Here is a 131,755-nt window from a genome sequence, read left to right on the forward strand (position 1 = left end):
GCATGGTGGTGGCAAGTATAAACACTCGAAAAGATAAATTGGTGCACAGGAAGAGAGAAATGACCAGGATGGGGGAACCATGCCATAGGATGATGGCTGAAGACACGTGAAAAGAGAAGACTTAGAGGACATGCGAGAGTTGTTTTCAAACATTTGAAGAACTATTTTATGGTGAATGTAAAATTAGGTCCAAAAGAATGAAGTTGTAAGATAAGAGGTTTCAGCTCAACATGATACAGCATTCTACAGAGCTCCTCAGAATTGGAGAAGCAAGTATTTAAGAATAGGGCAATTACTCAGCTGCGAATGCTACTGACAGATGAATAGTTTGCCTAGCTTACCTTTGCAAAGCTGAGATTGCAACTTAATAAACTTTTCAGTTTTGCCACTACACAAGAGCATTGAAAAGCATTCCTTAAGCCTGCTGCCTTCATCTAATAAAAAGGCAAGCTGCATATATAGCAAATGTGACTGGTCACGTTGGGTAGGAAACTCTTACTAAAATATTCAAAACCTGTCCCTGGAACCAGCCCAGTCTGCCCAGGTCTCTGGGCCACAAGATAAACTTTAGCCTTTTGTTGCTGGTTCTGTAACCACAGTCATTGAAAAGATGACCAGTAGAAGCCAAGCTTTGCAAATGCGGTAAGTATAACAAGTATGACAAGTCTGGAAAAATAACTCAAGATAATAAGTTTTTATTCTGAAATACTTGGATTAACTGCAGCCTGAAACAATCCTAGTTTCTGTTTATATTTTTGTTACCATGGCTTTAGCATTTAATCTGTTTAATCCTGTCATTAAACTTAGCTTTTGAACAAAAAAACCACCTGCTTTGGTGCCTTCTGTTTTAAAAACTGCATCCATAATGACTGAGGAAGGTCATGGCTTGTTCATACTGGCCTCCTAAGAGCACTCAATGGGGAAGGCTGGATGGTACATGGCACATCTCTCTTGGTTATTCCCATATGCAGGCAGCATTGTGTTTGGTGGGGAAGTGGAGACAGAAGATGACAATATCACTGTGTATGGGAAGGAAAAACAAGAGCAAACTGGGCATTTTCTTCCTGTTTTTGTGCTGGATGGAATGGATAGGAGTCGTTACAATTTGAGGGCTAAGGATAATTTGTGATTATTGAATGAAATAATGTAGGTAATATAAAATGTAATTGCTTGGCACACAGAAAACATCTAGAAAATAATGATTATAATTGGAATTATGATTGTCACTATTTGTTCTGATGGTATGGGATCACATCCCCTTAGGATGACTTAGGTTCTTGGGGGAAAAAAATCTGTATTCAGATAAGATAAAATGGCTAGACTAGAGCTCCAGCTTGTCTAATTTTCTAAAAAGTTGGGGGCAGTTGTCCTGTTGGGATTCATTAATTTCCATTAGTCCTCCACCCTAATTCTTACAGTCTCTACCCTTTAGCAGCTCATGGTCTAGGGGAGTAGACAGGCTAACTGTATACACTTATGATATATGGGTGATCCCCCTAAGCTCAATTACTTAACAACCCTTTCTTTGCTATTTGCATTTTTTCATGCCGTGACATTAACCTTGACAATCTAAATAGAGAAAGAGGTGTTAGGGGTTAGTTATATTTCTCTAAAAGATATGTTGAAGTCTTAACCCCTAGTACCTGTGAAGTGACCTTATTTGGAAATAGGGTCTTCACAGATATAATCAGGTGAAGATGAGGTCACACTGGATTAGGGTAGGTCCTAATCCAATCTTACTGGTATCCTTATAGGAAGAAGAAAATTTGGACACAGATAGTCACAGAGATGACATGTGTGTACCTTTTTAGTGTAAAGACATGTCTTCCTTCAAATCTCTTAAAACACGGTTTTTCTAATTAATGTCTTTCTGCCATTCACCATATTATCTTCTGAAGCTTCCGTTGGATGTATGTTGAAGACACTCAATCTAATTTTCATTTATCTTAAATTGATTTTTTTATATTCTTAAACTTATTGTTTTTATAAATGATAAAGTTTCAAAATAGGCTGATATGCAGACTTTTCTTAATGATAAAAAAACAAAGAAATATAATAAAATTTACTGAGGACTTGTTATGAGTTTGGCACTATACAAATGCTTCATTTAACCACGGGCTCTGATGTGTAGATAATGTATACACTGTGTTTTAAAAATAATGGAACTGAGGATTTGAGAAGTTAAATAATTTGTCCAGCATCTTAGGGACCAAAAATGGTGAAACCAGAATTTGAGCACAGGCCAGACTCCCAGGTTCTTGATGGCACCCACTCGGCTGTATTGCCTCTTTGTGGATCACAAAGATTGGGTGAGTTGTGGAATAAAAGTTTTTCTTTTTTTAAAGTTAGCATTACAAAAGCTTTAAATTAAATTAAATTGTTTACCCCTGAGAAGTTTTCCTCAGGAATAAGTCGGTGGTTCTCAAGTTATTTTAATTCTCCATTCATTTTCTAATAAGGTTATATTCAAAGATTCTTCTCCTAAGTACACACATGCACACCCACATGCATGCAAATACCCATATAGTTGTCCCTCAGTATCTGTGGGGGATTGGTTCCAGGACATCCTGTGGATATAAAAATTCAAGGTTGCTCAAGTTCCCGATATAAAATGGTATAGTATTTGCATGTAACCTAGGCATATCTTCTTGTATACTTTAAATCATTTCTAGATGACTTATAATACCTAACACAATGTAAATGCTATGTAAATAGTCATTATACTTTATTGTTTAGAGAATAATTACAGGAAAAAATCTGTATATGTTCAATACAGACACAACATTTTCTTTTTTTGGGTATTTTTAATTCACCATTGGTTGAATCTGCAGATGTGGAATCCGCTGATATGGAGGGCTGACCCTATATCCAAGAAGAATTTTAAAATCATTATCTTTTACAAATGTGTATTCACCCATTGTAAAAAAAGAAGCCAGTTACATTGAAAAGTGATTTTATGTGAAAATACATAATAAAAAATATTGCTGTGCCTTTCCATTGTCTTAATTATTGCTGTTGTCAACATAATCTAATGATTAGAAACTGGTCTTTATGAAAGTCGGGTGAAACAGTTTGTTTGAAAAATAGTTGTTTTTCGATGTGCAAATAGATATGGTCTCCGTGTGTGTGTTTGTTAAAATTTAAGACGGGTTAGGAAAATTTTTTTGGAGTCTCCCTTTGGAGAGTGAAGACCTGCCCATCTTACATTACGGTTTTCACCTGGAATCTAACTGCAAGTAAAACCACTTTATTTCTTGCATTTTTAGTTTCTGATTTTCTACAGTGAACATCTGTTTGTTTTATCAGAAACTTGCCTAATTTATCAGGGATATCTATTTTTTTTACGTGACTTCCCTTGCACACTTTTGTTTTTGTTTTTGTTTTTTTAGACAAAGTCTCGCTCTGTTGCCAGGCTGGAGTGCAGTGGTACAATCTCGGCTCACTGCAACCTCTGCCTCCCGGATTCAAGTGATTCTCCTGCCTCAGCCTCCCAAGTAGCTGGGACTACAGGTGTGTGCCACCACACGCAACTATTTTTTTTTTTTTTTTTGTATTTTTAGTAGAGATGGGGTTTCACCATGTTGGCCAGGATGGTCTCCATCTCCTGACCTTGTGATCAGTCCACCTCAGCCTCCTGAAGTGCTGGGATTACAGGCGTGAGCCGCCACGCCCGGCCTGCACACTGTTTTTGACAGTAGAATTTTATCCGTTTTTTTCCTTTAATCTATACTTTCATCTTAGATCCCATCTAAGGAATAGTAGTTTTGGCCATTTTCAGGTAAGGGAAAAATCTAAACTTTTTATGTAACCTTATTTTGTAGTCTCATAGTTCTACAGCTTTATGGCAAATTCATAGAGTAGTATGTTTGAAAGGCACAACAGCTGATTATTCACTCTGTCTTTCTGAGCAGTGATTCCCAAGTGCGGAAAAATAATATCAAATTTTGTGGTGAGATGCATGTATAGATTGAAAAAATACATTCAGCATTATCAAATAAGTTTATAACTGAAAATGAAAAGGAAACCTGTTATTTTAATAACACAAATAACAAAGAAGTCAAATTCAGCAGCATCTTTGGTTGGTATGGATACAGAGAAGCCACGGTGATTCTCCACTGGGACACTCTTTCCCAAGAGGGACAGTGTCACAACCTCTGGGGATGGGGGCAAAAATAGTTAGTCAGCTCTGCTCTAGGGGAAGTTCAAGGTATTCCTTCTCTGCCTTCACTTCAAAGCCACCCCAACCCCTCAAGAAGGAGAAGCTCTGGCCTAGTCAAGGAGAAAATGCAGTCATCAGGGTCACAAAATGGATTTTTAATACAAGGAAGTACAATACAGTGGAGTGACCATTCTTTCTTTTTCATGTTTTTCTCTGTTGCCTTTCTTCTTTTCCATGTTCCTTCTGCTTAGGGAGCCTACATACTCCTCCTGCTTGGGATGATCTGAGTGAAACCTTAGGAAAAAGAATATTCTCTCTTTTTCATTCTTTTCCTGACATCAGAATAGAAAGATCCTGACACTCAAGAACCATCAGTAGATGGCGAAAGGTACAGGGTTTGTGGACAAGGCTGATAAAGGCCTGTGTTTAGTCTAGACCTTATTATGCTAAATGGGCCAGAGAGATCCTTGAAGCTTACGAGACACAGCTTAGCTCACTAAAGAAAAGGAGGTGATAGAAACTTGGAGTTGAAACCTTAGCTAAAATAGACATACATTTACCTAGAATATCCTTGAGCAGTTTGTAAAGTAGAAGAAATACAAGATAGTTACAATTCAGCCAGAGTACAACTGGGACAATAAACAATTACCTAAACTCTCTGAGCCTTAGTTTCTTCATTTACGCAATGAACATAAGAATGAACATCTTCAGGATTGTTGAGAGAATTCAATGAGAAAATGAGTGTGATAACTCTTAGCGCAGCTGAACCTGCTCCATAATGGGTACCCAACAAATTTTTGCATTATTACTACATTTCACATCAGTTCCTAGTGAAGTTCTCCCTTGGAGTCAAGAGAAAGTGGGACTTTCAGACAATAAGTGGAATAAAAGATTTTATAAATCAGTATAGAGGTAACATATACTGAATACCTATATAGAAACAAAGAAATAGGAGACCTCAATTCAAAAGGTGTACCTTAGTAAGCCGTTCTTTTAGAATAACTCTTCGGGGTTACATTCCATGGTTGATGGAGGAAATATTAGGAAAACAACATTAGAGTAAAATTAGGACATTTTGCTAACATGTCTGGTTTGAAATAAATAATCTCATGATCCTAAGAATAAGCATAAAATGACATCAAGGGACACTTCTGTTACTCTCAAAGAAGTAGAGAAGCTGTATATTTAAATGTGATTACATAACTAGACACGATAAACAAAAAGATATTTGGTAATGCTGGTATGTTAAGGTTCTGAAGAGTGTTAGAAGACATCATTGTAATAGTTGACACACTTTTCAATGGAGTAGCTCTTTGGATGTTGTAGGATAAATTACTAGATGCCTACCAAAAGCTGTTCCACCTCTAGTAGCAAGACACAGAATTACACAGCTACCCTGCATTTTCCATCCTCCTTTCCAGTCTGTGGTTGGGTAAGGTCCTATGACCAACTTGTCTCCAATGGGATATGAGAAGAAGTAAGGTGTGATACTTCCAGACTTGGCCTGTAAAACCTTTCATGTGACTCCTCCGTGGGCTTTTTCCATGGGATTCCACAGGATGGTGACATCCAGAATGACTATGGAAGCTTTATGTTGAAAATGCCAGTGCATCTGGTAGCCTAGGTCCCAGATTAACTGGGTGGAGAGGACTTACCACCCTGATCCCTGCCAAGCTGCCCATTCTGGATTTGAGTGAGAAAACAAATAAGAAGCAAAAACAAACTCCCATTGTGTTGGAGTCATTCTGGATTTATTTGTTTGTACTTTGCACTTTGACCTACTTTAAACTTTTGGTCAAGATGGTGTTTTAAGGTCATTCTTTGAAGTTTGACATATGCTTCAAATATATAACAAAGATAGAGAAAATACAATTAATGTGTTAAAAGACACCTTGAAACAAAATAGGCAGTAATGAGAAGGAAGGATATATAAATACAAAAAGGAAACAATCAGAATTCTTGAAAATAAAACATGTAATTATTGAATTAAAAACTCAATAGGAAGGATAATGCCTACATTGGCTTAGTTAATAAACAATGGATTGGGATACAAAAGTAAGGAATTCAACTAGAGTGATAAATTGAAGAGAAACAATCAGTTAAAAAATGTAGAAACTCCCAGCGCGAGCGACACAGAAGACCGGTGATTTCTGCATTTTCAACTGAGGTACTGGGTTCATCTCACTAGGGAGTGCTGGACAATCGGTGCTGGTCAGCTGCTGCAGCCCGACCAGCCAGAGCTGAAGCAGGGTGAGGTATCGACTCACCTGGGAAGCGCAAGGGGAAAGGGAATCCCTTTTCCTAGCCAGGGGAACTGAGACACACAACACCTGGAAAATCGGGTAACTCCCACCCCAATACTGCACTTTAAGCAAACAGGCACACCAGGAGATTATATCCCACATCTGGCAGGGAGGGTCCCACGCCCACGGAGCCTCCCTCATTGCTAGCACAGCAGTCTGTGATCTACCGGCAAGGCAGCAGCGAGGCTGGGGGAGGGGCACCCGCCATTGCTGAGGCTTAAGTAGGTAAACAAAGCCGCTGGGAAGCTCAAACTGGGTGGAGCTCACAGCAGCTCAAGGAAACCTGCCTGTCTCTGTAGACTCCACCTCTGGGGACAGGGCACAGTAAACAACCACAAAAGCAGCAGAAACCTCTGCAGACGCAAACGACTCTGTCTGACAGCTTTGAAGAGAGCAGTGGATCTCCCAACACGGAGGTTGAGATCTGAGAAGGGACAGACTGCCTGCTCAAGTGGGTCCCTGACCCCTGAGTAGCCTAACTGGGAGACATACCCCACTAGGGGCAGTCTGACACCCCACACCTCACAGGGTGGAGTACACCCCTGAGAGGAAGCCTCCAAAGCAAGAATCAGACAGGTACACTCGCTGTTCAGAAATATTCTATCTTCTGCAGCCTCTGCTGCTGACACCCAGGCAAACAGGGTCTGGAGTGGACCTCAAGCAATCTCCAACAGACCTGCAGCTGAGGGTCCTGACTGTTAGAATGAAAACTATCAAACAGGAAGGACAGCTACACCAAAACCCCATCAGTACGTCACCATCATCATCAAAGACCAGAGGCAGATAAAACCACAAAGATGGGGAAAAAGCAGGGCAGAAAAGCTGGAAATTCAAAAAATAAGAGCACATCTCCCCCAGCAAAGGAGTGCAGCTCATCGCCAGCAACAGATCAAAGCTTGACGGAGAATGACTTTGACGAGATGAGAGAAGAAGACTTCAGTCCATCAAACTTCTCAGAGCTAAAGGAGGAATTACGTACCCAGCGCAAAGAAACTAAAAATCTTGAAAAAATAGTGGAAGAATTGATGGCTAGAGTAATTATTGCAGAGAAAGTCATAAACGAAATGAAAGAGATGAAAACCATGACATGAGAAATACGTGACAAATGCACAAGCTTCAGTAACCGACTCGATCAACTGGAAGAAAGAGTATCAGCGATTGAGGATCAAATGAACGAAATGAAGTGAGAAGAGAAACCAAAAGAAAAAAGAAGAAAAAGAAATGAACAAAGCCTGCAAGAAGTATGGGATTATGTAAAAAGACCAAATCTACGTCTGATTGGGGTGCCTGAAAGTGAGGGGGAAAATGGAACCAAGTTGGAAAACACTCTTCAGGATATCATCCAGGAGAACTTCCCCAACCTAGTACGGCAGGCCAACATTCAAATCCAGGAAATACAGAGAACGCCACAAAGATACTCCTCGAGAAGAGCAACTCCAAGACACATAATTGCCAGATTCACCAAAGTTGAAATGAAGGAAAAAATCTTAAGGGCAGCCAGAGAGAAAGGTCGGGTTACCCACAAAGGGAAGCCCATCAGACTCACAGCAGATCTCTCGGCAGAAACTCTACAAGCCAGAAGAGAGTGGGGGCCAATATTCAACATTCTTAAAGAAAAGAATTTTCAACCCAGAATTTCATATCCAGCCAAACTAAGTTTCATAAGTGAAGGAGAAATAAAATCCTTTACAGATAAGCAAATGCTTCGAGATTTTGTCACCACTAGGCCTGCCTTACAAGAGACCCTGAAGGAAGCACTCAACATGGAAAGGAACAACCGGTACCAGCCATTGCAAAAACATGCCAAAATGTAAAGACCATTTAGACTAGGAAGAAACTGCATCAACTAACGAGCAAAATAACCAGTTAGTATCATAATGGCAGGATCAAGTTCACACATAACAATATTAACCTTAAATGTAAATGGACTAAATGGTCCAATTAAAAGACACAGACCGGCAAACTGGATAAAGAGTCAAGACCCATCAGTCTGCTGTATTCAGGAGACCCATCTCACATGCAGAGACATACATAGGCTCAAAATAAAGGGATGGAGGAAGATTTACCAAGCAAAGGGAGAACAAAAAAAAGCAGGGTTGCAATACTAGTCTCTGATAAAACAGACTTTAAACCATCAAAGATCAAAAGAGACAAAGAAGGCCATTACATAATGGTAAAAGGATCAATTCAACAGGAAGAGCTAACTATCCTAAATATATATGCACCCAATACAGGAGCACCCAGATTTATAAAGCAAGTCCTTAGAGACTTACAAAGAGACTTAGACTCCCATACAATAATAATGGGAGACTTCAACACTCCACTGTCAACATTAGACAGATCAACGAGACAGAAAGTTAACAAGGATATCCAGGAATTGAACTCATCTCTGCAGCAAGCAGACCTAGTAGATATCTATAGAACTCTCCACCCCAAATCAACAGAATATACATCCTTCTCAGCACCACATCGCACTTATTCCAAAATTGACCACATAATTGGAAGTAAAGCACTCCTCAGCAAATGTACAAGAACAGAAATTATAACAAACTGTCTCTCAGACCACAGTGCAATCAAACTAGAACTCAGGACTAAGAAACTCAATCAAAACCGCTCAACTACATGGAAACTGAACAACCTGCTCCTGAATGACTACTGGGTACATAACGAAATGAAGGCAGAAATAAAGATGTTCTTTGAAACCAATGAGAACAAAGATACAACATACCAGAATCTCTGGGACACATTTAAAGCAGTGTGCAGAGGGAAATTTATAGCACTAAATGCCCACAAGAGAAAGCAGGAAAGATCAAAAATTGACACTCTAACATCGCAATTAAAAGAACTAGAGAAGCAAGAGCAAACACATTCGAAAGCTAGCAGAAGGCAAGAAATAACTAAGATCAGAGCAGAACTGAAGGAGATAGAGACACAAAAAACCCTCCAAAAAATCAATGAATCCAGGAGTTGGTTTTTTGAAAAGATCAACAAAATTGACAGACCACTAGCAAGACTAATAAAGAAGAAAAGAGAGAAGAATCAAATCGACGCAATTAAAAATGATAAAGGGGATATCACCACCGACCCCACAGAAATACAAACTACCATCAGAGAATACTATAAACACCTCTACGCAAATAAACTGGAAAATCTAGAAGAAATGGATAATTTCCTGGACACTTACACTCTTCCAAGACTAAACCAGGAAGAAGTTGAATCCCTGAATAGACCAATAGTAGGCTCTGAAATTGAGGCAATAATTAATAGCCTACCAACCAAAAAAAGTCCAGGACCAGATGGATTCACAGCTGAATTCTACCAGAGGTATAAGGAGGAGTTGGTACCATTCCTTCTGAAACTATTCCAATCAATAGAAAAAGAGGGAATCCTCCCTAACTCATTTTATGAGGCCAACATCATCCTGATACCAAAGCCTGGCAGAGACACAACAAAAAAAGAGAATTTTAGACCAATATCCCTGATGAACATCGATGCAAAAATCCTCAATAAAATACTGGCAAACCGGATTCAACAACACATCAAAAAGCTTATCCACCATGATCAAGTGGGCTTCATCCCTGGGATGCAAGGCTGGTTCAACATTCGCAAATCAATAAACATAATCCAGCATATAAACAGAACCAAAGACAAGAACCACATGATTATCTCAATAGATGCAGAAAAGGCTTTTGACAAAATTCAACAGCCCTTCATGCTAAAAATGCTCAATAAATTCGGTATTGATGGGACATATGTCAAAACAATAGGAGCTATTTATGACAAACCCACAGCCAATATCATACTGAATGGGCAAAAACTGGAAAAATTCCCTTTGAAAACTGGCACAAGACAGGGATGCCCTCTCTCACCACTCCTATTCAACATAGTGTTGGAAGTTCTGGCTAGGGCAATCAGGCAAGAGAAAGAAATCAAGGGTATTCAGTTAGGAAAAGAAGAAGTCAAATTGTCCCTCTTTGCAGATGGCATGATTGTATGTTTAGAAAACCCCATTGTCTCAGCCCAAAATCTCCTTAAGCTGATAAGCAACTTCAGCAAAGTCTCAGGATACAAAATTAATGTGCAAAAATCACAAGCATTCGTATACACCAGTAACAGACAAACAGAGAGCCAAATCATGAATGAACTTCCATTCACAATTGCTTCAAAGAGAATCAAATACCTAGGAATCCAACTTACAAGGGATGTAAAGGACCTCTTCAAGGAGAACTACAAACTACTGCTCAGTGAAATAAAAGAGGACACAAACAAATGGAAGAACATACCATGCTCATGGATAGGAAGAATCAATATCGTGAAAATGGCCACACTGCCCAAGGTAATTTATAGATTCAATGCCATCCCCATCAATACCAATGAGTTTCTTCACAGAATTGGAAAAAACTGCTTTAAAGTTCATATGGAACCAAAAAAGAGCCCGCATCTCCAAGACACTCCTAAGTCAAAAGAACAAAGCTGGAGGCATCATGCTACCTGACTTCAAACTATACTACAAGGCTACAGTAACCAAAACAGCATGGTACTGGTACCAAAACAGAGATATAGACCAATGGAACAGAACAGAGTCCTCAGAAATAATACCACACATCTACAGCCATCTGATCTTTGACAAACCTGAGAGAAACAAGAAATGGGGAAAGGATTCCCTATTTAATAAATGGTGCTGGGAAAATTGGCTAGCCATAAGTAGAAAGCTGAAACTGGATCCTTTCCTTACTCCTTATACGAAAATTAATTCAAGATGGATTAGAGACTTAAATGTTAGACCTAATACCATGAAAACCCTAGAGGAAAACCTAGGTAGTACCATTCAGGACATAGGCATGGGCAAAGACTTCATGTCTAAAACACCAAAAGCAACGGCAGCAAAAGCCAAAATTGACAAATGGGATCTCATTAAACTAAAGAGCTTCTGCACAGCAAAAGAAACTACCATCAGAGTGAACAGGCAACCTACAGAATGGGAGAAAATTTTTGCAATCTACTCATCTGACAAAGGGCTAATATCCAGAACCTATAAAGAACTCAAACAAATTTACAAGAAAAAAAACAAACAACCCCATCAAAAAGTGGGCAAAGGATATGAACAGACATTTCTCAAAAGAAGACATTCATACAGCCAACAGACACATGAAAAAATGCTCATCATCACTGGCCATCAGAGAAATGCAAATCAAAACCACAATGAGATACCATCTCACACCAGTTAGAATGGCGATCATTAAAAAGTCAGGAAACAACAGGTGCTGGAGAGGATGTGGAGAAATAGGAACACTTTTACACTGTTGGTGGGATTGTAAACTAGTTCAACCATTATGGAAAACAGTATGGCGATTCCTCAAAGATCTAGAACTAGATGTACCATATGACCCAGCCATCGCATTACTGGGTATATACCCAAAGGATTATAAATCATGCTGCTGTAAAGACACATGCACACGTATGTTTATTGCGGCACTATTCACAATAGCAAAGACTTGGAATCAACCCAAATGTCCATCAGTGACAGACTGGATTAAGAAAATGTGGCACATATACACCATGGAATGCTATGCAGCCATAAAAAAGGATGAGTTTGTGTCCTTTGTAGGGACATGGATGCAGCTGGAAACCATCATTCTCAGCAAACTATCACAAGAACAGAAAACCAAACACCTCATGTTCTCACTCATAGGTGGGAACTGAACAATGAGATCACTTGGACTCGGGAAGGGGAACATCACACACCGGGGCCTATCATGGGGAGGGATTGCATTGGGATTTATACCTGATGTAAATGACGAGTTGATGGGTGCTGACGAGTTGATGGGTGCAGCACAGCAACATGGTACAAGTATACATATGTAACAAACCTGCACGTTATGTACATGTACCCTAGAACTTAAAGTGTAATAATAATAAAAAATAAATAAATTAAAAAAAAAAGTAAAACAGTTTAAGATAAATGAATGTTAGATTGAGTGGCTTCAACATGCACCCAATAGGAGTTTCAGAAGATAATAGAGCGAATTCTGGGAAAGCATTAATTAGAAAAACAATGAATAAGAATTTTTGAGATTTGAAGAAAGATACTAATCTTCACACTGAAATGGCACTCTGAGTACGAAACTGGAAAGTAGGAATAAATTCACACTTGGAGACATTATGATAAAACTGCAGAACATTAAGTACACAGAGAAAATTGTCAGAACTATCAAAGAGAAAGGACACCTAGAAAAGTGCAACAAGTAAATCACTGGAAGATTTCTCCTCAGGAACAAACGATTTCTATATGACAATAGAACAATAGCTCTAAAGAACTGAGAAAAAATAACCTCCAACCTGGATTTTATACTGACTTAGTTATCCTTGAGGGTGAAAACAATATAGGAATGTGTATTACCCACACACAGCCATGAAATAAACTATTAACACCTTAATAAGTAGAAAAGTGAACCCAGAGAAAGAATATAGGATACCAGAATCAACAGTGATAACAAAATTTTCTTAAAAATAAAGAATAAATGCAATTAATTAATGGCTGTGCAGATAATTTTATATGTTAAAAGCAATGTGAGAAAAGTGCTATAAATCAATTATTTGATGAGAGAAGGGATATAGTGGGTAGTCATATGTAAAGTTCTTGTTTAAATGACAAAAAGATATTTAACTGGTCTAATTTTTCAAAGAAAATTTATAATAAAGTATTAATAACTTAGCTGCTGAAACTCAGTAGTTCAGTACATATTTCTTTCCCTCTTTTTCCTTCCTTCCTTCCTTCCTTCCTTCCTTCTTTCTCCCTCCCCTCTTTTCCCTCCCCTCCCCTCCTCTCCTCTCCTTTATTTCCCCACATCCATTGACTAAAATAACAGTGTTCAATATGGCAAGGAGTACTCTTAAAAGCATCTTTTATACATGTATTTTTAAACATTTCATTACATGCAGTACAGTGGCAACTAAGTTTGTTTCCTGATGATGAAGTTGCCTTTGCAAAATTATGACAGTAGAAGAAATCTGCCATAGTTGACTCCATCTTGCTTCTAACCTCCAAGCTGCCTTTGGGCATTCCTGGGCATAGGCCAAGCTCACTTTGGGAGAAATTTAGTTTATAGTTTAACCTTAAAACAAGGATGATAATAGCCCTGCCCAAAACTAAACTACCTTTGTAAAACTAATGAAAGTTCACAAAGTTAGGATTATGAGAGGGGCCTGAATTCTGCTAAGATGTAGGTGTAGTTTCTATAATTACTTACTGCCTAGGGGTTATGTGGCCAGAGGTCACAAGATTTGTGACTTCTCCAATTGCTCCTATAGATAATATCACTATTGAAGAACCAAAGATTGGTCTTTTGAAATGTTTTTCAGGCTCATTCCACCCAGTCCTGTGACTCATGACTCAACTGGTCCTGTGGACCCCCAATCAAGAGATGGACTCAGCTCATGAGGACCATTTTCCATACCCTAAGACTGCATCCACAAGTATGCATCCCATCACCCATCACCTAGTCACCCGCCTACCATACTATCCTTGAAAATCTCTAATCTTCAAGCCTTCAGGAAGACTGATTTGAGTAACAACTCTATCTTCTGTGTGGCTGGCCTCGTGTTAATTAAACTCTTTCTTTACTGCAATGCCATGGTCTCAGTGAACTGGCTTTGTCTGTGCAGCCGCCAGAAATAACCCATTGGACAATTACAATAACCTATATTGCAACTGGTGGGTGAGCTAGGTAGTGGTGGTGGTGTCTCTGTTACATGCTATTATTCAGTCACCCAGGCTGAAAAATGCTCTATCCTCAGCATAGGGCTTCCATTGTCCCTTAGGACATTGACATATAGCTGGCTAGGGGTGGAAGTAGAGGGAATGGAGGTTTTAATGGGCCAAGTTTGGGAGTGGCATTCCTCACTTCTGCACATATTTCATTGGCTTGACTATAGCTCAGTCATGTAGCCATATCTATCCAACTTCAGGAGAGGCTGGGAAGTAAAGTTCAGCTTTGTTCCCAGGAGAGAAGGAGAATGGGTTTTCCACAAGTATGTATTTTCATAATTAAAAGTAACACCCAAAGAGTAAAGTTGCTATCTACAATTTCCAAATTTGCAGAAGAACAAAAAGGACCATAGAAATGTTCAGTCATCCAAAAGAAGGCAAAAAAAGAGTATCAAGGAAAGAAGATGGCAAACAGAAAATGTAAAAGAAGATGGTAGAAATCACTTCAAGTTGGTAATCACTATATATGTAAATATATTAAACACATCCATTAAAAGGCTATGTGATTGGATTAAAACAATGTAGTTCCGTGTGATGCTTATGAGACACACGTATAAAGCAAACCCATACATAAAGCTGGAAAATTAGAGGCATAGAAAATGACATATTGGTCCAATATTAACAAAAAGAAAGCTTGGATAGCAAGTATTGGTATATATCTATAAAATGACGCAGTTATTTATAAGAATAAAGAAGAATCTGTTAAATTTACTTTTACTGTCGTATTGAAAGAATCATAATACTCTAAAACCACAGCCATATATTGTGTAATGATGAGGATACTTCCTGAGAAAATGTATCATTAGGCAATTCTGTCACTGTGTGAACATCATAGAACATACTTATGCAAATCCAGATGGTATAGCCTACTACACATGTAGGCCATGTGGTATAGTCTACTGCTCCTAGGCTACAAACCTGCATAGCATGCAACTAGACTGAATGCTGTAGAAAACTGTATGGATCACAGTGATATCTGTGCATCTAAACATAGAAAAGGTACAGTAAAAATACAGTATAAAAAAATAAAAACTAGTATACTTGTAGAGAGCAGTTACCGTAAATGGAGCTTGCAGGACCAGAAGTAGTCTGGGTAAGTCAGTAAGTGAGTGGTGATTAAATGTGAAGGCCTAGGACATATTCCCATACTTTGGTCAATAAACATTATTACCAATACAAGGTGTAATCTAAACAGAAGCCAAGAATACATTAAATGCAGATCCCTTGTCTAACCTTCTTCTCACATGTCTAATTTATTCTCTGACTTTGGTTAGGATGAAGTGACCCCAATTGAAAAGTATTTAAATATCACCCAGAATAAATATTTGCTTTGGTCATAATCACAAACTTAATTGATAGAATTCCAGTTTGTGTTTAGAGAAAGTCAATGGAAAAGTTTTGGGAAAAAAGCCACTTTCCTATTTCTCCTCCAGGGGTCTGCTGCTGATCTGGGGGCAATGTAAAACTATGTTCAAATATGTATATTATTGATTTTACTAAGTAGTTCACTTACAAGCTCTGATTGAGCATGTATGATATGTCAAGCACTGTTAAGAACTAGGCTACAAAGACTATGAGGCCTGACTCATTCTTTTCAGGCATAGGCATACCAATACAGGAAACAGAAAAGTACAAGTTGCGGGCAGTGTAGGAAATGCCATGAGACAAAGCCTGTGGTACTATGTGATTGCGGACAGAGAGGCAAGTGTATCTACAGGCAGAAGCCAAACCAGCTGCTGAGTAAATTTCCAGATTTGCTTGATTCTTGTCATTAATTTTCAAATGAATAACTAATAAAGGAAGCTAAGTGGTCCATACACAAATATCTAGGGAGTTGTTCATACAAATTTCTTTGATTAGCTAGATTAAATCAGGTCAGTTTAAACATCCTCTGAAGAAGCACCTCCATTGGTAAGACTTTTCAGAAGGCTTCAGCTACAAATGGTAAACAGGCATCCCGGGAATAAACTGACTAGTACATGTGAGCATCTCTTCAGTTACTTAGCTTAGTCATTGTTTCTAATGTTTTGCGGTCTCAAAGAACCATGTGAGTCAATAAACCACATGTAACCAAGAACAGAAGGTGCTGGCTGAAGGCTATTTTGTTTTTTTTTCTTTCACAATATTAAAACAAAAGATTGAAGGACAGAACCTTAAAGATCAGAGATAGATAGATAGTTAGATAGAATTTCTAGAGGTTAAACGTTTCTCCCTCCTTCAACATTTACCTACTTTCAGAAGTGCTTTCCTAACATGAAATGTGCTCATTTTGCTAGAGGGCTGTTCTAGTTATTTATTACTGTGTAATAAACCACACCACAACTTAGTGGCTTAAAATAACATTGTTCATTCTGCCTACAAATCTGCAATTTGAACAAGGCTTGGTGGAGGATGACTGCTATGTTTTTCACATGATTTCAGCTGGGGCACTTTGACTGTGGCTGTTCGATCCACTTCTGAGATGGCTTGTTCAATGGCTAACAAGTTTGTGCTGATGGTTGGCTGGTAGCTCAGCTGGAAAACAAGGCTGGAGGCCTTGAGCTTCTCCATCAGGGTGCTTGGACCTCTTCACTACAGTGCTTGGGTTTTCTCAAAACATGGTAGCTGGGTTCCAAGAGCAAGTATTCCAAGATCCAGAAAAAGAAACCATGCCAGTCTCTTAAGGCCTAGGCTTAGAAACTGTCACAACATTACTTCCATAATCTATCAGCCAAAGCAGACACAGAGCCCACCTGCATTCAATAGACCTCACCTCTACAGGAAGAAAGTGAAAGACTTTGTGGACATTTTAAATCTGCAACAAAGGCCAAAGCTCAAGGCTATTTCTGTCATTATTAAGCACAATGAGAGTATTGGGGCCAAATAAAGAGAAAGGGGAGTATCACTCTAAGAAATAGAGGAGTTAGATGGATAAATCCAGATACAGTAGCCTATAGCTTCCAAAAATGATTTTGCTGCAGTTTGATTAGTTGTACCCTTCCCAAGAAGTGCTAATGCTTTTGTAGTTGTAGGGTATATTAGTCTGTTTTCACGCTACTGAAAAGAACTACCAGGCAAGGCACAGTGGCTCACGCCTGTAATCCCAGCAATTTGGGAGGCCGAGGCAGGCAGATCACCTGACGTCAGGAGTTTGAAACCAGCCTGGCCAACATGGTAGGTTTAGTAGAAACCTCGTCTCTAATAAAAATACAAAAATTAGCTGGGCATAGTTGTGTGTGCCTGTAATCCCATCTACTTGGGAAGCTGAGGCAGGAGAATCGCTTGAACCAGGGAGGCAGAGGTTGCAGTGAGCTGAGATCCCGCCACTGCACTTCAGGCTGGGCAACAGAGTGAGACTCTATCTCAAAAAATAACAAAAACAAAAAACAAGCAAAACAAAACAAAACAAAACAACAAAAAACCCCTACCTGAGCCTGGGTAATTTAGGAAGAAAAGAGGTTTAATTGACTCACAGTTCCACAGGCTATACAGGAAGCACGGCTGAGGAGGCCTCAGGAAACTTACAATCATGGTGGAAAGTGAAGGAGAAGCAAGCACATCTTACCATGGCAGAGAAGGAGAGAGAGAGAAAGTGAAGAGGAAGTGCCACACACTTTTAAACCATCAAATCTCATAAGAACTCACTATTATGAGAGTAGCAAGGGGGAAATCCTCCACCATCAAATCGCCTCCCACCAGGTCACTCCCCCAACCCTGAGAATTACAATTTGACATGAGATTTGGGTGGGTACACAGCCAAACCATATCACAGGGATATAGAGGCAGATGTAAAGGATGGTAAATTTTCCTGTCAGGTTAATTTTAGCGGACTCATTATTCTAGAAATTGTCTCCTTTTTTTTTCCTTTCTGTGCTTTTTTCTTGGGATAATTCTAGAATCCAATTTTGTTTCCTCCAATTTACTACTCTAATTTTGTACCCTTATATTTATTGCTCTGTGCTCATTTCTTAAACTGACTATTGTATTTTCTCAATTCATTGAGTCCAAACAATGAACTGTATCCTTTCTCCCTTTCTTTTATCTTATCTCCTCATACCTACTTCTCTGTAATTTAAATAGATTACAGATGTGATGAAAATTTTTGGCTACCTAATTTGATTCTCAAAGAACATATTGAGAAGACATATGGTTGATTTCAAGTGCTTTATTATAGGGCAAAACCAAATGGAAATACCTCATCACCTTGAGTCCAAAGCAGTTTTTGTTAAAATCATTAATTTTATCAGGCAATGTGATACTACTGTAATAGATACATTAAACATACTTTCAGCTGTTTATTTGCATCTTAGAATATTTTGTCAGTTTTAAATTTATGAAGATGTTAAGGAGCATCAAAGTTAATTGATGGTTAATTGCATATAGATAGAGGTCTTAAATTAGTCTTAACATAAAATCAGATAATTGATCTTCAATTATTCTAGATATTAAGAAAAACCTTTAAAACACTGAATAATTATCTTGAGGGTCTTCATTGACAATGTGTACATTTTTGGATACTTATTTTGGTCTTAACTTACCAAAAAGATTTTATGATTCATTTCCAAAGAAGAAAAAATAATTTTCTGTCTGTCTCTATTTTCCTCATTTTTCCCCTTAAATAACAAGTTACACAAAAGAAAAAAGATAACAAGGTAACAAGGTTGTTTCGTATCATTATTTGCTGAAGACCAGGTCCGAGAAGTACATGTTCCTATCTTCTTGTTACTTATGTACAAAATGAAAATCCTTAGATTAGAATCTCCTAATAGATTTAAGATCCCTATTAGTTAAAAACACACATTATTTTTCTCTGGATAACTTATACGCTGGCAGTACATGAAGATATAGTTGATTGGCTGAATAGGAGAACAACATTCTGTGGCTAAATCTATTCCACACACCAAAAATTGGATCTGGGCCTGAATGCTAATTAGGGATTTAGCACTGAGCACTTGCTGTACAGGAACTTACTGTAATAGGTAAAGTTCACCATTCTCTGTAGCTAAACAAACCTATGTTAGAATATAGAAAAAATGTATTTCTTAAACTATATATCTTTTCAAATATCATGAACAGAGTAAAAGTTTGAAAAACATGTAGAAGTTGTGACTGGGGTGAGAGGATCATTCATTTATTCACCCACTTAGCAAACATTTATCATATAGTGTTTAAACAAATGTGTTCAACAAATCATCAAATATTTATTAACTGCCTATTATATGGCAGGCAATATTTTAGAAGCCAGGATATAATCATTGAGCAAAACAGACACAAATTCCTGGTTATGTGGTATTTAAATTCTATTAAGAATAGATAGAATACAAAGAGTGACCTTTATCAATAACAAGGGTTAGTTGGAAGAAGTAGGTCAGTATGAGACTCAGATTGTCTTTAAATTAAATCTCTGGATTTGTTACACTTTCCCATCCATTCCCCAGTAATACTGGGCTAAGACAGGCCTCCTCACATTGGGGCAGACCTGTGCCAACAACTAGCACCTGATAGGAACAAAATGGAGAGAATACCCAATTATTACCAAATCCATCAGTTAGATAAGCTCTTCCATATCCCCTGGGGAGAAGTGAGTAAAGGGGAGAAAAGTAGAAAATGTTTCGTGGAGTGTTAGAGGTATAGGGCAACCATGTTCCCTTCTACATAGAATTGTTGGGGATTGTGTCCTTCATTGCTCTCGATGACCATGGAAACTCCAAGGCCAGGTAAAAAGCAATGGTCAGCAAGCTTCTACTCTGTGGAATCACAGATAATAGCAACATTCAACATAACATATCTTGTTTCAGATAAGATCAAATCTACAGTGTTTACTAAGAGGCTATGATGGGTATCATGATAAGGTATCGTGCTGGGCATCAAACGGGAACACGAACATCACAAAGACACACTGTAGCCCTTTAGGAGCTTTTGTCTAGTAGGGAACACAGACAGACGTTTACTAACGACAAAGCTATATAGAGTGTGGAAAAAGTATTTGGGAATAATAAGTCTGGGAAGTATTTCAGCAATAGGAATTGTGAGAGTTTTCTATAAGAATGTATTTGACCTAGGCCTTGAAGTTCCAGATCAAATGCTCTCTTTCCCATAGAGCCTTCTTTTATACCCACAGCAGGAATCAATCTCCTCCTCAAAATTCCCATGGCAATTTAACTACCATTTCTCCCACCCATGTACTACTAATCAGGCCTGACCCTGCTTAGCTTCCAAGATCAGGCACATTCAGGGTGGTATGGCCATAGAACATAATTAACATTTCTTATTGTGCTTATGATTCTTATGCCTTATCTATTAGGTCATTGTGATGAATCTGTTATTTCTCTTTTATACCACAAGCCATTAAAGACAGGAAACATGTCTCACCTGCAGTAGGTATTTGTGAAATGTTTCTCGAGGTAATAAACAGTAAACCTATAATGGAGAAAATTTGTTGAGGTGGCTACTAATATTTCTCTTCCATACTTTTTTTGCCTTATGAAAATGGAAGTGGTGGCGTCTCCATGCCTCACCCTGTGTATGACTACAACCACATAAGGAGAGGTGACCCCAACCACTTAACTGCTTTGTCCATGCATTCAAATGTCCCTTTAAGTACCCTAGTTGTTTACTTTCCGAGTATTTGCATTTATGGCTTTTCTCGTAGAATAGAAATTTTTGTCAGAATAATTATATAGACCTTGATCCAGAGGGCGACAAATAAGAGCCGTATGTTTTCGTAATTGCCTTCCATGAACAATTTGGGAGTATGGAACTCCATTATGATTTTTCTATTCTTCTTAATGTATTGTAGCTCTTTCTGAGATTTTTATGGGCTATGCATGGTTTGAATAGCACACATATAATGAGAAACAGATTATAATAGTGCAAGTAAGTTTTTTAGAGAAAAATTATCTGTGGCTGTTCTTTCGAATTAAAGTCTACCACGATTAAGATAACTATGAAAGAATTGCTGCGATATTTACTCAGTGGCCTGAAATAACAGACGAGCAATATATGAATGGCACTCTAGAATCCTAAAAGATTCTATTTTCAAGAGCTTAAATTGACAAGACTAATAACCAGTGCCAGCAAACGCAGAGTGCTGAAAACATCATTTCCACACTACCTTTCTGATTTGTAAGTGTGGCTCTGGTCTCAGCTGGCAAAACTTCTCTGAGTTTCACTTTACATGAAGTTGAATGTTTCAGTTGTGTGGTTTGGCTCCAGCTGAACTGCATTTAAAGCACTGGATGAAACTCCTTAGGTCTGAGGCTATGTGAATCAAATCTGATGAAAACGCATGTTGATGGGATTTCACTTGTTTCTTCTCAAGTTCCCCAGGCCTGTGTTATCTTTAATTCCTGCTTGCTAGGTGTAGTCTTCTATTCTTGTTTTTGCTTGACACTCTAGAATTCTTGTTAAAGAGATTTGAAATTTATTATATATGCACGGTCTCTTAAAAAGATGCCTTAGTAAGGTACTTTAAGTCCTGATGGCATGGAACTCAAATACCATTTTCCAAAGCAAAATGAACATTTTCTGAGATAACTTAGAGTCCTAGACACTTAGGAAAACTCATTAGAGCGGATATTGTCAACCAGATAGTAAAATTTAGTGGGTCTGGGATTTGGATAAGTTAAACTGCTCCAAATAAGAAACACAAAGAAATGCACTTCAAGATTCTCAGAGTTCTAAGTGATCCCCTCTTGCATTCATATTACTCAATGGGAATCATGCGCCTGCCATTTGGCCTGCTCTAGAGCAGTGCTTCTCTGTCAGGGGTGATGTTCTCCCTACCCCCACCCCTGGGGACCTTTGCAATGTCCAGAGACAGTGTTGGTTGCCACAACTGGTGGGGTAAGGAGTGGGGAAGGTGACTGGCTGCAAGTGGCATCTACTGGGTAGAGGCCTGGGAGGCGGCTAAATATCCTACAGTGCACAGAGCAGTACCCCTCACAAACAAGAGTTACCTGGCCCAAAATGTCAATCCTGCCCTGTTTGGAAACCCCAGTCTAGAGATAACTAAGAGGTAATTCTGATGGTTGTTCTTTATTAGCTTTTAAATTTATAGGAGGAAGGGAGGGAGGGAGAGAGAGAGAGAAATTTTGCTATAGCAGTCATTTAAATGGGATTTACATTTATAGTTACAATTTTCAATGTAAATATACTTTTGTGGGTTTGATTTTTGCCTTAAATGCCACTGTGATTAAAGAAATCTGTGAAAGGTGAGAATTCTACCAAAGGTGACAATTATCAAGTTGAGAATTGATTTTTCAGGTCTTGGCTCTTGGGCTACATATGACTTGTTGCCTAGAGAGATGCTCTTCTGGCAATATTCAGGAATATTCAATACAAAACTGGGGGCACTTACAGTGGGACAGACACTGCAGGGCTCTGCTGGGTTTTAAATACTTGTGTTTTAATGATACTTGTGTTTTGATGATAGAAGTACTGTACATCTCCACGTATATATGGCACTGTGACCTGAATAAGCAGGTGCTAAAGGAGATGAGTCATCTGTAGAGCTCCATCCTGTAAAGCTATATTAGCTTAAAGGTCACAACATCATGTCTCTGAGATTTTCCCTTTCCTCTTTATTCCCACTGCTGCCCCCTCAAGTCTTGTCTCTTATTAACTTTCATCCACCACTAGAGTTCTACATCGTTTCTTTTTTGATCTTCCACTTCTATTTCTGCAACCCAATAGCAATTAGCGTTTTTGAAGGTTAACGATTAATTTTGAATCCATCAGTCCTCTGCTCAAAACCTTTCAATTTTCACTGCCTACCCAATAAAGCATGAATTTTAATCATTTTATAATCCCCCTATGCTGTCCCTAATTTTTCTTTCACACATGTATTTTTATTGTTCTTCACACACTCTATACCCTAGCCAAACAGAACCACCTGCCATTCTCTTACATGTCCTGTACTTTCCTGCTTAGTTGTTTTCACTTACTGGGTTCCCTTTGCAAGAAACAGCTCCACACTTCCCATTACTGCCTGTGTATATCTTATTCTTTCTTCAAAGATCAGGACAAATGCACTGATTCAAATCTCTACAGCTGGAAGTTCTCTGCCTTCTCAGAACTCTCCCTGCTTTGAATTTCCCTTTTTCTCTTAAGATACAAAGTATTTTTATTCTTTATTTGTAAACCCTATGCTATTCCTTCAGGGGAAGAAAGGAACCTGTGTGAAAAGGAGAATGGCAGTATGATGATGTAGAGCAGTGATTCTCAAACTTTTTTATGTGTGCAAACCATGTGGAACCTTATTAAAACCAGGTTCCGAACATGGACAGAAGGAGGGGAGCATTACACACTAGGGCCTGTTGGGGGGTTAGGGGGAAGGGGAGGGAGAGCATTAGGACAAATACCGAATGCATGAAGGGCTTAAAACCTAGATGACAGGTTGATAAGTGCAGCAAATCACCATGGCACATGAATACCTATGTAACAAAACTTCACGTTCCACACATGTATCCCAGAACTTAAAGTCAAATAAAATAAAACAAATGAACAGAAACAAAGAAACAAACAAACAAAAAACAAAACCCCAGGTTCTGATTTAGTAAGCCTGGGCTGGGACTGAGAGTCTGCATTTCTAACACATTTCTAGGTTGCTGCTGCTGTTGTTGCTCCATGGACCACACCATGAGTAGCAAGGGTGTATAGGATTTGGAATACAACTCCACTTGTAACTTGCTATCCTGCTAGGTCCTAAAGCCACTATCCTGTTATCCTAAAGCCACTAGCCAGTTAGAAGAAGAAATTCTAGATCTTTGTTTCAAACTCCGTTTCGGTTATTACGAATGGCTTGATAATGATGCTGTATGACTAGTGTCTGGGTTGGGGGAATCTTGGTACAAGGGCACTTTGTGAGTGTCAGACTTCAGCCTTCTTACCTAACCTTTATCATGGGTGTTCAAGTTTCCCATGATCTTCTGCATTGGTACCTGGTTTTCTCTTAGTCACCTGCTAGAACTGGACTAGCTCTTTTCCCGCTCTTCTTTGTATCACCTGAAATGTATTTCCTGGCTTGGATGCTGAGGCCTTAGTTGCCTGCCCTTCTCTATTTCTCTGCCCTCCCTCAGGTAGGCTTCTGGATTGTTAGGTTCCTGTAGGATTGAGAGTACTGATTCATTATTTCGATGTGTATTTGAGCGTTTACTATGAGCCAGCACTGTACTGTCTTCAGTCTCAATTAGTTTAATCCATTTCCTTGTCCAAATCCCTATTTCCTGCTGAGAACTTCCTGACCTGGTTCATACTGCTTACAACATTATTTACATCATGAACTTTTAACGATTGTGAGGTTTAAAAGGATTAATGATTGTGAAAGCCCCCTTTAAGCTAAATGCTAAAATGATGTGATTATTTTGTATTATAATGTATATGAGTAAACACAAAAATGTATATTAAATAAGTAAGTCTAATTTCTTGACTTCATGTAAGCCTAAAACGGTATTTCTTGTATGCAGTAAAGACTCAGAGGAGGAAAATATTCAGTAATAAATCTCTGATCTAGGAGTATCAATACAACTAAGTTTGGCTTCATGCACGGGTGACTTGATGGGCATTTACATGTATTTTCACCCAAGCACGTCTTCCCAGATAAGTTGTTATAGTACCTGAAATAGTCACCGTTAGGGATTTTCTTCTTGGAGAAAATAGCTGTGGTAGTTTTTAGCTAAAAAGAAATGTTCTTAGAAACAGGTAGTTTTTATGAGTTGTTAATTCCTTTGAAGGGATCTGATGATCAGATTAGTTGCTATCAATTTTGATAAAAGAAAGCAGGACCCAAAAGGGAAGAAAGACTAAAAAGCAAGGAGATCTTGAGACAAGAAACAGAGGAAAATCTTAGAGAATATACCTCAACATTCTAGTTGGCAGGGCAGGACAGATCACCTTTGAAGCTGTGCCTGGCACAATAGGTGAAGCAAGCCTGTGCTTGTGGAGGGAGGAACCAAAAATTGGAACATCCTTTGGAAGTGTTGTCTGAGTCAGCTCGGGGTGCCATAACAACATACCATAAACTGGGCTTCAATAGCAGTTTTCTCAGAGTTCCGGAGGGTGAACGTCCAAGACCAGGGTCCCAGCAAGTTTAGATTCGAGTGAGGTCTCTCTTCTTGACTTGTAGACAGCTGTCTGAAAGACACTATCTTCCTCATTTGCTTCAGGTATTTGTGTTTTCTGTGTTGAGAAGGAGCTGTGACTTAACTGAGCATAATTAAAAACTTATTTGACAGTAGATGGTTTTATCAATGTGACACATAACTACATCACTTTTTTTTGCATCCTTCTCTGGCTTGCTCTTGCTCGTATTCGCTACTCTACTGGCATCTAAATAACTTGCTATGTGGTCTTACAATGTTATATGCACACAAAAAGAAGTGACTCCTCAGTCTTTCAGCTTAAGATGCACACTCTCCCACTAAATAAGTTTTAATACATTGTTTATTTCTTCCTTGTAATCGGCAACAAATTGATGACAATATTTTTAGCTTCATTTTTGATTGTGGTAAAATTCACAAAAATTTTACCATTTTAACCAATTGAAGTGTACAATTCAGTGACAGTATATTCACAATATTGTACACCAATCATCACTATGTAATTCCATAACATTCTCATCACCCCAAAAGGAACTCCTGGACCCACTAAGCAGTCGCTCCCCATTCCCCACTCCTCCCAGTTCCTGGAAACCACTAATTTATCTGTCTTTATATATTTGCCTCTTCTGGATGTTTCATATAAATGAATCATACAATATGTAGCCTTTTGTGTCTGATTTCACTTAGTTTTCACTTACTGTAATGTTTTCGAGGGTCATCCATGTTATAGCATGTATCAGTACTTTATTCCATTTATTATTATTTTTTTATTTTTTTCAATCTTAATGTTATTTATTTATTTATTTTATTATTTATTTATTTTATTATTATACTTTAAATTCTAGGGTACATGTGCACAACGTGCAGGTTTGTTACATATGTATACTTGTGCTATGTTGGTGTGCTGCACCCATCAATTCGTCAGCACCCATCAACTCGTCATTTACATCAGGTATAACTTCCAATGCCATCCCTCCCTCTTCCCCCTCCCCACAATAGGCCCCGGTATGTGATATTCCCCTTCCCAAGTCCAAGTGATCTCATTGTTCAGTTCCCACCTATGAGTGAGAACATGCGGTGTTTGGTTTTCTGTTCTTGCGATAGTTTGCTGAGAATGATGGTTTCCAGCTGCATCCATGTCCCTACAAAGGACACAAACTCATCCTTTTTTACGGCTGCATAGTATTCCATGGTGTATATGTGCCACATTTTCTTAATCCAGTCTGTCACTGATGGACATTTGGGTTGATTCCAAGTCTTTGCTATTGTGAATAGTGCCGCATTAAACATACGTGTGCATGTGTCTTTAGAGCAGCATGATTTATAATCCTTTGGGTATATACCCAGTAATGCGATGGCTGGGTCATATGGTACTTCTAGTTCTAGATCCTTGAGGAATCGCCATACTGTTTTCCACAATGGTTGAACTAGTTTACAATCCCAGCAACAGTGTAAAATAACTGAATAATAATAGTCTATTATGTGGATATACTACATTTTGTTTATCTGTTTGTCAGTTAATGGGCATTTGGGTTGTTTTAATCTTCTGGCCACTGTAAATAGTGCTGCTATGAACATTCATGTACACATTTTTTATTTAGACACGTGTTTTCAATTTTTTTGAGTATATACCCAGGATTGCATTTGTTGACTCATATGGTAATTCTATGTTTAACTTATTGGGGAATCGCCAAATTGTTTTCCATAGCAGCTGCCCCCTTTTACATTCTCACCAGGCAATGTATGAGGGCTCCAGTTTTTCTCCTCTCCTTAGCATTTGTTATTTTCCATTTATTTGAATATAGCCACCCTAGTGGGTATGAAACAGTATCTTGTGTGGTTTTAATTTGCATTTCCCCAATGTCTAATGGCATCTAGCATCTTTTCATGTGCTTGTTGGCTATTTTTTATAATTTTGGAGAACTGTCTATCCAAGTACTTTGCCAATTTGAAAAACTGGGTTGTGTCTATTTTTTGTTGATTTGTAAGAGTTCTTTATATATTCTGGATGCCAAAGTCTCATTACACATATAATGTGCACATATTTTTTCCATGCTGTGATTGTATTTTCACTCTCTTGATAATGTTCTTTAATGAACAAAATTTTAAATTTTGACGAAATCCAATTTACCTATTTTTCTTTCTTTGCTTGTGCTTTTGATATCTTAGCTGAGAAACCGTTGCCAAATCCAAGGTAATTAAGATTTATTCCTATGTTTTCTTTTAAGATATTTATGTTTAAATAAAGTTTAGTGCTCAAATTTAGGTCTTTAATCAATTTTGAGTTAATTTTTGTGTATGGGGTCCTACTTCATCCCTTTGCATCTAGTTGTCCCAGCACTAGTTCTTGAAGATTATTCTTTTCTCATCAGATGATCTTGACAACCATGTCAACTATAAATTGATATAAATGTAAGGATTTATTTTTGAATTCTCAATTCTACTTCATGGATCTATGTGTCTATCCTTATGTCAGCATGCTAGCTGTTTTGACTACTGTAGCTTCGTAGCAAGTTTTGAAGTCAGGAGATGATACTGTCCTTTGTTTTTACTTTCTTTCATTGAGTAAAGTAGTCTCTGTTCAGATGCTACTTTCCTTTCTTTCTTATATTGTATGTGGTGGGGCCACAAAACTGCCCATAGCTGTGTGAGAAGGGTTTTTGGGTGCATACATGAAAAGAAAGGAGAGCATTTGTGATATTACTTGCAGTTCTCTATGCTTCAAATCTTTAAGTGAAAGTCAAATGCAATGTGAATTTTATAGTTCTACATAGACATTACACTACATGTGTTTGTTCCTGTATATTTATACAACCATGCTGCTATTTCTCTAAGATAGATTCCTTGAAATGTGATGGCTATGTATCCTTAAATATGTGGTAGCACTTGTAATATACTGTTATCAGTTGTTATTTGGACTAAGGAAATATGAAAGACTAACAAGAATGCCAGCAATGATGTCGTAAAGGATTTTATAAAGAGAACACTAAGTCACAAAGTGATAGAATGAACATCATCAGCAGCAGCTATCATTTCCAGGTGGTGTTATTTTACACACAAATGAGAATCAAAGCCATGTCTTGCTTATGTTGCTCCCTCTCTTCCTGTACAGTCTTCTGGTGAATAATGATTTACAGGAAGCAAGCCTTGTTCTTCAGGTAAGTCTTCTCACTGTCTCTAGCTTGCCTTCTCTAATTCCTTTTCCCCCCAGCCTCACTCTAGAATAAAAGATTCTCACTTGGGCAGTGCTTCTTTCCTTTGCTCTGTTGATTTTAGAGATGTCTTTTATAACACCTGCTTCTTTTATTTGTTCCAGTTATTTGCTTGCTTGTTGTTAAGTAAGAACATATTTCTTACTCATCTTTATGCCCTAGTTGTTGAATGACTGAGTAAGTGAAGGAAATAGGACTGCCTCAGATTGTCCAGTGAGGGAATGGAGACTGAATGAAATGGGAATGAAAATTTAAATAAGATTACTATAATTAGTGGTAATTAACAAGATTACTATAAATTATAGTATCTCTAATTTCTAGAATTACCATTCAAATGGTATATTATTCAAATGCATCTGTAAAGAAAGGAAGGCTTGGCTCTTTCAGAGATGAATATGGTTTAGAAATTTTGTTGTTTTCACAGAATGGAAGGGTTATGGAAGGAAATAGCAGAAACATTAGTGGAGAGATAAGATAAAATATCATTTCTTAAGCTAAGACTTAAGGAATACTCTAAGGTTCAAGTTAAAAAATCATCAAGATTTCTGAGAATTCACTAGTGGAGTGACAAGAGTGAGACAAATGTAATTTTGAAGTAAACATCAGTAAAAATAAAACAAGAGAAAATAGTTTAAAATACACTTCTATTATATTTCTATTTATAAAAAATAATCTTCTTTATTATTTTATTATATATACCTGCAACTACGCAAAATAGGTTCTGCAAGTATATCTTCCTCCTTTCCCTTCTATCAATTCACATACTTAAATGTGGCATAAATTAGATGACATATTTTTACTAGTAAACTGATAATATATTATTATTGAGTTACATTTTTTAAGATTTTTTTTTTTTATTCAGGCTACCTATTCCCTGGCTGCCTTGTCATAGCTGCTAACATTTCTGGTGCTATATGTTAATATCTGGTTGGAAATTGTCACAGAACTTCCTTGAACTTCGATGTGGAAGTCACAATTGGTGCAAGTGAGTGCTGAGGTGGTCCATTGAGTTTGTCATCAAATTGGCCACATCCATGGATGGGATGAGGTACAGGCTGGGGAGACAAGCAAAATTATTGATCACTTGCCAGCATGAGTCTTACTGTATGTAACACAGGGAAATTATAAAAAGCCAATAGAGAAGAAAGAAAGCTTTAACACTAAATCTCAACCCTAATGTAGAAAATAATTATATTGGGAGTACACAAGGTTAAGTGTTCTTTAAATAAAAGAAGTTGAAGACAGTTACCCTTATATATGCCAACTTCCATTAGGGCCACTATGGCATTAATTTCATTTGTTGAGGATGGTAGTATTAAGACTAATAAGTCTTCTGATTTGCTGAACCAGCTCATGGCTCTAGATATGCTATTGTGTGAATTTATGATGCAATCTTGTTAGTCTGGTCATATCCCTGAGACCAAAATGACCCTTCTGCTCTGTCTTGTATAACCGTCTGAAATGCTAGATGTTTGTGTAAACATATCAAGTGGCGAGGGCTGAGCCAATGTAACATGCTGTTTGCTCCCTCAAGCATTGGAGAAGTTTGGCTCAACATTTCATGCTGATTTCCCTGAAGTATTTTGGATCCCTTGACAATGATGTAGTTTAGTGTTTTCATTAAATAGAAATTTCTCTTGACAGGTGGATACAATTTTATTCCCATTGACTTACTTACAATCTTTTATGAGTGTCTTAAAAGTGCTTCTTTCAGAAATTTGGAATTTACTGCCAAATTAAAGAGCTCCTAGCCTCCCAAATTACTTAAGACTGTTCAAAGTACTCAAGACAGTGCAAACTCATGGAGGAAGGCTTAGACCTGGGGGTGCATTTGGGGGTGATGTTACTTCCGTTGGAAGCATGGATAGGGCAGGATTTCCAGGGGATGAGTAGGAGTGGTTGCCTAAAGGAATACATGTGAAACATATATCCATTTTAGTGTTCAATAAATACTGTTTGTAGAGGACTACGTGCAAACGAAGCAGGGCGTTCCCCGTAAGTCCTGCTCTCGCAAACGAAGCAGGGCGTTCCCCATAAGTTCTGCTCTTGCAAATGAAGCAGGGCGTTGGGGGCCTGTTTGTATGTAAACATCTTGAAAATCCAGAAAGTCAGGGAAAGGTCATAAAAACAACAATGTGTCTTGTGACTTGGCAACATTCCACAAACGACTGTATAAAATAAAGCGGAGCGCGCCATTCGAGGCGGCTGCCATGTTTGTCTTGTCTTGTGTTGTCTTGTGTGTTCATTCCTTTGTTTAGGAAACACGCGGACCCCAACACTGTTGGTTGAATGAATTATGTTTTTGTGTCCTTCTTAAAGAGATTCTACATATAACTTTTTGTCAATTTAGAGGGAGGGCACAGGGAAAGATAGGACATGTTACTGCAATAACATAAAGGATTATTGTTTGGCATTTGAGTAACAAGATTGCACCATCCCAATGACATTTTTCACTCTACTTAATATTTACATTATTGCCTAGTATATGTAGATATGTTTGGGACCAGGATTATTCTATCTATACAGTAATTTTGTTTCATATTATAATCTTACTGATCCATAGTTAATATTGGATGCATAAATGATAGATTATCTGAATTGCCAAGAGGTAATTCAGTGAGGTATTAGTGATGTAACATGAGAGAGTTTATGTTGCTTTTAAATTTGTACTCTGAGGCGAAGTTAGCAGTTAATATATGAACATGATCTACTGTTAGGTTGAACATCTCTGGTTACATTGGATGCTTCAACAGGGCACCAAACACATGGCAGGTGGTTTACTGGATGACTAGCGTAGGATAATATATTAATATTAGTATATTAAAGTCCACATTACTAACAACTGAAAGTGATTTGGAGAATATGATAGTTTTTACCATGTGTACTTTCTAAAATATGCTTGGGATATCCTTTTATTTTAGCAGAAGTTATAGGACCTCAATTGAACTTATTGGAAGATTTTGAAGTAAGTAAGCTAAAGATCAACTATGAAACAAAGACAAAGTCAAGGTAGAGATGTCTTAGAAGCTATACTTTTCACTTTACTTAAGAAAATATTTAGGAAAATAAAAATTTATTTTATTTAGGAAAGAGTTCTCACCAGGATAATAAAATATAAAATATCATTTCTTATTAGATGACGAAAATGTTCTGGAATTAAATAGTTTTGAAGGTTGCAAAACTTTGTGACTATGCTAAAAACCATGGAATAGTACACTTGAAAATGGTGCATTTTATGGTATATGAAGTATTGCTCAATAAAAAAGAATATTAACAAATTGTGAGAAGAGTGTTTATATGGCATTATTAAGGGTAAAAGTAATGCATTAGCCCTATAAGATTCAAATTTCATGCTATTTCTAACTGCTTGAGAATTAAATCAAGGGAACATTGGCTTCTTATTAGAGGTGTCTTAGCAATCTTAGTGAAGGAAGAACATGTAAAGATTAAAGTCATGTAACAGTCATTGTGCTATGAATGTAGGTATTTTGTTTATGTAGGTGTTTTAAAGCTATCATTCAAACTGAACAATTGCCTTTAAGCAATACAGTCCAATAGTTGAGATACCAATTGTTGAGAGACCACAAACCTCTAGAAACTAGAAATAGTAATAGTTTGATTACAAAGTTTCCATCTACTAACCACAGTGGCAACATTCTTTGTAAAAAGCTGTGATAATCAGAGTTAAAGGTATCTTTGATGACATTATTTAAGCAGAATTACTCAAGAAGGAAGGGAAAAGACTTTTATAAATCATAAGAATAATTAAATGTTTAAGAAAACAATGAGAAATGACAATTACTTGAAAAAAATTTTAGTGAGAGAATAAAAAATCATTGTGTACACTTCAGAATGCCCACGGCATACTTTGCAAGAGTGCTGTTTGAGGTGGAAATGTAGAGGTCTGGTCCAGGAGTCTAGTCGTGGCAACACATCTAAGTGTTGGTATGCTTTTGGGAAATTAATTTGAATTCCCTGAGTTTGCTTATCTTTACTTGGATACTTACTTGGATATCCTTACTTGGTTATAGGACAGAGAGACCAGATGATCTATGCTATTTCCTTCCTGTTCTAAAATTCTGTTCTTTTAATTAATCAAGAGACAATGATTGATAGATGTATAAATTTAAAGTTGCCTCTAGATTACTTAGCTAAAAAAATAAACCTGGAACTCAAATTAGATTTAAACAGCTATAAGCACTTTTAGAAATAATAAGGCAATTTAATAATTGCGATCGTTTTATAAATCAAAATTGGAATTAAAAATATGTACTTTAGCTTCCGAGATCAGACGAGATCAGGCGCGAAACCATCATTCTCAGCAAACTATTGCAAGAACAGAAAACCAAATACCGCATGTTCTCACTCATAGATGGGAATTGAACAATGAGATCACTTGGACACAGAAAGGGGAGCATCACACACCGAGTCCTATTGTGGGGAGGCGGAAGTGGGGAGGGCTAGCATTAGGAGATGTACCTAATGTAATGACAAGTTAATGAGTGCAGCACACCAACATGGCACATGTATACACATGTAACAAACCTGCACGTGGTGCACATGTACCCTAGAACTTAAAGTATAATAAAAAAAAATATGTATTTTAATGCCCTACATTTTAACTCTCCAGGTAACATTATAAGCACTTCAATAGAGTCAACTCAAAAATAGTGTATCCGTGAATGCTTAATGTTAAAAGAGGCTATCCCCTTCATCATTTAGCAAATACTTGTTGAGCACCTGTGATAAATCAGGCACAATTCCAGGCCCATCCTTGCCCTCATGGAGCTTATATTCTTGTGGTGAGAACAGACCATAAATGACAAACATAATAAATACATAAATTATGTTATATGTTGGAAGGTGATAATTATGGAAAATAGTTGAAAGGGTATTTTTATTTCTGGGGGTAAAGTGCAATCTTAAATAGGTGGTTAGGTGTAGATAATATTTACTTGTAGCCTCAGAATATAGGTTTAATATACTCATTTATTCAGTAATTTAACAAATATTCATTGAGCACTTACTATATTGTAGTGTTTGTGTCAGGAGCTAGGAGAAAGGGAGTATGGTCTTTGATTGCATGGAGCTTCTATTTTAATAAAGGAGACAGATGTTAAATAAATCCACACTACATATGCAAGTACACATTGTTTTAAGTGTAATGAAAGGAAAGAGCTGGAGGGGGCCTATTTTATGAGAAGGATTAGAGAGAGCCAGTCTCTCTGGGACAGAGACCTTGAGTGAAGATATATATTTGTGAAGAGTATTAAGGAGAGTAGTAGGTTTTACATTTTATTTCCAAATTCAGCAAGCTCAGTGCTTTCCTTTCTCTAAAAGCAGTCATGCTGAGAAACAGACGGCTTGTCTACTGGCAGCCTGCTTTTGTTTTGGCCTACAGTGAAGTCTCTTTAAAAAGGAAAGAAAAAAAAAAAACCTAAAAAACAATCTTATTTCCACTGTTGTCCATTAGAATAATTTGAAAAATCCAAGTTCTTTCTCTCTTAGGATCTTATAAAGAATCTAAGTGCTGAGCAGATGTGAAAAGTTCTGGAACATTTAAAATCCTTTGGCTTAATGGTGTATTGTGACTTTTTTTCTGCACACCTTTCTCAGGTAGTAACTGCATTATCTACCACCGGATACTCATCTTTCTGGCCAGTAAAATTCAGGCCCAAAATATCCTTCTCATCTCATCTTTTGTAGAATTTGTTTGTTCATTGAGAACAAAGGAAACTTATTTGAAGCCTCATAGGAGGGTGTTCTAACATTCTCTTTAAAAAGTCTAACAGTCCTTGTCAGTATACTTGAAGTTTGTGATAGATATGGAAAAGTGTGACTGACTGTGCTTGATCCTGTTTTTGCTGCTTATATAATTCATAAGGGCCATTTTATTGCAGTTTGGCATGGTTTGGTATTATTGTCAGTCAGTACTTATGTAATATTTTATAATGGAAAAGTGCTTTCTGGCCGTTTATTACAGAAGCCTCTGTTATCAGTGACAAATAGTTCTAGGAGACTGTTCATCACATAGCTTTGTCTGCTTTATAGTTTCAGCTAAAACACTAGAGCGTTTGCCAATACTAAGAGGAGGATTCAGTACAACAACTTTTCCAGTACAATAATTCTTTCTTTGGATATGAAGTCATGGGATTTTCAAAACTCCTGGTAAAAAATATTGGCTCTTTTGGATGCATTTTTGTACTGACAGAGGAATGATGTGGAGATAATACTAGAGGATATGTTCTAGTCTAGAAAAGAAAAATAATAAAATGCTTTTAAAAGTCAAGTATCTAGTTAAAACATGGACGGTTCTAGAATTATTGAGGGATTGTTTCCCAAGGTGGTCCTCTATGACTCATCAGAATAGCATAATATTTAAGTTTTGGAGCAGACAAGGCTGGGTTCAGATTCTTATTTCCACCACTTACCAAATGACTATGTGAGGGAGAAACCATCAAAAACATTACTGACATTGAATTTCTCACTTTGACGTTGGGCAATCAAACCACTTTAAATCCCTGAGCCTGAATTTTCTCAATTGTCAAAGAAGGGTGTTGTTATCTTTGTTGAAGGTTAATCCTTGTGAGAATTCAATCAGATAAAGCCTAGAACAGAACAGTCCACATTTGTTCAATGATTCCTCTCTTTACTTCTCCTCTTTCCCTTCTCTTACCATCTGCCTCATAAAGAAATAGCAATAACAATGAGATTAAATGGGAGATGATCTGAAAATAATTTCCAAACTGGCTAAATATAGCGGTGTGCTTATATTTCCTTCATTTAAATGTTGCTAAGAAGAAAATTTCATTGGAGACCAGTACTTAAAATGAATTATAATTAAATGAAAATAATATTATCTCTTAGGAAACAGTTTGGAAAACTTGGATAAAATAGAAGTTCAAAGTGGCATGGCAAGGTCTGTCAGTAATTAATTGAATTTAGGCAAAAGGTTTACCATAATCAATAGCTGGTTGATAGGCAATTACATGAAAAGTAATTGTGTCTGATTGGAATGGCATTGCCCGTGATATGAGTTTTGATAATGCATGGCCCACTAGATTATTTAATTATCAAAACTTCTGGGGGAATGATGAAGACAAATTTCCCTTTCTTCAAATTGCTGTGGAATTTTGGGGGACTCCAAACTGCTTAATAGAATTCTAATGCATGTAAATGTATTGCTTTAGGTTTGCAATGGAATTTAAGGTTTGTTTGGTTGCAGTATTTGACACTCCATTGCGGAATGGATTTGTCTGATCTGCCTAGGTGGGTCTGTATCTTCTTTCTCTATCTTTTTAAAGCATTCTTTCAAATTTTGTGTTTAACCAAAGGGAATGAAGCTCCATACAAGAAAAAGACCCTTTTTTGGTATTGTGTTTGAAAAGCTGTACTCTCTTGCTAGAATTAGTGAATAACTCACTACAGAAACAAATGTACCAACAAAGGGACATTATACCAGGGCAGGATAAAAAGACTGAATAAGGGTTTCAAATTTGTTAATAGGACTGGCAGAAATGAATCCTGGGCAGCAGCTGTATGGACTAATGAGACTGGGTCTAGGTAGAGTTGTGAAGAAACAGAATGTAGAAGTGGAAAGATATGCTTGAGAGATTCTAAGATAGGCTAGTGAGGATTTAGACTTAGTTCGCCTCTCACAATTTATCATAATCACTTGTGTAATAAATGATTGCAAATTTGTTTATGACACATAGGGTGTAAGTAATATATTTCTCTCTGTTAAAGTCTGGCTTCCAGTCCCTCTTCCATGGTTGGCAAGAGAAAACAATTTCAGATATTTTTTGAGATTCCTTCCTTCTCCTCTGGGTTGAGCCAAGGCCCTGGGGCTTATGCAGTATAGAATGGATCAAAGAGAGGTCAGGAGTTTGTTGTGATCACTACTGCAGGCTCATGTCCAGCTTCTACCTGGTCCTTTCAAAGGCAGAGACTTGGCTGGGTTATCCACTCCATTCATTCCAAGCTCGGTCTTTGAAGCTAAGGTCCTTGGTGCTTAGCTCTTAGGGATTCTTGTACCCATCTCCACTTAAGTGTCCTGTCACATCCAGGTGTTGGGTATAGACTGACTCTAAGCATCTCTCTTTTTTCCTTCCTTATTCCTTCTGTCCTCACTACCTCCCCCAACACACACACACACACACACACACACACACACACACCACACACACACACTCACACTTTGGGTTTGGACTACAGCCTTTCTCTGGGAAGCATCAGCTCTTATCACCCTCTGGAACACAGAGATCTTCCCTATAAAAGAAAGGTCAACATTAGTTTTACTAGCAAACCCAAAAGAAGAAATATAAATATATGTAAAATCTATATCAATTAATTTCTCATTAACTCATCTTGTTAGACTTGTTTAATCACATATCCTTCCTGTTACTATTAAGTTTTCTGAGATAGGAACTATATCTTCATACACACAATTGTTTCTCTAATACTGAGCCCATAGTAGATACTCAAAAGATATTTGCTTAAAAAAGAATAAATAATCAGATAAGTTGAGTGGGGTCATAAAGTCGTAAAACAAAAAATCTTTTCAGGAAGGTGTTGGGAGAATTAAAGTTTTACTAAGTTTAAGAAGCGTAAGACCTAAAATAATAAAGAAGGATCTAGAGACCTAGGCAGAGTCAGAAAAGAATTTTGCTTCTCCAAGGATCCAGGAAGCTGAAATCAAATGTGACTTAGGTACAGGACAGAAGAGTGACTTACTAAGGAGGACAATGACCTCAAACTCTGAGGTTTAAGGAAGGTCTGATATTCAGCAGGATAGAAGAGTGGGGAAAGGTTGAAAGACATGAATTTTCACTTCAAACTCTTGACAAGCTACGTGAGTCATTTTTCACTTCTGTCTGTTAGTTAGCTCATCTCTATAAAAGTTTTGCCTTCTGTAATCATTCACTGTAGTAAAATGGAGTACACTTCTATAGCAGATACAGGACTAGGGTAGAAATCAATTACAGAATCCTTTTATGGTTAATGATGACGGAACAGTGACGATGGTTGCAGAAAACTACCCAGAGAACTTCTATTTGTTCTAAAGGAACATCTTTTGTCATTTGCTAAATTTTCATTTTCTATTTGAGATTCTTGAGGAAATAGCAAAAGAGTATGCATTAAAAATCTCACTTATTCACATATTCAGAAAATATTTTGTGATATTATATTCAAGGCAGCAAAAGAATTTAAGATGTTGTTGCTGTAATCTATAGGTTGTGCTGGTGGTGATGGTGTGTGTCATAACAAGGAACTAATCCAAGTAGGAAAAAACAATAAAACAATGTTTTATGATAAAGGCCATATTGTGAGATATACAATAAAGCTTTCAGAAGAGAGATTATATCTAATAGAATGATCATGAAAAACTTCTCAAAAGAGAAGATGATGATTTGTACCTTGAATGATTTTAACAGAGGCAGAAAGATATTTCAGGAAGAAAGAATGAAATAGCCTTGTCTCTAGATAACAGCTTTGTCTTCTTCCTGGTAATCAATTGAGTAACCATATTGATGGCAGTGTGTGGTTGCCCTGCTGTGCTTATTATCTTGTATTTATATAGTGTGAATCTCAAAGCTTGATTGGCGTAATTCCCCTGCTATTATGATGTTGTTGAAGTGGTTTGTGGTCTTTTGGAAGGGTAAGATTTCCCAGAAAAAATAGTGGTGAGATTCTTAGATTTGGAAAATACTGGGTGTGCATTATTTTTCTTGGGTTCCAAGTGATTCCTTTTAGTTAACTAAATGATCTGGGAAGATGGCTGTCATTCTATGCCATACTTTGGACTCTACTATTTGAACCTCATCTGGCAGGAGGTCATGTTTTAGGTTTAATTACTCTGTGTAAGTCAGAGAAAATAAGATCTCACATTACATATGCCTGTTTTTTTCCCCAAATGAGCTGAGGGGCAGGATAAAGTTGCTTTTTAAAAATACATTCTGCTAGAAAATAGGAAGTTGTACTGATTTGAATTACATAAATATTTAAAACGACCTTATGTACTCCAAAAATAAAAATAAAAATATAATTACAAATGGGGAAATATTGATAACAAATATGGTAAGGTAATATTATTTGGAATATATATGTATATATTAAATAATATATGTATATATGTATATATACACATATATATATACACACACACACGTATGTTTAGAAATTGATGATAGAATGTCCAAGATTGTGAATGGTTAAAGGGCATAAACAGAAAAAACTTTTTAAGAGAAGAAATGCAAACAAACATGTTTCAATAAACATATGAAATCATCTTTGGTAAAGCTGATAATCAAATGAAATGAAAATCAAGACAAGAATAATGTTTCACTTTTACCTATTAATTTAACAAAATTTAAAAAGGTAATATTTTGATATTGAGGGGAGTAAAAGGAGAATTTGCCTACACTTTTAAAGGACAAATTGATAACATACGTTTTTTGATCAATTTCTAGTTTACGGTCCATCCCTGGTTTTATATTTTCATATTCCTAGAAATGTGTTTTAAGGAAATTATATTTAAAAAACAAAAAATAAAAATAAAAGTCTTATGCATGTCCAGTGTTGTGATGTCATTTGGCATTGGATTCGGAAAAGTCTGTAGTATAGTTTAAAGTTGGATAATGTGATGCCTCCAATTTTGTTCTTTTTGCTTAGGATTGCCTTGGCTATTTGAGCTGTTTTTTTTGTTCTATGTGAATTTTAAAATAGTTTTTTCTAGTTCTGTGAAGAATGTCATTGTTAGTTTGGTAGGAATAGCATTGAATCTGGGTTCATATCTTTATTTTATTTTATTAACTTTTATTTCAGGTTCAGCGGTACATGTGCATGTTTGTTATATATGTGAACTTGTGGCACCAGGGTGTGTTACACAGATTATTTCACCATCCAGGTGCTAAGCCTAGTACCAAATGGCTGTATTTTCTCTTCCTCTCCCTCCTCCCAACCTTCACCCTCAGGTAAGTCCCAGTGTCTGTTGTTCCCCAGTTTGTGTCCATGTGTTCTCATCATTTAGCTCCCACCTATAGTGAGAATATTTGCTATTTGGTTTTCTGTTCCTGCATTAGTTTGCTAAGAATAACGGCCTCCAGCTCCATCCATGTTCCAACAAAGGACATAATCTCCTTCCTTTTATGGCTGCATAGTATTCTATGGTATGTATGTACCACATTTTCTTTATCCAGTCTACCACTAATGGGCATTTAGGTTGATTCCATGTCTATGCTGCTGTGAATAGTGCTGCAATGAACATACAGGTGCATGTGTCTTTATGATAGAACAATTTATATCCCTTTGAGTATATTCTTAGTAATAGAATTTCTGGGTCAGCTGGTAGTTCTGTTTTTAGGTTTTTGAAGAATCACCATACAACTTTCTACAATGTTTGAACTAATTTACACTCTCCCCAACAGTGTATAATTATACTTTTTCTCTTCAACCTTGCCAGCACCTGTTTTTTTTTTTTTTTGTTGTTGTTGTTTTGTGTGTGTGTGTGTGTGTGTGTGTTTTTTACTAATAGCTATTCTGACTGGTGTGAGATGGTATCTCCTTGTGGTTTTGATTTGCATTTCTCTAATGATCAGTGATGTTGGGCTTTTAAAAATATGCTTGTTGGCTACACATATGCTTTCTTTTGAAAAGTATCTGTTCATGTCCTCTGTCCACTTTTTAATGGAGTTGTTTGTTTTCTTCCTGTAAATTTGTTTAACTTCCTTATAGATGCTGGATATTAGACCTTTCTCAGATGCATGGTTTGCAAAATCTTTCCCATTCCGTAGGTTGTTTGTTTACTCTGTTGATAGTTTCTTTTGCTGTGCAATATCTGTTAAGTTTAATTAGATTACTTTTGTCAGTTTTTGCTTTTGTTGGAACTGCTTTTAGCATCTTTGCCACAGAATCTTGCCGGTTCTTATTTCTGGAATGGTATTGCCTAGGTTGTCTTCCAGGGTTTTTATAGATTTGGGTTTTACATTTGTCTTTAACCCATCCTGAGTTAATTTTTGTATATGGTCCAAGAAAGAGGCCCAGTTTCAATCTTCTGCATATGGCTAGCTAGTTATCACAGCATCATTTACTGTATAGAGAGTTCTTACCCTGTTGCTTGTTGTCAGCTTTGTTGAAGATCAGGTGATTGTAGGTGTGTGGCCTTCTTTCTGGGCTCTCTATTCTGTTCCATTGGTCTATGTGTCTGTTTTTGTATCAGAACCATGCTGTTTTCATTGTTGTAGCCCTGTAGTATAGTTTGAAGTTGGATAATGTGATGCTTCCAGTTTTTTTTTTTGCTTAGGATTGCGTTGGCTATTTGGGCTGTTTTTCTTTGTTCTGTGTGAATTTTAAAATAGTTTTTTCTAGTTCTGTGAAGAATGCCATTGTTAGTTTGGTAGGAAAAACACTGAATGTATAAATTGCTTTGGGCAGTATGGCCTTTGTAATGATATTGATTCTTCCTATCTATGAGCATGAAATATTTATCCATGTGTTTGTGTCATCTCTGATTTCTTTGAACAGTGTTTTGTAATTCTCAAAAGGTCTTTCACCTCCCTGGTTAGCTGTGTTCCTAGGTCTTTCATTGTTTTATGGTAATTGTGAATGGGATTGTGTTACTGATTTAACTCCTTGCTTGGTGGTTGTTGGTGCATAGGAATGCTAGAGATTTTTTTTCTTTTCTTTTTTTTTTGAGACAGAGTATCTCTCTGTCACCCAGATTGGAGTGCAGTGGTGCAATCTTGGTTCATTGCAGCCTCCACCTCCTAAGTTCAGGGGATTCTCCTGCCTCAGCCTCCCACGTAGCTGGGACTACAGGTGTGTGCCACCATGCCCAGCTAATTTTTGCATTTTGGTAGAGATGGGGTTTGCCCATGTTGACCAGGCTGGTCTTGAACTCCTGACCTCAGATGATCCACCCTCCTTGGCCTCCCAAACTGCTGGGATTACAGGCATGAGCCACCATGTCCAGCTGAGATTTTTACATGTTGATTTTGTATTCTGAAACTTTTCTGAAGTTGTTTATCAGCTGAAGGAGATTTTGGGCTGAGGCTATGGGGTTTTCCAGATATAGAATTATGCCATCTGCAAACAGGGATAGTTTGACTTCCTCTCTTCCTATTTGGATATCCTTTATTTCTTTCTCTTGCATGATTGCTCCAGCCAGGAGTTCCACTATGTTTAATAGGAGTGGTGAAAGAGAGCATCCTTGTCTTGTGCTGGTTTTCAAAGGGAATGCTTCCAACTTTGGTACAGTCAGTATGATGTTGGCTCTGGCTCTGGGTTTTAATAGATGGCTCTTATTTTTTTGAGGTGTATTCCTTCAATACCTAGTTTATTGAGTTTTTTTTTTTTTTTTTTTTTAACATGAAGCGATGTTGAATTGTATTGAAAGACTTTTCTGCGTCTATTGAGATAATCATGCATTTTTTGTCTTTCATTCTGTTTGTATGTTGAACCAAACTTGCATCCTAGAGATAAAGCCTACTTGATTGTGGTGGATTCGCTTTTTGATGTGCTGCTGGATTTATTTTGCAAGTATTTTGTTGAAATTCTTTGCATCAATGTTCATCAAAGATATTGGCCTGAAGTTTTCCTTTTTTGTTAAGTCTCTGCCAGGTTTTGGTATAAGGGTGATGTCTCAAAGAATGAGTTGAGATGTCTCTCCCCCTCAAGTTTTGGAATAGTTTCAGTAGGAATGATATCATCTCTTTTTTGTACATCTGGTAGAATTCAGATGTGAATCTGTCTGGTCTTGGGCTTTTTATGGTTGGCAGGGGATTTATTACTTATTTAGTTTCAGAGCTTGTTATTGGTCTGTTCAGGATTCAATTCGGGAGTAAATGGTAACATCTACTTTATCATTTCTGATTTTTTTTTTGGATCGTCTCTGTTTTCTTCTTTATTAATGTAGCTTGCAGCCTATCTTATTAATTTTTTCAAAAAAAACTTCTGTATTTATTGATCTTTTGAATGGTTTTTCATGTCTCAGTCTCCTTCAGGTTAGCTCTGATTTTTGTTATTTCTTTCTTGTCTTCTGCTAGCTTTGGTGTTGGTTTGCTCTTGCTTCTGCAGTTCTATAAGTTGTGATGTTAGTTTGTTAATTTGAGATCTTTCTAACTTTTTGATGTGGACATTTGGTGCTATAAATTTCCCTCTTAACACTACCTTAGCTGTGTCCCAGAGATTCTGGTATGTTATATCTTTGATCTCAGTTTCAAAGAATTTCTTGATTTCTGCTTTAATGTCGTTATTTGCCCAAACATCATTTAGGAGCAGGTTGTTTAATTTCCATGTAATTGAATGGTTTTTAGTGACTTTTAAAGTCTTGATTTCTATTTTTATTGTGCTTTGGTCTGAGAATGTGTTTGGTATAATTTCAGTTCTTTTGCATTTGCTGATGATTGTTTTATATCTGATTGTGTAGTCAACTTTAGAGTATGTGCCATATGGCAATGAGAGGAATTTATTATCTGTTGTTTTTGGGTAGAGTTCTGTAGAGGTTTGTCAGATCAATTTGGTTCAATGTTGAGTTCAGGTCATAAATATCTTTGCTAATTTTCTGGCTGAATAATCTGTGCAATGCTGTCAACGGAGTGTTGGAGTCTTCTACTATTATCATGTGGGAGTACAAGATTCTTTGTAGGTCTCTAAGAACTTGCTTTATGAATCTGGGTGCTCCTGTGTTGGGTGGATATATATTTAGGATAGTTAGCTCTTCTGGTTGAATTGAACCCTTTACCATATGTAATGCCCTTCTTTGTCATTTTTGAACTTTGTTGGTTTAAAGTCTGTTTTTTTGTTTTGTTTTGTTTTGTTTTTTTCCTGAAATTAGGAATACAACCCTTGCTTTTTCTGATTTTATTTGCTTGGTAGATGTTCCTCCATCCCTTTATTTTGAGCCTATATGTGTCACTGTGTGTGAGATAGGTCTCTTGAAGACAACAAACCATTGAATCTTTCTTTTTATCTAACTTGCCACTCTGTGCCTTTTAAATGGGGCATCTAGCCCATTTACATTCAAGGTTAGTATTAGTATGTGTGTATTTGATCCTGTCATTGTGGTGTTAGCTTGTTATTAGCTTGTTTGTGTGGTTGCTTTATAGTGTCATTGGGCTGTGTATTTAAGCGTGTTTTTGTAGTGACTGGTAACAGTCTTTCGTTTTGATATTTAGTGCTCCTTTCAAGATCTCTTGTAAGATGGATATGGTGGTAAAAAAACTCCCTCAGCATTTGCTTATCTGAAAATAAATTTATTTTTTCTTTGCTGAGGAAGCTTACTTTGGCTGGATATGAAATTCTTGGTTGAAGATACTTTTCTTTAAGAATGTTGAATTTAGATCCCCAATCTCTTCTGGCTTGCAGGGTTTCTACTGAGAGATCCACAGAAACCATTTGAAGGGGATCTGCTGTTTCTCTCTAGCTGCCTTTGATATTGTTTCTTTCATTTTGACGTTAGAAAATCTGACAATTATGTGTCTTGGGAATGATCTTCTTGTGTAGAATCTTGCCAAGGCTCTCTGTATTTCCTGATTTTGACTGTTGACTTCTCTAATAAAATTGGGCAAGTTTTCACAGATGATATCCTGAAATATGTTTTCCAAGTTGTTTGCTTTCTCCCTGTCTTTTATCCTAATGCTATCCCTCCAACAGCCCCACGTCCCCCAGCAGGCCCCAGTGTGTGATGTTCCCCTCCCTACATCCATGTGTTCTCATTGTTAACTCCCATGTATGAGTGAAAACATGCCATGTTTGGCTTTCTGCTCTTGTGTTAGTTTGCTGAGAATGATGGTTTCCAGCTTCACCCATGTGCCTGCAAAGGTGATGAACTCATCCTTTTTATGGCTGAATAGTATTCCTTGAGCTGGGTACCTCAGTTGGAAATGCAGAAATCACCCACCTTCTGTGTTGATATAGCTGGGAGCTGCAGACTAGGGCTGTTCCTATTCAGCCATCTTTGCCTGTCTTATTTTAAAGAGCTACTTTTCAAGTTCCAAGATTTTTCCCTCAGCTTGTTTTTTTCTGCTGTTAATCCTTGCAATTGATCGCATTGTGAAATTCTTCTTGTGTGTTTTTTATCTCTATCAGATTATACTGGCTATGTTGTCTGTTAGCTCCTGTATCATTTTATCATGATTCTTAGTTTTCAGATTGAGTTTTGGCCTTCTCCTGAATATCAATGATTTTTGTTCCTATTCATATTCTAATTTCTGTTTCTGTCATTTCAGCCAACTCAGCCTGGTTAAGGATACCTATTGGAGAACTAGTGCAGGCGTTTGGAGGACATAGGACACTCTGGCCATGTGAGTTACCAGAATTCTCGCATTAATTTTTTTCTCAGCTCTGCATGTGTGTGTCCCTTTAACTGATGAGCTACCTCTAATTGAAGTGGTCAGGCAGGGGCTGGGTGGATGTACTCAAGTCCCAGGTCAGGTGATCCTGTCTAGTGAGGAGAAGTGAGGGCTGGGACCTGTGTGGAGAACAGTCCGGCCACTTTTCCTTGAGGTAGGTGGTCTGTCCTGGGAGTTTGGACCAGTCCTTGGTCCCTTGGATTCTCCAGACCCTTGAAACATCTAGGGTGAGAGCTACAAGATGGCAATTATGGCAGCCTGCTTCTCTACTGGGAGTTTTGTTGCCAAGTTGCTACTGGCTCGATATTCCCGGTGTGGGGTGATTGCAGACCCAGGCTGGGAGGACACACCCACTGAGGAGATACAAGATTGGGGACCTATGTAGCAAATAGTCTGGGCACTTTTCCATAGGGGTGCTGCAGTATGCTGGAGGTCCATTCCAGTTCTTAGTCACCTTGGCTATTTAGTACCTGAAGGTATCAGTGAAGGTTGCAAAATGTCTCTTGCTTTTTAAAACTACACTTATTCATGTGACTTCATCTGCCTATAAAAAATCATATTATTACCACAAGACTGTTGGGAAAATCAGAGGTACCTAACGGGTGTTCAATATGATAATTATTATTGTGTTGATAATCACAAATTTGACTATCACCTAGTCATTAATTGTAATATTTAAGAAGAGGCCATGCACAGTGGCTTGTACCTGTAATCCCAGCACTTTGGGAGGCTGAAGCAGTTGGATTGCTTGAGCTTGTAGGTTCAAGACCAGCCTGGGCAACATGGTGAAGATCTATCTCTACAAAAAAATACAAAAATTAGCTGGGCATGGTGGTGCATGCCTGTAGTCTTAGCTACTTGGGAGGCTGAAGTGGGAGGATGGCTTGAGCCTAGGAGTTGGAGGTTGCTGTGAGCCGAGATTGCACCACTGCATTCCAGTCTGGGCGATAGAGCCAGACCTTAAAAGAAGTGCACCTTGTCTTATAGGCATATAAACGGACTTGTGATATTACATTCACTAAATGAAACAACATAATAAAAGTGTGTAAACTAGATGTCCTTAACTATTTAAAATTTATAAAGGGAAAAAACTGAAAGGAAATATGTCAAAATGTTAATTCTAGTTATTTTTGATAGGGTACTATGGATGAATGCTCTTTCTGATTTTAAAAATTATATTTAAAAATCTTTTGTTTAATTATAAAAGGAAAAATACATTATGTCATATAACCATAAAAACTTGAAAGTGATTTGTAATTAAAACTAATTTAGATTTTTTTAATAGTAAAATGTTTGATTTCATTAAGAATATCTCATTGCTGCAATAAAATGAGATTGTTACGGAAGAATGACATTTCTAGATTGCCACTCTTAGAATTGAGGAAAACATGCCTTTTTATAGTATTTTATTATCAAACATACTTTGATTTGTAAATGCAAGTTATGTTATATAAACAAAAATTAAGAAATACTGACCCTTCATGGAAGTGCTGTGTTCTCTGTAGAAAAATATGTTCTTGTGAATAAAATTTGCCTTTTCCACTCCTGCATGACCATTCAAATTCATGTCTTAGTATATAACTGCTTTGTTTTCCTTTTATCTTTTGATTTTGAAAGTGTATTTATATTCTTTTTAAATTTGCAATATTATATAATCATTGTAGAGAGTTTGAAAATTATTAGAAAATATAAAAATATAGAAAATAATTAGTGATTCTATTGTCTGTACATAAGAGTTGTTAATACTATAAAACATTTTTTCTACATTTTTTCAACAAAGTTGAGTAAACTGCAAATGATCTAGTACATTTGGTGAGAATTTTATATTAAGTTTTGTTTCAAAGTATGACTTTTTGTTTAATAATTTGAATATTCCACGATTTGTTTAAATTTGTGTTTTTTAAATTAGTAGTTTGAACGCTCTGTTGGTCAATTGGGTTTTTCTATAAATTATTGTTCCCTAACTTTTCTCACTTTTTAATGGAACGTTAATGTTTACCTAATTGATTTGCTGAACTCAGTACATTAAATATGTTTCTGTAAATTTTAAAACAAATTGTTACTTACATTTTGTCTGTTAAAACATTTTAAGAACTGTGAATTTTAATATACATAAGCAGCATTAAACATTCTAAACATCTAAACACTGAATATGTTGCAGTCTCTTTTACTTTCAGGAAATAATGAGTCACAGAGGCAGTAAGACAAATACTGGTCACTTTCACATACATTCTGTTGCTCTGTGGAGAGGCAGCTGTAATCTAAGGATTTAAGAGTGTGCATTCTGGTGTATGACTATTTGAGTTTGTACCCAGATCTTTCAATTACTAGCTGCATATTCTCAGGCAACTTTCTTAATCTTCATGTCTAGACTTCATTATTTTTTTAAGACTTTAATTTTTTTAGGCAGTTTGAGGTTCACAGCAAAATTAAAATGTCTTTCATTTTTGTTTCTATATTTGAAGTACTGGATTTTAGTGTTTTTATGTCATTAAATCTCTTGACATTTTACTTTTGATTTTCTCCATTGTCTTTATTATTAGAGCACCTTTTCCTAACTTGATTTCAGTTAAATTTATTTAATACTTATGTCTTCACAGTTTCTACATACTTTGGCAATACATCTAGAATTTATTTTGACATACAATATGAAAGTTAAACATAATTCTCTTTCTCAATATTTAATGCATTTCACAGGGCTTTGTTATAAATAAATAATTCATTCCTTCCACATTTGTTGTAATACTTGTTTTGTCATATGCTGTATATGGATATCAAGAATTTGACATTAATCATTTTTCATTATTATTATATTTACTTGAGCTTATTTTTCTGGAGTACACAATTCCAGCCTGTTGATTCACAGTACAGTTGTCCCTTGATATTTACAGGGTATTGGTTTAAGGATATCTTCTGGATATATACTCATTTTACAGATGGTAAATATATATACCATCTATAAATGTATCGTATACATTTATATAATGTGTATATACATATATACACACATATTTATATATACACATATATACACATGTATGTATATATAGTATACACACACATATATACATTTATATATGTATATATACACACACAGACACACACACACATACATGCATAGTTAAGAAGATTTAATAACTTAGAATGCATGGTGTGTGACATGCCTGACAGATGGCCCAGTACCAGTAAATTTTCAATAAGTCGTAGAAACTGGTATTATTAAACCAATTTTTCCCAAACTAGCTTGAAATCAAATGAAAAGATTCTTGATTCCTGATATGGAAGGGAGTGGAGCCACATTGCTGGCTATCTACTGGATCTGAGGTTAAATCCTTTATCGATATTGGAATCTGGTGATATTGGATATTTAAACTTGAAGCAGTTGTGACCTTTAATTTCTGAACTATTTGGGGGATACTTAGTGAGAAGCTGAACCATATTGCAGATTCCTAAAATGATTGTTACTTAATTACATAATGCACGTTTTAAGGAATTGATTAGAACATTTTTTGTTATATGCTGTATTTGTGATTTATCCAGTGTAAATGATGGGAGGTCAGTTCGTTGTCTTCAGGGCTCTTACATTCCCTTTTTGTGCCTGTTAACTTTTCATTCCTGTGCCTCTAACACAGACACTGTGTGTTCTCAAATATAGCCCCAGCCTCTGCCATGTAGGACTTTATCCTTTCCAAAAATTAATTATATTTCTTAAAGCACCTCTAGACTGAAGGCATTGGAACTTAACATGACAAAGAATTGCTAATGACGAAATTTAAGATTTGTGGGGAAGATAACTAGTGGGTCCTTTTTGCCTTCTTTTTGTTCCATGGGAGTTGGATGCTGTTTGTCTGCTCTTATTTTCTCATATTTAACATGTCCCTGCCTGAATGTTGGAAACGCTTTCTGTAACCAACCAAAGTCCCTTATCCCAGGCATTCTGTTCTATATTTTTTCTGCAGATGGGTTGTTCTATGTTTCAGCAGCAATTCCTGGACTGCTAAGCTCTATTTGTTTATAAAGTATCTTGTTTACCAAGTCAATTGCCTTCTGGGGCAAGCCATTTTAGGACATAATAACTCTTAATACCTTTTGCACATTTGTCCCATAATGTGGCTGTGTCCACACATGCAAATATATTTGATTGAATTCAGCAAAACTAATTAGGTTTTGTTATTCTACATAATGATGAATAACTGGTTTCATGGCATTTTCAAATTTTTGGCTGTTGGATTTAGTCTCACCCAGATGTGACCCGTAAGAATGATTAGCTTATGCAAAAATTTTAAGGAAGGAATAAAAAGTTTTAAAAATCTTTACCACAGAATAAATGAAATTTGCCTTGGCACCTGTATTAGGGTTCCATAGAGGGACAGAACTAATAGGATGTGTGTGTGTGTGTGTATGTGTGTGTGTGTATATATATATATGGAGCTTATTAAGTGTTAACTTATATATGTATAACTCCATATATATGGAGTTTATTAAGCATTAAATTATTTATATAACTCCATATATATGGAGTTTATTAAGTATTAACTTATATATATAAAACTCCACATATATATATGTGGAATTTATTGAGTATTAACTTATATGATTACAAGTTCCCCCAATAGGTTGTCTGCAAGCTTGAGGAGCAAGGAGAGCTAGTCTGAGTTTCAAAACTGAAGAACTTGGAGTCCCATATTTGAAAGTAGGAAGCGTCCAGCATGGGAGAAAGATGCAGGCTGGGAGGCAAAGCCAGTCTTGCTTTTTCACGTTTCTCTGCCTGCTTTATATTCGCTGGCAGCTGATGAGGTTGTGTCCACCAGATTAAGGGTGGGACTGCCTTCCTTCCTCAGCTCACTGACTCAAATGTTAACACCTTTTGGCAACACCCTCACAGACACACCGAAGATCAATACTTTGCATCCTTCAATCCAATCAAGTTGATGCTTGGTATTAACCATCACAGCACTAATCTACCTAACATAGCTAATACATTTTAGAATTTAATTTTTAATTCAGTTTCTAAAATAGCCAGTTGTGTTACATGTTTATAGCGAGAAAGACCAGTGGACACTGGTCTTTTTTTTTTTTTTTCCTGTCTTTGAACTCATTTGGATACAATGTCATGGAGAGTTATGAAAGAAAAATAATAATTCTGTACTGAGCAAACATTAGCTTGAGCTATATGAAATGACTTATATCAGGCCATTTTAAAACTAAAACAATGGCATTTAATATTACTAATAATTATTCTCATAAACTTATTTATTTTCCCCCAAATTCAATGCTTTCATCACAATTTGAATATTAAAGCACTGTGCTCATTAACTCCTAGAAGTTCATGTGGTCAATAATGGGCTTTTCTTATCGTCTAGTTAGATGACGTCACATTTTTGGTCTTCATTGTCTTAGTCTGTTGTTGCTGTGACAGAATACCCAAGATTGGGTAGTTTATGTAGAAAATAAGTTTATTTAGCTCGTGGTTCTGCAGGTGCAGAGTTCGAGGGGCATGGTGCTGATATCTGCTCGGCTTCTGATGGGGGCTTTTTGCTGTGTCAAAATATGGCAGAAGGTCAAAGGGGAAGTGGCATGTGCAAAAATGGACCAAACACAAAAAGAAACTCCCTTTATAACAAATCACTCTCACGGGAACTAATCCGTTCCTGTGGTGACTAATCCAGTCTCACGAAAGACAGAATTCACTACCTCGAGAAGACATTAATCTATTAATGAGGGTTGCAACCCCTGCATCTAAATGCCTTCCACTAGGCTCCACCTCCCAACACTGCACATTGAACAGCAAGCCTCAATATGAGTTTTGGTGGGAAAAAATCACATCCAAATCATAGCACTCAAAGTTAACATATCAGTAAAAATATATTTGTGTCTTCTTTTTAGGATGACTATTTTACTTTTCAGGAGTGTATTACAAATTCACTCCTGAATTTTACAAATTTGAGTCAAAACAAAATGTTCAGTAGTAATTTTGTCTCCTTTATTTTGTTAAAGACCAACAGAACTCACGTTTCCTGTGTTCATTGGGGCAGGTCTTGAGAATGCCCTTGTTCAGTCCAGTTCACAAGGACTTACTGAGCCCCTATTATGTGCCAGAGAGTGAACCAAGTCTTCGGAATACAAAGATGACTATGTGAGAATAGGTGAGTAGGTGAGAACAGGGCCACATGTTGCAGCAATAAAGGTTAAAACAGTTTTAAGTAATTCTTTGGAGCTCTCCACAACTAATAACACATTCTAACGATAATTAATTCAACAATATTTACAAAGCCCTGCCACATGCCAGACACTTTGTTAGGCACCGTGTATCCAACAAGCCATAACAGTGAATAAGACGTGCTTTTCCTGGCCATCTGAAACACAGCACTTTCACGACACATATTGGCATTAAGAAAATGAATCCTTTGTAATTGTCTTCACTTTGTTTTTTCATTAATACATAATAATTGTACATATATATGGGGTACATGTGATATTTTGATAAATGTGTACAATGTGTAATGATCTAATCAGGATAATTGGGATACTCATCATATCAAACATTTATCATCCTTTGTGTTAGGAATATTCCATTCCAAATCTTCTCTTCCAGCTATTTTGAAATATACAGCAAATTATTTTTAACCATAGTCACCCTACTGTGCTATTGACCACTAGAACTTGTTCCTTCTATATGACTGTATTTTTTGTACTTGTTAGCTAAGTTGTCTCCATCCTCCACTTCCCCTGTATCTTTCCCAGCCTCTGGTAACCATCAATCAACACTCTACCTTTATGAGATCCATTATTTTAGCTCCCGTATATGAGTGAGAGCATACGATATTTATCTGTCTGTGCCTGTGTTATTTTACTTCACATAATATCTTCCAGTTCCACTTATGTTGCTGCAAATGATATGATTTTATTCTTTTTTTATAGATAAATAATATTCCAGTGTGTATATATACACACCATATTTTCTTTATCCATTCATCCATTGATGGACATTCAGGTCAGGTTCATATGTTGGCTACTGTGAATAGTGCTGCAATAAACATGGGAATGCAGATATCTCTTTTTGACTTACTGATTTCCTTTCTTTTGGATATATACCCAAAAGTGGGATTGCTGGGTTATATAGTATTTCTATTTTTAGTTTTTTGAGGAATCTTTATACTGTTTTCCATAATGGCTATATTAATTTCCATTCCCACCAACAGTATATGAGAGTTCCATTTTCTCCACATTTTTAAAAAACAGAATGTTATATTTTTTGTCTTTTTGATAATAACCATTTTAACTGGGGTGAGATGATATCTCATTTTTGGTTTTGATTGCATTTCCCTGATGTTAACATTTGTCACATATGTATAGGCAATTTGTATGTCTTCTTTTGAAGAACATTTATTTAGATCACTCGCTCATTTAAAAGCTGGATTATTATTATTATTTTTGCTGTTGTACTGCTTGAGTTCCTTATATATTCTGATTATTAATCCCTTGTCAGATTAATAGTTTGAAAATATTTTCTCCCATTCTGTAGGTTGTTTTTTCACTCTATTGATTGTTTCCTTTGCTGTGCAGAAGCTTTTTGGTTTGATAAAATCCCATTTGTCTATTTTTGCCTTCTGAGATCTTACAATAGTTTTTTTTTTGCCCAGAGTATTGCTTGAAGTGTTTCCCCAATGTTTTGTTCCACCAGTTTTGTAGCTGCAGTTCTAATATTTAAGTCTTTAATCCACTTTGGATTAAGTTTTGTATATAATGAGAAGTAGGGGTCTGGTTTCATTCATCTGCATATGGATATCCAGTTTTCCCAGCCCCATTTATTGAAGAGACTGTCTTTTTCCCAATGTATGCTCTTGGCACCTTCATTTAAAATAAGTTGGCTATCACTGTGTGGATGTATTTCTGGATTCTTTTTTCTGTTCCATTGGTCTATATGTCTGTTTTTATGCCAGTACCACGCTGTTTTGGTTACTATAACTTTATATATATTTAGAAGTAATGTAACACCTCTGGCTTTGTTCACAAAGATCAGTAGGATTTCTATATGTCAACAGTGAACATGCTGAAAGAAAAGTTAAAAAAGCAATCTCATTTACAGTAGCTACAAAAATACATAGAAATACATTTAACCAAGGAGGTGAAAGATCTCTATAATACAAACTATACAGCTGGGCACGGTGGCTCATGCCTGTAATCCCAGCACTTTGGGAGGACAAGGCAGGTGGATCACGAGGTCAGGAGAGCGAGACCATCCTGGCCAACATGGTGAAACCCTGTCTCTATTAAAAATACAAAAATTAGTCGGGCATTGTGGTGTGCACCTGTAGTTCTAGTTACTCAGGAGGTTGAGGCAGGAAAATTGCTTGAACCCGGGAGGCGGAGGTTGCAGTGAGCCGAGATTGAGCCACTGCACTCCAGCCTGGCAACAGAGTGAGACTCCATCTCAAAAAACAAACAAACAAACAAAAACAAACAAACAAAAAACCAAACCTATAGAATGCTAATGTAAAAAATTGAAGAAGACACCAAAAAAAAAAAAAAAAAAAAAAAAAAGGGGAAGATACTCCTTGTTCATGGATTGAAAGAGTTAATATTATTAAACTATCCATACTACCCAAAGTGGTTTTACAGATTCAATGCAATTCCTATTAAAATACCAATGACATTCAAAGAAAAAAAAAAAAGTTCTAAAATTTGTATAGAACCACAGAATAGCTCAAATAGTGAAAGCAATCATGAGCAAAAAGAACAAAGTCTTCACTTTGTTTTGCCTACTGCTGCTGGGGTGAGCTCTGTGAAACAGGAATCTGATTATGTCAAGTTCTTTGCTTAAAAACTTTAAGTGGTATTCTCATTGCCTGAGAAGAAAAGGCCAAGTTCCTTGGTATGGATTTGCACTCTGACCTCAGATTAATTTTCCAGTTTCTACTCCTTCTCATAAGTCCTAGGCTGTCCACATTTGTCCTTTTGTCAAACTTCTACTCACTCATCCGTAACCTCTTCAATGACCTCCTGAGCATAGTTCACTATGTGTCTGTAGCACTGTAATCTGCTTATCTACCATATCACTTTACTACAGTTATTTTTGTGTCAGTGTACTGTACTAAATGACAAAGTCTTTGAAGGATTCTAAACTGGAAGCAGCTTTTGTTTAAATTATCTCCAACACTGAAACTCCATCCTTCTTCCTAGGGAGTTGTTTTTGTTTAGTGTTGCATCTTCCCAAGGACTTCTATGTTCAAGATCTTTTCACAAACTTAGAATTACTTTTTGGAGCATTCAGGGCAAGCAGAATTATATCCAGTTCACAGTCAAAGAGTCTGAAGCACAGATGCATGAAGTGCTTGTTTCAAAATAATTAAAGTACTGGGATTATGAAAATTCTCACCTCTGCCTATTCGTATCCATTCTACTAGTTGTCCACATGAACGATTACATATAATTGCTTTCCCGTCTATAAAATTCTAGCCATATAAGAAGTTGAACTCAAGTCATGGCCTGTTTTTTTAGACTGACTATCTATAAACTCAGTAAAATAGAATTTCTTTATATAGTTCTTTCTAAGTTAGCCAGGAAGATGGGTAGTTGTGATGATGGCTTGTTCTCTGTACTCCACCAGGTAGTATTACTGAGCTTTCTTTGGCTCTAGTCTGTTGATTCTGAGGGCTCTTGGATATGGGTGGTGGTTTCTACCATTGCTGCTGCCTTGTTTTTCTTGCCTTGACCGCAGGGCTGCTGTCTGTAAGTGTCTTCACTTCTCCCACTGCTCTGGTAGCAGGGTCAGTGGTCCAGTTCTCAAACTGACAAATATTCTTCCCCAGGGTATAAGAATTTGGGCCTATAAAATGTAACCTGAGGACACGAGGGACCTTACTCCTGTAACTCAAAGTTATCACCCTTTAGCAGTGATCAGTTTAGGGTGACATCCCCATACTTTAGGGTAAATTCCCTATATTTTAGTGGGAGCTTCCTATACTGGGGCTATTGCTTGCTTTTTTTCAGTGCATTAATCTTGAACATTATACCGATAGTCCTGTTCATTATTTTTTCCAAGATTCTTTAGGAGTCTGATACATGTAGAATTTTTATTTGATTTTGTTTAAACCAACAATTATTGAACACCTATTAGACCTCAGGCACTGTGCTAGACTATATATAGAGTGTTCCATTTAATAGTCTCAAAACACAGGGATATTCCTGTTAGCCCTCTGTTACAGATGAGAAAACCTAGCGTCTGAGAGTTAAATAACTTGCCCAAAGTATCAAAGCCACTAAGTGGCAGATCTGGGACTGAAACTCAGGTCTGTCTGATTCCAGAGCCAAAGTTCTTTCTTATGCTTCATGCTACATCCCAGTACATGTGCCACCATGCTGTATAAGGCTTCAGAGGATTCAGCAAATGTTATCCTGAAGTTAGCATTTAGGAGTTTACTGGGAGACTATTCCTGCTACTACCACAAGTGCCGGTAAAATCTATAAGATTCGTAAGAAATTGTGAATGTCAATAAAAGTTAACCTTCTGTACATATTTAATTTTTTCTCTCCTTAACTACAAACATAGGGGAAAGACAGACTACTTTTTACAACTTAACTTTCTAAGTGACTTAGACATTTTTGAGGGCTTCTTGTCTTCTCTATTTTCATGAACCCTCTAAGGGCTATCATGCTAAAAGTGATGATTATTCTTTCCAGATGTTGGAGTTTTGATTGCAAGGAGAATAGGAGCAGTTAAGTGATGGTGGTGGAGCTGGCATTGCTTAGTGGAAAATATTCAGACACCACCACGAAAACCTGCCAAGTCTCTTGCATTTTATTTGTATTGATATGTTTTTGGCTCAATCAACTCTGCCTGAGGTTGTGGGAATGATTAGAATGATCAAGCAAAAACACTCTGGGGATATTTCCCCCTTCTTACTATGATTCCTGAGTATTAAGCAGGTTAATGACAGGACCAATTCTGCATTTAGGTAAGAGAGTGAACAAAATACACACCCTCAGTGGCTATTTTAAGTATCTTAAGAAATTGTATACCTCAGTAAGTAAATGATTAGAAGAAAATTCGGAATATTTAAATGAATAGTTGCCTATAAAACTACCATTTTGTGATTTAAGAAAATCAATGATTCACCATTAAATCGTATTAATTTTTAGAATTTTGTCTTCTGCTTTAAAAAAAGGACTTCAGAAGATGGCTGACTAACAGCAGCTAGTGTGCACTGCTCTCTTGGAGGGGTGAGTAAATACAGCACTTTCAACTGAAACATCCAGCTACACGTATTGGGATTCATCAAGAAAACAACTTGACCCATGGAGAATAGAGAAAAGCAAGGCAGGATGACTGCCCATTTGGGAGTGACTTGGAGCCTGGGGAGCCTCCTCTGCCTAGGGAAGCAGTGAGTAAGTGTGCGACTCTGGGGACTCACGCTTTTCCCATGTATCTTTGAAAACCTCGGGTTAGGAGATCGCCTTGTGAACGCACCCCACCAGGGCCTGTGGTCTGACATACAGAGCTATGTGGTGTCTTGGCAGAGCAGCTGCTTTGGCACATGCAGAGCCCCAGGAGCTTTAGAAACTCAGGCTTCCCAACAAAAGTGGTTGCAACCCTAGCAAAGAGGGAGGATAGAGCCCCATATATATCCCTAGGAAGGGGGTTGAATACAGGGGGCTGAGCAGTGATGGTCTGCAGGTCCCACTTCCAAGACACCTCACAGGATAAGACCCACTGGCTTGGGAATCCAGCCATGCACAGGTAGCAGTGTTACATCTCCCTGAGATGAAGCTCCCAGAGGGAGGGGTAGGCTGCTATCTTTGCTGTTTCATAGCCTTAGCTATTATTGCCTTCAGTTCAGCTGCCCTAGAAAAATGCAGCCAGACTCTTTTTGTATGTGGGTTCCTGGCCCTGCTTCTCCTCATTAGGCGGGACCTCCTGACCAGGGTCACCAGCCAACCTTGCCAGTGTTTTCCAGCTGGCAGGGGTTCTAAGCCTCCTTGGGATGGAGATCCCAGGGGGAGTGGTGGGCCACCATCTTTGCTGTTTTATAGCCTTAGCTGTTGTCTTTGGGCTTTAGGGAGTCCAAGGTGACTAGGGACTGGAGCAGTACCTCAGCACAGTGCAGCAGCTCTATAGAGAAGTAGCCAGACTGCTTTTTCAAGTAGGTCACAGATCCCATTTCTCTTCACTGGTGCAATCTGCTGATCAAGGTCTACAACCACCCCTGCTGGTGTTTTCCAGCCAGCAGCAGTTTCAAACCTCTCTGGGATGGAGCTTCCAGAGGGAAGGCTGTGCTGCAATCTTTGCTGTTTGGCACCCTTAGCCATTGTTGCTTTCAGGCTTTGTAGATTCTGAGGCAAACAGTGACTTGAGCAGACCCCCCAGCAAAGCCAGCTGCCCTACAGAAAAGTGGTCAGACTACTGTTTATGCAGGTCCCCAATCCCATTTCTTCTCACTGGTTGGGATCTCCTGACTGGGGTCTCCAGCCATTTCCTATTGGTGGGTTTGGGTTGTCCACAGGTCTGTACCTCCTGGGATGGAGTTCCCAGAAAAAGAGGAAGGCTGCCAGGTTTGCTGTTTCACAGTCTTCACTGTTGATACCTTCAGGTGCTGAAGAATCTGAGGTGACTAGGGACTGGAGCAGATCCATGGCATACTGCAGCAGCAGTGGAAAAGTGGCTAGACTGGTTTTTACGTTTATGGGGTCCCTGATCCCATATCTCCTCACTGGGTGGGTCCTCCCAACCTGGGCCTTTAGCTGTCCCCCACCAGGGCTACCAAGCCAGTACAGCTCTGCAACTCCCAGGGACAAAGCTCCAAGTAGGAGGGGTAGGTTGTCATCTTTGCTGTATTGCAGCCCTTACCCTTGCTGTCTCCAGGCTATGGAGAGTCCATGGGGACCAGGGGCTAGTCCAGATCCATAGCATGCAGAACAACCTCATGGAAAAGTGGCTGGACTAGTCTCTACACAGTTCCTAGTTTTCATGTCTCCTCACTGGAAAGGGTGGCCCTACCTGGGACTCCAGAACAACTACCCTGCCCTCACTTGACCACTTCAATTATAGTCAGCCCAGAAGTTAAAAGAACATCCACATGCAGCAATAAGAAAGAACCAATGCAAGGACTCTGGTAACTCAAATGCCCAGAATATCTTATGTCCTTCAAATGACTGCACCAGTCCTCTTACGAGGGTTCTTAACCAGGGTGAGTTGGCTAAAATGACAGAAATAAACATCACAATATGGATAGGAATAAATATCATTGAGATTCAGGAGAATGGCCGAAACTCAATCCAAGGAAACTAAGAATCACAATAAAATCTCACAGGAGTTGACAGACAAAATAGCCAGTATAAAAAAAGAATCTAACTGATCTGATAGAGCTGAACAACACACTACAAGATTTTCACAATGCAATTGTCAGTATTAATAACAGAGTAGAACAAGCTGAGGAAAGATTCTTGAAACTTGAAGACGGTTCTCTAAAATAAGGCAGACAAAATATGAGAATGAAAAGGAACAAAAAAACCTCTGAGAATATGGGATTATGTAAAGAGGCCAACACTATAAATCATTGGCATCCCTGAAAGGGACGGGGAGAAAGCAAACAACTTCAAAAACATATTTCAGAATTTCATCCATGAAAACTTCCCCAACCACACTAGAGAGGTCAACAGTCAAATTTAGGAAATAAAGAGCACTCCTGCAATATTCTACACAAGAAGATCATTCCCAAGACACATAATCGTCAGGTTTTCCAAGGTCAAAATTAAAGAAAGAATATTATAGGCAGCTACAGAGAAAGGGCAGGTCATGAACAAAGGATTTCTGTGGACCTCTCAGAAGAAACCCTGCAAGCCAGAAGAAATTTGGGGCCTATATTTAACATTCTTAAAAAAATACATATCTTCAGTCAAGAATTTCATATCCAGCCAAACTAAGCTTCCTCAGTGAAGGAGAAATAAAATCCTTTTTGCATCAGCAAATGCTGAGGGAGTGAACAACCTTACAAGTGATCTTGAAAGGAGCACTAAATATGAAAAGGAAAGTGACTGTTACCAGCCACTACAAAAAACACACTTAAGTACACAGACCAGTGACACTATAAAGCAACCACACAAACAAGCTTGCATAATATCAAGCTAATAGCATAATGACAGGATCAAATCCTTACATACAAATACTAACCTTGAATGTAAACAGGCAAAATGCCCCATTTAAAAGGCACAGAATGGCAAGCTGGATAAAAATTCAAGACCCAATGGTATGCTGTCTCTAAGAGACCCATCTCACAAGCAATGCCAGCCATACGCACCAAATAAAAGGATGGAGGTAAATCTAGCAAGAAAATGGATATCAGAAAAAAGCAAAGGTCACAATTCTGATTTCAGACAAAGCAGATTTTAAATCAAAAAATATCAAAAAGGACAAAGAAGGGAATTACATGATAGTAAAGGGTTCAGTTCAACAAGAATACCTAACTATTCTTAATATATACGCTTCCAACACAGGAGCACCCAGATTTATAAAGAAAGTTCCTAGAGACCTGTGAAGAGACTTAGATTCCCATATGATAATAGTGGAAGGCTTCAATACTCCATTGACAGTATTAGATCACTGAGGCAGAAAATAAAGAAAGATATTCAGGATCTGAACTCAACATTGGACCAAATGGATCTAATAGACCTGTACAGAACTCCCCACCATAAAACAAAAGAGTACTCATTCTTCTCACTGCCACAGGGTACACACATTAGAACTGACCACACAATTGAACATTAAACAATCCTCAGCAAATACAAAATAACTGAAATATACCAAACACCACAGCACCACAAAAATAGAAATCAGACTTTAAAAAATGGCCCCAAACCATGCAATTACATAGAAATTAAACAGTCTGCTCCTTAATGACTTTTGGGCAAATAATGGAATTAAGGCAGAAATCAAGGAGATCTTTGAAACTAGTGAGAACAAAGATACAACATACCAGAATCTCTGGGGCACAGCTAAGGCAATGTTAAGAGGGAAGTTTATAGCACTAAATGCCCACACCAAAAAGTTAAAAAGATCTCAAATTAGCAATGTAACATCAGAACTAAAAGAACTAGAGAAATAAGAGGAAATCTACCCCAAAGCTAGCAGAAGACAAGAAAACCAAAATCAGAGCTGAACTGTAGGAGATCAAGACAGAAAAAACCATTAAAAGACCAACATACTCAGGATTTGGTTTTATGAAAAAAGTGATAAGATAGGTTGCCAGCTGGACTAATAAAGAAGAAAAGAGAGGAGATACAAATAAACACAATTAGAAACCACAAAGGGGATGTTACCACTTATCCCACAGAAATACAAATAAACCACCAGAGAATACTATGAATACCTCTATGCACACAAACTAGGAAACCTAGAAGAGATGAATAAATTTCTGGACATACACACCCTCCCAAGACTGAACTGGGAAGAAATTGATTCCCTGAACAGACCAATAATGCACTCTGAAATTAAATCAGTAATAAACTACCAACTAAAAAAAGCACAGGACCGAATGAAGTCACAGCCAAATTCTACCAGATGTACAAAGAAGATCTGGTAGCATCCTTACTGAAACTATTCCAAAAAACTGAGGAGGAGTGACTCCTCCCCAACTCATTCTATGAGGTAAGCAACATATTGATACCAAAACCTGGCAGAGTTCACACACACAAAAAACATCAGACTAATATTCTTGATGAACATTGATGCCAAATTTCTCAATAAAATACGGAGAAACAGAATTCAGTAGCACATAAAAAAGTTAATCCACTGTGATCAAATAGGCTTTCTCCCTGGGATGCAAGTTTGGTTCTACATATGCAAATCAATAAATGAGATTCATTATATAAACAGAAATAAAGATAAAAATCACCTAATTATCTCAATAGATGTAGGAAAGTCTTTTGATAAAACTCAACATTGCTTCATGTTAAAAATGCTCAGTAAACTAAGTATTGAAGGAACATACCTCAAAATAATAACAGCCATCTATGAAAAACCCGGAGCCAACATCATACCGAATGGGCAAAAGCTGGAAGCATATCCCTTGAAAACCAGCAGATGACAAGGATGCCCTCTCTCAACACTCCTATTCAACATAGTAGTGGAAGTCCTGGCCACAGCAATCAGGCAAGATAAAGAAATAAAGGGCATCGACATAGGAAGAGAGGGATCAAACTATCCCTGTTTGCAGACAGCATGAATTTATATCTAGAAAACCACCATAGCACGTGCCAAAAGCTTCTTGTGCTGATAAAAAATTTCAGCAAAGTTTCAGAATACAAAATCAACATACAAAAATCTCTAGCGTTCTTATGCACCAAAAACAGGTAAGATAAGAGTCAAACCAGTAACACAATCCCATTCACAATTGTCACAAAAGAATAAAATACTTAGGAATACAGCTAACCAGGGAGGTGAAAGATCTTTACAATGAGAATTGCAGAACACTGTTCAAAGAAATCAGAGGTGACACAAAGAAATGGAAAAATATTCCATGCTCATGGATAGGAAGAATCAATATCATTATAATGGCCATACTGCCAAAGCAATTTACAGATTCAATGCTATTCCTGCAAACTACCAATGACATTCTTCACAAAACTAGAAATCAGGATCCTAGAAACTAGGATCAGAACAAATAACTATTGGGTACTAGGCTTAGTACCTGGGTGACAAAATATCTGTATAACGAACCTCTGTGACACACGTTTACATATATAACAAACCTGCAAATGCACTCCTGAACCTAAAATAAAAGCTTAAAAAATTAAAAAAGCACTTCAAATCCTGTTAATTTCTGTACAAACCAGAGATACTTTCCCTCTCCTAATAATAGGCTTCTATTTATTTCAGCGGTAACAACACAGCTTGCTTTTCCATCTTTCCTGGAGTTTCTAGTGGGAACCAACTTTTAAATCATCAGTGTTTCTCCTGCTGAATTACTTTGCCAGTCTAGAAGCTGACATGTATCATAAAAAAGCTGGTGCAATTTTAACTGTTACTGTATGCTGAGTTTTAAGTGAAAGACATTTCATTTTCTCCATTTTCTGCAGGGACACATTTGTAACCCAACTGTACTCTGATTTCCAAAGTTAAGTTAGTCTTTTTATCCATGATACAAGAAGGCTAGTATTACATTGTGGTATGTGTGTGTTCAGCTGATGCCCAGAGAGGAAACTTCTACCTCAGATTCCTGTATTTTGTCCCTGGTTTCTGTTACATAGAAGACAAAACGGGAGAGAGAAAGGAACTATATATATCATCAGCCTAAACGTTTAGCTGTCAAGGTGATGTTTTTTCACTCAAATCAACTTCAGTTTTTCTACTATTGGGAAATAAGTTTGGGTAACAAGATACAAACTGGAAAAATTTTTCTTTGTGTATAGTTTTTTCAGAATAGTTGTTAGCAAATCCCAGCCATCTTTTTGCAGTCTCTAGGGATTCTGGATTCAAGAAGAAAGAACGGTTTGAAAAACAATTTTATAAATTCAATTTTATTAGTAAAAGTGTTCCAGAAGAGGCAGCACAACAAATGTGAAGACTATGTAGTCAGACAAGTTCAGATCTGAATCCTGGTTCTGCCATTTACTAACTGTCAATGTGGCCAGACGATTTCACTCCAGAAGCCTCAGATTCCTCACCTGTAAAATGACAAAACAAATCTATACCTTTCAGAATCATTATGAGAAATCAATGTCTGCAGATTTAGGCAAGAGAAGGCCTCTCAAAAATAGAAAAATATTTAGCACATTTAAATAATATTTAGATAATATAAAAGTTGTTATTACATAGGTTGACTTTGCAATGTGAACTATATTATAGTAGGCAAAAGATGAATGCTGCCTGGGCATGGTGGCTAATGCCTGTAATCCCAGAATTTAGGGAGGCTGAGGTGGGAAGATTGCTTGAGCCCAGGAATTCAAGACCAGCTAGGGCAACATAGCAAGACTCCCTCTCTACAAAAAATAAAAAAATGAGCTGGGCATAGTGGCTCATGCTTGTAGTCTCAGCTACTGAGGAGGCTGGGGTGGGAGGATTGTTTGAGCCTGGAAGATTGAAGCTGCAGTGAGGTATTGTCACACCACTGAATTTAAGCCTGGGTGACAGAGCAAGACCCTGTCTCAAAATAAAATAAAATAAAATAAAATAATAACAAGATTGATGCTATGCAGTCTAAAATGTGGACATAAATCTTCCTCCCTATGGTCACTGTTGTGAATAATAATACTAATAATACTAATAGCTGTCATCTATTGTGTTAGTCTGTACTCGTTATGGTACAAACAATACGTCATTTCAAAACTATCCTAAGGGGTAGCTTATGTGATTCCAAACAATGAGCTTATATAAAATTAAAATTAGAAAATTTATTTTGCCATTGTACAGTCATAGCTGGTGGATTTTTATAAAAATAAGTTGGACTAACTCGATACTCTTCAGAGGTTTTGTATAAATGGTTCTAATCAAGTGGGAAAAGTTCCAGAAAAAATACAACTGTAAATAGAATCTCAATGTTTTGTTTATTCACTTTTAAAACAGGTGTATGTTTGAAAGGATAAATCCTAGGACTTACCTATCAAGTTTCCTAGGATTGTGAACAATGTGAACTGAATGACGTTAGCAATGCCAAACTCTGTGAGGAAGCCAGAAGTAGCTTTCATCTGCTCATTACCAGGCAGTTGCTTGAAATAGGCAGATAACACCTACTTAGTAGGTACTTATTATAGCAGGCACCTAATAATACCTGCTGAATGAAATCTCTTGAATAAATTAATTAGTTTTTAACATGGAAAAAATACCCATGTGAATCACTTTAAAATAATTTTACTATTGATAATTTTAAAGTTTCAAAACCTTTTTAAATACTTGAAGCTTAAAATAGCTTTTGAGGCTATTCTGAATCTTGCCAAATAATATTTGATTTTGTCATTGTTTTAATGTAAAAAATTTTTTAAATGTGAGAAAATGCACTCCTAAGAAAATTGCATTTTTGAATCTTATGTGTAAGTATATGAAATGCTATATTTATAAAGCTAGTTACATCATAAGCAGCCAAAAAAAAAAAAAAGGAGTAAAATAAGCAACATTCTAGTAAGCTTAAGTATTGGGTGTAATCCAGTTTTTATGTTTTCTAGGCTAAACACAGAGTAAAATAAAAAGCATAATGAAAAATAGGTTATATATTACAGTGCTTATAAAGTTCTAAATCCTGCAAAGTGTTTCATTTACATTATATTTCTTATTCTTCACAATAACCCTGTGAGGTAAGCATTGCTATCTTTCCCGTTTTACAGTTGGGAAAACTGAAACATGCAGGTCAAAAGAGTTGCCCAAGGTCACATTGCCGGCAAGTGGCAGAATCGGGATTAGAGGACAGGTGTCTCTGACTCCACATCCCCCAATCCTGTTTGCCTGTTTTGCCAAGAGTTCAGCCTGAGCTTGGTGGGCAGAGCACCTGCCAGACTTGATTTCTACGGTATGCAGAGATGAGGTCATTGATCAGTATATTGAACCCAACTAGCAAAATATCTTGTTCACTCTAAAGTATCCAACATTTTTTGGCAGAAGGAATATCTACATACCTTCTCAAGAGAATAAAATAAAAGAACCTCTAGGTTTTAAAAAAATGGATGTCTGCATAAAACAAAACTCCATTTGATACTAAATTCTTTTTAAAAATAAGCTATTACAGGAGTCAAGCTGAATACTGAGGAGTTTCATAAACTATTTAATACGAAGTTTGGTTTCAATTTAATATTTTGCTCAGTCTAGGAGTTTTCAAAAATGACATCCATCTGGTTATTGTCCTCCTGTGTGACTAGACTAAAATACGGAGCAGACAATGGTTTGGAATCTGCAATAGCACCTGAAAAGCATTCAGAAAGCACTTTTCTCCTATATCCATTAATGCAAAATTCCAGTTTCATTTTCTTCATTTTAAATGGATCTCTGTGTAAAAGTAGGGAAATTTAAATGCAAAAATAGTTTGTATGCAACATTAGATTGAAATTTTCATTATATGAAAGCAAATATTAAAGTCAAAAGGACTATACAGTAATAGCTCTACAGTGATTTTTTTCTCCCTCACTGCATTTTTAATGTTATTTTCATATTACATTACCCTCTATACTAGAACATATATCAAATTAAAAAAACACACCAATAATGGGATAGTGAGAGAAATAGACTTTGCTTGTTGGCAGTGTGAGAAAGATTCATTGGTTTTGAAAAACTCAAGCAAATAATTTTAATGTCTGCTCATTTATATTTCAAGAACTCTTTTCTCTAAGCATACTCAATTAGCTAAACCCAATTGTCTTATCTTGTGTCTCTGCATCTTTATTTTAAAAATAATGTGAATGGATTGAATAATCTTATATTTACTGTAGAAGCACTAAAGAAAGTCAAAATCAAGTAGAGTAATCAAAAGAATGCACAGTATTTTAATAACTAGGCTGTGAAAAACAGCACCTATGTTTATTCGGCGATCTTATTCTCAGACAGAACTAAATGGATTTACAAACTTTCCAAAATAAGCACAAACCAAAGAAGAAAAATCGCCCTCAGGCTTAGCAAAAGCATGAGACTTCTAGCTTAATAGGTAATTGTTTTGGAAATTTATGTTTCTAAAAGTTGGGGGAGCAAAATGCAAGCACCATCTCAACCATAGCTAATTTAAAACAGTTGGTGAATGAGCTGATTTTGGCAAAAAGAAATGAGTTGCAACACTGAGATGACTGGTGCAGAACTCAGAAAGAAGTCCAAGGAAGTAAATATTTCTTTGCCTTGTGGGCAATTAATTTTAGCCAGACAACTGCATGAAGGATGGTAGTATCCAGATTACTCTCTTTGAGACAAGTAGATAACTACCCTTTTAAGGCAATAGTGTTCTCTGAAAAGCAAAACAAAACAAAAAAAATGAAAAACAAACAAACAAAAAACCTGGTTCTCAAATATGCTGACTCTCTAAGCACTACATTTTTTTTTCTTCCAAGGAAGGACCTACAGAATTAGGTATGATTACTTTAAAAATTAATTTAACTTATTTCACTGAAATGTGATAATTCTGCTGGCAAGAAGAAGAGGAAGGAAAATGCTGATGGGAGAACAAAGTGTTAAAACTTTTCTGGAAGACAATTTGTTAACACTACCAAAATCCTTAGTGTATGTACAGATTTTATCTCAGTGATTTCACTTTTAGGGAATTAACCAAAGGAATAGCCAGAGATGCAGACTAAAAATGCCAACTAATAAGAAAACGGTTTTTTGAAAAAGATAAATTTATACAGGAGAATACTTTGGAGCCAGATTCTGAAAAATGTTTCTTGACATAAAAAATAATTTCAATATTTTACTATGCTGCTATGGGGAAAAAGAGCAGACCAAAACTAGTATATAGAATATATATCGTTTAAATAAAAACAAAATAAATACATCCTATGTTTTTTCTCTTTTTGCAATGTGGTGAGGGTGGTGATTGATGATCTGCAAACCACAATAGGGAAAAAATAATAAACACTGCAAATGACTGAGATTGCCTTTGACTGTGATGTGTGGTAAACCCTCTGACCTCAGGTGATTTGGGAGCCAGAGCCTGCGAACAGTGCTAGAATTACATTCGTGAGCCATTGCACTGGGACATTGATTCGTATTTGGAGTGGTCCAAACTCTTAGATACTATGTTTGTGATAATACTGTCTGGTACTGATATTTGACTATGGGATGCTAGATTTTGATTTCAGAATTAGCTTTTACATATAATAAACGCTTCAAATGCCATTAGATACACCAAGACGCAAGCTCCTTTGTTTCATTTTGGCATTCAACACTGTAGTGAGATTTTGCACTCTATAAATAGAATCACTTTTCTAATCCAGAACCACCTCTAGGTTGCTCCATTTGAAAAGCATTGTCAAATTATCAGCCACTGTTGGCATGGCCAAACATGAAATGGCCATGGAATGGACAATAAAGCATATTTTGTTTTACAAACCTTCACATAGAACTTGTTAGGTAGCTTGCAGCAACCACCGAATTGCTTTGAGATCTTTGCTTCTATCTTTTCATGATGTATCGAAAGTTCTTGTACTTCAGTGCATTGATATTAGTGTAGTTGTTTATAAAAAAGTATTTTACTTTAAAGCAGTCTCAAATTTATGGAGAAATTGCAAGAAAGAATACAAATAACTTTTTTTTTCTGCATTATTTGAGAGCAGATAGCCTTCATGATGCCCTATCATTCTTGGACACTTTAGTGTGTATTTCTAACTAATGAGGATGATATCCTAATGAACCACAATAAAATAATGAAATTCTGAAATTAACATAGACACATTACTACCATCTAATCCTCAAACACGATTCAAGTTTCATGAATTATCCTGAAAATGTCCTTTGTAACCAAAAAGGTCCACATGAAAACCACACATTACCATTTAGTTGTCCTGTATGACTTTTCAATTTCCTTCAACTTTTCCTTATTCTTTCCTTGACTTTCATGACTATGATGATTATAGGGCAGTTACTTTGTGGAATGTCCTCACTGCATGTTTTTCTTATGTTTTCTATTGATTAGTTTCTGTTTGTGTGTCTTTGGCAGGACTATCACAGAAGTAGTGCTGGCTTATTCTCATTGTATCCCATCAAGATTTCTGTTTGTCCCATTACTGGTGATGATCACTTTGATTATTTGATTAGGAAAGTATCTGCCAGCTTCTTTTTGTAATCAATTACTTTTTATAATTAATAAATGTTTTATGCAGAGGTACTTGAGGTGAGCTAGACATCTTTTTCCTTATCAAGCTTCTTATTTAATTTATTTGTAAGAGTGTAAACTCATGGGTTTCTATTTTGTTCAAAGGGTTGGGATTCAAATCTATAATTATTTATTTTGAAGCTCAAATTGTCCCTTCTATTTGATAGAAGAAATCCCCTTCAAGCTGGCTTCTATGTCCTTTGAAATATTCTTTGAGCACTTCCTTGCTTTCTGGCACAACAAGAAGTTCCAGGCTCATCTTGTCCTTTCCTTCCTCAGCTCTGGAATCATCCATTTCTGCAAGGATTCCTGAGTCTTTTTATTAAAGAATAGTATTTAGAAACTAAAATCTTGGTGCTAGGTAACTTCATTGTCACTGTAATGCTGCTGCTCCAAGGCCCTTTGCGTTAACAGAGCTGGAGAATATATAGATACATATTAGTATATTTGTATTTTTTTCTATGTCTGTTTATATGTTGAAACTACAAGTTCACAGAGATATCTACAATTCCAATCCACAGGAATCATTTTAGCTCTTTCTCTTTCCATATTTGTGATTTCTCTTTCTGTATTTCTATATTTTCATTCTGCAACAACTGAGAAATTAATTCCCAGTAGCCTCAATATATTTACTTATTTGCTCAACTCCCCAGAGTATAACAGATTTCCTGATGCCAACACCTTTTCCATCGAGGATGGTATATGCACCTTGCTAGTGCTTTGACATATGGACATCCTCCTTACCCTGCTTTGGATTTGACATCCCATTCTGGATTGCACCCATATATGGAGACTGTCCTCTTTCCATTACCTCTGAAACCCCTTGCCTGGGCATCCTTCTTCAGGGATACCTTCCTCACTTTGCTCAAGCTTTGGCAACACACCTTGGGCTGTCTCCCAGCAGGGACTTTCTCTTCAACTATCTTGACCTCTCATTGGGCTGCCATGCTCACTCCTCATTCTACTCATGCTTCAACATTTCCTCCAGGATTCTCGTTCCTCCACAGCCCCTATGCTAATGCTTACCTTGCTCAACCCCACCTAAAAGCTTTTGGGTTAGAAAGGAGAGACAAAAGAAGAAAAGAAGTAGAAGAAAAAAAAAAGGGTCACTCTTAAAATTCAGGTCTGAGAAATGGCCAGCAAGCATTCTCTCTCTGGACTACTCTGCGTTTCTTATTAGATGAGGGGGAAATTATTAGAACTCTTATTAGAGTGTGGGTAGCTTGACTGAACAAGCTGTCAGAATAATGGCCAAGGAACAAGGATTCAGTGGGCAATTTCATAGCATGTTAAGAAGAATAATAGCCAGTACTTATTGGGTATTCATTTGCTAGACACTTGTTATAATATTTAGTAATTTTCATGATAGGTGGGCATTATTCTGACCATTTTATAAAACAGGAAACAGGTTTGTAGAGATTCACCCACTTGCTAATGATCAATAGGAAAGGTCTAAACCAGGGCTCTGATCCAAGTCTGACTGACTTTTATAATTGTTGTTTCTTTTACCGCACATGATTATTAATGGTAATTTGGGAAAGTGAAGTGATAGAAATAATTCAAAAATTATATTTTACTTTAATATGGATTTGTGTACAGGTGTTTCTGAAGTTCTTAATTCTTTCAACAAAGGAACAAGGTTGTTCTGGGAAAAGCAGATTCAGGAGTTGCTGGCCAACTTCCTAGTTCTTACCTTAGCTCTCTGTTATGAAAAAAAAAGATTCTGAGAAGGAGCATTCAGACAGTTATATGTCAACTGCAAGGAAAGAATGATCCATAAAGACAACAGGCAGAAATGGGGCCAAGGAAATGAAGCATATTTACACTGGTCCTTTAGAGCAATCTGTCTGTATGTGGATGATATTAATCCCTAACATGGAAGTGGTAGAAAGAGCAGGCTAATATATAGTTGTATCATTACCTCATTTTGATTCCAAGGGCCTCCTTTTTAACTTCTGTTGAGCAGGTGACAAGTGAGATGACAATTTCAACCAGTGTGTATATCTGCAGTTAGATGATGGCTCTAGGGGCACTGAGAGCCTGCATTTTGTCAGTTTCCCCTCTACATCTGCATGGAAGTGGAGTGTAAAATTATTCTAGTGACCTGTATATCACATAATATTGCAGACCACCTGCCAGTTGTCCCACCATAAGCATCACAACAGAGACAGCATCCTTCTGTTTCCAGGATCTTGCTCTAGTCTGGCGTTGGCACCTGTTGTTTATTTAGATCATTCAAATAGTGTGATTTAACTTTCTACAACAAATGGAATATAGCTTTAGGCTTTATGCTTTCCCTCATATAAACAACAGTAAACAAATCCATGATTTATTCAGAAAGAATTTATAGTTGTCTTTCTCTCAATTATAAAGAATGAAGCATTTGTAAATGAAAACATGATCCTCACCCAGACTTATAAAATGAATTCTACCAGACAACATAGACAACACATTTATGACACTTTGTGGGGTCTTACAGAATGTTTGAAACTGAGTGGCCTAGGAGAGGAGGCCAGAATGGATTCAGCTGTAGGAGGAGGGAATAAAATCTAGAGGTATGTTCTCAAGGTCCCTTTCCATTTGTGTGGTTCACTTAAATTGTCTTCTTTATTTCTGATGATGTAATGTCACTTGGCATTTATGTTAACTTTTTATGAGGTACACATTGCTTTTTAAACTCCAACTTGTACGTTTTCACTCTATGTCTGTGTTGGTGAGCAATAAATAGCACTGCATATATGCAGACGGTGGAATTGGACCTTTCTACATGAAGTGATGTGGAGAATTGAGCAATTGATTGGTTTTATGAAGGTAGAGAGGATGTTAAAGTAATCGTCTAGTAAAACAAGCTAGGACTATTTTGGAGAACTAATTTCAGTTTTCTATAAATTGTAAGGTTATAATATAGTTATTGCTTTTGTCAGAGAGCTGGACTCTACTATTAAGATGATTTAAATTTTATGCCTGAACTTCATATTGGTAATACATTGTTGGACCTTTTAGTGTTAAATGTAAAAAGCAAGTTACTCAGCTGCTTGAAGAAAATAGTATGACTGCATGTTGAAAACAGGTACTAACTAAAGGAATTCTAATATATTCCAGAGAAAGGGGGATACATCACCCTTATTTTTTTAAAAAAGAAGATTGTGGTCACATTTTTGCTATGTAGTCTAGCAAATTCTAAACAATGGGAGAGAATGTTGAAGAGTTAAATTAAAACAATGAAGGAGTAGAATTTTAGAATATTATAGGAATAATGACAATACAGGAAAGAAATAATTATTATATTATATGCAATTATACCCTTAAGTGAATTATAGAGACTCCATTATTATTGATGTTAATAATACATTGGTTTAAATCCCAAACATATTACCATATTGTACTACCTAGTATAGTGCTGGGCACAAACAGAAGTTTAACGTTTCTTGAGTTTTGGTACATGTATTAGACATTCGGTAACTCTTTAGACAGCCTAATGAGGGCTGAAACTTGAAAATATGTGCTAGAAACTTGTTCACTGTCAATAAGAATATGCTTTTAAATGTTATGAGTATGTTTGCAATCTCAAAGTATTTTTAAGCATAAAGATAGAGGACCTACATTATGAGCATGAATTGAAAGTTAATATGGGTCTGAAGAAACAAAAATATTCTATAAACATTAAGACGATTCTTTGTAGAAAAGGCAAGTCTTCTAAGTATACAAATAGGTTGCCAAACATAGGCTTAAATTTCAAATACAAATATGATAGTATAACTAGAGAAACCATTAACCTAATGTATGAGTGTTATGATTTTAGGAAGAAAAGCCTGCAGAAAAGGGAAAAATATTAGTTACTGGGTCAGGGAGCTCAGTACCCAGGACTTGAACTTCAGAGCCACCAGTAAGACATGAGTTGTTGCCTGACTGTTTGTCCTAGCATCTAATTCTTCAGGGTTCCCCAGTGGATAGACAGATTTGCTTATGTTGTGAGTAAATGACTAAGAATTCATGTTGTATGGAAAGGAAAACGATAGGAACAACGACAATTAAATAACACCAAGCATTTCATCATTGTTCCACCAGCTTCTTGCAGGAACGACCCAGTCTGTTGGAAAAGGAAAGATTTTTATTGTCTCCTCTGTGTATTTTTCTTCGGTTCCTAACCAACCAAACCGCTGTGTGTGTTTCACCTTTGTGTAAAAAACAGAGAATGCAGGATAGCCTTCTATCTTAAGTGTTTTAAATAAAATGGGCAATAAAAGAATTATTGAAACGGGTACAAGAAAAGAAAGATTTAGGGGAAAAGAAGCCCACCTACTTTGCTTTATGAGAAGTGGAAATTTTTAGAACTGCCTCTGCTTTGCCTCTGAAGAGAAACTAAAAAAAGGAATCTTTTGGAACACGAGATAACGAAATTCATTTGTTATGGTCTTTACAATAAGTTTTGCTGGTTTTGACCTGTGAGAGGACAGAAAACAGAAATTCTAAGCAGTAGAGGGTTGGGGACACTTTATAATCATTTCTTGGTGATACAAGAGCTAATTGTAAAGAGGGTGAACAGAGCTTATTAAGGCCGAAATAAGTATTTAGTAACTAAACAGCTACATGCACATTTTACTCTCTTTATGCAACAAGGAACTTTATGTACTCCCACATGGTAGGGGAAAATAACTCACTTGTGTTTATTATGTGCCATCTACTATGGTGGACGTGTAACTTAAAATATTTCTTTAATTCTAAAATAACCATTAAATTATCACAGTGTTATTTATTGAATATTGCAAGGTTGATGTGAGAATTAAATGAGATAAAATGGATAGTATCTGGAATATTAAATTTTCACAGTGACCCTGCAAGTCTCAACAAAGGTAAAGTGACCCAGCCAATGTCACACAGCTGGGAAGTAGCAGAGGTGGTGTTCTAATCCAGAAGTGACTGCACAGCTCTCACTTCTGTTGCCACACCACAGGGCTATAAAACAGGATATGTGATAGATAATTGTGTGCTACACATGTGATAGGAGAGATCTTGGGCCAGAAATGCCAAGCAAAAGTGTATTATTGTTAAACGAAATCTATTTCGAAAATAATTTATAGTTACTGGGAAGATTCTTTTTTTGCCTGTTCTAGTCTTAAAGAACAATGTTTTGCAATTTCTTCTTTGTGAGCTCAGTGCTGCTGGCAAGTTATTTTCCCACTGACAAGATATTTCTAAATCATCTATGGATATTAAGTTTGAAGAAATTTTATATCCCCAACTTTATGTAGATAAATGAATGTAGAACTTATTTAAGAATTTTATGATCTGGTGATGATAATTTAGTTTCTCTAAGGCTTCACATGCAAAAATCCTTTAAATAGTCTCTTGATCTGATAGAATGATATGCTACACAGACAGAAATGTGAGTGGAATTTAGTATTTATAGAGATTTCAGGGCTGTGGTTTTTAGTCCTAATATTTATTCATTATACATTTTGATGCAAACATTAGGGTAGGTGCACAAATATCACTTGAAATTGTAAACAGCTTAAGAATGAAAATACTTCGGCAAAAGGACAGAAGGTTAAGAAGTTGAATCCTAACAGTGTTGGAATAGAATTTTTTATCAGAGAAGCAGAATATTACAGAATATTACTAATAGATAAACTATTAGTGTAGAAATAATTATATTGAATTAAGTCTTCAAATTAAATTTAAATATTTTATTATTTTAGGTATTTATATTGCTATTACGAAGAGGTAGAGCCTCTCCAAATTATCAAAGATAGTCTGCACAATTTTCACAGTTATTCTGAAGAAAAGATGAAAAGGATCACACTATGATGTCAAATGTTAAATTTTAAGGACTGCTTTTAAAAAGTGTGTGTGTGTGTCTGTGTGTGTCTGTGTGCGTGACAGGGGCAGGTGAAGGAATGTAGTGGAAAGAAAGAATGCACAAAAATTCAAATGAACTCCCTTGATTACATCTTGTTTTAGGGAACTAACCATCAAACAATTGCTTTTGTCAAAAGCAATTGACAAGTGTCCGACTAGGGTCTTTCTGGTTTTAGCATTGTCAGTAATAATATAATGCTGCATAGTTTTTAATTTAATTCTTATTTACCTTTGCCTATGCTAAACAGAGGTTGCCAAAGTTGCCACTTATTCTAGGGTCTTAAATACTTTACATTAAATTCTTCCATTAAATATACATTTTTTCCCCACTAATAACATGTAAAAGGAAATGCAAGAAATTCTCCCTAGTTTTCTATCTTTATGTTATTAGGGAAAACATGGAACTTCCTTATATTTGTAACTGAAAACAAAACAAAAAAATACTACCTTTAATATTTTAATTACTTTGGGGGTATAAGAGTGGGGAATAAGAGGAAGCTTTAAGTGAATTCAAGGGAAAAACAAGAAATTGCCTATTTCTATGAAAAAAGACTTTAGAAGATTATTAAAATAATTCAGACAGTTTTTGAAATGCTTTTGTGGACACCAATAATTCTTACAAAACAAAATTTTGATTATTTGTATATATCAAAATCAGAAAGTTGTGAATTAAATTTCACATAAAATACACACGACTTTAAAAATTAAATGTAAGAAAGTGGTTGGCAGAACTTATTTGGTGTTTGGTAAAACACAAAATGTGTTTTGGATTTGGTGGAGCCACAGATATTTGAAAAATATCTTGGAATGATATCAAGCCCAAAGTGTTCCTAAGCTAGCCCATCCTCTAGACACTTTTTATTGTGATGATGTCTGATGATTGATTTTTTTTTTTAAACTAAAGAAAAATATCCACTTAGAAGAAATTCAAGGAAGATCAAATTTTCTTTTTCCAGTGAATTGTGAGAATTTGAAAAGCCAATAATTTAACAGGCATGTTGTTTGCTTGTTTTTAACAATCTGCAGCAGCACTATTATTACAATTGCTATCATATTCAAAAATTGGCCTCTACTTTCACAGCTCGTGTTTCCTTTTAGAGTCTGAAGAAAGCCGAAGAGTTCATCTCATCTATCTCTTGAACTTTCTCCTTCTCTCCTTTCTCCTTTTTGCTTTCCTTCTTTTGTACTTCGTTGTTTTTCTTGAATCTGTCTCAATGATAGTACCCTTGCTTACATGGTGGGAATTGCAATATGAGCAAATGTCAACCCTAGTCCTCTTTCATTCTGGCAAACGTGTTCCTCCTCTCATAATTCTTAGCTTCTCTACAGGTGTCCAGTGTTCTATGGCTGCCCCTACTCTTTGCAGTCTCAGCCAGACAGACCTGTGAAAAGCTACAATTCCGAAGTCCCCAGACCATCCTCTTATCAAAGTTTATATTGTGGATAGCCATGACCATGTTGTGGAGATGGGTGTTGAAAATGTCTTGTATCTTTTAATTATAATTGCTTACATGACTTTGTTGAAGAGTAAAACTGACATTAGACTTTAGTTGGAGAGTTTCTAGTAAATTTTTCTTATGGCAACAGGATTTCATTCAAGCTCATTAGAACAGAAAGATGTAGGGATAGATCATGATACCCAAGGATCAGGTAGTAAGATCTAGACCTAGGTGCTACAATATCAACAGGCTTTTTCTGTGTCTCTCATCATCTACTCTAGTTGAGTCTGTATGTGTGTGTATATATAGATATAGATATAGATATAGATATAGATAAAAGACAGAGTCTTGCTCTGTTGCCAAGGCTGGAGCACAGTGGCATGATCTCGGCTCACTGCAACCTCAGCTTCTCAGGCTCAAGCGATTCTTCTACCTCAGCCTCCTAAGTAGCTGGGACTACAGGCATATACCACCACATCTGGCTAATTTTTGTATTTTCAGTGGAGACAGGGTTTCATCATGTTGGCCAGGCTGGTCTCGAACTTCTGACCTCAGGTGATCCACCTGTCTTGGGCTCCCCATGTGCTGGGAGCCACTGCACCCCACCAAGTCTATATAATTTTTCTTTTCGCAAGTTTCTTCTTGCAAAAAATAGGCCTCTTCTACTTCCTTGGTCTACATAGAAGAAAATGGCTGCATAGAGTTTCTGACTTTACTTGTAACAAGTCCCGCCACCAGAAAGCAGACTCAATTTTTCTTTTGTTTCAAATTCTAAATTTTGGAGTCAGAATTCTTACTGACCCAGCTTGGTTAAAGTATTCACTTTCAGACCAGTCAACTGTGGCCAGGGGATGTGGCCAGTTACACTCTAGAATCATGACTACTACTGGCAGCCATTCTTTTAACCACTTGAAGGGGGTTGGTGTGTATGTGAGAAAAGATGGTGTTCAGATAAAGAGGAGCTGGAGGGATAACCCAATAGATGCACTCTATGAAAGTTGCTCACCTTTGTCTTAAATTTCTTGTTGAAAAAAATAAGGCAATTCTTTATTTATATTTTGTTTACTTGAAATTTCAGAATAGATTTCTAATGTAGATTTTTATTAGGCATTGCAACAGAATGGTAGGAGATGGGTAAAGAGGTAGGACATGTTCACTTCAGCTTTTCATATATACTTGTAGACAATTACGTAGTCTACTAAATATTATTTGTTAAAATTTAATGCTGGCTTTAATTTTCCTCGTTGGAAAAAAGTTTCAGGAATATTCCGATACTCTCATTAAAGGTAGGGCATTTATTATTCATTCAGTTCCTTAAATAAAAAGTTATTGAATACCTAGACAGTGTATTAGATAAAGACACAGAGATGCTGGGAAAGACTTCTGTAGTTAATTTTGGAAGACTAATGATAAAAGTATTATCTTACATAGTGCTAAGTACAATAATAGAAATATTTACCAGGAACAATGGTGGCACAAAAGATGGAAAAATGAAATGGTTGTCTGTGGATCAGGGAAGTCACAGAGAATGAAGGAGACTTTTGCCAGGAAAAGAGAGAGAAAAAAAGAGTCCCCTAGGCAAGAGAAATTTGATCATAGGCATGGATTTATGAGACAACAAAGTCTGTGAAGAGGCCTCAGACAAGAGCCTGAGTCTAAGGAGGTGGAAGTATTTCATAACTGTTCTCTCTCTCTCCCCTGTTAACTTAGCTCACTTAATATTACTGCCTCTATATCCTTGCAGGCTGATTTTATTTGGAATCTTCAATGCTGCTCAGCAATCGCACCCTGTTTTTCTTTTACTTTACTTTTCTTTTTTTTTGAGATGGAGTCTCGCTCTGTCTCCCAGGCTGGAGTGCAGTGGTGCAATCTCGGCTCATTGCAACCTCTGCCTCCTGGTTTCAAGCGATTCCCTTACCTCATCCTCCTGAGTAGCTGGGATTACAGGAGCACGCACCACCACACCTGGCTAATTTTTGTACTTTTAGTAGAGATGGGGTTTCGCCATGTTGGCTAGGCTGCTCTCGAACTCCTGATCTCAGGTGATCTGCCCGCCTCGGCCTCCCCAAAGTCCTGGGATTACAGGTGTCAGCTACCGCGCCCAGCCGATTTTTCTAGTCCACTCTGTTTGCCATTTTCTTAGATGATTTCATTTCTTTTCTCAATTCGAACTTTCAGTATTTTTTCTTCCATCTTGATCGTCAGCTAACGACCTTGTTTTCTACCTTACTAAGGAAAAAATAGATGCATTCTACAGAAACTTCCTGAAGCTCCCACGTGTTCAACTGTAGGCAGAACTGTGTTGCCTATGTTACTGTTGAGAATTGTTCATACTCCTATCTAAAGTTGATTCCTCCTCTTGTACATGAGTTTGCATCTCTTTCCACCTAATCAAAACCTCATGCAGGCAATTTCCTCTACTCTCATTACTGGATCATTCTGACTAGCACAGAGATGGGCTGCTTGTTTCCTTCGCTTAAACAAATCCAAACAAAACAAACAAACAAAAATGCTTCTCCCTTGATCTCACTTCTTTGGTTCTCGACTCATGTCCTCATTCTCCTTTAGAGTAAGACTACTTGAAAGAGTCGCTTATACTTTTGGTTTTTGATGCCTGTTGTCCTTTGTTTTTTGAACCCATTCCAACCATGCTTTTACTGCTATCAGTCCACTCAAATTGCCCTTGTCAAGCTTACCAGTGATGACTGTGTTGCTAAATCCAATAGTCATTTCTTAGTCCTCACTTTGTTTTTGACTTATTAGTACAATTTGATGTGGTTGATTACTCTCTCATTCTTGAAACATTTACATGATTTGGCTTTCTAGCCCATCATACTCACCAGGTTTTCCATTTTCCTGGCCACTTTTAGACTATTTTGGCTGGTTCCTTCTCATCCCCTCAACATCATAACCTTGTGTTTAAGTCCTTAGAACCCCTTTCTAACTAGATTTACTACTGTGGTGATCTCATCTGGATGTTATGGATTTAAACACCAGCTATATACCTTTACTTAAGGTGTGTCTTCTGTAGCGGCATATACTCTTATTTTTCTAAAGTCTGGTTTTATAATCTTTTATTTAAAGTATTTGGTACATTTGCTACAAATATTGATATATATGAGTTAAATATATCAATTTTTAATTTGTTTACTATTAATTATCCTTGTCCTATGTTCCTTTTTCCTCTCTCTTTTGATCTTTTTATGATTAAGTAAGCATTAAAATTATTTTATTATTTTCCTAATTATCTTGTTAGTTATCTCTTATGTTACTATAGGGTTAGTGGGTACTCTACATCAGGCATCCTTGATTTAAAGTCTAATATTATTCCTCACATTATTTTCTTGGTGTTAGAATACTTTAATTCCATTCACTCACCTCCTTCATTTTGTGTTACTATTGTCATGCATTTTAATTCAATTTTTTTTATACCCATAAGAAATTATTATTGGAGTAAATATGTGGGTAAATAATATGTCCAATAGTTGTTTAGATTTACTCACATAATTATCTTTTCTATTGCTCTCAATTTCTTAAGAAATTAGAGGGCTTCCAGTTAAGATAATTTTCCTTCCGCTCAAAGAATTTTCTTTCATTTTTTTTAGTGTGGGTAATACATTCTTTAGCATACTGGTAATGAATTTCTTTAGTATGCTTGTAATGAATTCTCTCAGTTTTCGCTTTTCTAAGAAATATCTTTGTTTTACATTTAGTTTCAAGGAATATTTTTGATGAGTATAGAATTCTAGGTTGGCAGTTATTTTCTATTTACACTTTGTATATATGATACCATTGTTTGTTGAGAAGTCAGCCATATTCTCTGGAAGCTTTTAAGATTTTCTCTTTGTCTTTGATTTCCAGCAATTGTATGGGGCCTAAGTGGCTTTCCATCATCTTGTCTTGCTTATGGTTTGTACAGGTTCTGAATTCTATGGTCTGATGTTTTTCATCAGTTTTGGAAAAAATATCAGCCATTGTTTCTCAATTACTACTTCTTACCGATGCTTTCTCCCTTTTCTCCTTCTGCAGCTCCAGTTACGTGTGTGTTAGATTTTTGCACTATGATCTTTGCATCAGTATGGATTTTTTTTTTCTGATTAATCTTCCAGCCCACAAATTCTCTCTGCAGCTATGTCTCATGTTCTATTAAAGTCACTTTAATTTTAATTATTGTGTTTAAAAATTTCTAGAGTGTCTATTCTTTTTCTTATTCCTTTCACTTCTCTTATGAGATTTTTAATTTTTTTTTTCGTTTAATTTCTGGCATATTAATGACAATTAATTCAAGGTATATTTTCTAACTTCAACATTTGGATCTCCCATAGGTCTGTTCTGTGTTGGTTTTTATCTCTTGGTTTGTGGTCAGTTTCTTTCTTTTCTACATTAGTAGACACCAATTTCAGGGCATGTATAGTAACTTTCTAGGGTTTATATAACAAAATACCACAGTCTTGGTGGCTTAAACAACAGGAATTTATTTTCTCACAGTTCTGGAAGCTACACATTCAAGATCAAGTAGGTTTGATTTCTCCTGAGGCCTCTCTCCTTGCCTGGCAGATGGCTGCCTTCTCACTGTGTCCTTCCATGGCCTTTCTTCTGTGTGTGCATCCCTGATGTTTCTCTGTGTGTCTTAATCTCCTTTTCTTATAAGGACACCAGTCTTATTGGATTAGAGTCCACCCTAATGGCCTTGTTTTAACCTAATTACCATTTTAAAGGTCTTGTCTTCAAATACAGTCACATTCTGAGGTACTGGGAGCCAGGGCTTCAATATATAATTATGTGGGAACACAGTCATAACATCATTGTATATGAAGAATTACGGGAATAATTTGAAGCTCTGGATAATGTTGTCTGTCTTCAGAGATAATTTACTTTCACATCTGGAAAGCAGTTAGATTAGGGACTATCTATTTCATTCAGTCAAGGATTTAGATGATGAGCAGCTGGTCTTCAGTTTTGATAAGGACTGATCAGTTCCACTTTACCTTTACTTCTAAGGCATATGCTTCCATAGACCCACCCAAAAGCTTTAACTACTTTCCAGGATCCTTCCCTTTAGGTGGCCCTGAATTTCAATTTTTGTCCATTCAGCCTCTCAACTACAGATTATAAATCAGCAAATGCCTCAGGAGAAGCAGTATCAAATGCCATGCTAACCTTTCTGTGTTTCCCTTCTTTTGAGCTTGCATTACTGGTGCTCTTTGATACCTTCAAGTAGATTTTAAAAACACAAAATGGCCATATTTTCTATTTGTTCTCAGCAGGAGAACTAGTTTGAAACAAGCAAGCCCACCAATGTCATCAGGAGAAATCCCAGTTCAAGCCCCTAAAGTCAGTTCTTAGAATACCCATCACCAAAGGATCAATCAAATGACCAAGTTTCTAATTTATATTTTTCTAAGTCCTGCCTTTCTTTTAAGTACTTGTGCAATTTATAATAATTGGATAGGATGATTTTAATAATTTTAATAATTTGGGGAGTTTTTGATAATTCATGTAAGGTTTTGATGAATCTTTTTATAATGGTATTTAAAGGAATATTGAGTTTGCCTCAATCCATGGTGCTGCAGCTAAAATGAGCCAGGGCAGATACAGAGGACCTTCTACCTGAAGAAAGATGGAGAAGAGAGACAGTCATAGCATGATCTCAGTTGAGTTCTTGAGAGTGGGAAACTAAGGAGAAAAGAAGGGATAGAAGCAGGGTAGTTCTAAAGGTCTAAGGAACTTAGAGTCCTAGTTTCTCAGTCCTTTATTGGAGGACTTTAAATTGTTGACAATTTTATAAAAATGTGAAGAAAAGGGTTTGAGTTAACAGATAAATTTGGTAAATTTTACACACTGGCATTTAGCAAACTGATCCTTAGGTAAAGTAAGTTTTTGTGATTTTTGATATTTATTAGGTTACAGAATGCTGTAATAGAGACTCCAAGATATCAGGGCTTAAACACGATGAAAATTGATATCTCTTTTACTTAATATTCTGAGCCCAATACTGGTATAGCAGCTTCTTTGTATTGAGGACCCAGAGCCTATAATCTTTAAGTGTTGGCTTTGTCAAAATGGCCAAAGAAGGTCAAACCATAATCATTGCTTCCACATCACAGTGAGTAGGAAGAACAAAACAGGGGTGAAGGAGGGCACACATCTATTACAACTGCAAGAGTCAAAATTTGCACATACTCTTGCTTATATGATCCTGGTCAAGACTTAGTCTCATGGACACAGCTAGGTTTAAGAGAAGCTGAGACATGTAGTTTCCACGCTGGGTGGCCATAGGCCCAACTAAATTGTACACATTTTATGAGTTTAAAGGATGGGGAGATTGATATGGGAGAAGACATGGAATCTCTGCCACTCCTGACCAAGAGCAAACTTAATACAACTTGATTTATATTATTGTTTATTCATTATTTTGGCAAGTTTTTTTTGGCAACCTGCACTGAGGGATACATTCATGCAGTCTATGTGTGAAGGTGAGCTGTAAAAAAAATAAATGTGTAAAACAGAGTGTCTATGTTAGTGTTCCTGGGAAATACACTCCATGATGGAGTTGAACCTGTAGGCAATTTGTTGGGGAGTGCACCCTGGTCAGCCCCTGTGGGGAAGTGACCGGAAGACTGCAGGGCAGTGAAAGCAGTTGAACTGTTACCACAAAGTCCTCATGGGAGCTCTGTGGCTGGGATAGCAAAGTGGTTGCTGTCTTGCTTTGGAGAAAGGGGTCCTTTGTACCCTATCCTCTTCACTCACTAGGGGATTTGAGGTGCCTTGGGGAAAAGAGGTTCTTTCTGGATGAGGGAAATTTCCCCAAGGGATTTGGCTGGGACTTGGTGCCTCAGTCCTGAAACAAGAAGCAGGACAACATACACTTCAGAGTGGTGCACAGTATTAAGGTTCAGTGGTGGAAATGTGTTGAGATACTGTGAGGAATGAGAAGACAATTCTAATGTGGGTGTGTGTCTCTGTCAGAAAAAGATTTCATAGGAGAAGTGGTACTTGAACTACCTTACAAGATGGTGGTATATTTATCAGGTAGAATGGAGGAATAGTATTCCACCCAGAGGGAGATTCACAAGCAAAGCCTGGCACTTAAAAAAAATGTATGTCCTTCAGAGTGACTGGGAGTGTAGGGTCCAAGATGAAGGGAAGGAGAAGAGGAAAGTGAGGTGATAATAAGGAATGAAGCTGAAAAGGCAGTAGGGTCTAGATTATGGAGGGCCAAATAGGCCCAGCAGTTTGCATTTTATTCTAATAGCAAGGTAAGCCCTTGAATAAAGGAGTGTCTAGATTTTATCTGACTTTTACAAAGATCACTCAGGCTCCTGGATGGATTGGAAGGCAGAAAGGATAAATCAAAATAGCTCAGTTAGGAGACAATTGCAGTACCCTCTGTTCTTTCCTTTTTCAGATTTTGAACATCTTAAAAGCAGAGATTGTGATTTTATCTACATAGATATAGATCTCCTGCCTGATGCCTGTGAAATAGCTTCATTATTTTATATTCTTAAAGGTAGTAAAACTGCATTTAAAATTTTTTTAATACAGATGTTTTGCCTGTTGGAACTGATTTTCCAGTACCCCACAGTTGATATTTTTAATTTGCAAATTTCTACTGAGGATGAGGTCAGAGAAGAAAGTGTAAAGAAGAAATCTCACATTTGCTATTTTATTTTACAGGAAGGATGGGGCCTATTCTTTACAGACTCTTTTCAACATTCCATTTCTGCTGCATGACATTCTTTGCTTTCCTTCCACTGCCTCCCCCTTGGATCCAACCAGCTCCTCATTGCTATAAATTCATTTCTGAGCATCCCTTGAGTACTTATTTTTTCCTCTAGTATGAAGATCAGGACAATGAGAGAATCCAAGTGACTAAAACCTACAGGGCAGCAAGACAAAGCTTTGGAGAGAGGACTATAACATAGAAAACTGGCATGCTTTGTTATGATGCTAAAACAGTTGATCAATTCGATTTGCCTACTTAGTCATTGCATTAGTAAATAGAGGTCAGTTCATCTAGCAGTCGACCAAAAATTTCTAGTTCGTATTTTTAGTAGAAATTATATATAACTCTATACATATATACATATGTGTTTATATATGTGTGTGTATATATGTATATATATAGATACACACACACACACACACATATGTACACAAATCCCTACATTCCCTTTTCTATGTTAACATTACATTGATTGCCTATTACTTCTGTCTATTTCCTGTCAATTGTAAGCCCTTTGTGGGCAGAGTTCTTGTCAATTTTGTTCTCCCAATATTTCCTCAGTGACAGCTCAGGTTGAGTATAATTTATTCAGTGCACTTAGTAAATATGTGAGTAATAGAAATATGAATTCTCCAGGAAGTTAGTAATAACAGGAAATACTTGCTTGTTTGAATGCTGCCTATCTGCAGGGTGCTAAGTGCTTTAGGTAGATTATTTAATTTAAGCTGCACAACAAATCTATGACAAAGAGCCCCTTACCTTCCGTGCTTTAATTTATAACCAAGGAAAATAAGGCACTGAGAGATTTAATAACTTGCTTAAAGTTGCACTGTATAATAAATAGGAGAGTCAGAATTCAAACCTAGAGACTGTCTCCCAGGAGCCCTTTCTCTGAGCTCCCATGCTTTTTAACCCTATTTCATGAGCTATAGTTCTTTGTATTTCTGCTGTATAGAAACTGTTCAGCCTACTCTTCTAGGTTGTTGAACTTGCTTATACAAAGGGGGAATACCTTCTTATGTACTTTGCATTGTTTTGTTAAGATAAACTAACTTTTCTCAACTCTACATGGCTGAATTTTCTTTACTCTCAATTCTTTCTATGCTACCTGTATTAGTCTGTTCTCAGACTACTATAAAGATGTACCTGAGACTGGGTAATTTATAAACAAAAAAGGTTTAATTGGCTCATGGTTCTGCAGGCTATACAGGCTTCTGCTTCTGGGGAGGTCTCAGGAAACTTACGATCATGGTGGAAGGCAAAGGGGAAGCAGGCACATATTCACATGGCCAGAAGGAGAGGTGGAGTGCTACACACTTTTAAACAAGCAGATCTCGAGAGAACTTTATTACAAGACAGCACTAGGGGAATGGTAGTAAAGCATTGATCCAGTCATCTCCCATTAGGCCTCTCCTCCAACACTGGGGATCACAATTCCATATGAGATTTGAGCGGGGACGTAAATTGAAACCATATCACTCTCCGTTTTTGAGTTGAACTTAAAATTCATTTTTTCTTTTTGTTTCGATTATTTGTTCTGATCTTTTCTTCACCATCATCAATTTACTATTGTTCTAAAGTTTCGTTCTTTAGTTTTTTGTAAACTCTTCTCTCATCAGTTGAAGGTAAAAGAAAACCACAAATTCCCATAGTAAATACACAACCCAGTAATGTACATGCATTGTGTTTATAAGTGTGCTCCCTCTAGACTGTGATGCCTTGAGGCAATGATTGTGTCATGCAGCACTGTTTCTCCAGTGCAAGTGTCTAGCACATAGTAGGTGTGATCAGTATGTGGTAACTGAACAAAAGGAATCAGTGTTGCTTTTGGAGGTGTAATTCCTTTGGGTCAATACCTAAATCTTAGATTTTTCAGTCAGGAACTTACTTGATATCTTACATGATAATGAATTGTAAGGAACTGCTAAGATAGAATATGAATGTTTTTATTATGTGAACACTCATATATTGATTTCCTCACATAGAACCTAACATCATTCAAAACAATAGTTCATTCACATGGTGCTTGGAATACATGACATTAAACACTTGTTTGGACATGTTATTGGGTCAAATATTATATTGGCTCAGCTTCATGATAAATTAGTTAATTGAGTTGCTTTGTAACTGATAGAGACACAGACCCTAAACCACATGTGTTACCACATTATCTTCTTCAAAAGGCTGGTCACTATCATAAGCAATCTTTTTTTAAGACTGAGGAATTAATTTTATCTGACAGATAGAAGTTCGTGGTTATTTTATTGATTCTATTTAACTATTGATCAGCTTACATGTTCTATAGGTCAGTAATTTTGTTGCACTAGTTAATCTGGCTTAGTTGGTTCCTACAACTCAAGCAGAGAGTTTGACTTTGAGATAAGAATCCTGAAGCAGCTTATTTTTGTATTTCTCAAAACAACATGTAACTCAAGGCATGAGTTTCTTTTTAATGCAGAGATGCTGGCCAGATAGTTACTCTTGCTTTTTTTTTTGTGTGTGTGTGTGTTGTTTTAGAGACAGGGTCTTTCTCTGTTGCTCAGGCTGGGGTATAGTGGCATGATCATTGCTCACTGCAGCCTTGAACTCCTGGCCTCAAGCAATCTTCTTGCCTTGGCTGCCCAAGTAGCTGGGACTACAGGTGCATGCCGCTGTGTGTCCTAGCTAATGTTCTTGTTTTTTTGTAGAGATGGGGTCTTGCAGTGTTGCTCAGGCTGGATTCTTTGGCATTTGACAAAAAATTACAGCTGTGTGTAAGAGTTGATCAGAAAAAAGAAGCTCTCGGCATTGCACATGCTGCTCTGGTTGGAAATAGCTAGGCTCATTTTGGGTCCTACAGACCTCTATAATCCCTGATTGTATTTTCTTTCTCTCTGAGCTGTTTAAATAGCTACAAGAGAAGTTTCTTTTTTGTTAGGGCTGGAGGGTTGACAGTCATGACGTAATCCATTTCCTCACACTGCATTTTCCTTTAAAAAACACTATAAATTTAAATTAATAAAATATACCTTGTTTTGATTTACTCAAAAGGCTTGTGGAAATCGCTGACCATAATTTCTCTTTAAGTGATCTCATTCATCCTCATGGCTTTAAATATCATCTACTACTGATGACTCATATACTTAACTCTATTTAGAACTTTTCCCTGTTCTTCAAGGCCATATATCCAACTACTAACCTGATGATACACCTGAATGTTTGCTGGAGTGAATGGGTAGTTGGGGTGAAGATTTGTTTAATTTTGGGTATGGGAGATTTGAGATTTCTGTTCAATATCAAGTTGGATTATAGAGGTAGAAAAGTAAAAAGAATCTTGGATGGAGCCCTAAAATTTTGGGAGTCAGTGGAGGAACAGAAGTGAACAAAGATTGTAGAGACACCCAGTGAGACAGAAAGAAAATCAGGAATTGGGATGTCATTAAGCCAAGTGAGGATTGTGTTCTAAGAAGTTAAAGATAGTCACCTATCATACTGCTAGGCACTAGAGTAAGGTAAGAAACATCTAAGTAATCAAATGATTACTTTGATGGCATGAAACTAGTTGGTCACATGGATATATATATATACTGTTGACAAGCAGCTTTATTGGCATGATAGGATAGAAGCCAGATTGGAGTTTATTTTTATTTATTTATTTATTTACTGAGATGGGATCTTGCTCTGTCACCCAGGCTGGAGTGCAGTGGCACGATCTTGGTTCACTGCAACCTCCTCTACCCAGACTCAAGCAATTCTCCAGCCTCAGTCTTCCAAGTAGCTGGGACTACAGGTATGCAGTACCAACTCCTGGCTAGCTCTTGAGCTTTTTATCAAGACGGGGTTCTGTCATGTTGCCCTGAGCTCAAAATGATGCACCTGACTCGGCCTCCCGAAGTACTGGGATTACAGGTGTGAGCCACCATGCCTGGACTGGAGTGGATTATATAATGGATTGTCAAATCAATAAAGAAAGTAGCAAATAATTTATACCATACAACTTCACTTTGTAAGGACAAACAACAACAAAACCCCCATATATGTGCATATATGTCTTCATGTACATGGAAGAGGATGTAGATGAATACAAACCATGTTATTAATGCTGGTTTCCTTACACAAAGCACTTTTACACTATTTTCACTTCTCCTTGGTACATTGAATAAGTATTATTAATGTCACTAAAAATTAATGAAAATGTTTAAAAAAGGGAATGGAAGGCGTAAAGATGGAGGCAGAGTATTATGGGCTATTTTGCTAAGCTTTGTTGTGAAGTGGAATAGGAAAATGAGACAATAGCTAAAAGGGGGCTTGGGGTCCAGGAAGGAAGATCTTAGGGCATTTCTCAATGTGCCAGGATGATTGCATAGAGGAGGAGAGACTGATGATGCAGAGCATGGGGAATAACTGCAGAAACAAATTTTAGGAATGATGTCTGTATGTCTGTATTCTTAACTTCCCAGTTGAAAAATCATCACAGGGAACTAAGGACAATTCAGGACATTACACTGTGGAGTCATCTTCCCTATGACTCAGTGTCTCAGTAATTGAGAGTCAAGGGTGTCAGCATGAAAGAGGGCTGCTATGCATGTCTCCTCCATTGGGCTCTTACTCAACCCTTTGTCTAGAGATGTGACTGTGGTTGTGTCTTTTAGGCTTCATCATATTTGAATGCTACCATGGTTTTCTCAATCCTGTACTTCAGTTTCATACTTTTGTTTTCTTTTACCTACTTATTTTTATATGGTAGGTCTATTTGTATGACTAAATAGTTTTACAAGCCTGCATGGATGATTTATATACTTTTGTTTGCTTTTATTGAAATTTTTTTGTTAAGACATCTTGTTACTAGAAATATTTATAAATCTTTGAGGCTGGGATATTTCTTACTAACAATGGGCCTCTTTCTTTCTCTCTCTCCCCTACCCATATACAGATGGGTAGAACAGTTCTTTTTCTGACTCCTTACTCTGGATGGAATCATTAAGAGATTTCTTGAACAACAGAACAAAATGGAGATGACATTTTGCTACTTGAACAACTTTCACATTATGACTTACCCTAACCCCAGTTGAGACAATTGACAGACAGGCTTTGACTCTTCCAAAAATAGATTAATAATTTGAACATTTTATTTGAAAACCATTACTATTTTAAATTAGAAAAATCAGTGTCTTTCAGCAACTCATTCTTTAAAGTCTGAGCAAGCATACTACATCACAAAGTGATGGATCAGCTACTGTTTTTATCATGCTTATTCTAGTTTGGAAACTAGTCAGTGGCCAGATCTGTATCCACCTCTTTCTTATCCTGAAGGTGATAAGATCTTTATACATGCTCAGGGAAATACAAATGTATGCCACAAAATGGAATAATATAAAGAACTGGGGGATATTTAATCTGAAGAAAAGAAGAACCAGAGGAATATGCTTACTCTTGTAAAGCCTTTTGAAGAGCTATTATTTATAACAGGAATGAACTTATTCATGAGCATTTAGTGGACATTGTAGTGAAAATCAGATTACAGCAAAGTGTAAAGACATACTTTCTGACATTTGGGAGCTCTTTCTAGGGATTCTAAGATCACTTCATAGGAGGCTTTTAAGAATGGAATGGGAAAACAGGCTAGGATGAGTATTATTCAAGAGGACTAAAAAATAGACTTTGCAGTTGAAATAGGTAAATTAAACACCATTTATTGAATTTTTGTTTTCCAATTACACAGATTTTTGAAGATTTTGCAAAATGGAAATCCTGAAGGAAATACAAATCACCAAAAATCTTACTCAGAAGAGATAAGTACTGGTAATATTTTAATATCCAGGGCACTCACATATGGTTGTTCAAACTGTTGCTTGCTCAGAGGTAACCAGCTGTGGGAATAAGTAGAGATCTGAGTGCATGTGTATTTGTAAACCTGAGGTCACACTGTACATGCTGTTTTGTAATCTTTTTTTCTCTGTTACCATATTATGAATACTTTCTCATGTGGTCACATAATTTTTGAGATTATCTTAGTATACCTTAAGATAGATGTACCATAATTTCTTTGAATAGGCTTTTGTGCACACCGACAATGTTAGTTTCACTCTAAAATGTGGTATGAACACTATTATGCATATTTTGATCTCTTATGATAAAATCTCTGATGTGGACATAAGTGTTCATATTCATCAGGCTTTTTGGTCCATATTAGGTCACTCCAATTTTTTAAAAATCCTGAGATTCTATAAAATTTTTGACCCAGGAGAGCTACCTTGTCAAAAGTCACATGGCTAACTATGGGCAGAGTTACGTCTAATTGTATTATCCAGTAGCATATGGATTAATACAATTCTCTATGAAAATACAAAATTCAGAGGCAAGGGAAATGTATTTTTTCTCCAGTCATTATTACTACCCTTGAGATAAGACTAGTGGCATTATTAAATAATTTATGCATTTTCAATGATTTTTTCCCTCTTATTCTTATTTTTCACTCACTACACATAAGTCTTTCTGGACAAATTGTAAGCAATGTTTATCCTCATTGAGGATAGAGGTCAATTTATATACATGCTTATTTTTTATTTAATGCTCTAAGTTATTGCCTTTTTTAGTTTTTAATTGATTGTCTTGATCTTGATGTAGACAAATCATTTACAAATAGTTTTTTCTTTCCAATATTTATATTTTATTTTTTTCTCTTTTATTGCACTGACAAGTAATCTAGAATAGTGATAAATCATAGCGGTCATAGTGGGAATCTTTATTTTGTTAGTAATTTTAGTCCAGCTGTCTTTAGTGCAGTCTTTGCAAAATTGTAGCTGTGAACACTAGTTTCCAGAGTTGAAAACAAAGGGTTTAGTAATCAAAGAAGCTTGGGAAATAGCACCTTATATTTCCTTTCAAGAGAGTCACAAAACAACCATATTAGCATGTTAAAGCCTCTGAGAAAACCACCAGTGATAAATAAATCTGTTTAATTTGTTTAGCTATGAAACATATTTGCTCTGGGGAAGACTTATCTTTTCTAAACATACCTGTGGCCATCTCCTCCCTTAATACCTGCTTGAGAAACTCTGCTCTCTTGTTTCACCCCTGAGTATTACATTTGCTGTTGGCTTCTGAGAAAGGTTTATTTTTTTGATCATGTAAGGAAAGTTGACTTTTTTTAAACTCACGAATTGATATTGCATTTTATCAAGTATCTTTTCCACTTTTATTGAAATAATCACATATTTTTTCTTCTTTAATTCTTAAAAACAATGTCTTGTCAAAAGTAAATCATTCCTGCACATAATAGAGAGGTTAAGAAGATGAGCTTTGTGATCCCTTTACAGTCTTGTCTTCCAATACTAGGCCTACCACTTATTGTGTGACAGTTGGCAAGTTAACTTTGCCTGTCTCTGTCTCCTTGTTTAGAAAATGAAGTGAGGTAATAGTCACCTAACAAAGTGCTATGTGCAGTGCTTGGCAAATAGCAGGCAACTAGTAAATGCTGACTGCTAACAATACCTCTTGTTGATTGCTGAGTATTAATAATTACAGCTGTTAAAAGCATGGTAACGCCGGGCGCGGTGGCTCAAGCCTGTAATCCCAGCACTTTGGGAGGCCGAGACGGGCGGATCACGAGGTCAGGAGATCGAGACCATCCTGGCTAACATGGTGAAACCCCGTCTCTACTAAAAAATACAAAAAACTAGCCGGGCGCAGTGGCGGGCGCTTGTAGTCCCAGCTACTCGGGAAGGCTGAGGCAGGAGAATGGCGTGAACCCGGGAGGCGGAGCTTGCAGTGAGCTGAGATCCGGCCACTGCACTCCAGCCTGGGCTACAGAGCGAGACTCCGTCTCAAAAAAAAAAAAAAATAAAAAAAAAAAAAATAAAATAAAATAAAAGCATGGTAACTTTTAGGATCGTACAAATTTGACAACTTTTTCATGTTTTTATTTCTTAGAATTAGTCTTTTCAGGTTATCTCTGCCTCTTGTTGTGTCACTTTTGATAATTATTGTTTCTCTAGGCTACCATTATTTTATCTAGATTTTCAATTTCCTCTGTATCTATGATATTTGCCTTCTATCTCTAATTTTGCATATTATATTTTCTTTCTATATTTTGTTATTAATTAGGGCTGCTAGATATTTGTCTATTTCATTGGGCACTAGAAAAGATTTCACTATCATTTTGCAATTTCTAGATATGCTATATTTTTAGTTTATTAATTTCTGCTTCTATCTCTATAAATTCCTTCTTTTGAGTCCTTTTTGGCTTCTCTAATTGTTTATAAGCTCCTTTAGAAAATAAGTTAACTTGGGTTTGATATTTCTTATTTTTTTGATAAATGCAGTTGAGCTTATATTATTTTTATCATATACCCTTTGGCTGAATCTTAAAGTTTGAGTTGTACAGCAATATAATTGTCCTTCATTTAAAAATTCAGTAATTTCAGCATAGATTTCCATATAACCTTACTTAACTGGAGGAGGGTTTTTAAAGTTGCAGGTGGGTAGGTGGATGGTGGGAGTGTGGAGGGTGCTTGTTAATGATATCTGGTTTTATTGTAGTGGTCAGTGAACATTGCCCGTATTATTTCTACTTTTTGGAATTTATGATGATTCATTTTGGTTTACTATGTCATCAAATTTTAAGACAATTCCATGGTGTTTGGAAAGAACAGATATTTGTTAGGTACAAAATTCTGCAGAGTAATAAATCAAGCTGATTGAGTTATTTGAATCCTCTGTTTCCTTATTTAGGTTTTCTCTACTCAATCTGTATTCAATACTCATGGTTATTTTTCTCAAAACTACTATTTTCTAGTAGCTGAGAAATGGTCTACTCTTTTTATTATCATTTTTAATATTATGGTATATACAAGGCCTAGGTCATGCAGAAATTTGGAGATCATGGAAAGATGTTGGATTTCATTTGAAGAGCATTGGGTGTTCAATGACTCATGTTAAGCAAGTCAGCGAAATTAATAAGACATATTTTAAAAAATTGTTTTAGATGTGGTGTGGAACATTGGATGTAGACAAAAGTGGATGCAGAGAGACTAGTAAGGAGGCTATCATAGTATTCCAGGTGAGAATTATAGTGCAACTTGGGCTATGTTTTGGGATAAAGAAGAGGAGAAGAATGGATAGTTCATGATTCAGATTGGAAGTAGGACCAACTGCATTTACAAATGCTTAGATAAAGGGGATTTGGGAGTGAGAAGAATTAAGGAAACTGAAAAAATTTCAAATTATTACATTGATGGAAAAGAGGTAAGAATTATAATGGCATATTAAAGACAGTGTTAACACCATCTTCTTTATTATCTTCATCCATTCCACAAACATTTGTGTGACTGGATGTGTGCTAGGAACTGAGGATGTAAAGATGACTGAGATCCTTGTCAACTCTCAATAGGGTCCTAGGATTATCCTTTATTTAGTGAGCATAAATTCATGGGCATAGTCTTCATTAAGAGATGTGGTTATGGTCCCTTACCAGCAAAGAGTTTGCATGACAGTGGAGTCATGTTAGAGATCTTTGGTGTGGGTGGATTGTTCAGCAACAGCATAAGCTCAGCTGCTGCTCAACTGATTGTTGAAGTTTGACAGCATCCCCCAGTCAAGGTTGAAGTTAAGGTCTGACTGCTTGCTCAAAGAACATTCTGTTTAGGTAGAGACACCAGGTTCTCTGACTCCTATTTGTAAATAATAAATGTTAGAAAATAACTGAAAATACTGAATCAATAAAAATAAAAATTCTAAATTGAGGTAGAACAGTACAATTGTTAGTGGAATATATATATTGTTAATACATTTAATATATTACCATATATTGAAATATATGCTTCTAATTGTCAGTCAAGTTGAATATATATACACACATGTATGCACAGACATATACACATTGTATATATTATATAAAATGCTTATAGGTATATATACATTCCTAGATGATTTTCTAGTTTTTTAGCCTAGTAGTAAATCATTCATGGAGATTTTGGGAAGCAGTACAATATAAATTCCAAGCATGAATCTGAGGAATTCGGCTAAAGCTGACTCATGGAAAAATTCTGTGATGAAATTAAAAGGTTTGGAAAAACATTAGAGCAATGCAAGTAAGAGCACACAAATTAACAGATTTATTTAATAAAGAAATTTTATGATGTTGATTGATGTAGAAGAAAGCACATATTATACTGTGATATCATTGGAACAGCCTAATGTTTAAGGAAGTTCTTCTGAAGAACACAGGAATGGAAATAAATCACTCAATTGTACACCTCTTGAAGTCCAAATTGAAATATTAAGACATAAGAGTCACTGCATTTTGAACAATGTAGTAGTACAGAGTATTCCATAACAACATGCTCTGTAAGGTTTGTGTATATAACCTGATAAAATATAGGATTTTGAAGTAATCAGATGAACAAAGAGAAAAATGCATTAGCAAGTGTTGTAATATTAACCTTTCACTGCTTTAAAATGCCTGGAAAATGAAGCAGATATGAATATTTAAAATGATTTTTAATAGCTTTCCAATAGCTTTTCCCATGGTTCCACATAGAAATAGTAGCAATTACTATTTATATTGTGCTAAGCATTAATGGTTTGGTTTAGCATTTGATCAATATAGTAGACAAGTAGGCTCAGTTAGTAGAGGACAAAGACAAGTCTTAACCTGGACTTAGTGTTATCTTACCAGTGGGTTCAGTGAATAGGAAATGATGAGTGCATTTTTGATGGATTAATAAACATTTCAGTCTCCAATTGTAAATACATGATTTTGAACACCAAATCAACCTTTTCAACCAACATGAATTATCTCTGTTGTAGATGAACATGTTTTTATGTATTAGTCCATTTTGTGTTGATATAAAGGAATACTGGAGGCTGGGTAATTTATGAAGGGAAAAACGTTTATTTGGCTCATGATTCTAATGACTGGAAACTCGAAATTGCATTCATGCATCTGGTGAGGATCTCAGGCTGCTTCCTCTCATGGCAGAAGGTGAAGGGGAGCTGGGATGTGCAGAGATCACTTGGTGAGAGAGGAACCAAGGGGGCGGGGAGGGGGTGCCAGGTTCTTTTTAGCAACTAGTTGGGGCTGGGTGCGCTGGCTCATGCCTGTAATCCCAGCACTTTGGGAGGCCCAGGTAAGTGGATCACTTGAGGTCAGGAGTTCAAGACCAGCGTGGCCAACATAGTGAAACCCTCTAAAAAACAACAAAACAAAACAAACAAACAAACAGAAAAGCAACTAGTTGTTTCTGGAACTAATAAAGAATTCACTTACCCTCAAGGGAAGGCATTAATATATTCATGAGGAATCTGCCTCCATGACCCAAACATCTCCCACTAGACTCTACCTCCGACATTGAGGATCAAATTTCAACATGAAGTTGGAAAGTACAAACATCCAAACCATAGCAAACACCAAATCCAATTTTAGGTATTTAAAACTGCTTCTGTTTTATATAAATACCTCTGAATTTGTTGTCTGAGTTAACTCTTGTACGTTGAACAAGTGAGTCAGTGAATTCCAAGATCTGTACTTGTGCTATATAGTTTGCCATATCCAACAGTAACAGCAGTTAAGAGCATGGACTTAAGAGTTAGAGTAGTGTTAGTTTAAATCCCAACTCTGGCACTTAATAGTTGCAAGACCTTTGGAAGGTTACTTGTCTCTAGGCCTGAGTTTCTTCATTTGTAAAATGGGAATAATAAGAGTATCTATTTAATAAGGTTGATGAGAAAATAAAATGGGTTAATGCATGTGAAACAACACTTATTGAAAGACATTTTTACACTTGTCATTTCCCCTTCTTAACCTTCATTCATTCTTTTTTTAAAAAAATTATGATTAACACAATAATTTCATTTACTTTTAAGCCAATTCTAATCTGGCTTCTATCCCCATTGAAACCACTCTTGCTAATTTCACTAATAACCTTCATATTGTATTTATGTAGATTTATCTTTGTTTCTTTTGTGCTAAATATCTTAGTGACCTTCCTCTGTTATCTTCATCTCTCTCAGGGTTATCTCACTTTTTCCCGTGTCTTCGATTACTGTCTGCATGTCAGTAATCTTGAAGTGTATGTCTCCATATCAAGTCTCTCACTTGACTTTCAGACTCAAATATCTAGCTGCTTACCTGGTATTTACATTTGGGTGTATCCTCATAGGCTTCTCAAATTTATACATTCCAAAACAGAACCCTTGATATACTTGTACCCAGGTGTGGACCTATCTTCCCTATCTCAAAAAATGGTATCACTTCCTGCCCAGTTTTGAAATCTACAAATGTGGGAATTACACTTCCTTTTCCTTTTTCTTTACCTCTCACAGTTCTGTCATTAGTACCTCCAAAACTCCTTTTATATCTAACCATTCTTCATTATTGACACTGCCATCACTTTAGTCTATTATCTCTCCTGTGATTTCCATAGAGCCTCCAACATCAGTAGATATATTCTGAGGCCTGCATCTCATCCAAACACTGGATTTTAATGCCACTTTCCCCTTCTTATTACTTAAATTAAATGAAACCAATAGACCTTAGAATGAAAACTAATGATGTAATCTACATTCCTTTAATTTAGGTGCAAATGTTATGCTTACAATCTAAAGATGTTATTGGAATTTAATAAAATATTTTTAAAGAATTTGTGGATTAGTTGTACTTATGCAAGCCAGACACCAAATGCCTGGTTTCTCTCCATAGGACTAAGCATGACACCCAGCTAGGCCCATAAAACAAGATTTCTTTGGCAGTGTCTCCAGGGCAGTTAGAGCCAACAAGACATTCGTTTTGACCATTCTGCTTCTGTTGCACCTGCAAAGATTCTGGATCAGTTGCTACTCCTCCCCTGACCACATGACTAGACTATTTGGAAAACTCTAGGCTCACAGAATGGTGGCCATCTTCCTTCTCTGTCAAATGTATGGGCTATCCCAGGCCCTGCTCCAGCCTCTCTCCTTTCCTTCTCACTAGTTTTAGGGAGAAGGCAGGAAGAACTAAGGCTGGCTCTTTGTTGACTTTCTCTTGGGAGTCTGCACTGTCTGTGTAAAGTCTCGTATAACTAGAGAAATAAATTTTCTCTTTTTTCAACTTTTAGAATTAGAAAATGATTTATAATCAAGTGAACATATCTTCTAATTAGTCTCTCTGATTTTGATTTTGCTCCTGCCGGTCCAGTTTTTTACACAGCAGCCAAAAATTGAGCTTTAATAAACTTTAAAATTTGAAATATGCATAGTGAAGAAATACAAATCGTAATTTGATAAGTTATTGCAAAGTAATCACTACTCAATTCAAGAAACAGAGTATAACTATTAGAGTGATGTTATGATGAAAACTGCCTCCAGCTTGTCAGAAAGCTAAATTTCAGAAGGTGCATAGTATAATGGAAAGAAAATAAAAAACTAGGGTGTGAAGACCTAGACTTGAGACCCAATTCTTGCTTTCCAACCTTTCTCATAATATAGCACAAGCAAAAAATTGTAGTGTTCAGATTGGGTAAACAGACCGGCTTGCTTGAGGCCAGAAGCAACTAGCCAATTATTCTGGCTGCTGTAGAACTCTTCCAGCTGAAGAATAGGGATCAATATTTTGCCACAGCTTCAAGGCATGCCAGCATGCCATGGCACAGTCTTTGGGAAGCTCTGACATAACCTATGGTTTTTTGTTAATGCACATATTTCTTAACTGAAGTTATCTTCAAGTTCCTCCTCTGTAAAATAACAAAACACACTTCACTGGTAGTTGTGAAATTCATAGATGATTCTTTTTTAAAAAATGCTAGAGTATATATAACATTGACTATTCTAATAATTTTTTGTGGAAGATCATTTGATGTTGACAACTCACATGTGATGTTAAGAAATTGCTTAAGAAGCTAGATAGATGTGTGTGGGGTAGTAATCTGTGAATACCACTACCTTATTATATTTTTCAGTGGCTTATACCTTGGTATCTTTCTGTGTCAGTTGAGCTAGCATGAGACTTTCTATAAGATCCTTGTTTGAACCTCACAGTTCAAACTACACTGTGGCCTTAATATGTACCCTAAAATTCATATGTTGAAACTTAATCATCAATATGATAATGGAAAGAAATGGGGCTTTTAGGATGTGATTAAGTTATGAGAACTGAGCCCTCATGAATAGGATTAATGATCTTATAAAAGATGTGAGGGAGTGGCCTTTTTCCCCTTTGTTCCTTCCACCATATGAGGACACAGCGTTTGTTTCCTCATGGAGAATGCAACAACAAAGGGCCATCTTGGAAGCAGAAAGACCGGACCCTCACCAGACACTGAACCTGCCAGTGCCTTGATCTTGGATTTTCCAGCCTCCAGAGCTGTAAGAAATAACCATAAAAAAGTTACTGAGCCTCAATTTCTTTTGTGAAATGGGGAAAATGATAGCACCTCCTTCATAAGATTATTGTGAGGCTTAGATGAGTTATTGCATGCAGCAAGCATTGTGTCTTGCACATTTGAGCACAAGATGATAGCAATAATCATTAGTCATAGCACTCTTCCTGCTCAGTCCTTAAAGTTCATGCTGGCTTTTTTGTATTTTTCATTTTAAAATTAATTGTTTCTTATACAGTGAGCAGTGTACAATTAAGGGAGCAGAATTTACTGACAGTATTCTGCTCTGATTTCATTGAAAATCTATTGCTCTTGGTAAGGTATCCCAGATGCTGACTGGTAGACAACCTCACTCTGATTCAGAGGTTTTAACAACATCCTTAGTGGATTACATGTTTCCTGTACAATACTTTTTGTCTGTAATTAAAAAAAATTAGACTGAGAGAGTTATGTTCAAATCCTTGGGTCTTTTACGATGGTTTTGAGTTACCTGACGGCAGAAAAATTCTAAGCACTGTCTCACTATTAGTTTGGAATTACACTGGTTACTGATGATCACATCTTTAATGGACAGAACATATGGGCATGATTCTGGTATAGAAAGCTGAGTTAATATACTTCATTTCATATCATATCTTTGTGATTAATAGGTCAAAGTCCATATTTTTATTTTATTTCATTTTATATTTTTAAATTCTTCCAATCATCCTGATTACTTTTCTCATTTTTCTCCTTACTCCATTATAGGAATCATGTAATGCATTTGCTAAGTGTCCTTAAATACACATACATTTGTATAAAATATACTTTTGTTTTTAATTTATGTAATGATAGTGGGCTATAAATCTTGTTCTATATCATGCTTTTTAAAAACTCGACTGTGCTCTTAAGAATTATTCACATTTGTCTACATACATCTATTACTCTATCTATAGGATATAACCACCACCACCACCACATCATATTATCAAATCTCCTAATGATGGTCACCAAAGTTGCCAGCAATTCCTCATAACACAAACAGCTTCATAGTTTATATCCTCATACATGTTCCTATACAGGCCAGTTTAAGCATTTTTCTGGCAAAATATTGGGAATAATATTGTTGAATCAAAGGGCAAATCATGTACATACTTAATTTCTTAGTAAACAAAGCAAGCTTTCCAGAATGGCTGCACATTTTTACATATCCACCAATAATAGCATTTCATCTACCTCATATTTAAATAGCTATTTAGGGTTCTTTTTCTGTAAATTGCCTTACATATTCTTTGCCAATTTTTTCTTTTGATTTTTTTTTCTGTTAACTTTTGTTGATTAGAAGGTATTCTTTAAATGTATTTTAAATGTTAGTCCCTTATTAATTTTAGACATTGCAAAGATCTTCTCTTAGTCTTTCCACTATCTATTAAATTTGATATTCTTTCTTGAGAGAACTTTGTGTGTATGCTCCTTTGTTGAACTGAAATCCTTAATTCGGATGCCATCAAAACTATTTTTAATACATGTCTTGTGTTTTGTTGGTTTCCTAAGAAGACCATTTCTAGTACACAAGGTTAGTTTCCTACATTTAGAAAATTCAACTCTGGAAATTACAAGGACAAAATTATTAGTTGTAAAGAACCGAATCTATATTATAGAATGAATTATGTATTAGTTCTGCATTAGTTTGTTAAAGTTTCCATAACAAAATACCACAGACTGGTGGCAGAACCAGGCTGTTTTTCTTCACTCTCTACCTTTCCTCTGTAGGTGAGCTCATCTAGTCCCATCTAGTCCAAATGTTAATGATTTCTAAATTTTTATCTCTTGTCCCTGGTTCCTTTAAACTATACAAATGTGTGCCCATTTGTGTCTCCCTACCTTTTAACAATTTAAATCATTTTTTGAGGATCGATCAATCTATCTATCTATCTATCTATCTATCTATCTATCTATCTATCTATCTATCTGTCTATCCTAATATGGTTTGGCTGTGTCCTTACCCAAATCTCATCTTGTATCATAGCTCCCATAATTCCCATGTGTTGTGGGAGGAACTCAGTGGGAGAGCAATTAAAACTGAAGGGGGTGGTTTCCCATAATTGCCTCCTAAGCAGGAGTAAATCTCTATGAGATCTGATGGTTTTATAAGGGAAACCTTCACTGATTTCATTATCTCTGTCTGTTGCCATGTAAGATGTGCCTTTCACTGGCTCGCTGCTGACTGTGAGGTGGCCTCCCAGTCACGTGGAAGCAAGTGAGTCCATTAAACCTCTCCTTTTTGAAAACAAATTCACCCGGCCTTGGGGTAGGCATGTCTTTATCAGCAGGAGTGTGGAAATGACTCAATTATCTATCTATCTATCTATCTATCTATCTATCTATTCATTCCATTCATCTATATATCTATCTATCTAGTTTTAAGCAATTTTATGTATCAACTTTTTGATTTCTCAGCCATGGGGTAATCTAGATTAAAACATTGCTCTCTGTGTGTGTTTGTAGCTGTTTCTGGGGTGATTAGTACCTGGAATTCAGACTCTGTGCAAAGGATTTCGTCTCCCCCAATGATCAGCAGTGTTATTCAATCCATTGAGGGCCTGAATATAACAAAGGGTAGAAGAAGGGGGAGGAGGAATTGGCCTCATTTTTTCCCTGCCTCACTGTTTGAGCTAGGACATCTTTTCTTATCTTTTCTTGCCCTTAGATTTGGATTTATATTATTGACTCTCCTGGTTTTCATGCCTATGGACTTGCATTAAATTAACACCACCACCAGCAGTAGTGGTTCTCCTGTGCAGCCTGTCACCACTGGAACATTCCTGTGTATAAGCTCCCCCGATAAACCCTATGTCTTTTTCACTGCACCCAGGTCTCTTCTTCAGCCTCTCAGATATGGTGCCATCCCTATTGGAGTCAATAGGGGTCCAGCACACCTTTCTCTACTCTTTTGATGACTTTTGCATATGATCTAGGAAACAGAATCAATTAGAAGAGAATTTCACAAACTCCCACCACCACATCTTCCCACTAACTGCATCTGTTCTTTTTTCTTCTTTTACCGGAGATGAACAAATCCTCATGTCAAACGTGAATCTGTCTTTCTTGTATTAAGCACCTCTCACATCTGCCTACTCAAGGAATTGCACCAGTGATTTGCTACCGTTCTACTCTACTGTAATTTTTCCCAGGCTTTGTGGCATTATCTCAATCTAATTCTACTCTACTGTAATTTTTCCCAGCCTTTGTGGCATTATCTCAACATAAGAACATGCTGCTATTTTTTCCCCTAAAAATAGGAAGAAAAGTCCCACCTCTATTGAGGACTCATTCCTCTTCTGCTGCTGTAGCGTATTTTAATTGCATCATTGCAGAGCATAGAGGTGACCCTGGGGGACGGTGGAGTGTTGTGTGTGTACGGAAACTGGGAGCTTTAGTAGGCAGCTATAATGTTTATCTACTGGCATAAAAGTATTTCCGTATTTTAAGAACTAGAGCTCTGGGGCTGGTGCATGCCAGGAAATATCAGTGCTAGAGGTAGTACTTTATTATTCCCCAATTTGCAGTCAAGGAAATCAAGGCACAGAGAGATTGAGAAATTTGCTTAAAGTCACAATAAATTTGTGGCACATCTGGAGTTAAACTGGGAATGTTGGTGCCCTGGCCTGTGCTTTTACCCAGTGTGTAATATAACTTCATAAAGAGGTATTCTGCTTATTGGCCACAATGGGCTCTGTAGGGATTTGAGTGGAAGGGAGATCAATGGATTGTTTTAAAAAGTGTCTGCCTGTTTGTTTTTCCATCCCAGATGATATTATAAGTAACTAAGTTGTTCAAGTGACTTCCATGAACCATGAAGCAGAGAGTTGCAATAGGAGCTATCTTGGTATATATATATCTTTTAGTTTGTAAAATTATGAAATGTTATTTCTGTATTATGTATTTTTTATGGAAACAAGGTGACTTAGAAATGAGAAAAAGTTATAAAAGAGTTTAATGAAATGTCATGAGCATGTAAAACATATAAAAATATAATAGGCATATTATAAAATAATTTATGTATAAAATATGCAAAATTGTAAAGTGAGAAAATGTTACGAGTACATGAGTGATCCATCATAAAATGTGTAACAGCAAGCAATAATTGTACTCTAAGTTTTGCTAGATTTTAATTACTTTAACTTTGATCCCACACTGGTTTTATGAGATATGAGAGACTGGCTACTGTGTGTGAGGTCAAGATCCAGGTGAGAGTCAATTAATGTCTTGAGAGAACAAGAATTCAGTCTGTGTCTAGCACAATGTTTACTGGGTTTTCTATAAATATTTGGTCTAAGTACAAAGGATTGAAGATTTGGGATGAGCACAGAGAAAGATGAGTTAACATTTCTGGGGATAATAAATGCACAAATTCTTCAGTGAGGAAACTTCCATACTTATATAAGTATTTTCTCATCTGATCACTTCAGTTTTGTTAGAGTGAAATGGCAGTAGTAATACATCCCAGTTTCCTCTGGTATCTTTGCTGTGAAGTCAGGTGGCAGAATTTGATTAAGAATGTGGGCTCCAGATCATTACTGCTTGAATTTTCTCTCAACCTACCACTTACTAACTTTGATAATTTGGACAATTTACTTCTTTGCAATTCAGTTTCCTCATCTGCAATATTGGGATAATAGTACCTGCCTCATAGTTCTGTCATGAGGATAAAAGGTGTTTGTGAGTTAATGTGTGTGAAGTGCTTAACAGTGTGTGGGCTTTTAGTAGTAAGTGCTAAAAAATATTGATTACTTCTGAAGTCCAAGCATGCTGATGACCAATTAAAGATGACTTTACTGATGAAAATAGGGAATCTTGAATTGTCAAAGTGTACAATATTCCTTGAGAACCATTATTAAATATCTAAGGATGATTAGGAGAAACAAAGACTTTGCTCTCATTTAATGGGATCTAGTCATTGTCATTTTGTTTATTATAGGGCATGAGATCAAGACGGAGTGGTAAAGCAGAGGTGGCTTGCTGTTCAGATGATCAAGGCTGTCCTTCACGACCAAGTTAGTGTGGAGAATAAGACAATATCTCTGCCTAATGAGGTGGTTCAGACGAACTACTTCAACAGAATCATCATATTTAATTAATTTTATTTTAATTCATTAATTGTAATGAATTATTTTCACTAATTGTAATGAATTCTTTTCACTATTGCTTGAGAGAGAATGACATAAAACAATTGTTTTGAATGTCAAGCGTATGTTGCAGCAGAGCAGTATTGGAACTGTTCTCATCATAAATTCAAATGCACCCATCAGCCACAGCTCTCTCAGCCACAGACAGTTATTGGCTATCTCTCAATCCCCTACTTGTCCGCATCCAATGATGCATTTATTAATTTGCACCACTTGCATCACTTGCTCTGTACAGCAATTGTTTGAGGTAGGTATTGCTGCCCATGTTCAATTGCTTAGCATGCATCACATAATTTGTTCTCTACAATAATACTAAGTAGGTATTTAAAAAAATTCTTGTTAACATGAGAAATTTGAAGCTTACAGAAGTTAAATAGTGGGATTAGTTATCGGATCCAGATCTTTTATGACTCCAACATTCTTAATTACCGTTATACATTACATGTTATATCATGCTATACATATTAACATTATGGCATCTCTTACCCATTTCCTAGGAATGGTTTTTCCATTCAAATAACTTGCATTACCACTCCTTTCTTTGCCTATAATAACAATATGACTATTTTTCCGTTTTTTACTATGTCTACTAAGAAGCTTAAATCCAAATATGAGGCTTAATTGTAGTAATGTTGATGAATTGCATGTTTAAGCTTTCTTAGTCTTGGTATCTTACTCTCTTATTTGTATTTCACCCAGGTTTGATTTTTAATTCTATCCTTGGATTTTCATTTTATCATTTGTTTTAATGCCTCCTTCACATCACACAGTCAGATCCTTTGTGGAAGGTGATGAATGGGTGAATAAGCATTTAAAGCATATGTTCATAGCTTCATCAATTGTACAACAGGGTGGATTAAAGATAAGATAATTATTAATTAAAAGTGACCTATGCTTCTGGTTGTTTCCACAGGTCGTTGAGTCCCCCAAAATCAAGTGACAAAATATATATTTTTTGAGAGTCAATATTGTGAATTATTATCTGGAATAAACATCTTTAAGAGTATGCTAAGTCTAACATATCATTCAATAACTGTTTGCTGGCTAAACATTCTGAATTAAGAACTATAAATTCAGATATATCTCATTTTATTGTGCTTTATGTTACTGCACTTTGCAGATATCGCATATCCAAAAAATTGAATGTTTGTGGCAATCCTGTGTCAAAAAAGCCTATTACCATCATTTCTGTCAGTAGCACTGCTCAATTCATGACTCTGTATCACATTTTGGTAATTCTCACAATATTTCAAACTTTCTCATTATTATTATATCTTATGGTGATCTCTGATCAATGATCTTTGATGCTATTATTATAAATGTTCTGTGGTGCCACAAACAGTGCCCTAAAATTAGAACAATTAATAGCCCTATGATGGCTTCTAATTGTTTAGGTGAAGAGTTATTAGTCTCTCACTTTAAATCAAAAGCTAGAGGTGATTAAGCTTGGTGAAGAAGATATGTTGAAAGCTGAGCTAGTCTAGAAGCAAGGCCTCTTGTGCCAAACTGTTAGCCAACTTGTGAATGCAAAGGAAAAGTTCTTGAAGAAAATAAAAGTGCTACTTCAGTGAACACCCAAACGACAAGAAAGCAAAAGAGCCTTATTGCTGATGTGGAGAAAGTTTTAGTGGTCTGGATAGATCAAACCAGCCACAACATTCCCGTAAGCCACAGCTTAACCCAGAGCAAGGCCCTAACTCTCCTCAATTCTATGAAGTTCGAGAGGTGAGGAAGCTGCAGAAGAAAAGTTGGAAGTTAGCAGAGGTTGATTCATGAGGTTTATGGAAAGGAGCTGTTTCCATAACACAAAAGTGCAAGGTGAATCAGTAAGTGCTGATGGAGAAGCGGCAGCAAGTTACCCAGAAGATCTAGCTAAGATCATTGATAGAATTGGCTACACTAAACAACAGATTTTCAATGTAGACATACAGCCTTCAATTGGAAAAAGATGCCATCTAGGACTTCCGTAGCTGGACAGGAGAAGTCAATGCCTGATTCCAAAGCTTTAAAGTACAGGTTGACTATATTGTCAGGGGCTAATGCAGCTGGTGACTTTTAAGTTGAAGCCCAATGCTCCTTTACCATTCTGAAAATCCTAGGTCCCTTAAGAATTATGCAAAATCTACTTTTTCTGTGCCTTGTAAACATCAAAGCCTGGATGACAGCGTATTTGTTTACAGCGTGGTTTACTGAGTATTTTAAGTACATGGTTGAGACCTACTGGCAAGAAAAAAAGATTCCTTTCAAAATATTGCTGCCCATTGGCAATGCACACAGCAAATCAAGGGCACCAATGGAGATATATACAAGGAGATGAATGTTGTTTTCATGCTTTCTAACAACATACATTCTGCAGCCAATGGATCGAGAGGTAATTTCTACTTTTAAGTCTTATTATTTAAAAAATACATTTTGTAAGGCTATAGCAGACATCAACAGTGATTCCTCTGATGTATTTGGGCAAAGCCAAATGAAATCCTTTTGGAAAGGATTCACCATTCTTTGTATTTTATTTATTCATTTTTCTTTCCAACTTTTATTTTATATTCAAGGGGTAAGTATGCAGGTTTGTTACATGTGTAAATTGCATGTTGTGGAGGTTTGTTGTATAGATAATTTTGTTACCCAGATAATCAGCATAATACCTAACACTCGATAGGTAGTTTTTCAATTCTCACCCTCCTCCCACCTTTCACCCTCAAGTAGGCCCTGGTGTCTATTGTTCCCTTCTTTGTTTTCATGTGTACTCAATGTTTAGTTCCTACTTTTAAGTTTGAACATGTGGTATTGATTTTCTGTCCCTGCATTAGTTCACTTACAATAATAGCCTCCAGATCCATCCATGTTGTTGCAAAGGACATGATCTTATTCTTTTTTTATGTCTGTGTAATATTCCGTGGTATACATGTACCACATTTTCTTTACCCAATCCATTGTTCATGGGCACCTAGGTTGATTCCAAGTCTTTGCTATTGTGAATAATGCTGCTATGAACATACACAGGTATGTGTCTTTATGGTAGAATGATTTATATTCCCTTGGTATATACACAGTAACAGGATTGCTGGGTCAAATGGTAGCTCTGTTTTATTTTCTTTGAGAATCTCCAGACTGCTTTCTACACTGGCTGAACTTATTTATATTCCAACCAGCAGTGTATAATCATTCCCTTTTCTCTGCAACCTTATCAACATCTATTATTTTTGACTTTTTAGTAGTAGCCATTCTGAGTGGTATGAGATGGTATCTCATTGTGGTTTTGACTTACATTTTTCTAATGATCAATGATATTGAGCATTTTTTCATAGGCTTATTGGCTATGTGTATGTTTTCTTTTGAGAACTAGCTGTTCATGTGTTTTGCCCATTTTTAAATGGGGTTGTTTTATGCTTGTTGATTTGCTTAAGTTCCTTATAGATTCTGGATATTAGACCTTTGTCTAATAAAACTATGTCAGATGCATAGTTTTCAAACATTTTCTGCCATTCTGTAGGTTGTCTGTTTATTCTGTTGATAGTTTCTTTCAATATGCAAACGTTGTTTGTTTGATTAGGTCCCACACTTCAATTTTTGTTTTTGTGGCAATTGCTTTTGGAGTCTTTGTCATAAAGTCTTTTCTCGGACCAATATCTGGAATGGTATTTCTTAGTTTTCTTCTAGGGTTTTTATAGTTTTATGTTTACATTTAAATCTTTAACACATGTTGAGTTAATTTTTTGAATATGGTGAAAGGAACAGGTCCACCTTCAATCTTCTGCATATGGCTGGCTAGTTAATGCAGCATGATTTATTGAATAGAGGGTCCTTTCCCCGTTTCTTGTTATTACCAGCTTTGTCAAAGATCAGATGGTTGTAGGTGTGTGGCTTTATTTCTGGGTTCTCTAACCTGTTCCATTAGTCTATGTGTCTGTTTTTGTACCAGTACCATACTGTAGCTTTGTGGTATAGTTTGAAGTTGTGTAATGCAATGTCTCCAGCTTTGTTCTTTTTGGTTAGGATTTCTTGGCTATTCAAGCACTTTCTTTTTGGCTCCATAGGAGTTTTAGAATAATTTTTTCCTAATTCTGTGAAGAATGTCATTGGTAGTTTGATAGAAATAGCATTGAATCTATAAATTGCTTCAGGTAGTATGGCCATTGTAACAATATTGATTCTCCCTGTCTATTGACATAGAATGTTTTTCCATTTGTTTATGTCATCTCTGATTTCTTTGAGCATTGTTTTGTAATTTCCATTGTAGACATCTTTCACTTCCTTGGTTAGCTGTAGTTTTAGGTATTTTGTTCTTTTTGTGGCTATTGTGAATAAGCTTGTGCTCTTGATTTGGCTTCCAACTTGGATGTCTTTGGTGTAAAGAAATAGTAATTGTTTTTGTACATTAATTTTGTATCCTGAAACCTTGCTGTAGTTGTTTATCAGGCTTAGGAGCCTTTGGATAGAGACTATGGGGATTTTTAGATATAGAATTATATTGCCTGCAAAGAGAGATATTTTCGCTTCCTCTCTTCCTTTTTGGATGATGCCTTTTATTTCTTTCTCTTGCCTGCTTGCTCTGGCTAGGACTTCCATTACTAGGTTAAACAGGAGTGGTAAGAGTGGGCATCCTTGTCTTGCTCCAGTTCTCAAGCAGAATGCTTCAAGCTTTTTCTCATTCAGTATGATGTTCACTGCAGATTTGTCATAGATGGCTTTTATTATTTTGAGGTATGTTCCTTTGATGCCTAGTTTGTAGAGGGGTTGTAACATGATGGGATGTTGAATTTTATCAAAAGCCTTTTCTTCATCTATTGAGATGATTGTGTGTGTGGTTTTTGTCTTTAGTTCTGTCTATATGATGAATCACATTTATTGATTTGCATATGTTGAACCAATGTTGCATTCCAGGGGTAAAGCCTGCCTGATTGTGCTGCATTGGCTTTTGAAAGTGCTGCTGGATTTGGCTTGTTAATATTTTGTTGAGGATTTTGCATCTATGTTCATCAGGGATATGGCCTGAAGCTTATTTTTTTGATTTTGCCTCTGCTAGGTTTTGGTATTAAGATGATGTTGGCCTCATAGAATAAATTAGGGAGGAGTCCCTCTTCCTTGATTTTCAGAATAGTTTCAATAGGAGTGATACCAGTTCTTCTTTATATGTGTGGTAGAATTTGGCTGTAAATCCATCTGCTCTAGGGCTTTTTCTGGTTGGTAGGTTTGTTATTATTGATACAATTTCAGAGCTTATTATTGGTCTGTTGAGGATTTCATTTTTTTTTTGTGGATAGAGGTCTTCACAACAGTCTCTAAAGGTTTTTTTTTCCATTTCTGTGGGGTCAGTGGTAATGTATCTATTGCCATTTCTGATTGTGTTTATTTGAATTGTCTCTCTTTTTTCTTTATTAATTTAGCTAGTGGTCTATCAATCTTATTTATTCTTTCAAAAAACCATTATTTGTTGACATTTTGTATGTTTTTACTTATCTCCATTTCATTCAGTTCAACTCTCATTTTGGTTATTTGTTTTCTTCTGGGAGCTTTGGGGTTGGTTTCTTCTTGTTTTTCTTGTTCCTCTAGGTATGATGCTAGGTTGCTAATTTGAGATCTTTCTAACTTTTTGATATGGGTAGTTAGTGCTATTAACTTCCCTCTTAACACTTCTTTAGTTATGTCCCAGAGATTCCGGTATGTTTTATTTTTGTGTTCATTAGAATTTATTTATTGATTTCTGCCTTAATTTCATTGTTTATCCAAAAGGCACTCAGATAAGATTGTTTAATTTTCACTTAGTTGTGTGGTTTTGAGAGATCTTCTTGGCATTGATTTATATTTTTATTGCACTGTGGTCTGAGTGTGGTCTGGCTGGTGTATATATTTTTAATTTGTTGAGAATTGCTTTATTATTGATTTTTTGGTCAATTTTAGAATATGTGCCATGTGCAGATGAGAAGAATGTGTATTCTGTTTTTGTCAGGTGAACTACTCTATAGATGTCTGTTAAGTTCATTTGGTCAAGTGTTGCGTTTAGGTCTCAAAATTATTTGTTAGTGTTCTGCCTTGATGATCTGTCCAATACATCAAGTGTTGAAGTCTCCTACTATTATTGTGTGGTTGTCTGAGTTTCTTCATAAATCTCTAAGAATGTGTTTGATGAACCTGGGTGCTCCAGTGTTGGGTGCATATATATTTAGAATAGTTATGTTTTCTTGTTGAATTGAACTCTTTATCATTGTATAATGCTCTTCTTTTTTTTTCTTTGATAGTTGTTCGTTTAAAGTCTGTTTTGTCTAAAATAAGAATAGCAACCCCTGCTCTTTCTTGTTTTCCATTTGATTGATACATCTTTCTCCATCCCTTTACTTTGATCTTGTGGTTGTTCTTGCATGTGAGATTGGTCTTTCGAAGACAGCATACTGTTGGGTTTTGTTTCTTTATTCAACTTGCCACTCTGTGCCTTTTAAGTGGGGGTGTTTAGCCCATTTATATTCAAGGTTAATATTGATATTTGTGGATTTGATCCTGTCATCATGTTGTTGATTGTTATGTAGTTTTGATTGTGTCGTTGCTTCATAGTGTCAGTGGTTTATGTACTTAAGTGTTTTGTGGTGGCTGGTAATGGTCTTTTCTTTCCATAGTTAACACTCTCTTAAGGAACTCCTGAAAGTCAGGTCTGGTAATAATGAATCCCCTTAGCATGTGCTTATCTGAAAAGGATTTCATCTCTTCTTTGTTTATGAATCTTACGTAGTTTGGCTGGACATGAAATTCTTAGATGGAATTCATTTTCTTTAAGAGTGCTAACTATAGGTCCCCAATCTCTTCTGGCTTGTAGGATTTCTGTTGAAAGGTCTGCTGTTAACCTGATGTGGTTCCCTTTGTAGTTGGCCTACCCTTTTTCTCTAGTTGCCTTAAATATTTTTTTTTTCTCTTTGGTCTTGGAGAATCTGATTACTGTGTGTATTGGGGATAGTCATCTTGTATAGTATCTCACAGGGGTTTTCTGAGTTTCCTCAATTTGAATGTCAACCTGTCTAGCAAAGTTGGGGAAATTTTCATGGACAGTCTCCTCAAATATGTTTTCCAAGTTGCTTGCTCTCTCTCCCTCTTTTTCAGGGATGCCATGAGTCTTCGGTTTGGTCTCTTTACACAATCCCATATTTTCCAGGAGGTTTTGTTTATTTTATTAAATTTTCTTTATTTCTGTCTGACTGAGTTAATTTGAAGAAGCAGTCTTTGAGTTTTGAGTTTCTTTTCTCAGCTTGGGTCTATTCTGCTGTTAATACTTCCAATTGTGTTATGACATTCTTGTAGTAAGCTTTTAAGCTCTATCAGCTCAGTTTGATGATTTTTTCAAATGGCTATTTCATCTTCATCTCTTGAATCATTTTACTGGATTCAACTTTATCCTGAATCTCAGTGATCTTTGTTGCCATCCAGATTCTGAATTCTATGTCTTTGATTTCAGTCACTTCATTCTGGTTAAGAACCATTGCTGGGCAGCTAGTGTAGTCATTTGGAGATATGGAGACATTCTGACTTTTAGTGTTGCCAGAGTTCTTGCATTGGTTATTTCCGATCTCTGTGGGCTGATGTTCCTTTAAGTGTGGTGTAATTTGAATATAGTCAGTTGGCTTTGTTTCTGTGTATTTTCAGAGGGCCAAGGCTTTGTGTGGGGTCTTTACTTATGGCTGAATTCTTGTCTCTGGTTTCACAAGGCGGTATACTTGCTAAGTAATTTTGAGGTGGAAGTTGGGCTTAAGAAGAGGAGCCACAAGGTTGAGTAAGAGCTTATCTATTGGCAATTATGATTATCGGCCATTATGTGTTGGCCTTAAACACAATGGTCAATAGATAAGCTATTACTCAGCCATGTGGCTCCTCTGTATTTCCTCATGTTTGCTGTCATGCTTCCTCTCAGTGCTCTGAGAGTGTGGGCCTCTCTCTCATTTCAGTGTTGGTCGCAGATCTCATCTTGTCACTCTTGGGCTGTGTACTGCCACCCTGGGGTGAGCTCAGGCTTTTGTTCCCTCACCATCTTTGAGGCAAAAGGAAGGGACCTTGGTAGTGGCAATGACAAGGGGCCTTTCACTTGTCTTTTGTGGCTCTACAACAAAGAAACACAGAACCACTGCCAATTGGAATGATCCGCTGGCGGTGGAGTGGCTATGTTGCTGGCCCAAACTGAGGGGCCCTGCCTGATGAAGAGCAGGGGACACGGGGGAACTCACAGGGAGACAGCCTGGTCTCTTCTTTGCAGAACAGTTTCAGCATGCTGGAGGTTCTAATAAAGCACTCAGGCTCTTTGTTTCTTCCACAGCCTGGTGGTGACAAAGACTAGTACTGCTGCAGTGGCAATGGCTGGGGGCCTGTCAGTTTCCTCTGGGAACCACACTCAGAAAAACACAGAGCTGCTGCCAGTGGGAATGGGGGTTTAGCTGGGGATGGAGTAGCTGTGCTGCAGGCTGAGCTGGGGGGCCCTGCCTGGTGAAGAGCAGCGGGTGAGGGCTCACAAGGAAGACAGAATGGGCTCCTCTCCATATGTGCCATGCTGGAATGTCAAAAAAGTGATCAGGATCTTCATTCTTTCTCTAGCCTGAGCGCAGCAAAGGGGTATTGCTGTGGCAACAGCAGATAGCTGGTGGGTTGTTTTTGGGATTTCTTTCCCAGAGAAATGCAGAGCTGCCACTGACAGAAGTGATCAGGAGGGGCAAGGCAGCTGTCCTGGGGCCCAGGTCGAGAGGCCCTGCCCAATGAAGAGTGCAGGGACAGGGACCCACATGGAAAAGTCTGGCCACTTTTCTGTAAGGCAGCTGGGGTATGCTGGAAGCCCACAATAGTTCTTGGACTCTTTGCTCCCTCCTCAGCTTGAACGCAGAAGGTGTGGGGGCCACAGCAGTGGCAAAAGCTGTAGGCCTGCCAATTACCTCTGGGAGCTCCATTCCAGAGAAATGCAGAGGGGAGACTGACCAGAGTGTTCAGGCAGGACTCAGGTGGCTATTCTGGGGTCCCAGGCCAGTAGACTTTGCCTGATGAGTTGTAGGAGAGGTGAAGCCTGCAGTCTATCTGTCCTTTAACGCCATGGAGGGGGTCTCTATTCTGGGGGCATGTGAGAGATCCTGACCTCCTTTGTTGGTGGAGCTATGCCAGCTGATGCCGGGATGCTTAGGAGTCTAAAGCCCTTGGAGTTGTGTGTGGATTGAGTGGTAGCTCTTCCCAGACTCCATACAGCTCTCCAGGTCAGTCTGGAGGTCCCTAGGGCAGGGAGACAAGGGGGATCTCCTGTGCCTGGGATTGCGAGGGTCCTTGGCAGAAGTTTGGGTCCCTGGAGACTCTTGCTCACTCACCACTTCCCTGCAGTGGAGAGTTTCCCTTGGCTCCACACCAATCCTGGGTGGGTAGCTGTTCTGTCTCACTCTTCTCTGCTCTCTATGGGTTGTATCACTTACTTGATGAATCCCTCCTAGATGATCCATTTGAAGAGCTAGTATTTACTTGCCACTCTATCTCCACTCTGTAAGAGCAGTACACACTAGCTGTTTCTAGTCAGCCCTCTTGGCACCTCCCATAATCCAGAATTCACCATCCTTGATCCATTAAGGAGATTTGTAATTCATAGAAGGAGGTCAAAATACTAACATTAAGAGGAATTTGGAAGAGGTTGATTCCAACCCTCATGGATGACTTGGAGGTGTTCAAAACTTCAGTGAAGGAACAAACTGCTAATGTGGTGGAAATATCAAGAGAACTAGAAATAGAAGTAGAGCCTGAAGTTGTGAGCAAATTGCTGCAGTCTCATGATAGAACCTGAAGAAATGAGGAGTTGCTCCTTATGGATGAGCGAAGAAAGAGGTTTCCTGAAATGAAATATACTCCTGATGAAGATGCTGTGAGCATACTTGAAATGACAACAAAGAATTTAGAAGATGCCGTAAACTTAGTTGATAAAGCAGTGGCAAGGTTTGAGAGGACTGGTTCTAATTTTGAAGGTTCTACTGTGGGTAAAATGCTATCAAATGGCATTTCATGCAATAGAGAAATCTTTTGTGAAGAGTCAGTTCCTGTGGAAAACTTCATTGTTATCCTATTTCAAGAACTTGACACAGGTACTCCTACTTTCAGCAACCACCACCCTGATGAGTTGGCAGCCATCAACATCAAGGCCAGACTCTCTACCAGCAAAAAGATTATAAAACACTGAAGGCTTGATTGTGCAGTCATAGGTCACTGTAGCCCGGAACTCTTGGGCTCAAGTGATCCTTCTGCCTAAGCCTCCCAAGTAGCTGGGACTGCAGACATATACTACCATACCTGGATAGTTTGTTTGTTTGTTTTCTTTAGAGATGGGGTCTTGCTATGTTACTCAGGCTGGTCTTGAACTCCTGGTCTGAGTCTCTCAAGTAGCTGGGATTACAAATGGGAGCCACCACACCCAGCTTAAACATTACCTTTATATGCACTGGGAAACCAAAAAATGTGTGTCTTCCTTTATTGGGATAGTCACATTATTGCTGTGGTCTGGAGCCGAACCCATGATATCCCTGAGTTATACCTTACATATATATCCTGTGAAGAAGTCCTTCTCAGATATTACAGCCTATATACAAAACATAAAGCTGGGTTTAAAAAATGGAAACAGAAGGGATCATATTTCAGTCTAGTCACTCAGAAGAGATTCAATTGAAAAAATAATTTGTTATAGCAGCCATGACACACTAATACATGCACAGAAATTTCATTCTAGAGGAGACAGCGAGTAAATAATAATTACAATCAATCAATCATATAGTATGTTAGATGGTAATAAGTACTATGGAAAAAGAGGAAAGGGAGTACAGGAAAGGGTGAGTGAAGGTCCCTCATCTGTGGAAGGGTGCTGGAGAAGAATGTGGGAGACACTTCACATTGTAACTACCATGGTGAGAGTAGACCTCGTTGAGACGATGAGATTGGAGCAAAGACATGAAGTTGGTAAAGGATTTAACTAAGTAGATATCTGTGGGAAAACTTTCCAGGCCAAGAGAACCACAGTACAAATGCACTAAAGCAAGAGTCAGCCTGGTGTGTTTAAGGGAAAAAATAACAGGTGACTAGAGTGACAGGAAGACAAGAAGGAAAATTAGATAAGTAACTGCAGGCTGATTATGTAGGCCATTGTAAAGTCTGGAAGCAGAAGTCATCTTACAGATTTACCAGAAGTTATTTCCCAGATGATAATAAACATCTGGTCAATTCAATAACTTTCAACTGAAGAAAATTATTAGCAGGGCAAACTAGAGGCTAATTGTAGACGTGAAGACTTCTCCTGTATTAGTTTCAGAACACTAAATGGTTTGGAAGAATGAAATCAACCAACAGATTGATTATATATGTGAGACAAAAGCTGAGTATAAATTCATCAAGAATCCACTTAAAGGTAACTAAAATTCATCTGATATCACCTTCTGCTATTTTATAAATTTTTTATTATTTTAAAGACAAACTTTCATAATTTTGTTGAAATAGTTTCTTCTTAAATTTCTTTATCCTTTTAGCATATAGCTTTGAATCACAGAACCCACACTTGGTACTGCTTTTATCTGGATTTAATGTCATTGAAACTGTGGCAGATTCTGTGTGTGAATCAGGGGTATCATAAAAAAATGACCAAATTTCAGTTGAATGGATCAGCTACAGGCCTGCATGGCAGAATAGCCTGGAATAACTGCTTTGAGCAGATGTCCTGGCAAGTTGTAGGCACAGTGACACAATGACTGCCAGCGTAGTCCTGGCTCAGCGGTTCATTTTATATCCAAGCACCTTCAGCCTTTCAGCAGCAGCAAGGTTTACCCATATGTTTTCCATTCCACACCCTAGATGTGGTTAGATTCCAAAATCACCTGCAGATGTGGTGTGATTCTGAGCTCAACTTCTTTTTCTTCTCCCCATGTTATATTTGGATCATGTTTACCATGCCAATTTTATCATAAGTCTCTTGCCCACTTAAATTTTGGCCATATAACATGATGGAAAACTCCAAACACTCCCGAAACAGTCTAGAATCATTGCATTCAGAATTTTGTTCAACCTAAACAAATAAATATTTGTCAAATAAATGACTAAGCTGATGTTATAGGAGTGTCCATAGCACTGGGAGAGTCTGCCCTTGCCTTCCCCAGCTTCTCTTCATTTTAAGTGTTTGTAGATTACTGAATCTGTTCTGATATTAGATGGCAGTACATCAGCATTCTATACCATGAGCCAAGGGGAACTGGAGCAGACTTGGTTTACAGGGTACCTGGAATGAGTCCTAGATACCTGCATGTTTGGTGAGGTGAATCTTCTCCTAATCCCACTACATCCATCCACTCTGTACAAATGGGGTTCTCTCTTGGCTTCTTATTCTCTGTTCCAGTTCCTTGTGTGACTGAAATGCTATTTCATTTGGCTGGTGACTTGAATGGTGACTTGAATGGTGTATGGGAGGGCGAATTTCACTTAGCAGGCCAAGGGATAGGAGTAAGCTACTCTATAAGTCAGGGGTTTCCAGAGAAACATAATCAAGAGGACACACACACACACACACACACACACACACACACACACATCTATATTGCCACAGTAGAGATATATTTATTTGAAGGAATTGGCTTATGCTATTGTGGGACTGGAAATTCCAAAATTTGCAGTGCAAGCTGGGAGGCTGGAGTCCCAGGGAAAAACTGATGTTGCAGTTCAGGTTCAAAGGCCATCTATTGGCACAAGTTCCTCTTCCTAGGGAGAGGTCAGTTTTCTCTTCTTTTCAGAACTTCAGCTACTTGGATGAGGGCCACCCACATTATGGAGGGCAATCTGCTTACTCAAAGTCTGCTGATTTAAGCATACGTCTCATTCAAAACATCCTTCACAGAAACATTCAGAATAATGTTTGAGCAACTATCTGGGCACTGTGGCAAGTCCTGTTGACATATAAAATTAACTATCATATATATATTAAATATATATATATATATAAAATATATATAATATGCCATAATTATTTTCTTCTTGTTACTCTAGGTTTTGGAAAAACTTTGTGTAGTTTTTCCCAGTTCAGCTGTGCATAGGGCATTCTGTCTGTCTGATAATTAAAGCATTCAGATGAAATGCTACACATCTCAGGGACAGTGACTAACCACAATGATTTAAGTTACAGGAACTCAAGCAAAGGCTGAAAGTCAGGTGATAAAGTCAGAGATATTTTATTACTTCCAACCATTCTCCCCCACCTTCTCTCATGGGGTTCTTAATCCAGAACAAAAATGGTTAGGCTAAGTCCAGGCTCCTTATAATTTTATGTACCATTTCACTGCTGTTTTGTATTGCTTAGAATTCACCAATGCACTAAAAATGGTTGGGCAAAGCATTCTATCAGATTTGCCTAGTTGTTCAAAATGTCCACTGCATATCCACTTAAACAGATGCATGCATTCATTAAAAACATTTAATTGATGTCCCTATCATTAAGTAATTGATAGTGAGCAGAAAGAGTGAGATTAGAACAAATATCCATGATGCAAGATAAAGAGTGATAACTTAAAAAAAAAGAAAATTATTTCTTTAGTAATTAAGAGAAATAGCTACTCGGGAGGCTGAGGCAGGAGAATGATGTAAACCCGGGAGGCGGAGCTTGCAGTGAGCTGAGATCCGGCCACTGTACTCCAGCCCGGGCGACAGAGTGAGACTCCATCTCAAAAAAAAAAAAAAAAAAAAAAAAAAAAAAAGAGAGAAATAGCATTCCAGCTTGGAACAAAATAGGGAGAGGGACATTTGGGGAAGGTTTGATAGAGGAGGTGATGGTTGAATGGGGCTTTAAAATGGGGGCAGGATTTGGATAAAGAGAGTGGAGGGAAGGGCATTTAGGAAAGGAGAAATAATGGGAGCACAGGTACTGGGTAAAAAATTAAGCATGAAGTGTATTTGAAAGACAGTGGGTCAAAGCGTAGGTCAAGTGTGGAAAAACTAGAAGACAGCACTAGACTGGGGAGGTCTTGCTAATTTGACTGCAGAGACTGGATTTTTACTTGATGGTTAATTGGAAGCTACCAGAAGATTTTAAGCTTAAATTTATATTTTGGGAAGACTAATCCTACAATAGCGTGTAGTATTCTTTAAAGGCAGAAGAAAGAGGAAGTAAAAGCCTTGTCTTAAGATTTTTTTCCAGTGGAACTGAAAAGAAGTAAATAGATGCAACAAATTCTATAGAGCTAGAATCAACTGGACTTGGGAACAAAACGTGAAATAATTTACATGGTAGAAGGAATATATGATGCTTAATTTTATGTGTCAACTTGAGCAATATTTTTGGATGAGATTAACATTTAAATTGGTGAACTTGGCCAGGTGTGGTGGCTCACACCTATAATCCTAGCACTTTGGGAGGCGAAAGTGGGAGGATTACCCGAGGTCAGGAGTTTGAGACCAGTGTGGCCAACATGGTGAAACCCCATTTCTACAAAAATTAGCTGGATGTGGTGGTGCACACCTGCAGGCCCAGCTACTTGGGAGGCTGAGATGGGAGGATTGTTTGAAACCAGGAGGCAGAAGCCGCAGTTAGCTGAGATGGCACACAGTACTCCAGCCTGGGTGACAGAGTGATACCCTGTCTCAATAAATAAGTAAATAAGTAAATAAATAAATAAATGGGTGGACTTTGGGTAAAGCAGGTTGCCCTCTATCATGTGGGTGGGCCTCATCCAATCAGCTGGGGGCCTGAATAGAACAAAAGGGCCAGCATCCCACAGCAAGGGAAATTCTCCAGAAGACCGATTTTCCTTTGGAACTGGAACATGACCTGGGTCTCTACCTGCTGGCCATTGGACTGGGATTGCACCATGGGCTCTTCTCCAGCCTGCTGGGTCACACTTGCCGAGTTTGGACTTGCTACATTCCAAAACTGCAGGAGCCAATTACTTATAACGAACTCCTCCTCCTCTCTCTCTCTCTCTCTATATATATATATATAGAGAGAGAGAGAGAGATGTATACATACACACAATACACTATACATATCTATCTCTCTATATATGTATAGATATGTGTATATGTATATATTTATATATATAAAAATATATATGTATAGTGGTATATGTACCATTATCTATCTATCTATCTATCTATCTATCTATCTATCTATCTATCTAGGGAGGGAGAGAATCTGTGTGTGTGTGTGTGTGTGTGTGTGTGTGAGTGTGTGTATGTATACCACTCACACACATCCTATTGGATTTATTTCTCTGGAGAACCCTAATAGATAATCTTGAAGATCATTCTAAGGCCTATCTACGTCTTCTCTTTTTCTTTCCTCTCTTTGCTGCTCTGCAGTGCGTGGATGACATCTGAAACCTAGGGGAAGGGGGGCGAAGTGACTTGTCTAATTTAATCAGCTAATTGGTGACTGAGTTGCTGTGTTGAGATATTGATGGGGTGGGGAAAAAGGGAGGCATCAGTGATGACTAATGCATTGATCTGCTGGATACCTGGAAATTGCTGATGGAAATGTCAGGATAATTAACCTATTTTGAGGCAAAGTTTACCCCTGTCAATTGCATTTTAACCATCAACTGTGGCAGAGATATGCAGAAGGTATTAGATATACAAGTGAGGTGTTCTGAAAAGGGTGACATTTCTGTCTGATGATTATCCTGTTGAGAATAAAAATTTGATTATATGAAAGATAAACTTCCACATGTGTTTCAAAGACACAGTGTTCTGACAACATTTTTGTTCCCTCTGGTTAGCGATAATTGACTCTGACTGGCATTTGCACGAGATGAGATCCTTCTACTGTAAGAGAAGTGACTCAGAAAGCCAAGAGTTTTTTTGAACATTTAAAAACATTTGTGACAATACAGTGCTTTTAATTTTTAATTTAATATGTTAAAAAATTCTTTAATAGAAGAAACAACATCATTCACGTTAGAGTTAGTTATCACTGGCTTTTAGAAAATAAGATGTGATGCCTCAGCTCTGTCTAGACATGAAACATGTGGAGAATGACACAATTCAGGCTGAAAATGACTTTTTTTTCCTGTCCCACTGGATAATTTGAGAGTATGTTTCTGTTTTAATTTATTCAGTCTATACTTCTTATTTTCCATTTAATATTATCTAGAGAGATACAGTTTCTGAGACAAGGGAAAGCAGAAACATATATAGTTATTCAACATACATTAACACCAACAAAAGAATTGTGCTAAGTTTTATGGAAGATGCAAATATAAAGAGGACACAGCCTCTTTGTCAATTTGGCAGGCAGAACATTGTTAGTGCCATAAGGGAAGGAAAAAATGCCATAGGAGCTTATTCATTCACTAACCGAATATTTATTGATTGTATGTTGCACCGCAGACATTATGATACGAGATATGTAGATGTCTGAGACCCAGTCACTGCTGTGAAAGATGAGAGAAATGCAAAAAGCAGAAAAAAAAGTGCTGTTAAAGTATGAAAATACACAGCTGTTTACTTTTGTGGTCTCTCTCTTGACTAGTCATGATGATTTTTATTTGCTATTAACTTATTAAATAAAGTTAAAATGTTAAATTGTTAGCATGAATTTTATTGTTTATCTTTATATTGTGCAATGCCAATTTAAATGCAAACATCAGGACATTTCACTTGTGTGCAGAATCTCCAAAATTACACAATTTGTATTTCATTGCTTGTCCTGGGAGGGTGCTTCCAGCTGGTTGGAAGAGACAGACTCAAGCAAGATCAGGAAGATTGGAAGGAAGACGAAAGGATCTCCAAAGTATCTGTTGGCTGAGGGAGAACTTGGGGTATAGGAATACTTGTGGGGCTAATACGGACTCTTATAGGCACTCAAGGGCCCTGCTCTGTGATTTGGGTTACATTCGTGCTTGCTTGGGTCCAATGGCTACTAAGTTCCTCCTCCTACCAGCCAAGGAATCTTTGTGTTGCCCCCTCCCAGACAGAGGGCTAGGGCGAGAGTTGAGTCAGGTCCCTTCCATTTCCTTGGGCCACCACCACACAATAGATGGGTCCCCTCTAAATATCTTTAAACCTCAGTGCCAGGATGTGCTCAGTGCCTGGATGAGGGTGAGTGAGAAGGTTGTCCCTCCCTCCCTAGACACTTCTCACTTGGAGTGAGAATGGCAGCCACCAGGTACCATCCTGAGCAAGATACAAGGTGTCTGTGCTGGACCACAAGCATATCCAAATTTGAGACCAGGCCCCTTCCCTGGTGAAGGGTGGCAGCAATCACTGAGCAGGGCATGTCAAAGAGGATGGGGGAAGAGACAGGGGTTCGGACGTGGGTAAGGGTACCTGAGAACCCATTACACAGAGGCTCTTCCCACGGAGACAGGTCAGTGCAGGTAGTTCCAAGATCCTGGCACATGCTCCATTGTTCTACTGGATTTCATTTACAAAACACAAATTCAAAGATACAATAATTAAGAATTCCAAACCCCCACACTTTGGGATCCCGAGGCAGGTGGATCACTTGAGCCCAGGAGTTAGAAAGTAGCATGGGCAACAGGGTAAAACCCAGTCTCTCAAAAAAAAAAAAAAATTAGCTGGGCACTTGCTTGTAGTTCCAGCTACATGAGGGGCTGAGGTCAGAGGATCATTTGAGCAAGAGAGTTTGAAGCTGCAGTGAGCCATGTTTACCCCTCTGCACTCTGGCCTGAGTGATAGATTGAGATCCTGTGTCAAATAAAATAAAATAAATAAAATAAAATAAAATAAATTTAAGAATTTCAAGATGGCAGCTGCAGAGCATTGACCCTAAGTGTGAAGTCTAAGTTCCATGCCTTGTGGGATTGCATTGGTTGCAAGCCCAAGGAGTCAGCTCTACTCTCAAGATCAGCTTTTTTGATGTTATTGTTTCCATTGTTTTCACAGCTGTGATGGCTGCATCTCTCAGAGAAAACTGTTTTCGCTTTGTGCTAAGTTAGAAGTACAGCTAGCCTATCAATATTTTCCCCTTCAGGCTCTCTTCACTTGAATTACAGTTCAGGAGACTAATTTTTAATGGTTTTTAAAGAGGTAATTTTCTTTACTTTTCTAAGGATGATCTCATCATCTTTTATGGTGGTCCCAGATTTGCTTTGGATGTAGATGCTGGTATTTTGAAACCTCACTAAAGTGAAATTCATGTGAAAATTGCAGACAAGTATTGACTGCATGCAGTCAAGGACTCAACATGACTCTCAATAATCAGCTACAAGAAAACATGCCATGATAGTTGCAGATATGCAGACAACCTTCTGTGTCCAGATACAGTGTGCAGGGGAGTTTTGGCTGCTTGTCATTTTCAGTGAGGCAGTGTGGGCCAGAGGTTAAGGTCATGGGGCTTGGGAACTCAGCAGGTCTGGGACTGTGTTCCTCCTCTACTGTTATGTCATTTAACCCCTTCATCTTTCTGTGCTTCATTAGACTCATGTACAAAATGGGGATTATGGTTTTGCCTTTTCTCATGGAGTTTTTATGAGAGTTAATTAAATAATACATGTGACATAGTATTGAATAGATGTAAACTTTATACCTTTTAATATGCAAGCATGAACAAAAAAGTGAAGGAGGGAAAGTGTTTCCACAGTACTGCCTCATTTTTATCACCCGCCCTAGGGGCCCCAGTGCTCTCAGGCATTTCTGTGATGCTGCAGCTGATTTATTCCCTTCCTTGCAACAAACTTTAGCTTGTTACTTTCACCCTTGCTGAACACTATTTGTGTTATGTCCCACTTGCTCAGGGCCATTAGGAAAAGTTAGCTGACTAGATTAAACTTGTTTCTTAGTTGGCTGGATCATGATTTCTATTTCAAACACTGAAGTGAGATAAGTCGGAAGATAAAGTTCTAAAAGAGTGAACGTAGACACAGGGAGGGGAACATCACACTCTGGGGCCTGTTGTGGAGTGGGGGTCTAGGAGAGGGATAGCATTAGGAGAAATACCTAATGTAGGTAACGGGTTGGTGGTTGCAGCAAACCACCATGGCACGTGTATACTTATGTAACAAAACTGCACATTCTGCACAGGTAACCCAGAACTTAAAGTATAATAATAAAAAAAATTTAAAAAGAGCAAATGGGTGTCTGGAAAATGATGATGATAAAATAAAAGTAAAGTAAAAAGCAGGAAATGTTATCAAGAACTATCAGGTCACTCCAGATTTTAAGTTTCTTTGAGGGCACAAACTGGGGCTATAACATTTCTGTATCATCAATATCCTCAGCACAATGTCTCACTCACTTTAAGAACCCAACGAATTTGCAGAATTTACAGTGCACAGCGTTCGGCATCCAGGGTTCTGGAGGGAGTGGTCAGGAACAGGGTCCCGGCTGAATGAGAGATGTGGAAATAGGAAGTTTAAGAGGGTCTGTACTGTCTGCTGATTCCCTGAATGAAGCAGAAGGAGCTGAGCACTTCATGGTTTGGGCTGTATCTCACTTTCACCATAGCTGTGTAATCTTGGGCAAATAAGTTATACTCTCTGAGCTGCAGTTTCCTCATCTCTTTTCTGTATAATGAGAATATAACCACCTGATGGCATTAATGTGTGCATTACAAGAGCCTCTCACAGTGCCAGGAACAGGGTAAGAAACCAAGAACTATTATCTTTCCAGTCAGCTTCCTCCTAACCTTTCCTTTCTTTCTGCCTCCTAAAATTTCTATGTTGTTCTTGTCATGAAGAGTTAACCAAAAAGTGCCACTGTTGGTCAGGGATATTGTGAAAGAATGTTGATGCGCTATTGCAGAACCTTCTGCAGTGAATGAAAAACAATACAAGCATCTGTCCTTCTGGCGGTAGAGTGAGCAGCAACAACCTTGTGAATAAAGGACAACAACTTTATTATATTTTGTTAAACCCAGAGGCGGTATGAAGACTTAGTAAGAGTATAGGTTTTGTGGTCAGATGGATGCGGTTTTGTCACATGTGCTAGCCATTCCAACCAGCTAAGTTACTTAACTTCTTTGTGTTAGGATTTCCATACCTACTTCATTTGTTCACTTATTCATTCATGCATTCTTTCCTGAGCACCTACCATAGTATGTGAAGGTGCTGGAAACAGTGATGATTACAGGCTTGCAGCTATTGTGGGGTACAGAAAACACACAAACTTGTGGGGTGCTGAAGGCTGAGGAAGAGTCAGGCAGTGTGTGATTGTTAAAGGAAGGAAACCGACTGCATGAAGGCTGAGAGATGAGATTCAGGAGCAGAGAATGCCAGTGTTGCTGAGGCATTTACCTCTGAGAGTTCTAGGAGTGATGAAAGAGAGTTAAGTGCTGAGGATGAAACAACTGGATAGATTAGGAAGGGCCTTGAATGCCACTTTAAAGAATTCATAGTTTATTCTTCCTGAACAGTACTTTCTGATGAGACCAGAGTACCCACTGGGACCCGCTGAACATTCTCTTCTTTCCAGAAGATTCACAGTCACATTAGTATCTATTAATTTTCTACAGTAGTCTATTTAAGGTTTGTTTAAAAGCTTCCCTAAACCTAATTAATATTTAAAATATGTATTACCCTCTTATGAACTGAGGCTCCAAAAAACCTGCTTGGGGAGAAATGATGAGAAATGGGAAGACATTTCAGGATTGTAAGTTGGGAACCAACATAATCATACTTGCAGTTTATAAAGATATAATAATATCTACCTCTGTGGAGCTGTAAGTACTCTTCAGAGTACTTAAATAATCTAATTCTTATAACAAGTCTATGAGGTAGGAAGTATTACTTTTGCATTATGAAAATGAGCAAACCAATGAATATAGGACTTAATTTCCTAAGGTTACAGAACTGGATATAAGTGGAAGGGCTTAAATGTGAGTGAGCTTGGTCAGCCTGTTTTAGAGACTCTACTCAACAGAGGATTGCATGAGAACAATGGACTGGAGTCAAACAAGATGGGAGACAACTAGGAGGAGGTTACTCTAATTTAGATGAGAGATGATGTTCACTTGGGCTTCATACGTTTGTTTAGATAATTAAATACTATAATATGCTTAAGTCACCTATTTAGTTTCTACTATATGGTAGGCAGTAAAAAATGATAGTTTTCCTATGCATATGTGGAAAATTGATATATGAAAGATGCATAATACAGATTAGTGGAGAAGGCAGGGTGTATAAGGCTGCCATAACAAAGTATGACAAATTGGGTGGATTAAACAACAGGAATTCATTGTCTCACAGTCTGGAGGCTAGAAGTCTGAAATTAAGGTGTTGTAAGTTTGGTTCCTTCTGAGGGCCATGAGGGAAGGATCTGTTACTCCTTACTTTGACTTGTAGGTGGGTACCTTCAGGTTTTCACTGTGTTCTCCTCTGTGGGTATCTATCTCTAAATTTCCCCTTCTTAGAAAGACATTAGTCATATTATTTTAGGGTCCACTGTAATGACCTCATTTTAACTTGATTATCTCTTTAAATACCCCATGTCCAAATAAAGTTATATATTCTGAGATACTGAGCATTAGCACTTCAACATATAAATTTTGGAGGACAAAAATCAATTCATAATAGAAAAATTCTTTAATAATGGCACCACAAAAATTGGTTATCATATGAAGAAAAAAATCTAGATTCTTACTTCACATCATATTAAAAATCATTATCTTAAGGACTCAAGATTGAAATGCAAATGACAGAAATGGTAAGATATTTAGAATATACTTATAATCTAGTATCTGGAAGGACTTTTAAAATGCAACACAAAAATGCTGAACTGTAACATGAAAGATGGGGTTTAAAATATTTAAATGTGATTACTTTAAAATCGAGGGCTGTAAAAAAAGAGAGCATTAAGAAAATGAAAAAGCAAGCTGTAATTTGGATAAATATATTTGAAAAACATAATCTACAATGGATTAGTATCCAGAACATGTAAGGAATCAATAAGAAGACAACCCAATAAAAACTGGACAAAAGAAAACAGACATTTCATAGAAGAAGAAACAGGAATGGACAGAGAAATGTAATTTATGCCTATTATGTGATATTTTATAATCATCTGGTTGGTAAAAATTAAAAAACTAGACAATTTCAAGCATTGTCATGAATGTGAATGAAGGGGAGCTCATATACACAGCTTGAGGGAATGTGAATTAATACAACAGCTTAACATTATCTTGTAAAGTTGAACGCTATGACTCAGTAATTTCACTCTAGGTATATATTCTAAACAAACTCTTCCACAAGGTGATGGGTGCAAGACCATTCATAGTATAATATTTCATAAGAACAAAACCTGGGAAAATAACTTCATAGCTATTAACAGAATACTATTTTAAAATTTGATTGTCCTAACATTGGGATATTATAGAACTTTGTAAATGAGTAAACTACTGCTGTGTATATCAATATACATGCATTAAAAAATTTTGCATAAAAAAGCAAGTTGCAGAAAATTTACAAACCAAAATAATTAATATATTGGCTCATCTGCATATTTATATAACAAAACAATATAAAATGCAAGAGAATTATGACACAATTCAGGACAGTGGTTATCTGGGGGAAAGATATAGAGAAATAAAATGGAGGGAGAGGCATATAGGCAGATGTAATATTGGTAATGTTCTAATATAGTCCTTGCTATGGATTGAATTGTGACCATTCCAAAAAAGATTTGTTGAACCCCTAACACCTTGAATCTCAGAATGTGACCTTATTTGGAAATAGGGTAGCTGCAGATAAAATTAGTTAAGATCAGGTCATATTGGAGTAGGGTAGACCCCTAATCTAACATGACTGAGGTCTTTATAAGAAGACAGCTACATGAAGACGAAAACACAGGGATAAGGGTATGTGAAAATAAAGGCAGAAATTACAGTCATATTCCTCTGCAAGCCTAACAATGTAAAAGATAGCCAGAAAATCACCAGAAGCTAGGCAAAGGCATGGAATAGATTTTCCCTCACAGTTCTCAGAAAGAGCCAATCCTGTCAACACATTGATTTTGGACTTCTAGCCTCCAGATTTGAAAACAATAAATTTTTGTTGTTTAAGCTGCCCAGTTTATAGTACTTTGTTACAGCAGTCTTAGAAAATGAATACAGTTTTTAAATAAAGTGGCAGTTCATAATGTTTATTTTATAATTTAAAACTCACAAATGTGTACATATACTACTTTTTATATTTAAATAGTTACATAATAAAAATGAAAAGACAAAGTTATTATTTTTATCACTATGAAACAGTGGCACGTATTTACTATTAATCTTTTTTTTTTTTTTTTTGACAAAGTCTCACTATGTTGCCCAGGGTGGAGTGCAGTGGCACAATCACAGCTCACTGCAGCCTTGGCCTTCCAGGCTCAAGTAATCCTCCCACCTCGGCCTCCCAAGTAGCTGGGACTATAGGCATGTACCACTACACCTGGATAATTTTTGTATATATATATTTTTTTTGTAGAGATGGGGTTTCACCATGTTGCCCAGGCTGGTCTGGAACTCCTACACTGAAGCCATATGCCTACCTTGGCCTCCCAAAATACTGAGATTACAGGCATGAGCCACTGTGCCCAGCCTCCACTATTAATCTTGGTGGCAAATTCCAATAAAGCTTTTCTGGGCAATTTTATTAAAACTATAAGGTCGACTTCCAGAACTACTCTTGATTTTTATGGAGCTTTTATCTCAACCTCAGTGACATGGAGTCTCTGTTTCTCTGATTGCAATTATAGTGTGCCCATCTTCTGAGAGAATTGTTTTGCTTGTAATCCTGAATGAAGGTGATTGGCAAACACACACCTGTCATGGCATGTTATCTTCTTGTAGACAGGCTGACATCAACTCTGCCTCTATTTAACACAAAAAGGACCTCAAAATCACATCAAGATTTCTAGCATGCATGCTACAAAAGTAAGTGCTTTCTCCTATCCTAGAAGATACACCAGAGCAGAGGCTAAGATGCCTTATTCATACAACTGTTTCTGCCTCCTAGAAACGGAGTGTGGCGCAAAGTAGATGCTCAATGAATTTGCTGAAGAATGTATGAATGAATGGTTCTATTAGTGTCCACTTCTTTGAAACAAGACAAGCTGCAGTACTTTTCAGAAGGGTTAATCAGGCATCTCCCACTCTCCACAACATTTTGATCTGCTAGTTCCTTTCATCTGTGGATTCCTCAGTTTTTCTTTTTGTATAAGCACTCAAGGGTTGTCTTTGGGTACTTTGAATAAGGATCAGATTTGGGGCCCATAATACCAGACACACATGTTTGTCTGTGTTTGTGAGTTTTTTTTTTCTTTTGAAGGTAGTTATTTTTCCTTATAGACTTGTATGCAGAGAAGAGATGGAGGCATTGTAGACTCTTTTATTAATGCTCAGGTGAAATGTGTCTTGATTAAGGAATGGGTTCTAAAAAAGGAACATCAAGAGTACATAAAAAGTAGATATGGTTTTGAAATTGGATTTATCTAGTACATTGAAAAAGAAATTAATATTGTTTTGAATATATTACATAATGAATGTTATAATTTGACATTGTATTAATGTGATTTTTTTTCTGTTTTTAAATACCCAGGAGCTAGAGCAGCTGATATTAGTGAGATACTCTAGTGAGAGCCTGAAAATTTTCAAAATCCTGAACTCTAATACTGGAAATACTGACTATAGCATTTATTAATTTAAGCAACATTTGATGAATAGACAGGCATTGTCTTAGGTGAGAACAAAGAGATGAACAAAACTTCTGCAGTCATTCATTTCAGTGGGAGAGATATAAGTAAACCAATAATTACAATGTCATGTCATTAAGTGTTATTAATCATTAAAGGAAAGAAAAGGAGGTGGGGCCAAGATGGCTGACTAGAAACAGTGGCAACTGGAGGCTCCCATCGAAAAGAACCATAAAAAGCATGTGACTCTTTCGCCAGCAACCAAGGTATCCAGGTTCTCTCATCAGAACCGACTAGGTGGCTGGCATGATCATGGAGAGTGAGGAAGAGCAGTGTGGTGCAGCAGCCCACCTGAGAGCCACATGGGGCAGGGGAGATCCCACTCCCCAGCCAAGGGAGGCGGTTAGCGACTGTGCTACCCAGCTGGGGAAACTTCGTTTTTCCATGGAACTGTGCAATCCACGGACTGGAAGATCCCACTTGCAAGCCAATGCAGATTCTCAACAGCCTCTCAGCTGGAATCTGTTTAACTCTGCCAAGCTCCTGGGGGGAGGGGCGACCAGCACCACAGCTGTGACTGCCTGCTGTTTAAGTCATTTGAGCTCCTTGGGAGAGGGGCAGCAGCCAGCACTGGGACTCACAACTGCCTAACATGCTAAGCTCCCTGAGTGGGGGAAGGGCGGCATCCATCTCTATAGCTCCAGACCACACCTTTCACTTGCTGGAGTCAGTGAGGCTGGATGACTTGGTCCCAAAAGGTGTCCCCACAGCCTTACACATCAGCTGTGATAGACTGCAGCCAGAGTGCCTCTTCAGGCCTGACTCTGACTCATCCTTCCTTACTGTGTGGGGCTTCCTGTAGGAACTCCAAAAATTCCAACCAGAGGCTCAGGGATAGAACCCCGATCTCCCTTGGACTGAGCCCCTAGGAGAAGGGGTGGCCACAGTCTGTGGACCAGCAGACTTAGCCTTTCCTCCTGGTAGTTCTAAGGAATCCAGGCAGCCCAGATAAGTGGGTTTCCCCCTAGCTAAGCACACCCCCTCCACCAAGGGACAGTCAAAGTGCTTTGTTAAATGGGTCCTGTTCCCCATGACACCCAACTGGGTGAGACCCTCTAACAGGGATTGTCAGACACACTATATAGGAGGGATCCTGCTGGCATCAGGTTGGTGACTCTCAAGGTCAGAGACCCCAGAAGAAGGAGCAGGCACCCATCTTTGCTGTTCTCCAGCCTCCTTGAGTGACATCTCCAAGAATGGGAGTGAACTAGATGAACAGGGCCTGAAGTGAATCCCCAGCAAACCACAGCAGACCTACAGAAGAGTGACTTGACCATTGAAAGAAAAACAAACAAACAGAAAGCAACAACAGCATCAACAGCAACAAAAAGTTTTCACAAAAACCCCATCCCAGGGTCAGTAACCTCAAAGATAGAAACTAGACAAACTCACGAAGATGAGAAAGAATCAATGAAAAAACACCACAAACCCAAAAGGCCAGAGTGCCTCTTCTCCAGATGTTCGCAATGTCTCTCCAGCAAGGGCACAAAACTGGATAGAGGACAAGGGGGACATATTGACAGAAGTAGGCTTCAGAAGACGGGTAATAAAAAAACTATGCTGAGCTAACAGAGCATGCTCTATCCCAATGCAAAGAAGCTAAGAACCTTGATGAAAGGTTAGAGGAGCTGCTGACTAGAATAACCAGTTTAGACAGGAACATAAATAACCTGATGGAGCTGAAAAACACAGCATGAGAACTTTGTGAAGCATACACAAGTATCAATAGCCAAATTGAACAAGCAGAAGAGAGGATACCAGAGTCTGAAGACCACCTTGCTGAAATAAGGCATCCAGACAATATTAGACAAAAGAGAATGAAAAGGAAAGAACAAAGCCTCAAACAGTATGGAACATCATATATAAAGACCAAACCTACGATTGACTAGCATACCTGAAGGAGACGGGGATAATGGAAACAAGCTGGAAAACACACATCACGATATTATCCAGGAGAACTCCCCCAACCTAGCAAGACAGGCCAACATGTAAATTCAGGAGATACAGAGAATATCACTAAGATTACTCCATGAGCACATCAATCCCAAGACACATAATCTTCAGATTCTCCAACGTTGAAATGAAGGAAAAAATGTAAAGGGCAACTAGAGAGAAGGGCCAGGTCACTTACAAAGGGAAGCCCATCAGACTAACAGCAGACCTCTCAGCAGAAACTCTACAAGCCAGAAGAGCTTGGGGGCCAATATTCAACATTCTTAAAGAAAAGAATTTTCAGCCCAGAATTTCACATTCAGCCAAACTGAGCTTCATAAGTGAAGAAGAAATAAAATCCTTTTCAGGAAAGCAAATGCTGAGGGATTTCATTACTACCAGGCCTGCATTGCAAGAGTTCCTGAAGTAAGCACTAAATATGGAAAGGAAAATCAGGTACCAACCACTGCAAAACACACCAAAATATAAAACCCAATGACACTATGAAGAAAGTGCATCACCTAGTGTGCAAAATAACCAGCTAGCATCATGATGACAGGATCAAATTCACAATAATAATACTAACCTTAAATGTAAATGGGCTAAATGCCCCAATTAGAAGACACAGATAGGCAAATTGGATAAAAAGTCAAGACCCATCAGTGTGCTGTTTTCAGGAGACCCATCTCATGTGCAAAGACATAGGCTCATAGAAACATAGGCTCAAAATAAAGGGATGGAGGAAAATTTGTCAAGCAAATAGAAATCCAAAAAAAGCAGAGGTTGCAATTCTAGTCTCTGAAAAAACAGACTTTAAGCCAACAAAGATCAAAAAAGACAAGAAAGACATTATATAAAAGTAAAGTGAACAATGCAACAAGAGGAGCTAACTATTCTAAATACATAGGCACCCAATGCAGGAACACCCAGATTCATAAAACAAGTTCTTAGAGACCTACAAAGACTTAGACTGTGATGCAATAATAGTAGGAGACTTTAATATCCCACCTTGAACTCAGCTCTGAACCAAGTGGACCTAATAGATATCTACAGAACTTTCCACCCCAAATCAATAGCATATACATTCTTCTCAGTGCCACATGGCACTTATTCTAAAATCAACCACATAATTGGTAGTAAAACACTCCTCAGCAAATGCAAAAGAACTGAAATAATAACAAACAGTCTCTCAGACTACAGTGCGATCAAATTCAAACTCAGGATTAAGGAACTCACTCAAAACCACACAATTACATGGAAATGGAGCAACCTTCTCCTGAATGACTCCTGGGTAAATAATGAAATTAAGGGAGAAATCAAGAAGTTCTTTGAAACTAATTAAAACAAAGAGAAAATGTACCAGAATTTCTGGGACACAGCCAAAGCAGTGTTAAGATGGAAATTTGTAGCACTAAATGCCCACATCAGAAAGCTAGAAAGATCTCAAATTAACACCCTGACATCACAATTTAAAAAAGCTAGAGAGGCAAGAGCAAACTAATTAAAAAAGCTAGGACAAGACAAGAAACAACTAAGATCAGAGCAGAATTGAAGTAGATAGAGACAGAAAAAAGCTCCAAAAAATCAATGAATCCTGGAGCTGTTTTTTTTGAAAAAGTTAACAAAATACATAGACCACTAGCTAGACTAATAAAGAAGAAACAGGAGAAAAATCAAATAGACACTGTAAAAAATGATAAAGGGAATATCACCAGTGACCCCACAGAAATACAAACTACCATCAGAGAATACTATAATCACCTCTATGCAAATAAAATAGAAAGTCTAGAAGAAATAGACAAATTTCTGGTTAGACAGTAGGTGCCGCCCATGGAGGGTGAACAAAAGCAGAGTGGGGCCTTGTCTCACCAGAGAAGCACAAGGGCTAATATCCAGAACCTACAAAGAACCCCAACAAATTTACAAGAAAAAAACAACCCCATCAAAAAGTGGGCGAAGGATATGAACAGACACTTCTCAAAAGAAGATATGTATGCAGCCAACACACACATGAAAAAATGCTCATCATCACTTGCCATCAGAGAAATGCAAATCAAAACCACAATGAGATACCATCTCACACCAGCTAGAATGACAATCATTAAAAAGTCAAGAAACAACAGGTGCTGGAGAGGATGTGGAGAAATAGGAACACTTTTACACTGTTGGTGAGACTGTAAACTAGTTCAACCACTGTGGAAGACAGTGTGGTGATTCCTCAAGGATCTAGAACTAGAAATACCATTTGACCCAACAATCCCATTACTGGGTATATACCCAAAGGATTATAAATCATGCTGCTATAAAGACACATGCACAAGTATGTTTATTGAAGCACTATTCACAATAGCAAAGACTTGGAACTAACCCAAATGTCCATCAGTGACAGAATGGATTAAGAAAATGTGGCACATATACATCATGGAATACTGTGCAGCCATAACAAAGGATGAGTTCATGTCCTTTGCAGGGACATGGATGAAGCTGGAAACCATCATTCTCAGCAAACTAACACAAGAACAGAAAACCAAACACCGCATGTTCTCACTCATAAGTGGGAGTTGAACAATATGAACACATGGACACAGGGGAGTGGAACACCACACATCAGGGCCTGTTGGGGCGTCGGGGGCTTGGGAATGGATAGCTTTAGGAGAAATACCTAATGTAGATGACAGGTTGACCACCATGGCACGTGTATACCTATCTAACAAACCTGCATGTTCTGCATATGTACCTCAGAACTTAAAGAATAATAATAATAATAAAAGTAAAATAAAATATTAATGGCCTTCAAAGGAAAAAAAAGGCAAGAAACAATAGATACTGGCTAGGCTGTGGCGAAATAGGAATGCTTTTACGCTGTTGGTGGGAATGTAAATTAGTTCAATCATTATGGAAGACAGTATGGTGATTCCTCAAGGATCTAGAACCAGAAATAACATTTGATCCAGCAATCTCATTACTGGGTATATACCCAAAGGATTACAATCCATTCTACTATGAAAACAC

The 131,755-nt window shown here is 37.2% G+C and overlaps 1 long non-coding RNA gene across 2 annotated transcripts; it reads left to right on the forward strand.

Annotated features, from left to right (window-relative positions):
- The first annotated feature begins 26,972 nt into the window (after window positions 1-26,972).
- On the forward strand, window positions 26,973-104,068 carry LOC103886227. 2 transcript variants are annotated; one of them, XR_004175978.1, is made up of 6 exons: window positions 26,973-28,466; window positions 44,747-44,821; window positions 50,867-51,015; window positions 56,038-56,092; window positions 101,962-102,037; window positions 103,083-104,068. It is a non-coding gene; the product is annotated as an uncharacterized LOC103886227 (long non-coding RNA). The 2 variants fall into 2 exon arrangements; XR_004175979.1 differs by lacking the exon at window positions 50,867-51,015.
- Window positions 104,069-131,755: the final 27,687 nt, after the last annotated feature.

Source organism: Papio anubis, chromosome 1 (assembly GCF_008728515.1).
Source record: "Papio anubis isolate 15944 chromosome 1, Panubis1.0, whole genome shotgun sequence".
NCBI lineage: Eukaryota > Metazoa > Chordata > Mammalia > Primates > Cercopithecidae > Papio > Papio anubis.